This window comes from Bufo bufo, chromosome 3 (assembly GCF_905171765.1).
Source record: "Bufo bufo chromosome 3, aBufBuf1.1, whole genome shotgun sequence".
In the NCBI taxonomy this organism is placed as follows: domain Eukaryota; kingdom Metazoa; phylum Chordata; class Amphibia; order Anura; family Bufonidae; genus Bufo; species Bufo bufo.
In genome coordinates this window covers 416,940,735-417,084,913 of record NC_053391.1, presented here as the reverse complement: position 1 = coordinate 417,084,913, position 144,179 = coordinate 416,940,735, and the positions used below count along the sequence as shown (strand labels likewise).

Genomic DNA, 144,179 nt, shown 5'->3' with positions numbered 1-144,179 from the left:
ATGACCGGAGTAACGTCATCACAGGTCCTTGAACTATAATTAATGCTCACCACAGGTCCTATTCAGTAAAAGAGACAGACGGAGATGCCGGGCTACGCGATCAAGTGGATTAAGGTGAGTTAAATGATTTTAAATTTTTTTTTAACCCCTCCAGCGCTGTTTTACTATGCATTCTGTATTCAGAATGCTATTATTTTCCCTTAGAATCATGTTATAAGGGAAAATAATACAATCTACAGAACACCGATCCCAAGCCCGAACTTCTGTGAAGAAGTTCGGGTTTGGGTACCAAACATGTGCGATTTTTCTCACGCGAGTGCAAAACGCATTACAATGTTTTGCACTCGCGCGGAAAAATCGTGGGTGTTCCCGCATGCACCCGCACATTTTCCCGCAACGCCCGTGTGAAAGAGGCCTTATGAAGAGTTGCCGGTCTGAAACAGGCGTAGAAAATGGTACATGAGAAGGGCCTGCCAGCCCATCCCCTTCCCCGACCATTTTTTTAGACCTGGTGTGAGTGGGGAGAAGTTGCAGATTGCGCCACAATCTGTGCCTGAAATACACCTAAGAAGTGGTTTAACAGGAAATCAGAACATTTAACTTGGTACCATAAAAAATTAACTAATTTTAGCAGTAATTAACTCTTTGCAGTGGTCTTCTGGGGCATTGCAATAGTGGCTGCAATTTTTATGGGGGCATTGGGGAAGATGTACTAAGTGTAAAATTAGTCTCACAATATGCAGATTTATCAAAGTGGCTGATGTTGGATAATAATTCTGGCTTATATTCAAACTGTCAAGTCTAATCATTTATTTGTTGACTTAGTTTACTCCAAAAATGTGGCATATTTTTGGCACATAATGGGGCATTCACCTTAAAACCATGTCCCAGTTTAACTAAGCCAAACACCTTTTGTCAAATAGAGTTATAAAAAGAGTCTGCAACAGTTATAAATGTGGCGCAAACTGTCACAATTCTGCAGCATTTTCAATTGTAAGTGCCCAATTATGTCTGTTGGGGTACCAGAATGAACATTTCAGACAGCTCTATTTTAAAACTCATTCTATCACAATCTGCTATGTATACCTACAGTTATCACATAGCTTAAATCCAGGGCCCCTGATAGAATTAATATTTTTAGGCTCTTTGTACAGATAATACACCTGGTGGTGGTTGGAAAGAGTCTGAGTTCTTACATAAGAAAACTGGGGGGAATTTATCATGAAAGTGATATTGGAGGTTAGTTTTGTTTGAGTCTGCATTCTTTGTGCCACATGTACAAATGTCAAATATTTAAGTCTAACATTTGTGTCTAGAAATGCTACTACTCCCTTTTTACTCACTCTACTGGAGTGAGCTTCTGACTTTCAAAAAATCCACAGTGATAAATCTGGAGTGAATGTGTCATCAGAAAATGACCAGCTTTATAAATCACTATTTTTGTTTTACATACTTTTAAAGAATTTTTGATGATGTTTTTACTTTTCCAGTATTTCATATATTTAAACAAAAAAGATAAAATCCTGCAGTTTTCGCACTGGCCACTATGTATAATAATTGGCGCCACTTCTTGGTTAATACAAATTACTCTACTGCAGCTAAAGGGGTTATCCAAACTATAAAACATGTTCCCCAACGCCTGTGCCTCTCATATAGATTATTCTTACCCGCTCCCCGGCACCCATGTCACTTCTGATTCCTGCACAGATCAAAACATACGGCGACTTGAGGAGCAGCCAATAGCAGGCTGCGATGGCAGCGGTGGCCGTGCAGGGATCAGGAGCGAAGCGGGTGTCGGGGAGCAGGGTAAGTATAATCTATATGAGGGCCCGAGGCATTGGAGGGCATGTTTTACACATTGGATAACCCCTTTAACTCATTCTAATCTTGACTGTAATTATATCATCTCTGTGTACCAGCTTTTCAAAACTGGAGTCAATGGTGTAAAACTGCAAAAAGTCACACAGTTTTCCGCAAATAAGCCCAAAAAGTTGCAACAGCCCCATTGTGTATATAATTATACAGCATTTTCAGCATCTTTGCTTCTCCATTCATTTTTCCACATGCTCAAATGCTATTACACTGACGCACATATCATATTAAACAACCAAAGAAATATAATAGAAATCATTATGCAGGAGAAAATGACAATGCCAGAAAATCCCACACTCGTTCTTTAACACATCAGTTAATAAAAAGGTAGATGTTACATGTCTCCAAAAGAAACGTTGCTCTCTTGTAAAAATGCGCCATGTGATCCAGATGATTTTCTTTCAGATTTCTGTTCTGACAAGAACATGGCATGGATAATAATTCTCTCTCACTTTTGAAACTAGACTGTAAAATGCAATTATCATCTGCAGAGCAATTAATGTGCCTTTTCAGTTTTGAAGGAATTGACTTTTTGAATTAATACTTCTTTCTCCCCCCTCCCCCAGCTGTGAAACTAGTCCTTCCAGCTTCTGAATGGAACTGACACTTGGCAGGCTTGGCTTTGTAATGCAACCTTCTTATTTACCATCTAAACAGGCCCTTAGAGTCAAGTCAAATGCAGAAAACGCGGCATTCAACTGTACTTTATGTCTACCGCAAAACTGTAAAATTGCCTGTGCTGCTCGAGTCTTTTCTTAAAGAAATGCCTTTCTTAAAAGAAGAAAGATGAGGGAAGGTACTCATAAAGAGTTACAATCAAGTCAGACGTGGCCTCCTGATGCTTGGAACCATTACCTCGCATTCACAGGAGTATTGCCAAGGAGAATCACTATTCAGAAGGCCCCTATCTTGGCTGTAGCCACAAACAATAGAGCTGATGATACATTACAATAGAGCTCTGTTATTACCTATTAATGCAACAATCAGTTCAGGCGTTGCCTTTTCAGTTGCTCTGGAAGGGCCGGCACCTTGCAAAGGTGCATTGTTATTCTTCTTTTCCACTAGCTAACCATTCACTCAATGTAATTGAATTCCTCTTTGTACTTAACCCCATAGCTACAGAAGATCCTGCAGTGCTTTGGAAACGACAGTTCTGCTACCTGTGGCAGTACAAGGAGACTGACGCTGGGTGCATTATCATATAAACAAAACCATTCTCGGGGCTTGTGCCGCTGTTTGTGCTGGAACAGAAATTGGACTCGTTTATTCTGGAAGACTGCTGTGATAGGAGAAAGGATAGCAATCTACACTGGTGGCCGCTTGTCTATCCCGTAACGTCTCCTGTAAAAATCATTTATCTGTAATTACCAACATCACATTACACTATTACTTGTATCCATGTATCCATTGACTTTAATGTGTGTGTTCATAGTGAAACCTCGAAAGCAGGTCCCGTTTTTGTCCATGATTATAGGTCCCTCAAGCACATTAGAGTTTACGAGTCCATGAGAACCATGGACATAAGACAGACTGCTGCCATCCATGATTTTCATGGACTGTTGCTAGAATATTCTCTGGAAATTAATTTTCAGCCTAGCAGTGTACGTGGAATATGGATGACACAGAGAAAGCAAAAAAAAACAAAACACAATGAACCACTGACCATTGTCACAGATGTCATGACAAACGTGTGAACAAATAGATTTTGCTGTGTTTTTGTGGCATTTTTTTACACATAGTGGTCCAGGTTTACTAATGTGTCTCCATGAGAATCTGTCTAGAAAAGTGTCAGAAAAGGGTACTATTTGGCACATCTAGGGTTTATACACTTTTTTCCAACATGCTTGACAAGGGGGGTGGGAAATGGACAGAGCTTTCCTGGAAAGGGGTAGGCTTAAGATGTGCAAATTGTCTCAAAACTCTGGTATAAAAACCTCTCTCAAACTATGCCAACCAATAGTTCCCGTATACAGTCAGAGAACAGTGTCTCTCCCTGCACCGCATTAATCATCCCACCTGATGTTAGAAGTTAGACAGCCTGTCTAAGCTTATGCCATCTACGGGATTGGTAAATCTAAGCTAGTGTGTCTTACCGCAAGTGTTTTCTTCATGGCAGTTTTTCCCTATAGAAGGTGACATTCCAAAAAATGCTGCAAAAAATGTGAAAACGCCCCCCCACCCAAAAAAATAAATAAAATAAAAATAAGATAAAATAAAATAAAAAATCTGTGTGAAACCAGCCTGATTACAGTTAAAAAATACATATGTCCATCACAAGAAAGGGATGGGAGGGGATGTGGATGAAGGAAAGGGGTATGGGTATCTATAAATTTAATTCCAAATATTAATCCAGAGGAAGGTAGGAAACCCATAAGGCATGAACCGATCTGCCATAAAAAAGAAAACAAATTGCCTCCTGATATTGAGTGGTGATCTCGCTGAATCAACATTCAAAATAAGCATTCTATGACTGTACATAAGCATTATTGCTCTTCTATTTGAAGAAATCATCTACACTATGTCTGTGGCCAGCTACTGAGGAGACTATTCCACAGATTCACAGCTCTGATGGTGGAGAAGCCTTGTCGTCTCTCATAAATAATGTGGATCAGATACAAATAGATAATGAGGTAGTGACAGCAGTGCCACTAAATAAAGGCCCCTTTACACTGGTTTAGCACCAGCTAGATAATCGCTAACAAGTGTTCGTAGGCCTGCTCGTTACCGATTATCTGCCGTTGTAAAGGTGCCGCCAATTACCTGAGCGCTCATTCATCGTGTGAAATGCGGACACCTAAATCATTGCTTGCCGGCAGCACATCATGCCATCTAAACAGACTCTGCTGCTGGCATGCAATGATTCAGTATGGGGACAATTGATGGCATTTGAGATCAATCCTCCCCATACTGTGGAGGAGACCGCTGCATGTAATAGCAGAGGTCTCTTCCACTGATGAGCAGGATATTGTCTGGAAGGAATGCTTCCCTACTGACAATCTCCTGCTAAATTGTTCAGTGTAAAGAGGCCTTATGACGACACAGCACCCAGGAGACCTGAAAGGGTACAACCACACGACGCGGTCGTGCTGCGGTCGGGTTGTGGCCGTGCTGCGGTCATTAACCGCTTGGCCAATTAGCTTGCAGCTGGCTTTCATGTAACTAATGAAGACCGCACTGTTTAGTTGGTCTTCATTGTTAATGGCCGCGCGGTATTACGGTAAACACTCCCTGAGAAGTAAACTCTGTATACTCACATACTCTAGTCACATGCTGCTACATACTGGAACCCGTTTAAAGGAAAAAGAGGGGAATTTATCACACCATGCGCTCCAGAATACTGGCTTCAAAAAGTAATACAACAGGTTTTGTTACTTCTGGCCGTTAATTGTGCAAAAATTTGGTGACTTTTTGCATTATTACAATACTCATGCCGGTTTTAAAAAGTGGCTAGGGAAGTGGACGTGGTTATGTATGTTAATTTGTTTTACTTCAGATCTATCATTAGAGACTTTTTTTAAAAATTGCAAAAAAAGCCTACTCCAGTAGGAGGGTGGTGCAGAAAACTGTTGTAGATTTCTAGGCAAAAATTTAGGTTTACAGATGCGCCAAATTTAACAAACTATATGTGACATTTGATAAATTTGGTTCAAAGTACACCAATGTACGCACGAGGAAAACTGACTTCAAATATGACCCTCATGTAAATTCCTCCCTATTTCACACAAGCATGTTCAGTGTGTGACACAGGCTCCGTGTGGCGGCAGTAAACGAGCTCACGATGTTATAATGATTTATAATGCTGTGACTTTCAGTCTGACTGAATTGTACGCACAGCCGGATGTATGTACAGGTCAGTGCATCTGAGGTTGGGCAGGAAATACTGCTGTCATGGACTGAAGACGCTCATGTGGAATTGCCCTATGAGTCAGAACGTTGTCTGAGACAAGAATCAGTCAAGCTTGCGGGTGTATTGTATACTTACCCGTACATCTAGGCTGCAAAGACTCAACTTGTAGATAAATGTGAAGATGCAGCAACTTTATAAAAGGATGTCGACGTTTCTTTAAAGGGCTTCTGTCACCCCCCATTTAGCAATTTTCAGTATCGGACATTAGCTATTTGCTAATGTCAGTTGAGTCCATATATATCACTCTTACCTCTCTCTGTGCTGTAATTTCTTTAAAAATCATACTTTTATAATATGCTAATTACTTCACTACCAGCAAGTTGGGGGGTTACTTGTTGGTAGCCGCCGCATCCTCGGACTATAAACACGCCCCCTCCTCCACTTGATAGACAGGGCCAGCGAGCGCTCTCCTCCTCCTGCTGGCCCTGTCTGACCATGAAATCCCGGGCCTACGCCGTACCGTAGTCCGAGGATGCGGCGGCTACCAGCAAGTAACCGCTCAACTTGCTGGTAGTGAAGTAATTAGCATATTATAAAAGTACGATTTTTAAAGGGTTTCTATCACTTGGTATGACATAATTAGCTGTCAGACACTAGCGATCCTCTAGTGTCTGCTCTGGCCAACCATCCTAATATAACAGCTTTTTGGGCAGCTGTTTTGCTAAAAAAATAACTTTTATAAATATGCTAATGAGCCTCTAGGTGCTATGTGGGCGTCATTAGCACCCAGAGGCTCCGTCTACCTTCATACACAGCCACCGCCCAGCGCGTACCTCCAGCCCGCCCATCTCCTGCTGAATGCGATCCTCCGTGTGACGCAACGGACGAATTCTCGAGCATGCGCCGTGCGCGGCTGTATTCGGCGCATGCGCAGTGAATGTCTGACCGCTTCCCTGCTCAGACATCTCCACTGCGCCTGTTCCTTGGAGCACTATGACATCATCGGCGCAGGCGCAGTGGAGATGTCTGAGCAGGGAAGCGGTCAGACATTCACTGCGCATGCGCCGAATACAGCCGCGCACGGCGCATGCGCGAGAATTCGTCCGTTGCGTCACACGGAGGATCGCATTCAGCAGGAGATGGGCGGGCTGGAGGGACGCGCTGGGCGGTGGCTGTGTATGAAGGTAGACGGAGCCTCTAGGTGCTAATGACGCCCACATAGCACCTAGAGGCTCATTAGCATATTTATAAAAGTTATTTTTTTAGCAAAACGGCTGCCCCAAAAGCTGTTATATTAGGATGGTTGGCCAGAGCAGACACTAGAGGATCGCTAGTGTCTGAGAGCTAATTATGTCATACCAAGTGATAGAAACCCTTTAAAGAAATTACAGCACAGAGAGAGGTAAGAGTGATATATATATAGAACTCAACTGACATTAGCAAATAGCTAAAGTCCGATGCTGAAAATTGCTAAATGGGGGGTGACAGAAGCCCTTTAATAAAACTGATTTCAATGATGACATAAGCAATAAGGGGAAGACCACATGTTCAGGTTCTCTGATGCATTTTTTGAAGCCAAAACCAGAAGTGATTTGAAAAAAGAAAAGTATTATCTGTCCCTAATACTCACTCTCTGATTTAGATCCACTCCTGGTTCTGGCTTCAAAAACTATATCGAAAAACTTGAACGTGTAGCAGCACCCTAAGGCTGACAGTACATGGTCAGGCTTTAAGACTGAAGCTAAAACCAGGTGTGGACTGTAAAAGGACAGAAAGTATAAAGGACAGATTTTCCTTCTCCTCTTTTTGGAATCCACCCCTGTTCATGTATAAACATCTGATCATGTATAAACAGATGATTGTTACAGATCATCAAAGCAATTACTATTAAATATGATTGGAATTAACTGAAAAGCAATGAACCGGATGAAGACCCTGTCAGAGATTGAAATGCTTTGTACTATAGAAAATAAAGTTTTTGCTCATTATTGGGTTCCATAAAAAGCACCAGGAGTTTTCATTATCTTGTCGGAAACAAATTCCTATTATTTATTGGTTATCTGCTGAAGCAGACCCTATATCCTTCACCGTAAGAGGACAGGATTTCGTCCTGATGTATCTTGAAACAGAAAAGGAGGCCTTGTAATACCTAGTTAGTCTTACATCACATGGTCCCAAAAGTGAAATGTGATTGGCTGCTTTGGGCAATGGAGCAACCTTCTGCTTTAACAGAGTTCTGATTCCTTAGGATCACACGTCGCCAGGAGCTTGCTTATTACTTAAACTTTTGCTTTCTTTCCAACCTCAAACTTAACTGGATGTACAATCAATATATTCTACTACTATGAAGGGAGCAGAGAAACACTACCTAACTCTACCGCTAGGATAAGAGAAGAAATCTCATTTGTGCCATACTTTAAACTGGAAAAGTTATTTAGTAAAAAAGCACTTGGCTTGCTAAGCATCTTCTCAAGTCAGAACAAGCAGCGACATACGCAAGGCTGGTCAAATCTTATTTTACAGCCATGTAAGGGTACTTTCACACTTGCGGCAGGACGGATCCGACATGCTGTTCACCATGTCGGATCCGTCCTGCGGCTATTTCACCGTGCCCCCGGGCCGCCGCTCCGTCCCCATTGACTATAATGGGGACGGGGGCGGAGCTCCAGCTCAGAACGGCGGTGCACGGCGAAAGGCCGCCGGACTAAAATTACTGCATGTCAGGTTTTTTAGTCCGGCGGCTTTCGCTTTGCACTGCCGTGCTGCGCCGGAGCTCCGCCCCCGTCCCCGTCCCCATTATAGTCAATGTGGACGGAGCGGCGGCCCGGGGGCACGGCGAAATAGCCGCAGCATGGATCCGACATGGTGAACAGCATGTCGGATCCGTCCTGCCGCAAGTGTGAAACTAGCCTAAGGCTACTTTCACACTAGCGTTGTTTGAATCCGGCGTTCAATTCCGACACCGGAACTGCCCGCCGGATCCAGAAAAACGTGTGAAAACGGATTACATTTGAATCTTGATCAGGATTTTGATCACAATGAAAAAATGCATTGGAAAAAACGGATCCGCCATTTATGGACTTTAACTTTTTTTTCACATTTTTCGGATTTAACATGCAAAAGCCGGATCCGGTTTGACAGAACACACAGTGCCGAATCCGGCGTTAATGCAAGTCAATGGGAAAAGACCGGATCCAGCGTTCAGTCAAAGTGTTCAGTATTTTTGGCCGGAGGTAAAAATACTGCATGCTACGTTTTTCTGAAAAGCCTGATAAGTCAAAAAGACTGAACTGAAGACATCCTGATGCATCCTGAACGGATTCCTCTCCATTTAGAATGCATTAGGATAAAACTGATCAGTTCTTTTCCGGATTTGAGCCCCTAGGACGGAACTTAGCGCCGGAAAAGAAAAACGCTAGTGTAAAAGTACCCTTAGGTATAGTATAGATTGGGTAGAACCGGCACTCAAAACAGTCGGAATACACGTGCAAATTGAATTAAAATATTTATTAAACAATAAACACTATATCCTGTGTGCACCAGGTAAAATTCATATAAAAAAGCACATATAAAACATATGTATCAAACAGAAAAATATATATCCAGGACACAGAGACCTGTATACTATGACACAGAGGGCTGCATCCGTGTCCCCCCAATTGGGTATGGCTATTGGATCACAGTCGTCTGTGGCAGAGCAGACCAGGGCTAGCTGTATATTGTGCTCCAGATATACTCAATTGCGTATATTTTCATGCAGATCTCACATATTCTTAAATGCATACAATTAAAATCTTATGCCACTGTATAGGATATGGGATAAAGGGTATTCAGGGATGGTCTGTATTTTACACAATGTCTGAGTTGTCCATCTCCTATAGTAGTCTCAGGGTCTGAGTACGCTATATGCGAAAAATCAATTGTCCAGCACGTCTCTTGCCACCGTACTTATGTCGCCTCTCGTGCAGCGATTCGGTGTAATTCCACTTAAATTTGTATTACTCACTGTGTCCCATGTAGGCTCACTAGGTTAGTCCCACGCTTCAGCCTTTCTCCGCTGTGTTTGTATCAGATCCGGATTTTACTTGGATCCCGTCTCTACTCTCGCGAGAGACCTATGTTAGCTGTTTCGCTTTCGTGAGTCCTACACTACTTTTTTGTCTTACGTGAGTAAGTGGATAAATTCTCCGTCCTTCAGTACATGGCCATGCACCGCTGAGATGGTTGTTTCACAGGTAGTACCCAATTGGGGGGGACACGGATGCAGCCCTCTGTGTCATAGTATACAGGTCTCTGTGTCCTGGATATATATTTTTTTGTTTGATACATATGTTTTATATGTGCTTTTTTATATGAATTTTACCTGGTGCACACAGGATATAGTGTTTATTGTTTAATAAATATTTTAATTCAATTTCCACGTGTATTCCGACTGTTTTGAGTGCCGGTTCTACCCAATCTATACTATACCTATCAGAACCAGGGGGTGCTTCTTTGAACCTGTGCACCTATCGTGATAAATCAGAGTGAGCCACCTGCTTACCACTCCTTGAAAGTACCCTTAGGTTGTTTCATGGAAGCAACAATCTAGTAATGTTCATAATGACCAATAACCTCAGAGATCCATAATCAGAACATGCCAGATGTACAGAAGGGCACAGATTCAGGTGCCACACTACTGCCTCAGAATCAATAAATCCCTTCTGGCCAAGACCACTTACACAGAGAATGTGACAGATGTCTGGACGCTCATTTCCTGCATCCATCTGTGCAACACTATTAGGGGGGCAATTTGTGTGAGGCCACTGCTGCTCATCATCTATGGGAATACTGATACTAGTATGTGGACACTGTGCCTGCCTCTGCTGTACGGGCATTATGCCTGGCAGTATTATGGAAAACTGTGCATGGTATAGGTCTCAATGGATATATAGATACAGATATGCTTTTAAAGGGGTTGTCCAGGATTAGAAAAGCATGGCTGCTTTCTTCTAAAACCAGTGTCATGTCTGACCCTATTCATCTTAGGGTGGGTTTACATATGCGTTGTATATTCCGTTCCATTATAACAGGGTTATAATGGAATATAACAGAATTTAGAGGCATTCTGTATAACAGAATATGCAACACGCATATGAACACACCCTTACTAGCATTAACAGAAGAACAGATATTTGCTCTGGCTAGTCCAATTTTTTCATGGAAATTAGATTCAAAGGAAGGAAAAATCCACATAATTCGATATGTTCGTTAATGATTCTTGACATTTTTGAGACCAGAAACAGAGCAGACGTGTCATCATAGCATCCAGCTGCTTGTTCTCAGAGAGATCAATTGAGGCTTTGTTACGTCTGTGTCACCTTTATTCTCGTTGTACTTACATGTTTTTATTATTATATGATTTTACCATTGTATGAAAAAAACCTCTGGGGATAACCCAGCCACCCGCCAATCGGCTGTTTTAGAGCAAATAGTGGACAGAGCTGGTAACTGCAGTGCTGGTCCTTCAATGGGCACAGCATTGTAGTTACCAGCTCTGTCCACTACACAATGGAAGGCGCTGTGTAGTCCTGGCGCCAAAGCTACTCTGAAACAGTGGATTGTCGGAGGTGCAGGGTGTCGGACCCCCACCGATCAGCTAATGTTGGGCTATCCTGAGGATATGCCATCAATAGTAAAATCCTGAAATACCCCTTTAATAATAGGTTTTATAAAGGGAAAGAGAACAATTTTGCATTATTAAATATAAAGTTTGACAACAGTCCGTCTTAAGTGACAATTCAAACAGGACACACATTGTCCCGGCAAACACACCTGCCTTCAATGACACTAACTAAACAAGTGACAAACCTCAGTGAAAACAAAGGAGGAGCAACTCGTACGATTAATCCAACGTTAACCAGCACTGGATCAAAGCACAGCATTGTTTGATCGTATGAATTCAACGGGGAAATAATGTCTAAAGGAAAATAGCTCCATGTAATAATCTCACCGGTGAGATGTTAGCTTTCTTTGTCTTTATGCCTCAGCTCTTTTTTCTACCACACCTTCATTTGTTTCACAGTAATCTGGAGAAGCAGGAGCTGCATCCATGAGAAAAACTGCCAAATGAAACAAGTCCGATAACCAGAAAATCCAAAGCCACTGAAACTGGAAGAGCGAGCTGAATATTGGTTAGACCCCCTGGTCAGATGGCATTCAACCTGCAGGTGTGTTTACTGGTGACTTACATGAGCTTGTGCTGTAGGAGATGCAAGCAAGGGAAAAGTATACTGTCCATTACAAGTCCCAATTTTGCAAATTAAAAAAAAAACATAACTAGCACCACCACATCCAAAAATGTCTGAACTATTAAATCTAAAAGTATTTATACTGCATGGTGAACGCCAAATCAAAATCGCCATTTTTGGTCACCTTTCCCCCTAAAAAAATTGAATAAAGAGTAACTGAAAGTTGTATGTGCCATATTTTCCGCCCTATAAGACACACTTATTTCCCCCCAAAATGGGGAAAAATGTCAGTGCGTCTTATGGGGCAAATACTAATAAGCGTTTCCATTATAGAAGCACTCATTAGTACAAGAGGTGAATGCAGTGCTCACCAGGCTCTGTACTCACCGCTTCCTGGTCTTCCTCAGCCGCTCACTGTGCCATGAGGATGTCAGTGTGAGGATGTCGGCGCTCCATGACCTCACGCTGTGCGCGTTGGGTCACAACACAGCGTACGGCAGGAAGAGCGCTGGATGTGAGGAGCGGCAGTGTCCAGAGCAGGAAGTGGATTTTTTTGTCTACCCTGCTGTCCAATTAATATGGGGGTTTTATGCATATTGGGGTCTGATATGATGTCTGAATAGGGGTCTTATGCACATTGGGGCCTGATCTGAGGTCTGAATAGGGTCTTATGCACATTGGGGTCTGATCTGAGGTCTGAGTAGGGGTCTTATGCACATTGGGGTCTGATCTGAGGTCTGAATAGGAGTCCTATGCATATTGGGGTCTGATCTGAGGTCTGAATAGGGTCTTATGCATATTGGTGTCTGATCTGAGGTCTGAATAGGGGTCTTATGCACATTGGGGTCTGATCTAAGGTCTGAATAGGAGTCCTATACATATTGGGGTCTGATCTGAGGTCTGAATAGGGTCTTATGCACATTGGGGTCTGATCTGAGGTCTGAGTAGGGGTCCTATGCATATTGGGGTCTGATCTGAGGTCTGAATAGGGGTCTTATGAACATTGGGGTCTGATCTGAGGTCTTACTGGGGGTCATTCCCATTGGGACTCTGATCTGAGGCCTTATTCACATTGGGGGTGTGATCTCAGGTCTGATTAATATTGGGGTCTGATTGAGGCTCTGAGCTGAGGTCTGATAATTATGAAAAATATGTTTTACTTATTTCCCATCTGTAAAACTTAGGTGTGTCTTATGTGCAGGTGCCTCTTATAGGGCTAAAATACAGTACCTTAAAATTGTGGCAATACCATATACAACCCGCCCTGCAAAAAAGTAGCCTTCACACAGCTCTGTAGAAATATAAGTAAAAGTTATGGGGGGGGTATTTTTTTTTAAAAGTAGTAGAACATAATAAAAACTATCTAAACTTGGTATTGCCGGAACTGTACTGACCCACAGAATAAGGTTGTCATGTCATTTTCAATGCCCATTGAATGCTCTAAAAACAACAGAAAAAAAACAATGGCAGAATTGTTTTTTTTATTCAATTTTCTTCTACATAGATTTTGCATTGTAAAACTATAACTTGTCCCACAAAATACAAGCCCTCACCTAGCTACGTTAATGTAAAATGGAAAAAGTTTGGCTTTTAAGAGAAAAAAAATTATAATTGGCCTGGTGCTTAAGGAGTTAAAAGATGACAGTCAGACTAAGTACAATACATGTAACAGAACAAATCAAAAACGCAAGTGAAGAGCAAACGGAGCAAAGAAGTACAAAAATAAATACTTCCTATTGGTAAAGTGTGTTTCTTTGCTAAGAAAACCATTTAGGCCTCCTTCCCAAACACAACACAGTGATAGCTCTCTGAGAGCAGATAATGTAGTAGATGTCACCTGCAGTCCTATGTAAAACAACACACAACAAAGTGATAACTCTCTGAGTACAGATAATGTAGTAGTTGTCACGTGCAGTCCTATGTAACACCACACACAACACAGGGATAACTCTGAGTACAGATAAGGTAGTAAATGTCACCTGCAGTCCTATGTAACACAACACAGTGATAACTCTAATAGTACAGATAATGTAGATTTACCTGCAGTCCTATGTAACACCTACAGAGGCACTGTGGAAGCTGCACAGCCGTACAGCTTAGAGAGAACACAGACCATGCTGCCTTTTGAAAGAAAAACATCCCAAATTCTTTCTGTACAATGCATTTTATATTTCACTGTAATGTCCGCCAATTGAAGTCTGTGTGCTCTAGCCTTTCTGTTATCACTTGGATTGTTTCTAAGGGATGGGTCAGTGCCGTTAATAAATGTGCATTCTAGCCATGGGAGAGAGCTGCACACATGTATTTCTTTTATTTCACAATAGACCTTAAAGTAACATCTGACAGCAATTTTTTTTTTAAAAACAGCACACTACAAAACGCTGTGTGTGAATTCAGCCTTAGGCCTCTTTCACATATCTGTGACAAGATGGTCAGTGGTTCATCTGTAAAGATATCCGTGAAGAATCCATCTTTGGTCCGTGTGTCGGTTTTTGCCCTCTGTGTGTAATTCATATTCCAGGCACACTGCTAGGCTAAATATTGGTTTCTAGAGTATCTCCTTAGGAATGATTTATGGAAACCCTGAATCAAACATGGATGCTATCCGTGTTGCGTCTGTGGTTTTCATGGACCCATAGACTATGATGTGTGTGAGGGATCTGTAATCACAGACAAAAATAGGGCACGCATCTGTAGTGTCACTGGACGGTGAAAACCTACAATACACAAATTAAATAGACACCAATAATAAATGGCGTGCTAGGCCTACACGCCAAGTATAACACTAAAGGAGAGAAAGGCTAGCACAAATAGCAATGAATATAAACATTATTATGATCTCAAAAAAGACAGAGAATCCGATAAAAAAACAATAATGAACAATACAATGGTGGATGAAGGACACACAGGATAAAAACGTTTTTATCCTGTGTGTCCTTCATCCACCATTGTATTGTTCATTATTGTTTTTTTATCGGATTCTCTGTCTTTTTTGAGATCATAATAACGTTTATATTCATTGCTATTTGTGCTAGCCTTTCTCTCCTTTGGTGTAATACACAAATTAAAGTCAAAGGTTATGAGTGCTCTTCAAGGAAAACACCAACAGCACACTTCCATGATTCACTGACCTATAAAAGAGTCCTTAAAGGGGTTTTCCAGGCTCCTAATATTAATCTTCACTTTAGTAATAGGAACTCCAGCTCTTTTTAGGCTACTTTCACACTAGCGTTCGGGTGTCCGCTTGTGCGCACCGTTTGAAGGGGCTCACGAGCGGCCCCGAACGCATCCGTCTGGCCCCAATGCATTCTCAGTGGAGGCGGATCCACTGAGAATGCATCCGCCTGCCAGCGTTCAGCCTCCGCTCCGCTCAGTGAGCGGACACCTGAACGCTGCTTGCAGCGTTCGGGTGTCCGCCTGGCCGTGCGGAGGCGAGCGGATCCGTCCACACTTACAATGTAAGTCAATGGGGACGGATCCGCTTGAAGATGACACAATATGGCTCAATCTTCAAGCGGATCCGTTCCCCATTGACTTTCAATGTAAAGTCTGAACAGATCCGCTCAGACAACTTTCACACTTAGAAATTTTCTAAGTTATAATGCAGACGGATCCGTTCTGAACGGATGCGAACGTCTGCATTATCGGAGCGGATCCGTCTGATGAAACATCAGACGGATCCGCTCCGAACGCTAGTGTGAAAGTAGCCTTAGTGAGCCAGAGCAAAACTTAGCAAAACGCTGGCTCTCTATTATAGTTCGTTGGGCCCTTCAGCTCATGCCTATGGTGGGGGTCCCAGTGGTTAGACCTCCGGTGATGAAACTTTTATGGTCTTCAGGCATTGTATATTAAAGGGAATCTTTCATTGTATGAAACTGATGGCAATGCTGTGTAACAAGATTAAAACTATACCTTTGTCGGGGTTAGTGACCTTTCTAAACTGAACTTTGGTATGAAAATTAGGTCCAAAGTGCCCAGTGGGGCGTCACCAACTTCAAGGAGTCCAAACCCACCTCTCCCCAGAACGCAAGACTGCCCCTTCACTTGTTCCCAGACCACAAGCACGTCTCTCCCTCAGAGCCCAAGACTGCCCCTTCACTTGTTCCCAGTACCTCTCCTTCTATTCCACCTGTTCACTTCTTCCCAGCACCTCTCTTTCTAGTCCACCTATTCACAGTACCTCTCCTTCTAGTCCGCCCCTTTACTTGTTCCCAGTACCTCTCCTTCTAGTCCACCCCTTTACTTGTTCCCAGTACCTCTCCTTCTAGTCCACCCCTTTACTTGTTCCCAGTACCTCTCCTTCTAGTCCGCCCTGTCACTTCTTCCCAGTACCTCTCCTTCTAGTCCGCCCCTTTACTTGCTCCTAGTACCTCTCCTTCTAGTCCGCCCTGTCACTTGCTCCCAGTACCTCTCCTTCTAGTCCGCCCTGTCACTTGCTCCTAGTACCGCTCCTTCTAGTCCACCCTGTCACTTGCTCCTAGTACCGCTCCTTCTAGTCCGCCCTGTCACTTGCTCCCAGTACCTCTCCTTCTAGTCCGCCCTGTCACTTGCTCCTAGTACCTCTCCTTCTAGTCCGCCCTGTCACTTGCTCCTAGTACCTCTCCTTCTAGTCCGCCCCTTTACTTGCTCCTAGTACCTCTCCTTCTAGTCCGCCCTGTCACTTGATCCTAGTACCGCTCCTTCTAGTCCGCCCTGTCACTTCTTCCCAGTACCTCTCCTTCTAGTCCGCCCTGTCACTTGCTCCTAGTACCGCTCCTTCTAGTCCGCCCTGTCACTTGCTCCTAGTACCGCTCCTTCTAGTCCGCCCTGTCACTTGCTCCTAGTACCGCTCCTTCTAGTCCGCCCTGTCACTTGCTCCTAGTACCGCTCCTTCTAGTCCGCCCTGTCACTTGCTCCTAGTACCACTCCTTCTAGTCCGCCCTGTCACTTGCTCCTAGTACCGCTCCTTCTAGTCCGCCCTGTCACTTGCTCCTAGTACCGCTCCTTCTAGTCCGCCCTGTCACTTGCTCCTTGTACCGCTCCTTCTAGTTCGCCCTGTCACTTGCTCCTAGTACCGCTCCTTCTAGTCCGCCCTGTCACTTCTTCCCAGTACCGCTCCTTCTAGTCCACCCCTTTACTTGTTCCCAGTACCTCTCCTTCTAGTCCGCCCTGTCACTTGCTCCTAGTACCACGCCTTCTAGTCTGCCCCTTTATTTTTTCCCAGTACCTCTCCTTCTAGTCCGCCCTGTCACTTGCTCGTAGTACCGCTCCTTCTAGTCCGCCCTGTCACTTGCTCCTAGTACCGCTCCTTCTAGTCCGCCCTGTCACTTGCTCCTAGTACCGCTCCTTCTAGTCCGCCCTGTCACTTGCTCCTAGTACCGCTCCTTCTAGTTCGCCCTGTCACTTGCTCCTAGTACCGCTCCTTCTAGTCCGCCCTGTCACTTCTTCCCAGTACCTCTCCTTCTAGTCCGCCCTGTCACTTGCTCCTAGTACCGCTCCTTCTAGTCCGCCCTGTCACTTGCTCCTAGTACCGCTCCTTCTAGTTCGCCCTGTCACTTGCTCCTAGTACCGCTCCTTCTAGTCCGCCCTGTCACTTCTTCCCAGTACCTCTCCTTCTAGTCTGCCCTGTCACTTGCTCCTAGTACCGCTCCTTCTAGTCCACCCCTTTACTTGTTCCCAGTACCTCTCCTTCTAGTCCGCCCTGTCACTTGCTCCTAGTACCGCGCCTTCTAGTCTGCCCCTTTATTTGTTCCCAGTACCTCTCCTTCTAGTCCACCCCTTTATTTGTTCCCAGTACCTCTCCTTCTAGTCTGCCCTGTCACTCGCTCCTAGTACCGCTCCTTCTAGTCCACCCCTTTACTTGTTCCCAGTACCTCTCCTACTAGTCCGCCCTGTCACTTCTTCCCAGTACCTCTCCTTCTAGTCTGCCCTGTCACTTGCTCCTAGTACCGCTCCTTCTAGTCTGCCCTGTCACTTGCTCCTAGTACCGCTCCTTCTAGTCCACCCCTTTACTTGTTCCCAGTACCTCTCCTTCTAGTCCGCCCTGTCACTTGCTCCTAGTACCGCGCCTTCTAGTCTGCCCCTTTATTTGTTCCCAGTACCTCTCCTTCTTGTCCACCCCTTTATTTGTTCCCAGTACCTCTCCTTCTAGTCCGCCCTGTCACTTCTTCCCAGTACCTCTCCTTCTAGTCTGCCCTGTCACTTGCTCCTAGTACCGCGCCTTCTAGTCTGCCCCTTTATTTGTTCCCAGTACCTCTCCTTCTAGTCCACCCCTTTATTTGTTCCCAGTACCTCTCCTTCTAGTCCGCCCTGTCACTTCTTCCCAGTACCTCTCCTTCTAGTCTGCCCTGTCACTTGCTCCTAGTACCTCTCCTTCTAGTCTGCCCTGTCACTTGCTCCTAGTACCGCTCCTTCTAGTCCACCCCTTTACTTGTTCCCAGTACCTCTCCTTCTAGTCCGCCCTCTCACTTCTTCCCAGTACCTCTCCTTCTAGTCTGCCCTGTCACTTGCTCCTAGTACCGCTCCTTCTAGTTCGCCCTGTCACTTGCTCCTAGTACCGCTCCTTCTAGTCCGCCCTGTCACTTCTTCCCAGTACCGCTCCTTCTAGTCCACCCCTTTACTTGTTCCCAGTACCTCTCCTTCTAGTCCGCCCTGTCACTTGCTCCTAGTACCGCGCCTTCTAGTCTGCCCCTTTATTTGTTCCCAGTACCTCTCCTTCTAGTTCACCCCTTTATTTGTTCCCAGTACCTCTCCTTCTAGTCCGCCCCTTTACTTGTTCCCAGTACCTCTCCTTCTAGTCCGCCCTGTCACTTCTTCCCAGTACCTCTCCTTCTAGTCTGCCCTGTCACTTGCTCCTAGTACCGCTCCTTCTAGTCCACCCCTTTACTTGTTCCCAGTACCTCTCCTTCTAGTCCGCCCTGTCACTTGCTCCTAGTACCGCGCCTTCTAGTCTGCCCCTTTATTTGTTCCCAGTACCTCTCCTTCTAGTCTGCCCTGTCACTTGCTCCTAGTACCGCTCCTTCTAGTTCGCCCTGTCACTTGCTCCTAGTACCGCTCCTTCTAGTCCACCCCTTTACTTGTTCCCAGTACCTCTCCTTCTAGTCTGCCCCTTCCCTTGTTCCCAGTACCTCTCCTTCTAGTCCGCCCTGTCACTTGCTCCTAGTACCGCGCCTTCTAGTCTGCCCCTTTATTTGTTCCCAGTACCTCTCCTTCTAGTCCACCCCTTTATTTGTTCCCAGTACCTCTCCTTCTAGTCCGCCCTGTAACTTCTTCCCAGTACCTCTCCTTCTAGTCTGCCCTGTCACTTGCTCCTAGTACCGCTCCTTCTAGTCCGCCCCTTTACTTGTTCCCAGTACCTCTCCTTCTAGTCCGCCCTGTCACTTGCTCCTAGTACCGCGCCTTCTAGTCTGCCCCTTTATTTGTTCCCAGTACCTCTCCTTCTAGTCCACCCCTTTATTTGTTCCCAGTACCTCTCCTTCTAGTCCGCCCCTTTACTTGTTCCCAGTACCTCTCCTTCTAGTCCGCCCTGTCACTTCTTCCCAGTACCTCTCCTTCTAGTCTGCCCTGTCACTTGCTCCTAGTACCGCTCCTTCTAGTCCACCCCTTTACTTGTTCCCAGTACCTCTCCTTCTAGTCCGCCCTGTCACTTGCTCCTAGTACCGCGCCTTCTAGTCTGCCCCTTTATTTGTTCCCAGTACCTCTCCTTCTAGTCTGCCCTGTCACTTGCTCCTAGTACCGCTCCTTCTAGTTCGCCCTGTCACTTGCTCCAAGTACCGCTCCTTCTAGTCCACCCCTTTACTTGTTCCCAGTACCTCTCCTTCTAGTCTGCCCCTTCCCTTGTTCCCAGTACCTCTCCTTCTAGTCCGCCCTGTCACTTGCTCCTAGTACCGCGCCTTCTAGTCTGCCCCTTTATTTGTTCCCAGTACCTCTCCTTCTAGTCCACCCCTTTATTTGTTCCCAGTACCTCTCCTTCTAGTCCGCCCTGTCACTTCTTCCCAGTACCTCTCCTTCTAGTCTGCCCTGTCACTTGCTCCTAGTACCGCTCCTTCTAGTCCGCCCCTTTACTTGTTCCCAGTACCTCTCCTTCTAGTCCGCCCCTTTACTTGTTCCCAGTACCTCTCCTTCTAGTCTGCCCTGTCACTTGCTCCTAGTACCGCGCCTTCTAGTCTGCCCCTTTATTTGTTCCCAGTACCTCTCCTTCTAGTCCACCCCTTTATTTGTTCCCAGTACCTCTCCTTCTAGTCCACCCCTTTATTTGTTCCCAGTACCTCTCCTTCTAGTCCACCCCCTTATTTGTTCCCAGTACCTCTCCTTCTAGTCCAACCATTCACTTGTTCCCAGCACCTCTCCTTCTAGTCCACCTATTCGCTTCTTCCCAGTATCTCTTGTCATGTAACTGCATTGTTACTGTTTTGCTCCTAAAATTTTAAAGAGGACCTTTCACCTCTCCAGACATTCCTGTTTTAATAGCTTCATGCATTTCCCAATTCTGGACCAACTATTCTTAGGGCATTGTGATGTGCCATTCCTTTATTAATTCGACTAAAAGTTAATAATGCATTGCTAGAAGTCTGCAGTAAGGGTACAGAAGGGAGGTAACCAGTTGGGGGGTGTCCCTGCACAGACTGACTCTATCCAATCAGTGCTGCCATTTTCAGTCTGTGCAGGTACACACACCTAACTGGTTACCACCCCTCTGTACCCTTATTGCAGACTGCTAGCAATGCATTCTTAACTTCTAGCTGAATTAATACAGGAATGCCACAAAATAGACAGAAGAACAGATGCTCCAGAATTGTTATTACATGGGGAATGCATGAAGCTATTAAACCGGCATGTCAGGAGTGGTGAAAGGTCCTCTTTAATTATTTTGTTAGTACTTTTATAAATCCACCTTCGCCTTTCCACACTGCCTGAATCCTTCTAGGCATGCTCTCGATCAGATTCAAGCCTGTCTTGAGCAAAATCTGTTCCCAGGTCTCTTCTACACATTCCCAATGTTGGTGCATACTGGTCGACTCACTTAGGTACGAATATAGCTATTTTTTCACACTACCCACAAGTGTTCAATTTGGTTGAGGTCCGTGGACTGTGGGGACCAATTGAACACCTCTACTTCATTGTCCTTGAACCTTTTCTTCGCCAATCTCGACGTATGCTTTGGGTCGTTGTCCTGCTGTCTTCCTTTTCTTACCCATAGTACTTTAGTGTATGAAGTAACTCATCTTGTAGGATACTCACATATAGCTCAGAATTGAGACTACCATTGATCCTGGTCAAGTTATCAACATCTTTAGCTGTGAAACAACCCCCTATGATGAGGCTTCCTCCACCGAACTTGACAGTTCCTTCAATTTTCTTGATCCATTAGCTCCCTTTTCCCTTGTTTCTTCCAGACCCATTTGCACCAATCAAAGCTCAGTCTATTAACCCCTTAGTGACCAGCCTGTTTTGGGCCTTACTGACCAAGCCTTTTTCTTCCTTTTTTCATCGTCCCGTTCCGTCTATATAGCTTTATGAGGGCTTGTTTTTTGTGGGACAAGTTGTAGTTTTTAATGGCGCTATTTTGGGGTACACAGACTTTCTGATTTACTTTTATTAACGCTTTCTGGGAGGGAGATGGGAAAAACAGCAATACTGCCACAGCGTTTTTACGTTATAAATTTTACGGCGTTCATTTTTCGGTATAAATATATCTTTATTCTCTGGGTCAGTATGATTACAGTGATACCAAATACACATTTTTTTTTATGTTTTACTACTTTTTTGCAATAAAACCCCCTTTTTTTTTTAAAGAAAAAAATGTTTTTACATTGCCACTTCCCAAGACCCATAACTTTTTTATTTTTCTTTCTATGGAGTTGCGTGAGGGCTTGATTTTTGTGGGATGACAAAGGAGAGGTACTGGGAACAAGGGAAGGGGCGGACTAGAAGGAGAGGTACTGGGGACAAGTAAAGGAGCGGACTATAAGGAGAGGTACTGGGAACAAGTAAAGGGGCGAACTAGAAGGAGAGGTACTGGGAACAAGGGAAGGGGCGGACTAGAAGGAGAGGTACTGGGGACAAGTAAAGGGGCGGACTAGAAGGAGAGGTACTGGGAACAAGTGACAGGGCAGACTAGGAGAGGTACTGGGAACAAGGGAAGGGGCGGACTAGAAGGAGAGGTACTGGGGACAAGTAAAGGGGCGGACTATAAGGAGAGGTACTGGGAACAAGTAAAGGGGCGAACTAGAAGGAGAGGTACTGGGAACAAGGGAAGGGGCGGACTAGGAGAGGTACTGGGAACAAGGGAAGGGGCGGACTAGAAGGAGAGGTACTGGAGATAAGTAAAGGGGCGGACTAGAAGGAGAGGTACTGGGAACAAGTGACAGGGCAGACTAGGAGAGGTACTGGGAACAAGGGAAGGGCGGACTAGAAGGAGAGGTACTGGGAACAAGGGAAGGGGCGGACTAGAAGGAGAGGTACTGGGAACAAGTGACAGGGCAGACTAGGAGAGGTACTGGGAACAAGTGACAGGGCAGACTAGGAGAGGTACTGGGAACAAGTGACAGGGCAGACTAGGAGAGGTACTGGGAACAAGGGAAGGGGCGGACTAGAAGGAGAGGTACTGGGAACAAGGGAAGGGGCGGACTAGAAGGAGAGGTACTGGGAACAAGGGAAGGGGCGGACTAGAAGGAGAGGTACTGGGGACAAGTAAAGGGGCGGACTAGAAGGAGAGGTACTGGGAACAAGTGACAGGGCAGACTAGGAGAGGTACTGGGAACAAGCGACAGGGCGGACTAGGAAAGGTACTGGGAACAAGGGAAGGGGCAGTCTTCAGCTCTGGGGGAGAGGTGGGCTTGGGCTCCTTGATCAGTTGGTGACGTTTGAGGGCACTTTGGACCTAATTTGTATACCAAACAAGGTCCATTTTCTGACGTTTTGAAAGATCACTAAGGCTGAGTTCACATCAATGTTCAGCCTTTCCGTTCTCCTGCTCCGTTATAGGAACCGAACAGAAAGGACGCATTCGGCACATAACTGAGCCTACAGACCCCATAGACTATAATGGGCTCCATTAGGTTTCAGCTCAGAGGAAGATTTTTGAAACGGAGACAAAAGTCCTTCAAGCATGACTTTTGTCTCCTCTTCAAAACTCTTCCTCTGAGCGGAAACCTAACGGACCCCTTTATAGTCTATGGGGTCCGTAGGCTCCATTATGTGCCGAATCCGTCATTTCCGTTCTCCTGCTCCTATAACGGCTGAACGCTGATATGAACTCAGCCTTACCCTGACAAAGGTATAGTTTTAATCATGTTAGCATCACCATCACCTTAAAGGGTTTCTGTCACCAGATTTAACCCTATTAAGGTAGCTGACATTAGCGATGTGCTAATGTCGGCTAAACCTAATTAGCCTATTCCTACTTTTATCTATGACCCCGTTACGCCAGAAAAATCTTTTATAATATGCTGAGCCTCTAGGAGCAGTGGGGGCGTTTTTCCTGCTCCTAGAGCAGTGGTGGTGAACCTATGGCACGGGTGCCAGAAGCGGCACTCAGAGCCCTCTCTGTGGGCACCCGCACCCTGGAAAAAGTCTATGGTGTACCAATATGCCTTAGACTTTACCTGACATTCATCAGCGCAGGGCATGCTATGAACAGCACTGGCAGTACATTGAATGTAGGCAGGCTATTATAGCTAAATGATAAACTACATGGAAGATATACTGTATTGCATGATAGTATTCAGGATAAATTGCCGTGTTGGCACTATGCGATAAATAAGTGGGTTTTGGGTTGCCGTTTGGGCACTCAGTCTCTAAAAGGTTCGCCATCACTGTCCTAGAGGCTCCGTTCTCCCACCTTTGTCGCCTCCCTCCAAGTCCTGATTGGCAGGGCCAGGCAGCGCTCGCATCTGTCTGCCAGCCCTGTGCTCTGGTGAAATCTCGCGCCGTTCAGCTGACATTAGCACATCGCTAACGTCAGCTAGCTTTAATAGGGTTAAATCTGGTGACAGAAACCCTTTAAGAAATCCCCTTAGGTTTATTATGGTGAGAAGTTATTTAGGGCTTCATATCACCTTAGTAATTTCCATCATGTCTTTACAGCTGACCTTTAAAAATCCCCAGCTTCCACATACCAGCGGTGTCCCTCAAGTAGCACCCTGGAAAGCCCCACAATGGGGGAACGTGTGTGACCTCATCCCTCTCATGACACTGCTGTGTGAAAGTGAAACTCGAGTCATGAGGAGACGAGTCCTCGGACATTCCAGACATTCCTGCCCCTGGGACAAAGCCTTCAACAGGGAAACTTTATTGTCACCTGCGGCCCCGAGTCTGTCACAAGAGGCGTCCAAGCCAACATTACAGGCTGAGGGCACGGTACGACCTGTGGGCTAACAAGCCCTGAATAATAACTGGTCTGGCAGCCGGGCAGCGCTCAGGAATGTGCCCATCCTTAGGTAACGCAGACGTTACACCGCAGCCTCCATGAGCCGCTCTATTTCCGCACGGGGTTGTCAGGTGACACCGGGGAATGTCTTCCGTGTCTAATTGGCAGGTCTGGTACAGCACCTGTAACACGCACAGCTGCCGGGCAACCCCCGGAGCAGTCACAGTACGGTGGGCACCGCTCATGGAGCTCAGGCGAGAGCAGCTGTGAATGACAGTAATTGCCAGCCGCCACCCCCCGAATGAGTGGAAGATGCTGTGCAGGTGCCGTGTCACAAATGGGACTGTCCCATTGTTACAGTTAGAGAGGGGGCACGAGCGGGCTAGAGTGTGTTCTACGCTGCGCTCCACTCGAGGTCCTGCAGCGCCACAAGCAGGACGGCAGCAGGCACCTGCCGGTGGACGGGAGCGCGCCGCCCGACACCTGCGAGCCATATCCCGTAAGGGAGACGGTGCCAGAGGGGGGCGTGTAACGGCTTCTTGCAGGACGGCGAGCACTGCAGCTCTGGAAATGTTCCTTCTGTCTCGTGTGCTGCTGCTTCGTATAAGGTCACTCAGTGAGAGAGGCGACACCTGGGAAAGTTTGTGCGCGCTCACGTCGTGCCCTGTCCGCCCCGCGGGGAAAGGGACTGCTCGTGCGCGCCCAGTCCCGGGAGCGCGCGTGGGCTGGCTGTGCTGAGGAGAGAGAGTGCTGGAGACTAGTCAGTGTGAGGGAGCAGCGGCTGCGGGACGGAGCCTCCCTGTGTGTGCACAGCACCTGCCGCCACTCAGCGACCTGCTACGGCTTTTTCTCCAACAGGATTGCACTTGTGCGGTATTGCTGGGAATCTCCGGGACGCGTGTGCCCTCGAAGTGCCCGGTGAGGAGGGCGCAGGAGTGTGTGATTAGGTGGCTGCGGCGCATCTCTACCCCTGGACACTAGTGCCACAGGTGCCACCCCGGCCGGACCGGGCGCCTCTTCTCCATCAGCCTGTTGTGGTGGGACCCTGGGACATGGCAGCGAGTGCCCTCCTGACTGTGTGTGTGCTGTGTGCCGCCACTCTCCGGACAGGTAATCTGAAACTTATCACTTAGGGATCAAACTTTATGTGGTGACGTCACGCTAGTGTTTGTGGGGTGCAGCTACATGGACCCTCACTCATAGAGATGTGCTGCAGTGCTGGGCATGGGCACACACTTAGCCTGAGAGTGTGCCAGCTGCTTCCCACATAACCTGTTGGTATAGAAAAGACCGCTGTGTCTCCAGTGTACAGGATGCCTCCCACATCAAGCCTTTGTTCTCCCAGCACATTAAACTTTCCACCTTTACCACCCAAATCATGGCCCCTCCCCCACATTCATGACATGATCTCCTCTCCTGGTCAGGACATAGTAGTACAGGAGAGTGGGGGAATTGGGGTCTTACTGGTCTCACAATGTATGGTGGTGTACTGGGGATCTACTGGTCTCACAATGTATGGTGGTGTACTAGGGATCTACTGGTCTCACTGTGTATGGTGGGATACTGGGCATCTACTGGTCTCACTGTGTATGGTGGGATACTGGGTTCTTACTGGTCTCACAATGTATGGTGGTGTACTGGGGACCTACTGATCTCACTGTGTATGGTGGGATACTGGGCATCTACTGGTCTCACTGTGTATGGTGGGATACTGGGGTCTTACTGGTCTCACAATGTATGGTGGTGTACTGGGGATCTGATCTCACTGTGTATGGTGGGATACTGGGGACCTACTGATCTCACTGTGTATGGTGGGATACTGGGGACCTACTGATCTCACTGTGTATGGTGGGATACTGGGGACCTACTGGTCTCACTGTGTATGGTGGGATACTGGGGTCTTACTGGTCTCACTGTGTATGGTGGGATACTGGGGTCTTACTGGTCTCACAATGTATGGTGGTGTACTGGGGATCTACTGATCTCACTGTGTATGGTGGTGTACTGGGGATCTACTGATCTCACTGTGTATGGTGGTGTACTGGGGATTTACTGATCTCACTGTGTATGGTGGTGTACTGGGGATCTACTGGTCTCACTGTGTATGGTGGTGTACTGGGGATCTACTGGTCTTACTGTGTATGGTAGGATACTGGGCATCTACTGATCTCACTGTGTATGGTAGGATACTGGGCATCTACTGGTCTCACTGTGTATGGTAGGATACTGGGCATCTACTGGTCTCACTGTGTATGGTGGGATACTGGGCATCTACTGGTCTCACTGTGTATGGTGGGATACTGGGGATCTACTGGTCTCACTGTGTATGGTGGGATACTGGGGACCTACTGATCTCACTGTGTATGGTGGGGTACTGGGGACCTACTGATCTCACTGTGTATGGTGGGGTACTGGGGATCTACTGGTCTCACTGTGTATGGTGGGGTACTGGGGACCTGCTGATCTTACTACAGTATGTATGGTGGGGTACTGGGAAGTAATGGATCTCACCCTATTGCCTATAAACTCTCAGATCCCTATGGCTAGCCACTGGGACAATCCCTATTCACATTTGTGTGCCACTGAAGATGTGGTCTCACCCCAGTATGACCCTCATATTGTATAGGTCATGGAGCTGCTATGTAGTCCATGATTATCTGCTCACATTCAGGTTCTCCCTTGCCTTGAAAAACTAACATTTGCTTTTCCTTGGGCTCAGCTTGTTTACTCTTCTTCTCCTTGGAGTCCTGAAACTCCACTGGAGACAAAAGGGCAACGGAAGAAGAAATCTGTCTTCTTTGGCCAAAGCTGCTCTTCTGGTTTGGCCACTTGGTGTAGGGTGAGAAGAACGCACACATGAGGAGCTAACATGTTCCTGCCCCACCTGGGACACGCTCCCTTTAGCAGTGTTTAGGGGGGAGGCCACTTTTTGGATGCTCTGAGAAAGCGGCTGTCAGCACAGTATAAGTAATATCTCCCCTTCCCTCCTGGGTGATAGCAGGCAGTGCAGAGATTTGTGGCCATATATCTGCTACTTGATCTTCCAGTGCTCTCACATCTCCGACTGTCTGCGCTAGTGGGCCATAAAACAATTTTATTTCAGAATTTAACAGCAGCATCCATCTCTCCAGTATTGTAAAGCAATTTGGAGGCTGTAATCTGTGGAGCCAGGCGAGTGCATTCTACTCCCTCCTTTAAGAAACGACGCTCAGCTTTTACCGAATCCCCCTATATTATAGCTGAAGTCTATGTTCTTAGTGTCTGAAATAATAATTACTGTAAAGGCTGACCGAGCTGTATTCTAATGCTTGCGTCTGGAGGTTTCGGGCAAAAAAATAATTAGATTTAAATTGTACTTATTTACTTTTGGTTTAAAAAATATTTTAAGTCATTTCTCAGTACGAGTCTAGTCCGGTAAAATCATTACAGCTGCTAGGCTGTAGCAATGCTGCCAACTAGTGGAGGTGGGTGGTATGGCGCCTTGATGTGGTTAGGATTGCACCACCATAGAAACTACTGTCATTTCTGCAGTTTGTAAATCCGTTTTCTGGCCCTAAGACATTTTCATCCAAACCTGTGAAGATGTGCTGATCTTCCCTTGTCCTGTTCATTCACAGCTAGCAGTTATGTCACGGACCATCTCTCCAATGGAGACAAGTCTGATGCTTATGATCTTAGTTGCTTAGCTTAAAGGGGATGTCCCCTTTTGTTATCCTGAGGACAGGTCATCAATATAAGTCTTCAGTATAACAAAAGCGGACAACCCCTTTATAAGCTCTCTGTCTGCTTTGCTATTTAGAGAATGCTGTGTTCAGTTTCATTCCTTTGGTTCTGTTCCTGTCGGAAGTCGATTCGGCTCATGTATTAGGCATGTCTGTGTCTAAGGGCTCGTTGGTCGGCCGTTCAGTGCATTGGGGACCACAATTTGCCTGCCCCAATGCACGGGCAACATCCATGCAGATTCCGCAGACGGATCCAGACCCATTTAACTTGAATAGGTCCGTGATCTATCTGCACTGCGAAAAAATGAACACGTTCTATTTTGTTGTGGTGCGGAGGTACGGAGAGAAACCCCACGGAAGCACTCCATAGTGCTTCCGTGGGATTCCATGCCTCCTTTCCGCACCGGACCTTCTGGAACGTGGTCCGCATCTGTAATGCGGGCCGCAATACGGGCACAGCTGCGTAACGGCCGTGTGCATGAGGCCTAACTGTTGGTAAAATTGGGAGTGGGTTTTTTTTTGAACTGTGTGCCAACATGTATGATAGGCCTCATGAGGGTGTGCCCCCTGTGCTTCATGAAAAGCCATATTACATGTCATGATGCAGGTGATAGAAGTGAAATGTGAACTGTAAAAGGAATGTGTCATTAGAAAATGACACTTTGTTCAATTCACGTTTTTATTTTTAAAGAATTTTTGGTGATCTTTTTAATTTTCCATGTCAATGCAGTTTTCGCACTGGCCGCTAAATCTAATAGGCGCCTCTTCTTGGTCTGTACAGAGCACTTTACTGCAGTTATCCGCTTATCATTACAAGTCGGATTAGAATGACACATATCACCTATATGAACAGATAACACAGGATCCACAAATCGCAGTTTATCTACTCCCTCCTGGCGTCTGCACAGGTCACAGGACAGGCCTAAAAACCTCTCCCATAGAAGTCAGTGACGTCCCCTCCTGTCCATTGTCTCTGTGGCCCAATGGGGCTGCCATAAAGCAGATCTCTAAAGGCTGTTAAGAAGCAAGGCAAGATGGCCACCCCCATAATTATTTTCACCAAATAGAATAAAACAAAATCTACAACCAGAACATAAAAACAGATTGGAAAAAAAGAATGTGTCACTGCCAGAAAACATTTTGGTGCCACATTCCCTTTGCGTTATGTTAGAGAATGTGTTCAGGTAATGGGTGAGATGCCGTCAGTGCCCGGCTGATGGGGAGGGGTGTGCGTGTTCTGCGCAGTTACCTTCCAAGCCTGAACTTTCACGTCTTGTTTATCTGTTCCTTATGGTTCATATTTTCAGGACAAAGGTTGTCAGCTTTACTTTATATAACCGAACTGGAGAGATTTCTGCCTGGGGGCTCTTTGTATCTTAGAGCGGGGTCTACTTTTTTGTAGTTCAGTGGACCGTGCCTGCTGAACAAATGTGTTTTCTCTCTTCTACTTTACTAGTTGGAGCCTTAAGTACATGAAACAGTCTGGTTGTGGCGGCGGAGATCGGCTCCTTTCACAATCCCTTCGTAATTAACTGTGACAAAACTGCCAATACAAGTTAGAGGAGATGTAAGGGATGAAATTCAGCAGGGCCGTAATGCCACACATGTATGTAAACCATCAGTGGGTGGACGGCACGTAGCGCGCTGTTACAGACCCGAAATGGAAGGCTTGTAATAGACGACTCAAAGCAGGGACTATTCTCAGTCATTCACAAGGAATGCCTTCGGTTTTATGACTAGGAGGAAAACATTGTTCACATCTGCATTAGGGGCCTCCCCCACAGATTCCACCCTGGACACAATTGCACAGCACGCAGCACTATTTTGTCCAATAAATTCCACACCCCATTTTAGTTGCCAGGGGCCATTGGGTTCATGCAGCTGATCCAGCGCTTCCACTATTTTTGTTGACATGGGAAATGTTGGTGCTGATGTGAACAGAGCCTAAGAAGATGTTGACTGGAGAAATCCATAATGTATCAAGGATATGGATAGTACGGCGTTATTCCATCTCCGTTAGTTTGCTTGTGATGAATTTGTAAGTCTCTGCAGAGATGAAGAACTAGTTCCATGTTTTATATGGTTAGTAAGGTTTGTTGCACACTAACGTTAAAATCTTCCTCTGCCTAAACAGCCCGTCGGCGTTCATTATATTCAGCATAGCTGGGCACATTCCATTAATGCTGGGAATAGGCTGGATCCCATTAAAATCAATGGCCCCAGTGGAGATCCGGCATTAGGCCATGATTTGGCTGGACAAAAAAAACAGTACTTGCAATGGTTTTTGTCAGTTGGAATCCCAGCACTATCGCTGAAACAGGCTGGATCCTCGTCAGGTCCCATTATAGTCAGCGGGACCTGGCAGTGCTCCGACCCATTCCGGGTATGCTGGATATGATAAACTCAGCCTGCTGGAAGATCTAATGCTAGTGTGCATCTAGCCCTATATGCTACAGGTATTGAATTACCCATGTGGTGATCATCCGCAAGAAGTCCGAAATCAGAGGTCTTTCGGCTGGTTCCTGAAGAAACTAATTCACTGCAAAAGTTTCTGTGGCTGTGGTTTCTGTGGTTTTATTTCAATGAATATGAGTTTTTGCTGCCGAGTCCTAAGAAGCCTTTATTTCCTAGTACTATTGCCATTGTGGCCCCTTGTTAGAATGTGGCTCTTGGTGTTTGCTTAGGCCTGTGTCACACTTGTGGCATTCCCGTTTTGAGATCCAGCAGAGGATCAGTGCCATATAATACACCTGCATGCACCCGTTTTAGCCGGATCCAGTTGTAGTAAGTCAAAACTGAACAGATCTCTAGCACAAAAAAACAAACAAAAAAACCCCACTGACAATGAATGGGGACATAACTGGTCCGTTTTGGCCTGGTTTTGAGATCCTTTGCCGGATCTCAAAACCGGAATGTGAAACGGGCCGTATCTGTGGACCAACGGCTTGTAGATGAAGTTGAACCCGTAAGCCTCTTGGTGTAGTCTCATGGTGACCATGTTATTGGCCTTCCAGCATGTACTAACCAGTAGCTTCTATCTGTCACCGATGTTTACCAGTCAGTCAGCATTATTTTAGGATCTGCTCCCATAAATGTTCCCTCTTCGTCATTTCTTTTTGATGTTTCCAGTAACTTTAGGTGAATGTGTCTTAGAGTAAACTTACAGGCGTGATCTGTATAGTGGTCTAAGGATGAGTTTTCTGGTGACAGGACCATCCCCTCCTCGACATGAGTAGGAGCTGTTATAAAGTGGCTGGTTCCTTTTCGGTCTAGGTCTGTCGTAGAATATTTATATTAGCGGAGAGGACAGCAGGATGAGAAGCAGTGCTCAGGAGACGCTGAGGTCAAGTGACTGCTCTGGTCTCTGTCTTCAGGCCATATTTATTTCTCTTTGTTTCTGTCTTGAGAACTGGACAGTGTATTCACCGGACCACCCAGCCCTTCCAGCTTCTGAGCAGAGTACTAAGCAGTGTCGGGTTTCCTGCCTGGGGGGAATGCTGATGATAATGGCTTCTTGTGAATACCCTGGCCTGTCATTCTCATATTAGAACATGAACGTTCACTATAAAAGGGAGGTGACGGCATTAGGCCTCTTTCACACGTGAACACATAGCACCCGCACTGAATCCTGACCCATTCATTTCAATGGGTCTGTGGACATGAGCGGGTTTTTTTTACGCATCAGTTCTGCGTTGCGTGAAAAACGCAGCATGTTCTATATTCTGCGTTTTTCATGCAGCCCTGGCCCCATAGAAGTGAATGGGCCTTCAGGGAAAAACACATTGCATCCGGAAGTAAGTGCGGGTACGATGGTTGCTAAGAGATGTTGTTTGTAAACCTTCAGTTTTTTATCACACGTGTGAAAAACGCATCAAAACGCATTGCACCCACGCGGAAAAAACGGAACAACTGAACACAATCGCTGACAAAACTGACTGAACTTGCTTACAGAATGGTGTGAGATTCACTAAACGCACCCTGAACGCATCCGGAGCTAATCCGCCACGCTCGCGTGAAAGGGGCCTTAGGGTAATGTTTCAGCTGAGTGGAAACAATCCGGGAAATTAAAGTGAAGCGGCCAGGTGATTTCTGCTGCCCTCTCTGAGAGCAGGTTATGGTAGATGGAAAGATGCTGAGGGTTGTGCTCTTTAGGCTTCTATGATTTGGAGGACTCCTAGGACAGAGAGAGTCCTGGTGACAGATTTCTCTGTGTGGGGGGAATAAGCAGGACTCTTGTGTCTCTCCATATATCACAGAGCTCAGCTCCTCTCCTTCCATCATATGCTGTCCTCAGGTTACCAGTCTCTATGCGATACTAAAGGAGGTCGAGTTTTCTATATGTTTGGGAAATATATATATTTTTTTGTACTAAAACCTTTGATTCCTGACGTCTAGGTAATAGAATCTAGTGAGAAAAGTGCTTCTTGGGAACCTTAGCTTATGTTTCATAAATTCAGTACATGATCCTCTCACAGCCTTGTCTGCTTCTAATCATCTCTGAGATTTCTTTAGGAATCCCCAACTGATCACTCTCGCCTACCTTAATCCCATCTCTTCAGAAACGTCTACAGGCTACAATAACTGAGCGGCTTCTACCTTGGCCTGGTGACTTCTTCCCCTGTACATTGTCAGCTCGTGGCCCCCTCCCCTCTGTCCGAAACTTCATGCTCATTGTACTTCTTATATAATGTATGTGAACCCCTTTTTCACCCTGGAATATTATAATAATAATGAGTATTTATGCACTTGAGACTGACAGACCATTGACCACTTCCACTAGATGCCGCAGGCAAAAGGGAGTTACAAGAAATTCACTTGAAGGAGCAGATGGTAGAACTGTGAATGGTTCACGTGAATGGAGTCTTTCTGTTTCAGACTTCCTTTAAAAAGGGTCTATTCTTTATTTACATTTTTTATAAATATGATGACTGTGGCACCTCATAGTCTAAACCTAGTGGTGATCCCAACTGGTTACAAGAGGATTTTATTGATTTCCATTAGTTGTCCAATGAAGGCTACTTTCTGAATGTAGATAAAGAATGAAATCTTATGGTTGCAGCACAGGAATAACTCTTAAAGGGGTATTCCCATCTCAGACAATGGGGGCATGTCGCTAGGAACCTGCGTTTTCACGGCCTCCCTAATATAGTTTCATATGGCCTATACACCAATGGAGCCTTAGGCCACATTCACACAGTCGGTGTGTGATCAGTGAATTTCATCAGTGATTGTGAGCGAGGATTGAAGCCTCCACACAGATAAGGTATAATGGAAGGATCGGCACCTCGTCTGTGTTTTTGACTTGCTACGGGCACGGCTAAACAGCGCAGTTAGGATGCAGTTACTGCATCTACAAAGATGCATTCAAAACGCAGTTGTAGAATTTAGCCAGTTTAGCACCTATTTAACCCTTTCCCGACCTCCACCTTAATAGTACAGCAGTAGTCAGATATTTAAAGATGGCGCCCGCCCCAGAGCACAGTGGGTGCCATAGGCGATAGGTCTCATACAGCAGACAACCCGGGGCAAATGTCTGCAATTAGCGATAACACCGTTCACAGGCATTTAAATCCTCAGATGCCATGGTCAGATGTGACCACTGCATCCAAGAGCACAAATCCCGAAAAACGCTGTGCTTCCAAGCCTGGAACGGCTCACCACTGTAACCAAGAAAGTCACATTTTACTTAATTTAGGGCTCATGTACACCATGGAACCCTGTACATGTAGCCTGTATATAAGTGCACTGAGGCCATAGTCTACTTAGTATGGAGCCACACTGCTGTAATGGCTCCGTAAGAATGTGGAGAGCTATCCTCCTATATAATTTATATATATTTTTTCATAAAAAAAAAAATATATATATATATATATATATATATATATATATATATATGTGTGTTTTGCCCTTTCCTAATTTCCATGCGTAAACTTCATGGCTCAGCAGCAGGTTCCTTGTGAAGATACTAGTCCTTCCCCAGCATACTTACCTAGCAATGTTCTATTGGCTGCAGTTGAAACTGGAAGTCAATAGCCCCCTGGTGTTTTTAAATAAAATTCATCGGAGTAGAGTTTATTTTTAGCTTGGTTTATCTTCCTATTTTAACCTTGACTAAATTGCTGTAGTATCCCCCCAGAATCCCCAGTAAAGAAAGGGGCACTGCGTTGGATGGGAGAGCTTGTCTACCTTTCAGATATACAGATGTAGCAGAGCTGACTTTGTCAGTGCAGCATGAATAGGTTTCTCATTCTGGCAGTGCAGTTATTATCTGGAGCCATACTGTCCCCCACAGAGCCTGCACGAAGTCACACATATTACGGGCCTCACCGGCAGGCCACATAAGACAATGACGTGGGTCGGATTTGGCCCCCAGGCCTTGTGTTTGACACATGTGGAGATGAACATGGACTACCATTAGAAAGCAGCCGCCAAGCCTTGTCATAAGACCTTGAGAAAATTCAGGATGTAAAGGCCTCCTGAATTTTCTCAAGGTCTTATGACAAGGCTTGGCGGCTGCTTTCTAATGGTAGTCCATGTTCATCTCCACATGTGTCAAACACAAGGCCTGGGGGCCAAATCCGACCCACGTCATTGTCTTATGTGGCCTGCCGGTGAGGCCCGTAATATGTGTGACTTCGTGCAGGCTCTGTGGGGGACAGTATGGCTGCAGGCTCTGTGGGGGACAGTATGGCTGCAGGCTCTGTGGGGGCAGTATGGCTGCAGGCTCTGTGGGGGCAGTATGGCTGCAGGCTCTGTGGGGGCAGTATGGCTGCAGGCTCTGTGGGGGCAGTATGGCTGCAGGCTCTGTGGGGGCAGTATGGCTGCAGGCTCTGTGGGGGCAGTATGGCTGCAGGCTCTGTGGGGGCAGTATGGCTGCAGGCTCTGTGGGGGCAGTATGGCTGCAGGCTCTGTGGGGGCAGTATGGCTGCAGGCTCTGTGGGGGCAGTATGGCTGCAGGCTCTGTGGGGGCAGTATGGCTGCAGGCTCTGTGGGGGCAGTATGGCTGCAGGCTCTGTGGGGGCAGTATGGCTGCAGGCTCTGTGGGGGCAGTATGGCTGCAGGCTCTGTGGGGGCAGTATGGCTGCAGGCTCTGTGGGGGCAGTATGGCTGCAGGCTCTGTGGGGGCAGTATGGCTGCAGGCTCTGTGGGGGAAAGTATGGCTGTAGGCTCTGTGTGGCAAAACGGTGTCAGACATCCAGCCAGAAATCAAAATGGGTAAGCATTTTTAGCAATATGTTACCATCAGCCTTATAGTTGCCTTTAACAGGCTATAAATGTAGTTCCGTCTGCCTGGCATAGTTACATTTATACATTTGCAGAATTACTAACGGCCCTTTGAAGACACCCATAAGGCTGATGTGGCCACATGTTTCTTCTGCAGAGGTGCTGCTGGAAGAATATTAGATTACATGGCGACCATTCAGGTGCCCTCCATTTTGGCTCCTCTATTTTACCTCCATCTGCTTTCCTATGGCATAGCAAGGGTTGTCCTCATCACACACTGTTCTCTAGGGCTGTGTTCACACCACGTTGCAGTAGCTTTCAGTAGTTGCAGCATTCAGCAGAGTACATTACATGGTCGTATTCCTCGCTCAGTTTTGTAGATGACATGTTTCAGATGTACTTGACAACATTAATTAAATAAGTCATTAAAGAATTTATACTTGACATAATTTAATAATCTTTAATGATGGAATTAGAAATCAGTGTTGTGTTCAGTGACCTAATTTAAAGGTGTTCGTTCTGATAACAATTTGCCAGTTATTCCAGCAGTTTTGCACTTTGTCCTGTATGCATGTTGGGCAGGAGGTGCTTTCAGCGCTTGACTGGGGATTTACTAGTAATGACTCAGTCCAGTGAATCCGCATGGCTAATCATCATTCGGGGGCAGTAAAGCCAATGACCCATTGCTAAATTACGTATAGCGTGGGGGATGTCCAAAATTCCTTTGTGTGGGAAGAGAACCCTTTGGCCTCTTTCACACGGGCGAGATTTCCACGCGGGTGCAATGAGTGAGGTGAACGTTTTGCACCCGCACTGAATCCAGACCTATTTATTTCTATGGGGCTGTGCACATGAGCGGTGATTTTCACGCATCACTTGTGCGTTGCGTGAAAATTGCAGCATGCTCTATTTTGTGCGTTTTTCACGCAATGCAGGCCCCATACAAGCGAAAATCGCAAGCAAGTGCGGATGCGGTGCGATTTTCACGCATGGTTGCTAGGAGACAATCGGAATGGGGACCCGATCATTATTATTTTCCCTTATAACATTTCCCTTATAAAGGGTTCTCTTCCCACACATCCCCCGCGCTATATGTAATTTAGCAATGGGTCATTGGCTTTACTGCCCCCTGAATAATGATTAGCCATGCGGATTCACTGGACTGCGTCATTCTTAATACAGAATGCATAGTAAAATAGGGCTGGAGGGGTTAAAAAAAATAAACAATAATTTAACTCACCTTTATCCACTTGTTCGCGCAGCCTGGCTTCTCTTCTGTCTTCTTCTTTGCTGTCCAGGAGGAAAAGGACCTGTGGTGACGTCACTGCGCTCGTCACATGGTCCATCACATGATGGCCACCATGGTGATGGATCATGTGACTGACCATGTGATGAGCGCAGTGATGTCACCACAGGTCCTTTTCCTCAGAGAAGCCGGGCTGCGCGAACCAGTGGATTACGGTGAGTTAAATTCTAAAAAAAATAAAAAATTAACCCCTCCACTCCTATTTTACTAAGCATTTTGTATTAAGAATGCTATTATTTTCCCTTATAACATGGTTTTAAGGGAAAATATTAAAATCTACACAACCCCAAACTCGAACTTCTGTGAAGAAGTTCGGGTTTGGGTACCAAACATGCCGATTTTTCTCACGCGCGTGCAAAACGCATTAAAATGTTTTGCACTCGCGCGGAAAAATCGCACATTTTCCCGCGACGCACCCGCATCTTATTTGGCCAAAATCCATGACGCCCGTGTGAAAGAGGCCTTTACTATTCAGTTAATTTCTCTTTGCATTTTGGTTTTCACTCAGTATTGGACATATCTCCATGTGCTTGCTTCTTGTGTTCACTGGTTTTATTCCAAGCTGTAAGGACAGTTCAGAATGAGCTCCAAAAAAACACCGGGAATTTCTGGGTTGTATTCCACTCATACAGCAAATGGATCCTGGATGGGCGGTGTACAGAGATATTTTAAAGGGGTTGTCCAGCAAATAAAAATGATTTTAAATCACTTCAAATTGGGGTGAATAAATAAAATAAAAAAATGACCTTGAATGTTAACGTGCCACTTTCTGCTGTCCTCTGCTCTCTTCCACCTTGGCTTGATCGGTGGTCGCCATTCTGTGATACCACTGTCAGCTAGGTTAAAAATCATTAAAATTCACCAGACAACCCCTTCAATGCAAATATGCAGCTGGTATGGAAGCTTGGTTTGGTATATGACACTCACACAGACCTGCAGGCAGAGTTACATAACTCAACTACAAATACGCGGTGAGGCATTAGGATAATGGTGATACTTCTAATCTATAATATTTCACCCTAGAAGCCTGCCCAGACATGTAGTCTAGATGATGCCTGGGAGCTGCGGTAAGATTGGTCAGTGTTCCTCTGATTACTGTTATTTTCCATTAGAAAAGCAGTGATCTGGTTTTACAGCTGAACCCGGACATACCCATAATTTCACCCAGGCAGCCCCCTGATGTTAGCATCGAAGCATGTCAGGCTGGCGCAGCGCTAAAGCCCACCCATCAGTGCCGGAAGCCTCCATCTGGCAGCCCCATGGAGAGCATGAACTGCTCCGATGCTCAAGTCAGGGGGGCTGCCTGGGTGAAAATGAGGATATATCCGGGTTCAGCTCTGAACCCTGACAACTCCCTTAAAGGGGCTGTCCCATGAATAGTATTCTACAGTTTTCAAACCAGCACCAGGATTTGAATACTTATTTGCAAGTAACTAAAAATGTATTACAGTTACTGAGTTATGCCTCATTCACACATCAGTGTTCGGTCAGTGATTTCCATCAGTGATTTTGAGCCAAAACCAGGTGCGGCTCTAAACACAGAAGAGGAGCAGATCTTTCCCTTCTACCTTATGTCTGTGGAGGCTCCACTCCTGGTTTTGGCTCACAATCACTGATGGAAATCACTGACGCGTTAACGAGGCTTTATTGAATGAAATTTATCAGTATAGCGCCATGTGCTGTTTGCTCTTCTTGTAATTTCTCTGTCCTTCTCATTGAGACGGAAGGACATGCTTGGTTCCAACCTTCACATGCTCTCTGAGAAAGGGCATGCCCCCTGAGATGCCAGCTCAAAATAAATCTAGCAGAACAATTGGAGCAATGAACGGGGACATCTCTGGATCCATGTGAGATACTGGGCCGGTTCTAGCTTTGGTAGAAAGAGGTTGTCATATACTAGACTATGTATGATTTTCATCTTCTACATTAATTGTGGGATAACCCCTTTAAATGGAGCTAAGCTGCAAATATAGACCCGCCATGTTTTCCAGCAGTGTCAACACCACTCCAAGAAAGGAAGGATATGTCCTTTTTTTGTGTGCAGTCATGGATGATTATCGGCAGCATCATGGAAGGCAGCACTGACTTCCATTGAAAGCAGTGGAAGGCGGGTAACTTGTTGCCATCCGACAGTGCACTCAATTCGGTGGGCAAAATCCTCTGTATGTACATGCCCCTAGGCCACTTAACACTTCTGCATGTCGGTCAGTGTTTTCTATTAGTATTTGTGGGAAAAACCATAGGAAGTTTAATAGAAATATTTGCTTCTGGTTTAGTTCTGGTTTTGAGTTGGAAGTAGCGCTGCAATATATTGAGCAGAATGCTGCTGTGTGAGCATCTGTCAGCACTATAAGGGTCCATACAGACGTCCGTAGTGCATTGCGGATCCGAAGTACACCCGGCTGGCAACCCCATAGAACTGCCTATTCTTGTAGAGATAGGACATGTTCTATTTTTTTCAGGAGCCGCAGACCGGAAGATCGGGGCCGCGCTCCGGAAATGCGCATGCGATGAGCACATCCATTCCGTCCCGGTAGAGAATGAATGGGTCTGCACCTGTTCCGCAATTTGCGGAATAGATGTGGACCCATTATACAGACGTCTGTATGGAGCCTTAAGCTGATTAATCCAGGCATGTTAGGCTACTTTCTTACTCTTGTTTGGTGCGGATCCGTCATGGATCTGCACAAACGCATCCGTTCAGATAATACAACCACATGCATCCTTTCAGAACGGATCCGTTTGTATTATCTTTAACATTGCCAAAACGGATCCGTCCCCCATTGACTTTCAGTGGTGTTCAAGACGGATCAGTTTTCTATTGTGTCAGCGAAAACGGATCCGTCCCCATTGACTTACATTGTGTCAGGACGGATCCGTTTGGTTCAGTTTCGTCAGACGGACACCAAAACGCTGCAAGCAGCGTTTTGGTGTCCGCCTCCAAAGCAGAATGGAGGCTGAACGGAGGCAAACTGAGTGGATCCTTATCTATTCAGAATGCATTAGGGCAAAACTGATCCGTTTTAGACCGCTTGTGAGGGCCCATGACGGATCTCACAAACGGAAAGCCAAAACGCCAGTGTAAAAGTATCCCTACTTGGTAGTGTTGATCATGCTGATTAAAAATAATTTCAATCAGCATGATCAACCCTACCAGGCAATGTGCCTGATTTTATAGGGTTGATCATGGTGACAGATGCTCTAATACAACTAATGTAACATGTAATGCATGTAAACAAGACATAACCCTCCTGTGCCGGAAATGATGTGTCAGAAAGTCATTTTGCGCAAACACCTTTTGTGCAAAAATTAAAAACTTATTTGAGTTTTACTCCATACTTATCACATTTCTGAAAAGTAGAGGTGGAGTGAGCTTGGCGGGAGAAAACGTGGACCGACGAATGAACCGTAACGTACGCCAGACACTAGTGCCTCTAATCTCTGGTGCACAGAGGAGCAGCATTGCAGGGGTCGGACACCCGGCATCCCTGCCAGTCAGCTGTATGAGGAGAGAGTGCCCGCAGTGCCCAAGTGCTGTCTGTCTTCCTGATCACCGCTGTATGTCTATGGGACAGCTTAGAGAGAAGGGAAACGGTGGGGGTGTCGGACCCCAGCCGCTCTGGTACTGATACCCTATCCTGAGGATAGGTCATCAATATTAAAAGCCTGTGGAACCCCTTTGAGCAGTCTGCAGGTCTTAATAAATGAGGTACAATTCACCTAAAATGGCAGTTTTGATGAATCCCCCTCCACGAGGTTTACAGCACGGCTGTCATAATGAGAGATGATAATCATATCTTGTATAATCTGTGTCTGGCATTTTCTACTTGTTTGCCCAGCGCAGGCACAATGCTTGAGTTCAGTGTTTGCATAAGGTTAGGAACAAACACAGGCTCTTGTGTGGGCACCGCAGCTCTGCCAGTTAGCCCTCGGATCTGTCATCGTTTTCTGTGCTCTGCACACGGTGACATGTGATCGTCCTCATTACCTGGTGTCAGGTGTGCATTGATGCTGCCATTAGGCTGATGTCTCCTGCTCATTCTGTGCACACAGGCACTTGGAGATCTAGAGGGCTGAATCGGCGGCAAGCCACCCAGGCTCAAAGCTTTTTGGGTCATTCCTATACCATTCGATCAAACCATAGGGAACACACGCACTGCTTGTAGCCATTCACTTGTACATCCATTGTGTGCCACGAGGTCACGCTCCTAGTCGCAGGCACTGGTCTACTGCTTGTTTGACAGTAATGACCTATGAGGACACCAAATAATAATGTACATTTTATACCGATTACAGTGATGGTGTCTCTAATTGAGAGACCTTGTTCCATTGCTGGATTCCCCGAGCTCTTCCATGAATAAAAAGCAGCATATATTTACAGAATGGCAGTGAGCATGCTGGGACTAATACATGCAAGCAGCACTTAGAGGAGTCAGCCAGGTCAAAGGGACGGCTCAAAACAGGCGAAGGGTGCTTTCCGATATTGAGTTTTATCCTAATGCGTTCTGAATGGAGAGCAATCCGTTGGATGTCTTCCGTTCAGTCCTTCTTACGGTATTTGGCCGGAGAAAATACTGCAGCATGCGCAGCAATTCCGGAACACTTGCCAAATGCCAGATCCGGCGTTATTTTCCATTGAAATGCATTCATGCCTGAGACACGGATCTGGTGTTTCAATGCATTTGTTAGACGGATCCGGATCCATCTACAAATGCTATCCGCTTGCACACGGATTTCCGGATCCGGCAGGCAGTTCCAGCGACGGAACTGCCTGCCAGATCTTCACAACGCAAGTGTGAAAGTACCCTTAGTCTACTTTCACACTGGCATTTTGGCTTTCCGTTTCGGAGATCCGTTCAGGGCTCTCACAAGTGGCCCAAAACGGATCAGTTTTGCCCTAATGCATTCTGAATGGAAAAGGATCCGCTCAGAATGCATCAGTTTGCATCCGTTCAGTCTCCATTCCACTCTGGAGGCGGACACCAAAACTCTGCTTACAGCGTTTTGGTGTCTGTCTGACGAAACTGAGCCAAACGGACCCGTCCCCATTGACTTACAGTGTGTGCCAGGATGGATCAGTTTTTGCTGACACAATCTGGCACAATAGAAAACGGATCCGTCCCCCATTGACTTTCAATGGTGTTCAAGACGGATCCGCCTTAGCCATGTTACAGATAATACAACCGAATCCGTTCTGAACAGATGCAGACGGTTGTATTATCTGAACGGATGCGTCCATGACGGATCCGCACAAAACGCGAGTGTGAAAGTAACCTCAAAGAGGAGATGTCAGTCTGTTTTAGGCCTCATGCACACGACCGTTGTTGTCTTGCGGTCTGTTTTTCACGGATCTGTTCCGTATCTGAATTAATTTTTTTTCTCTGAGTTAAGTCCTCCTCCGTTCCGTTATTCCACAAAACCTATCTATATGGTTTCCGTATGCGATCAGTTTTTTGCGGATCAGAAACGGAAACAGCAACTTACTAATCACCAAACACATGATCAATATGGGCTGGGCATAGCATTTCTACAGTATGGATCCGCAAAATACAGATGTGTTCCGTGTGTGTTTCGTAATTTTTGAGGACCCATTGACTTGAATGGGGCCTCAGACCGTGACTTGCGGACAATAGTAGGACATGCACTACTTTTTTGCGGAACGGAAATACGAAAACTGAATACACACGGAGTACCTTCCGTTGTTTTTGCAGACCCATTGACGTGAATGGTTCCGCATGCGGTCTGCAAAAAAGAAAAAAAGGGATTGGAAGCGGAAAGAAAATACGTTCGTGTGCATGAGCCCTTCGGCTACATGCTCACGACAGTGAAAAAGATAGAAAGGAAAACGGATAAACTGTCCATCTTTAGCGACCGTTTTGTTCACTGAGGCGGTCGTTAAAAACGGACCCATTCAATTGTATAGGTACAGTCGGTCAGTTAAAAACAGACAAGATAGAACATGTTCTATTCTTTTACATCCGTTATTCACTGGCTATAAAAAAAAAACTGCCATGGGAATAACTCCATAGACTACCATTAGACGGACATGTGATCACATGTCAGTTTTTTACTGTTGTGTGCATGTAGCCTGTCACTAACTGAGGCTGTGTCCTTACACAAATATGATATTGTTCATTCAGGGCTGACGGCATTCATCGGTACACAGACCTAGGTTCACATCTGTTTCAGCAGGAGCCTGCGTCGTAAAATACCTGGGCCTGCATAATGCCGAAAGTGATCGGGATCCGTCAGGTGCAATGTCTGACATATGCTGGATCCGGTCAATCTGTTATTATGTTCCTATGCCAGAACAGAATACTGGAATGTGGACTCGTATGCGAGAAATAGAGTAATGGTAAAATGCCGAGTCTCCATCGTGCAGATTGCGGCTAAAACATTGCATTGCCTCAGTTGTTTCCTATGGGAAACAAGATTGCCAGCATCCTCATGACCAACATTTCAGGGATGATGTGATTGTCCTTGAGGCCAATTATTCTCCATACCTGATGATTGTATTATAGTGATAGCGTGTATCCAGGAAGACACTGGTGTAAAGTAGGACTGGCTTAGTTGCCCATAGCAACCAATCAGATTCCACCTTTCATTTTCCTAAGGAGCTGTGAAAATGAAAGATGGAATCTGATTGGTTGCCAAGTCAGTTCTACTTTACACCAGTTTGATAACTCTCCCCTGTGTCTGTATGAATTTATAGTACCCTGATCATGGGTCACGCGTTTCAGGGCAGTTGCCCTGATACAGGGTCTATAGGACCAGTACATATATGTCTTTCTTTAGTCAGTATATCACATCTCTGTGACCATTACTCTACCCGTCTTAATTTTAGAATCCGTGAACATTGTTTCTAGGTTTCTGAATCCTTCTATCACCCATAGATGAAGTGAAGGTGCCGTTCCAGCGCCGTGTAGTTGCCATAACTGAGTGTGCAATTAGTGGGTCGATGCTTTTCCCTTTCCTTCATGTTTAAGCAGCACTTGCAGCAAATAAAGAGGGCACTTGGACCTAGCCAGATGCGGATACAATGAGGTTTCAGTTAGGCCCAACAGTGGAAGCATTTTCCTGTGTTCTCAGCGCCGGTCGGGGAAGTGAGGAGTTAGATACAAGTACAATGAATTGCATTTTCATTTTCAGCTGATATGTTTGTGTTGAATGGGATTTTAGGAAAGCTTTTCTGTAGCATTTGTACACAATGTTAGTGGTGTTATCACACGAAATGTATTGCTGTGCAATGAATAGAGCATTTTCTATGAAGCGTTATTGGAATCTACATATGTACAATACGTTGTCTTCCTGCTGTCTGTCCTTCTGGTCCACCTTCTGCATTCAGTAGGCTCCATGCGCCCTTCCCCCAGTGCAGGTGTAGGGATCTCATAGGGAAGCAGATGATGTGGTTCAGGCAATTCATAGAATATATAGCTATATCTCTCTCTAGTCTAGACCATGGAGAAGGAAACTGGGAGCATGTATCTCTGGGGCACTATTTTTAGGCAGGGGAGGAAGAGGTTAACAAGAGCTAATTACAATGCATCCTGGGAGATGCAGGTGCTTGTTGAGCTGCTCCCCATCCACAGAAAGGTAAGCACATTCTCCAGATTTCTGAGTAAAAACAGATTTACATTTCATAGTGTGACCCCTTTAACTCCAAGACACAGCTCTGCACACAGACTTTGGAAATGTCTGGGGGAGGGGGGGAAAGGTGATAATAAAAATTTGCTTGCACATCATGCAAAATGTCATGGTGGCTTCTGTGAAACTGGCTTACTGTATAAATTTGAAGCCTTTTGTTTGCCTGTGATCTGTACCTTTATCCTAATCATGCCATTGTCATCATTTCTTAAGCTTGTAAGTACAGAGGAAAAATGCTGTTGCTTAAAGTGTAACCGTCAAGTTTTAAATAAAAAAAATCTATTTTTGCATATGTTACTGCTGCAGCAGCATTATGCATAAAGCAATCTTTAGTTTCTTCATATACCACTGTTTTGCTTGAGTTTTTCCCTTAATTACGGCTGTTTAAACCTCTACAATATGAGAATCTTCTCAAGATGGCTCCTCTACCAGTTCTCCGAGGCCAAAACTGCTTTCCCTCACTCCCCGTACGAACTTGCTGTATCCAGCAGATTACTGAGAGACACGCCTCCTCACTCTGAAGCCTAATGCAGGCATGCAGTGTGAAGGACCGCCCCTCCGTCTTCCTGTCTTCTTAGCCGGAGACAGATGAGCCATAGCAACTGTCTTTAAAGGGAGCAGTGGAAAGGGACAGAGGACATTAATGAAAGCTGTTATTATAAGGTAATTACAGATCTTTTGACAATCATTGACAGACTAACTCAGGTATACATGCCTAGCTCTAATAAACTAGCAAATAAAAAAAAAATGACAGTTACCCTTTAACCACCTCAGCCCCCAGTGCTTAAACACCCTGAAAGACCAGGCCACTTTTTACACTTCTGACCTACACTACTTTCACCGTTTATTGCTCGGTCATGCAACTTACCACCCAAATGAATTTTACCTCCTTTTCTTCTCACTAATAGAGCTTTCATTTGGTGGTATTTCATTGCTGCTGACATTTTTACTTTTTTTGTTATTAATCGAAATTTAACGATTTTTTTGCAAAAAAATGACATTTTTCACTTTCAGTTGTAAAATTTTGCAAAAAAAACGACATCCATATAGAAATTTTGCTCTAAATTTATAGTTCTACATGTCTTTGATAAAAAAAAAATGTTTGGGTAAAAAAAAAATGGTTTGGGTAAAAGTTATAGCGTTTACAAACTATGGTACAAAAATGTGAATTTCCGCTTTTTGAAGCAGCTCTGACTTTCTGAGCACCTGTCATGTTTCCTGAGGTTCTACAATGCCCAGACAGTACAAACACCCCACAAATGACCCCATTTCTGAAAGTACACACCCTAAGGTATTCGCTGATGGGCATAGTGAGTTCATAGAACTTTTTATTTTTTGTCACAAGTTAGCGGAAAATGATGATTTTTTTTTTTTTTTTTTTTTTTCCTTACAAAGTCTCATATTCCACTAACTTGTGACAAAAAATAAAAACTTCTATGAACTCACTATGCCCATCAGCGAATACCTTGGGGTCTCTTCTTTCCAAAATGGGGTCACTTGTGGGGTAGTTATACTGCCCTGGCATTCTAGGGGCCCAAATGTGTGGTAAGGAGTTTGAAATCAAATTCTGTAAAAAATGACCTGTGAAATCCGAAAGGTGCTCTTTGGAATATGGGCCCCTTTGCCCACCTAGGCTGCAAAAAAGTGTCACACATCTGGTATCTCCGTACTCAGGAGAAGGTGGGGAATGTGTTTTGGGGTGTCATTTTATATATACCCATGCTGGGTGAGAGAAATATCTTGGCAAAAGACAACTTTTCCCATTTTTTTATACAAAGTTGTCATTTGACCAAGATATTTATCTCACCCAGCATGGGTATATGTAAAAAGACACCCCAAAACACATTCCTCAACTTCTCCTGAGTACGGGGATACCAGATGTGTGACACTTTTTTGCAGCCTAGGTGGGCAAAGGGGCCCATATTCCAAAGAGCACCTTTCGGATTTCACTCCTCATTTTTTCCTGAATTTGATTTCAAACTCCTTACCACACATTTGGGCCCCTAGAATACCAGGGCAGTATAACTACCCCACAAGTGACCCCATTTTGGAAAGAAGACACCCCAAGGTATTCCGTGAGGGGCATGGCGAGTTCCTAGAATTTTTTATTTTTTGTCACAAGTTAGTGGAAAATGATGATTTTTTTTTTTTTTTTTTTTTTTTCATACAAAGTCTCATATTCCACAAACTTGTGACAAAAAATAAAAACTTCCATGAACTCACTATGCCCATCAGCGAATACCTTGGGGTCTCTTCTTTCCAAAATGGGGTCACTTGTGTGGTAGTTATACTGCCCTGGCATTCTAGGGGCCCAAATGTGTGGTAAGTAGGTAAATGACCTGTGAAATCCGAAAGGTGCTCTTTGGAATGTGGGCCCCTTTGCCCACCTAGGCTGCAAAAAAGTGTCACACATCTGGTATCCCCGTATTCAGGAGAAGTTGAGGAATGTGTTTCGGGGTGTCTTTTTACATATACCCATGCTGGGTGAGATAAATATCTTGGTCAAATGCCAACTTTGTATAAAAAAATGGGAAAAGTTGTCTTTTGCCAAGATATTTCTCTCACCCAGCATGGGTATATGTAAAATGACACCCCAAAACACATTCCCCAACTTCTCCCGATTACGGAGATACCAGATGTGTGACACTTTTTTGCAGCCGAGGTGGGCAAAGGGGCCCATATTCAAAAGAGCACCTTTCGGATTTCACAGGTCATTTTTTACAGAATTTGATTTCAAACTCCTTACCACACATTTGGGCCCCTAGAATGCCAGGGCAGTATAACTACCCCACAAGTGACCCCATTTTGGAAAGAAGAGACCCCAAGGTATTCGCTGATGGGCAAAGTGAGTTCATGGAAGTTTTTATTTTTTGTCACAAGTTAGTGGAATATGAGACTTTGTATGAAAAAAAAAAAAAAAAAAAAAATAAGCATTTTCCACTAACTTGTGACAAAAAATAAAAAATTCTAGGAACTCGCCATGCCCCTCACAGAATACCTTGGGGTGTCTTCTTTCCAAAATGGGGTCACTTGTGGGGTAGTTATACTGCCCTGGCATTTTCCAGGGGCCCTAATGTGTGGTAAGTAGGTAAATGACCTGTGAAATCCTAAAGGTGCTCTTTGGAATATGGGCCCCTTTGCCCACCTAGGCTGCAAAAAAGTGTCACACATCTGGTATCGCCGTATTCAGGAGAAGTTGGGGAATGTGTTTTGGGGTGTCATTTTACATATACCCATGCTGGGTGAGAGAAATATCTTGGCAAAAGACAACTTTTCCCATTTTTTTATACAAAGTTGGCATTTGACCAAGATATTTCTCTCACCCAGCATGGGTATATGTAAAATGACACCCCAAAACACATTCCCCAACTTCTCCTGAGTACGGCGATACCAGATGTGTGACACTTTTTTGCAGCCTAGATGCGCAAAGGTGCCCAAATTCCTTTTAGGAGGGCATTTTTAGACATTTGGATACCAGACTTCTTCTCACGCTTTGGGGCCCCTAGAATGCCAGGGCAGTATAAATACCCCACATGTGACCCCATTTTGGAAAGAAGACACCCCAAGGTATTCAATGAGGGGCATGGCGAGTTCATAGAAATTTTTTTTTTTTGGCACAAGTTAGCGGAAATTGATATTTTTAATTTTTTTCTCACAAAGTCTCCCGTTCCGCTAACTTGGGACAAAAATTTCAATCTTTCATGGACTCAATATGCCCCTCACGGAATACCTGGGGGTGTCTTCTTTCCGAAATGGGGTCACATGTGGGGTATTTATACTGCCCTGGCATTCTAGGGGCCCTAAAGCGTGAGAAGAAGTCTGGAATATAAATGTCTAAAAAATTTTACGCATTTGGATTCCGTGAGGGGTATGGTGAGTTCATGTGAGATTTTATTTTTTGACACAAGTTAGTGGAATATGAGACTTTGTAAGAAAAAAAAAATAAAATTCTGCTAACTTGGGCCAAAAAAATATCTGAATGGAGCCTTACAGAGGGGTGCTAAATGACAGGGGGGTGATCAATGACAGGGGGGTGATCAATGACAGGGGGGTGATCAATGACAGGGGGGTGATCAATGACAGGGGGGTGATCAATGACAGGGGGGTGATCAATGACAGGGGGGTGATCAGGGAGTCTATATGGGGTGATAACCACAGTCATTGATCACGCCCGTGTAAGGCTTCATTCAGACGTCCGGATGCGTTTTGCGGATCCGATCCATCTATCAGTGCATCCGTAAAAATCATGCGGACATCTGAATGGAGCTTTACAGGGGGGTAATCAATGACAGGGGGGTGATCAGGGAGTCTATATGGGGTGATCACCACAGTCATTGATCATGCCCCTGTAAGGCTTCATTCAGACGTCCGGATGCGTTTTGCGGATCGGATCCATCTATCAGTGCATCCGTAAAAATCATGCGGACATCTGAATGGAGCTTTACAGGGGGGTAATCAATGACAGGGGTGTAATCAATGACAGGGGGGTGATCAGGGAGTCTATATGGGGTGATAACCACAGTCATTGATCATGCCCCTGTAAGGCTTCATTCAGACGTCCGGATGCGTTTTGCGGATCCGATCCATCTATCAGTGCATCCGTAAAAATCATGCGGACATCTGAATGGAGCTTTACAGGGGGGTAATCAATGACAGGGGGGTAATCAATGACAGGGGGGTGATCAGGGAGTCTATATGGGGTGATCACCACAGTCATTGATCATGCCCCTGTAAGGCTTCATTCAGACGTCCGGATGCGTTTTGCGGATCCGATCCATCTATCAGTGCATCCGTAAAAATCATGCGGACATCTGAATGGAGCTTTACAGGGGGGTAATCAATGACAGGGGGGTGATCACCACAGTCATTGATCATGCCCCTGTAAGGCTTCATTCAGACGACCGGATGCGTTTTGCGGATCCGATCCATGTATCAGTGCATCCGTAAAAATCATGCGGACATCTGAATGGAGCTTTACAGGGGGGTAATCAATGACAGGGGGGTAATCAATGACAGGGGGGTGATCAGGGAGTCTATATGGGGTGATCACCACAGTCATTGATCATGCCCCTGTAAGGCTTCATTCAGACGTCCGGATGCGTTTTGCGGATCCGATCCATCTATCAGTGGATCCGTAAAAATCATGCGGACGTCTGAATGGAGCTTTACAGGGGGTTGATCAATGACAGGGGGGTAATCAATGACAGGGGGGTGATCAGGGAGTCTATATGGGGTGATCAGGGGTGATTAGGGGTGATCAGGGGCTAATAAGGGGTTAATAAGTGATGGGGGGGGGTGTAGTGTAGTGTAGTGGTGCTTGGTGCTACTTTACTGAGCTACCTGTGTCCTCTGGTGGTCGATCCAAACAAAGGGGACCACCAGAGGACCAGGTAGCAGGTATATTAGACGCTGTTATCAAAACAGCGTCTAATATACCTGTTAGGGGTTAAAAAAAACACATCTCCAGCCTGCCAGCGAACGATCGCCGCTGGCAGGCTGGAGATCAACTCTCTTACCTTCCGTTCCTGTGAGCGCGCGCGCCTGTGTGCGCGCGTTCACAGGAAATCTCGCGTCTCGCGAGATGACGCGTATATGCGTGACTGTGCGCAGCGCTGCCACCTCCGGAACGCGATCCTGCGTTAGGCGGTCCGGAGGTGGTTAAGGTGATCCCAGGCTTGCCTCTTGGAACTGCTGTTGTATGGCAGGCCTTTTTACGCAGGCAGACATTAATGAGCGCCATACAACAATTGTCATTAGTATGGGGACGAACCATTGCTAGTATGATTGTTCATCTTCATACAGTTTTCATGTATGAACAGCACATTCCCTCTTTATTAGGATTTTTTAACACCACACAAAAGATCCAATCACCCAACAAAAGTGTGTTCTCGCGTGTAAATTGATTACACATGACAGTATCGGGCAAATGAACGATCCGATGATTGTTTGTTCCCCTTCATTGGCCTGTGTTAAACCCTTCACTACAGAGCCACTTTTCACCTTAAATCCCAGGCCGATTTTTGAAAATCTGACCAGTGTCACTTTATGTGGTAATAATTTTAAAACACTTTTACTTATCCAGGCCATTCTGAGATTGTTTTCTCGTCACATATTGTACTTCATGACAGTGGTAAAATTGAGTCAAAAAAATTCATTTTCATTTATAAAAAAAATACCAAATTTACAAAAAAAAATTAAAAATTAGCAAATTTTAATTTCTCTACTTTTATAAAAGATAGTAATACCTCCAAAAATAGTTACTACTTTACATTCCCCATATGTGTACTTCATGTTTGGATAATTTTGTGAATGCCATTTTATTTTTTTTGGGACGTTAAAAGGCTTAGAAATTTAGAAGCAAATCTTAAAATTTTTCAGTACCTTTCCAAAACCCACTTTTTAAGGGCCAGTTCAGGTCTGAGGTCACTTTGTGAGGCTTACATAATAGAAACCACCCAAAAATAACCCCATTTTAGAAACTACACCCCTCAAGGTATACAAAACTGATTTTACAAACTTTGTTAAACCTCTAGGTGCTCCACAAGAATTAATGGAAAATGGAGATAGTTTCAGAATTTCACTTTTTTGCCAGTTTTTCCATTTTAATCAATGTTTTCCATTAACGAAGCAAGGGTTAACAGCCAAACAAAACTCAATATTTATTGTCCTGATTCTGAAGTTTACAGAAACACCCCATATGTGGTCGTAAACTGCTGTACGGGCACACCATATGGTTTTTGGAAAGCAGATTTCACTGGGATAATTTTAAGCTGCCATGTCACATTTGAAGACCCCCTGATGCACCCCTAGAGTAGAAACTCCAAAAAAGTGACCACATTTTTGAAAATACACCCCTCAAGGTATTCAAAACTGATTTTACAAACTTTGTTAACCCTTTAGGTGTTCCACAAGAATTCATGGAAAATGTAGATTAAATTTCAGAATTTCACTTATTTGGCAGATTTTCAATTTTTAATCAATTTTTTTTTTTACACTAACAAAGCAAGGGTTAACAGCCAAGCAAAACTTAATATTTATTGCCTTGATTCTGTAGTTTACAGTAACACCCCATATGTGGTCGTAAACTGCTGTACGGGCAGACAGCATTTCGCAGAAGGAAAGGAACGCCATATGGTTTTTGGAAAGCAGATTTCACTAGGATAATTTTAAGCTACTATGTCACATTTAAAGACCCCCTGATGTACCCCTAGAGTAGAAACTCCAAAAAAATGACCTCATTTTGGAAACTACGGGATAAGGTCGCAGTTCGTTTGAAAGTACCCTTAGGGTACATATGATTTTTGGTTGCTCTACAGTTGAAACTCGAAAAATTAGAATATTGTGCAAAGTTCATTTATTTCAGTAATGCAACTTAAAAGGTGAAACTAATATATGAGATAGACTCATTACATGAAAAGCGAGATATTTCAAGCCGTTATTTGTTATAGTTTGGATGATTATGGCTTACAGCTTATGAAACCCCAAAGTGTCAATTTTGAGGTACCCTTTGCTCAGGGGATATGGATTAATTAGCTGACTAGAGTGTGACACTTTGAGCCTAGAATATTGAACCTTTTCACAAAATTCAAATTTTAAGTTGCATTAATGCAATTCCTTTTAATTTGCATTACTGAAATAAATGGACTTTTGCACGATATTAAAATTTTTCGAGTTTCACCTGTATATTGCACTTTTTGTGAGGCAAGGTAACAAAAAATAGCTGATTTAGCACCGTTTTTATGTTATTTACAGTGTTCATCTGACAGGTTAGATCATGTGATAGCAGTTTGTTACGGATGAGACAATACCAAATATGACTACTTATTTTGGTTGTTTGTTTCAGTTTTTTACATAATAAAGCATTTCTAAAAAAATAATTTTTTAGTGTCTCCATATTCTGAAAGACATATATTATTTTTTTTTGGTCGACTGTCTTATGTGGTGACTCATTTTTTGTGTGATGAGATGGCTTTGATTCGTACTATATTAGGGTGCATATGCTTGGTATTACACTTTTTGTGATGTAAGGTGACAAAAAATGGCTTTTTTTGTTTTACTGTTTGCCTGAGGGGTTAGTTCATGTGATATTTTTATACAGCTGGTTCTTACGGACGTGGCAATACCTAATATGTATACTTTTTTATTTGTTTTATGCAATAACAGCATTTTTTAATAAAAAAAAAAATCATGTTTTAGGGTCTCCATATTCTGAGAGCCATAGTTTTTATTTTTATTTTTGGGTGATTGTCTTAGGTAGGGTCTCATCTTGCGATGAGATGACTGTTTGGTACTATTTTGGGGTGTGTATGACTTTTTGATCGCTTGCTATTACACTTTTTGTGATGTAAGGTGACAAAAAATGGCTTTTTTGACACAGTTTAACATAGTACATACATAAGGCCGAAAAAAGACATTTGTCCATCCAGTTCGGCCTGTTATCCAGCAAGTTGATCCAGAGGAAGGCAAAAAAAAAAAACCTGTGAGGTAGAAGCCAATTTTCCCCACTTTAGGGGAATAAAAAAATTCCTTCCCGACTCCAATCAGGCAATCAGAATAACTCCCTGGATCAACGACCCCTCTCTAGTAGCTATAGCCTGTAATATTATTACGCTCCAGAAATACATCCAGGCCCCTCGTGAATTCCTTTATTATACTCACCATCACCACCTCCTCAGGCAGAGAGTTCCATAGTCTCACTGATCTTACCGTAAAGAATCCTTTTCTATGTTTGTGTACAAACCTTCTTTCCTCCAGACGAAGAGGATGTCCCCTCGTCACAGTCCTGGGGATAAATAGATGATGGGATAGATCTCTGTACTGACCCCTGATATATTTATACATATTAATTAGATCTCCCCTCAGTCGTCTTTTTTTCTAAAGTGAATAACCCTAATTTTGATAATCTTTCAGGGTACTGTAGTTGCCCCATTCCAGTTATTACTTTAGTTGCCCTCCTCTGGACCTTCTCCAGCTCTGCTATGTCTGCCTTGTTTACAGGAGCCCAGAACTGTACACAGTACTCCATGTGTGGTCTGACTAGCGATTTGTAAAGTGGTAGGACTATGTTCTTATCACTGGCATCTATGCCCCTTCTGATGCAACCCATTATCTTATTGGCCTTGGCAGCAGCTGCCTGACACTGGTTTTTGCAGCTTAGTTTGCTGTTTATTAAAATTCCTAGATCCTAGTGTTACCTAGTGTTTTATCATTTAGTATGTACGGGTGACTTTCATTATTCCTTCCCATGTGCATAACTTTACATTTGTCAGTGTTAAACCTCATCTGCCACTTCTCTGCCCAAGCCTCAAATCTATCCAGATCCCTCTGTAGTAGTATACTGTCCTCTTCAGTGTAAATTACTTTACACAGTTTAGTGTCATCTGCGAAAATGGATATTTTACTATGCAAGCCTTCTACAAGATCATTAATAAATATATTGAAGAGAATAGGGCCCAATACTGACCCCTGAGGTACTCCACTAGTGACAGTGACCCAATCTGAATGTGTACCATTACTAACCACCCTCTGTTTTCTATCATTGAGCCAGTTACTTACCCACTTACAGACGTTTTCTCCCAGTCCGAGCATTCTCATTTTATATACTAACCTTTTATGCGGTACAGTGTCAAATGCTTTGGAGAAGTCCAGATATACGACATCCATTGATTCGCCGTTGTCAAGTCTAGAACTTACCTCCTCATAGAAACTGAATAAATTAGTTTGGCATGACCGATCCCTCATGAAGCCATGCTGATATGGTGTTCTTTGCTTATTTCCGTTGAGATGCTCTAAGATAGCATCTCTCAGAAAACCTTCAAGCAGTTTACCCACAACAGATGTTAAACTTACCGGCCTATAGTTTCCAGGCTCTGTTTTTGGACCCTTTTTTGAATATTGGCACCACATTTGCCATGCGCCAATCCTGTGGGACATTCCCTGTCAGTATAGAGTCCGCAAATATCAGAAATAAGGGTCTGGCTATGACATTACTTAATTCCTTTAGGATAAGGGGGTGTATGCCATCCGGTCCTGGCGATTTGTCTATTTTAATCTTTTTAAGTCGCTGATGTACTTCTTCCTGGGTCAGACAGGACACTTTTTATGGGGAATTTATTTTTACATTCTGCATGTCATCTGACAGTTTATTTTCCTCAGTGAATACATTGGAGAGAAAAATATTTAACAGCTTTGCTTTCTCCTCGTCGCTCTCTGCGACTCCCCCCTCATTACTCTTTAAAGGGCCGACACCTTCAGATTTATACTTTTTAACATTTATATAATTGGAGAACATTTTAGGGTTAGTTTTACTCTCCTTGGCAATTAATCTCTCGGTCTCTAGTTTGGCCGCTTTTATTTGTTTTTTACATGTTTTATTTTTTTCCTTAGTTTTTCAGTGCTTCCGTGCTACCCTCCTGTTTTAGTGATTTTATATGCTTTCTTTTTGTCATTTATTGCTTTCTTTACAGTTCTATTTATCCACATTGGTTTCTTTTTGTTCCTTAACCTTTTATTCCCATACGGTATGTACCTCTCACAATGAGATTTTAGGATGTTTTTAAAGATATCCCATTTTGTGGCTGTATTTTTTATTTTTGAGGACTTTGTTCCAGTTAGTTAGGCCTATGGCCTCTTTTAGTTGGCTAAATTTAGCTTTTTTGAAGTTTGGTATTTTTGTTCCTTTCTGAAGAAACACTCTTTTGAATGATAATTGGAAGGTTATTACTTTATGGTCACTATTTCCCAGGTGTCCACCAACCTGCACGTCTGTTGTTCTGTCAGGCCTATTGGTTAATACTAAGTCCAGTATGGCCGTCCCTCTAGTCGGGTCCTGAACCAGTTGGGAGAGCTAATTGTCTTTGGTTATTGCCAAGAACCTGTTTCCCTTATGAGATATACAAGTTTCAGTTTCCCAGTCTATATCTGGGTAGTTGAAGTCCCCCATTATAACCACCTCATTATGATTTGCCGCCTCGTCTATCTCGTTTAGTAGTAGATTTTCGGTGGACTCTGGTATATTAGGTGGTTTATAGTAAACTCCTATTAGTAATTTATTGTTGTTTTTAGCTCCTTGTATCTCTACCCACGGTGACTCCACATGTTCATGTCAGGTTTTTTTTTATTTTTTTTTATGATGTTCACCTGAGGGGTTATGTCATGTGCAGGGCTCCAGATGGCGACCAAAATGGTCGCCAATGCGACTTAGAATTTACAAATAGCGACAAGACTTTTTAGTCTTGTCGCCATTTGCGACTAGACCCGCCGCCGCAGCTCTGCCATTGAATACAGCGGCGGGCACAGGAGATGATAGATCTCTGCCCCGCCGCCGATGTTCTTCTCAGCAGCGCAGTGGAGAAGGAGTCTCTCTCTCCCCCCTGTGCTGCTGCCGCCGCCGCCAATAAGAAGATGGACGGGTGGAGGAGGGGAGGGTCTGTGGCCACTGCACTACCAATGAAGATAACTGACCTGTTAATACAAATACAGGAGGCGGGTGCCGGAATCAAATAGCCGGCCCCCGACCTCTATGACAGGGAGCTGCAATCCGCTGCAGTTAACCCCTCAGGTGCAGTACCTGAAGGGTTAACTGCCGCTGATCGCAGCTCCCTGTATTTGTATTAACAGGTCAGTTATCTTCATTGGTGGCGCAGTGCCCCCCAACACCCCAATATAATAAACATTGGTGGCGCAGTGCCAATGAGGGTTAAAAAATATTAAAAAAATTAACTCACCTCCTCCAATTGATCGCGAAGCTGCCGGTCTCCTGTTCTTTCTTCAGGACCTGTGGTGACGTCACTGAGCTCATCACATGGTCCATTTGTGATGTACCATGTGATGAGCACAATGATGTCACCCCAGGTCCTGAAGAAAGAACGGGAGACCGCGTTGCGTGAAAAACGCACAACATAGAGCATGCTACGATTTTCACGCAACGCACAAGTGATGCAGTGATGCGTGAAAATCACCGCTCATGTGCACAGCCCCATAGAAGTGAATGGGTCCGGATTCAGTGCGGGTGCAATGCGTTCACCTCAAGCATTGCACCCGCGCAGAAATCTCGCCCGTGTGAAAGGGGCCTAAGGGTGAATAGGACAAGGGTTCCAGCCCTTAAGGGGGCTAATAGTAAGTAAAAAAAAAAAAACACAAACACTAAGGCTACTTTAACACTTGCGGCAGTGTGATCCGGCGGGCAGTTCCGTTGTAATGCGGATCCATCTCACAAATGCATTGCAAGAACGGCTCCGTCTCTCCGCTTGTCATGTGGATAGACGGATACGTCTTGTATCTTTTTACACATTTTTACCGGTCTGCGCATGTGCGGCTATGGCACTAATACATTCCTATGGGGAAAAATGCTGAATCTGGCATTCAGGCAGTTTTTTTCGCTGGAGATAAAACCGTAGCATGCTACGGTTTTATCTTTTGCCTGATCAGTCAAAATGACTGAACTGAAGACATCCTGATGCATCCTGAACGGATTTCTCTCCATTCAGAATGCATGGGGATATACCTGATCAGTTCTTTTCCGGTATAGAGCCGCTGTGTCGGAACTCTTTCCCAATTTTACATATAAAATATATAAACAATAAATAAATAAATTATTACATAGCGCTGCGTTTGAAAAGTCCAAACTATTAAATTATAAAAAAATATCTCCTATGCGGTGAGCGCCGTAACAGAAATAAATAAATAAAAACCATGCGATTCTGCATTTTTTTTGTCACCCCAAAAAATAAGATAGGATTGTTCTATTATGGGCCGAACGTTTCATAAAATGCGAAATGCATGCGGCTTCTTTTTTTTTTTTTTGCGTGGTATTGAGTATTGCAATACTTTTTTATGGGGACTAAAGCGATTCAAAATTTTGGTATCGAAACAACCCTACGCCGATCTGATCGGCGTAGCGTTGTCACGATACCCAAATTTTGATTCTGTTTCGATTTGGCTCCTAAATATTTCAGTTCAGGAGCCAATGGCTACTAGGTATTTTTTTTAGTCTGGAGCACTGATGTGATATTTTTATAGAGCAGGTTGTCACGGACTCAGTGATTTCTAATATGTCTACTTTTTTAATTATTTTTAATATTTAACACAAAAAAGCATTTTTGAAACCAAAAACAAATCATGTTTTAGTGTCTCCATATTCTGAGAGCCATAGTTGTTGTTTTTTTTTTTTGGGCGATTGTCTTAGGTAGGGGCTCATTTTTTGCGGGATGAGGTGACGGTTAGATTGGTACTATTTTTTATGGGCCATACGCCTTTTTGATTGCTTGGTGTTGCACTTTTAGTGATGTAAGATGACAAAAAATAGTTTTTTAGCACCATTTTTATTTTTTTTGACTGTGTTCATCTGAGGGGTGAGGTCATGTGATATTTTTATAGAGACGGTCGATATGGACACTGCAATACCTAATGTCTACTTTTCTTTTTTTTCCTATTTTTTACAATTTACTTTATTTTGGGAAAAGGACTCCAGGGTGCTGGATCTCACAGGCTCTCCCGGAAGGCAGCCACGATGCCTAATGAAGGCATCGGGCTACCTGCCCTGCCATGGGGTCCCAGTCACAGCAGTACGGGGACCCCATTGACACTGGCACCCTTGAGGATACCGCACGTGCCGTGGTCAGCGCTGACTGCTGCCGTGCAAGGGTTAATGCGCCGGCAAGTATATAGAAGCGATCGATACTATTGAAATGAATGGGGCGACTTGGGTGTCATTACACCTGCTCACCGCTGCAGATGCAACGGCGAGCAGGTAAACAATGAAGAGGAGGCAGCGCTGGCACGGCGTGCGCCTTCTTTTCGAACAGCTGATCGGCGGGGGTGCCGGGTGTCGGACCCCAGCCGATCTGATATTGATGACCTATCCTGAGGATAGGTCATCAATAAATATAACTTGGACAACCCCTGATCCAGAGTAATGATGCTGAGATTCAGCTGCTATTTGATTTGTCTGCAGCCATGGAAGACCGATGTGAGGAGAGCTTTACGTGGCCTGAAATTGGATACCGCTGAAATGATTCAGACTGACAAGCTTAGTTCTGAGCCTTGATATATGTACTCTGTGCCTGTCCTTGCTTAGACCTTTTTACGATGTATGAAGATGTTCGAGATGTACCTAACACGGAGTCAACCCCGATTGCAGCAGAAAATCATGTTTGGAGTATTTTTTAATATAAAACGTGTAACGATATCAGTTATAGCGGAGAATGATTGATGCCTCAAAAGAACTCCATGCCATGTGGAGAACCTATCTGCATACTTGAGAGAGGCTGATGTGTCAGTCTAGGATTCATTTTTTTTTCTTTCGGTATAAAAAAAGGAAATCCAGTGAAAGCTGTTAGTTCCAAAAAATGACTTAAAGGGAACCCGTCACTGTGTAAGCTACGGGCACCATGCTGTAACGCAAGTGGAGCTGGGCAGATTTATCTATAGTTTATGAGAGACGCTGCCTGATAACTTGTGCTATCTCTGTATACACAGTCATAAAGGGGAGTTGTCTATCTCTGATCGGACCGAGTCCTTGTCTTCAAAACCCAGAATGATCATTTAAATGAATAAAATACAAGTTACATTAAACATTTTCCCATAAAGCTATATATTAATCTGATATGGAATACAGCGGCTCACCCCTATCACGTATGGATAGGTGCTCACCCTCTGGTCCTACCCTCAGGACCTGGAAGGAAAGTAGTACGTATGCCCCCTCATTTTCTATACGTACTATATATTAATCTGCTCAGCTCTTCCTGCTCTATAACATGCTGCACGCGGCTCAGATGCCATGTTCAACATGATCAAATGATTATTTGAAGGGATTTTTTATTCTATGCATATACTTGTATTTTTTTGCAAGCAATACAAGGATAGACCTAACAGGACTAGTGTTAGATTCTGATCTGGTAGACGTGTGCCGCTAATGAATGTGCGCGAAGGAAAGTAATAACATGAAAAGCATCTCATGCCTACGTTCTCTTTGCTATTAGCATCTTCCAACTGTATTTGAAGAAAGATAGTCTGGTGAGAATTAATCTTCTGGCTTTTACATTATTTAACGTGCCGCAAGAAAGTAAGTTCACCCAATAAAAAGGTTAATATTTCATAACATTTTTAAAATTCAGATATTAAAAATAAATGGAGGTTATCGGATTCCCAAATCTCTTTAAGGCTGGGAGATCACTACGCACTACTTTTATTAAAGTTCAAATAAAATATGAACCCATTAGAACTGAAAATAAATCCTTAGAAGGTGCCGCCAGGGTCCGGAGTATGATAACCAGAGGGATGTATAGTGATATAGCGCAGCAGGCACTGCCAGGCTACAGCTCCATAGCAGTGCATGGGAATTCAGCGTTTCCCCAGGGGAAGGCATCTCCAGCATAGGGAATAATAGAAGTCGCTCACTTGCATGTGCACAGAGCCAGAAAGAAGCACACACAGTTCTTTGAAGCTGTAGACGCTTGGGCAGATTTCTGAATCTGGATAAAAGGAAATGTCTTTGTTGTCTCTAGCAGCCAGTCACAGCACAGAATATGAAGGCTGTTCTGTGATTGTTTGCTATGGGCAACAAAGGCGGTTTTTCCTTTGGACAGTTTTCGGAAATCTGCCCAACTGAACGCTGCAATATGGTGCATGTACACAGCACCTCAATAGGATAATACCTCCATAGTTCACCATCCAGTCACTTCTCTGGTAAAATAGCTGGATTAGTTGCTAGTTAGCAGCTATTCCTGACTGTTAGGGCTCATTCGGATGGCCGCATGCTGTCCGCAAAAATGCGGATCCGTTTTTTTGCGGATTAGATGCTGTCCCATTCACTTCTATGGGGCCCTTTTCATTCATTGCACGGCTCAGCAAAAAAAACGAAACGTGTCCTATACTTGTCAGTGAAAATCAGGACATGGCCCTATTGAAGTCTATGGAACAGCAAAAAAACGGAATACAGTATATGAATGAGCCCTTTATATGTAAGGACTTGTTTTATCTGTCTTAGTTATCTGCTTATTTTTCTTAAATCTTGTCTCTTATCTTGGATGACATATGGGGGCTTTGGAACCGATTACTCGTACAATGGCCGTCCTGGAACCAATTCATATTGTGACTTGAGGGACCACTGTATTTTGCTTATGACTTTCCTGACAGGTTTGACAAGAATTGTAACCGCATCCGGTTCACATGATACATAATAGCGGGTATGCCGTCTATCTGAAGTCTTTGCGCCTCCTGTTTCCATCACCACTGCCTTTTTCATCTATATCATTATTATAGTTACGGTTGCAAAAAAAAAAAGAAGCTTATGAGATTTTTTCATTAATCCAAAGACCAGAAACAATTATTTGATAACCAACCTGCGAAAATTAGATAAAGCCAATTGGCAGGCTTATAAATAGCATGAAATTATTCTTCAGAACAAACAGGAACATGACCAAATGATAGATGACTGTACAGGTCTATTATGCTTTGTTAGTCACTTCTGATTTATCATTTCACGTACAAAAACTTTTCATCCACGTCTGAAGGATATTGCAATTCTTTAGAAAGCTAGGTTATTTAGAGCCTTGTTCATTGAAGAATTAGAAACAAATTTTGGGGCCAGAGGTAAGGGCGATTATAAGCTACTTTCACACTGGCGTTTTGGCTTTCCGTTTGTGAGATCCGTTCAGGGCTCTCACAAGTGGCCCAAAACGGATCAGTTTTGCCCTAATGCATTCCGAATGGAAAAGGATCCACTCAGAATGCATCAGTTTCCCTCCATAGGAAAAAATGCGTATAGCAGCACAACGAAAAATTTAAGTCTTATCTTGTGGTGGTACCAGCCGTGTTGGGAGCCAGTCAGAAGTTCCCCCTTGGATGCGTCATATAGAAGAAACCGCAGCACTCTCCTGTCTTCAATTCAGTGGAATTTATTTCACCAGCAAAAAAAAGCGACATTTCGACCGTAAAGGTCTTTCTCAAGCAACATCCGTTTCCCTCCAGTCACCATTCCGCTTTGGAGGCGGACACCAGAACACTCCTTGCAGCGTTTTGGTGTCCGTCTGACGAAACTGAGTCAAACGGATCCGTCCTGACACACAATGTAAGTCAATGGGGACGGATCCGTTTTCTATGACACAATCTGGCACAATAGAAAACGTCTTGGTTATGTTAAAGATAATACAAACTGATCCATTCTGAACGGATGCAGACGGTTGTATTATCTGAACGGATCCGCACTAAACGCGAGTGTGAAAGTAGCCTAACTCATAATGTATATGTTTGTAATTGGCTGTAAAATCTATTAAAGGTACAGTTCTGTCAGAAGTGTTTTTTTTTTAAACTCAATATTCGCAGAAAGCATTTTAAGAATTTTATCTGTTTGACTTTGGAATTTCGGCGGTATTATGGCAAGAAAAGTAAATACTAAATCTTGTTCTTCTGTAGCAATAGGCACGGAGAGATAAAACTGCTATATAGATAGGGAATCCATTGTTTAGTTCACTGCTGCTTATCAGTATAGTTGTTCTATTTGAGTCACTACTGGGGGGTCTCACTGACCACAGTGAATAAGAAAAGTCAAGGAAGGCTGTTTGCCGTGCTAAAAGTCCAAACAAATTAGTGAAGAGAAGCTGTCACCACACAATGCAGGCAGCATGTTATAGAGCAAGAGGAGCTGAGCAGACTGATATATAGTTTTATGGGAAAAGAATCAGTAAAACTTATAATTTATACTTTTAAATCTTGGCTTTTTCCGAATTCAGTTGTACACAGTGGAGGTATTATCAGTGATTGATAGCAGTCTCTGTGGAAAGACCCCCATACACATTAGTGTATTGATGGCTGAACCTGACAGATGATCGAGGGAGGGAAGAATCTTGTGAGATGAATATTTTTGACTAATCCTTTTGCTCTCCCGGGAAATAAGCTGTCATTAGAAATGTCTAGCAGTGGTTTTCTCCCCTCTCTACATATAAGTACACGTTCAGGCGAATGTGCATTTGTATTAGTCAGGAGAGATAGGCGTTTGCTGACCTGTTATCAGTGATTGATCGCATTCTCTGTGTAAGTGTGTATACAGAGATAGCTGTCAGTCACTTATAGCTATAAACTGGGAAGTGTTATCAGTGATTGATAGCAGTCTCTATGTCTCCTACATTTTTACTTCTGTGTGCAACACCTCCACCTAGCTACTGGTGCTGCAGGCTGACATAACTATCTCACACAGATCTCGCCTCTCCCCTTCTCTCTCTGTTGAGCAGGAAGAAACAGAAGGTTGTTTACAGCAGGTTTGAGTGGAGAGGGGGAAAGAATCCAAGGAGGCGAGCTCACTTGTGCTGTAGATAGGGCAGACAACACACACAAGGCAGTTTGCGTGGGGGGAGCAGTAAACTGTATATCAGGGGTCTGGAATAGAGACTAATGGAGAATGATTTTTTTTTTCCATATAAAAGCTGTCCTGTCTTTTTGTACTGAATAACCCAGCACTAAAGCTTTTTTTTTTTTTTTATATATACAGAATCTTTAGCAAAATGGCTGTCAATAGTTTATGCGGCCCTTTCTGAGGGCAATAAAAAAACGGATGCCACTTTCCCTTTAAATGGAATTTGTCATCATAAAATGATTATTTTTGAATCAAGTTTTTATGTTAAACTTTTTTTTAAGAATTTTTGGTGGTTTATTCTAATTTTCGATGTCATTATCTATCTGTATTTAAAAATATCGCAGTTCTCATTTTGAGCTTTGTAATGGACACTTCTCAGCAGTCATCTCATTATCCACAGAAAGGATTTTTACTATAATTCATGAAATGTATTATTATCTATATGCAGGATCACACAGTTTGCAATAGGTGATGGCCATAGTTCCCTTCCTCCTACTCTTGTGATCATGCCTAGAAAACTCTCCTATGAAAGTCTACAGGTTCCTATGGTGCATGTGGCTGCTGTATAGTACATCTCTGTATGCTGTTAATAGTATCTCAGACAAGATGGTTGTCCCCTTAGTCATGGGAAAATAGAGTAAAAATATCTACAAAAAAGGAATCCGTATCTGGAGCATTTCCTTTAAAAAATATTAATCTCCTTCTTAAGGTCTCCATTATCCAATGCAGATTCAAAAGTCGGCGAATAGTTTTACCCCCCTTTTGTCATTAATTACTCTGTTGCTTGCTTAAGCAGTAGATCTATGAAATATGGGATTGGTTTGTACATATCATTTTTTATCCAGCAGAGAACAGGACTGGGATCAAAACAGCAACCAGAAAGCGGCATGGAGTAAGGCTCTGTTCACTCTTGTGCTATAAGCCTACGTTGAGTTTTCCTACTTGGCGGTTTCCGAAACGGGCCCAGCTTGCGAGGGTTGTTCTGATCTTAGCCATGAGTGGCTGAGGTGGGAGTGACCCTTTAATAAGAATACATAGTAGACCACTGCCTTGTTAAATGAAGTGATGTTCCCACATCTAGCGTATTCTGCGTCAGTCATTGGTGGAGGGTGTCTGATGTTCAGTTTCCTGCTCATGTCTTGCCCCGATCTTCATATTAGAATGGATGTGAGATATTACTGTATTGGTTGTATATTTCGCCATCACTGAACCCTTACACAGAGGAGCTTATTTGATAGAAATGTATTTGTGTGACACATGTCCTAGTATGATACGGTTGTGGCAGAGTATCCTAGGTGGTGCTCATCCAGCCTTCAATACATACTATTTCTGTTGGCTTTGATCACAAGTTTACACTTGCCGCATTAAACGCATTGAGTCGTACAATTTCTAATCCGTTAGCTTTAGTCATACATGAAACACATTTGTGACTCCTATGCTACTGAGCTGTTCCTATGCATTGGGATGTTTGTCATATAATTGTGGAAACATTACAGTAAAGATCAGTTGAATGTGAGGTGTTAACCTGCTGCCATTTATTCTTTTGTACCTTTATTGTTTCTGTGCTGTTACTACTTTTTGGGGCAGATTTGTGCCATTTTGAGATGCTTCTTTCTTTTAACAATAATAAAATAGTAAATTTTATTACAAATTTACATACATTTCAGGTTAGGTCATCTTTCTGTATAAATAGTTTCTCATGAGAAAAAGAGTCTCAGCGGCAGCCCTTGGCGCAAACCCGACTTCTCTGCTCTCCTCTCCCTACGGGTGGGTCCGGCTGCCGGGGTAGCTCTGTCTCTCCACACAAGCTGCGGCCTACTTGCCAGCTAAGCCCCTTTCATTCTTCCCATAGGGTATGCACACTGACTCCCTCTGGCTCTTAAAGGGTAAGCCTGAGCAATAAGTTCTAGTCCGTTAGTGTTCTGCAAAGTTGTGCCCGTGTTCCGACTTCTGCCTAGTTATCGACTTATGCCTGTTCCCCGGTCTTGAACTTTCGCTGATTGTCCTGACCTCTGCCTCATGTCCATGCTGACCCTTAGTTGCCCACCCTGAACTCGGACTGTTTATCAAATTGACCTCGGCCTGCCACTGACTTTTTTTTGCCTGATCCCTCAGTGCTCTACACCAGTGCCTCTTGACCTTTGTTGGTTAGCTGTAAAGCAAAGAGAGACTACTCCCAGATGTAGCGGCCTGGTTCCCCTGCAGCAAAGTCCAGATCCTGTATAGGGGTTAAGGGGCGAATGCCAGGATAATTCCTTCAAGTCAAATCTGTTAGGTTGGTACAGTGGTTCCACATCCGCTACGTAACAAGAGGCAGAAAGCAGTGGGGTAGATTTAGGAACGCGGTCTAATGATAGAAAGTGTGAACTTTGACTAGACAGTGCAAAATTGCCGCAGATTTATGACGGTGGCTGATGCTGGATGATAAATATGGCTGTCTAATGTAAGTTTATACCATATATTAGGTGGCCTACTTTGCATCAGAATTGTGCGCCAAAATTCTCAAACAATTTTGTCCTATGTTGTTGCCTCTTATGCCACAGCCCTTTTCTGCAAAGCCATACCTCACTGTCGAGAAAGACACTTTATAGATCAGAATACTAACTCAGTTTGAGACAGAACTCTGAGGCGTTTTTGTTAGTACATCTTCCCTAATGTCAGGGAGAAATGGTATTGTTTAGATGTGCTCTCCGCCTTCCTGTCAAGAAATTTGGCACACACTGTACTACTTTTGACAGGTTGGAAGGCCACAATTCATCACTCTTAGTAAATGTCACCCAGTATGTGTTTTATTACTTGAGGAGAAGGAGTAAACTGTACCTGAGGATCTTTTACTAACAGAGCATACTTGCACATTTATTTGCAATGATGGAATGAATCTGGAGCTGTAATATAAAAGTACTGTTGACATGATTCAAGGATTATAATTGAATCTGTGCCCTGCCAACACACTGCAAAACTTCTAACTTATGCATTGTGGCAATATTGCGGTTGTTAGTTGTGACTTTTTATTGTTTGTTAACCTGTACAAGATGTATTTTAGTCAGATGACAATCTAGTCCTCAGAGACTGACAGGGTTGTTCTTGTTTCATGAAACTGATGACCTGTCCTCAGGATAGGTCATCAGTTTCAGATTGGTGGAGTGTCTGACTTTGGCACCCTGCCGATTGGCTGCTTGTAGATGCTACTGAGCTTCTGTGTCCTCGCCAGTTTTTACCACCACGCTGTCTATGTTGTACCGGTGGTGGAGGGCAATTCAAGTAAATGGTAGAAGAAGCTGTAATTATATTGCACCACCACTACAATGTAGATGGCTTGCAGGTACACATTGAAGAGGATGCCTCGCATGCATGAGCTCCGAGCATGAGCTAAACAGCAGAGGTGCCTACAGTCAGACCCTATCTTGAGGATAGAGTATCAATATCATGAAACCAGGATACCTCTTTAAATGGGTATTCCAGGACTTAACTGGTTACCTATATTTAGGATAGGTCTTTAGTATCAGACCAGCAGTGGTCAGACTCCAACCACCCTGTCAATCAGCTGTTAGAAGGAGCCACAGTGCATCAGAAAGCAAGCACAGCTCCATATACTGTGTAGCAGCCGAAGAATGTCATGCAAGCTGAGTCAGAATACATAGTTTAAGCCAACTGATCAGTGGGGGTACTGGGAGTCTGTCACTCTGGTGCTAATGAGCTATCCTAAGCAGTCAACATCAATATTAAAGGGGTTATCCAGGAGCAGAGGTCCAAGTCCCAGCACTCCTGCTAATCAGCTGCTTTAGGGAGCCGCCATCCTCCCCGGAGCTCTGGTGAGCATAGCGGACTCTTAGCAGCTTACCAAACACAGCACCATACATGGTATAGCGGCTATGCTTGGTATTGTAGTTCAGCCCCATTCATTTTACTGGGGCTGAGGTGCAACTAGGCCATATGACAGATGTACAGTGACATTACATGACCTAGGAAGAGGCAGCGGTGCTCACGGAGCGCTGAACCTCTTCTAACAGCTGATCAGCGGGGCTCCCTGAGGTCGAACCCCTGCCGTTTTGATATTGATGACCTATCCTGAGGATAAGTCATCAGTATTATTTCCAGAATAACTCCTGTTAAGTCCTTTGGAAAGACATACTGCATAGTAAGTGTCCACCCATTCCATATAATTCATAGCATAAAGCACATATCAGTTCTCTGGTACCTCGTTCAGATGTTTTGTATACAGCCTTTTTCCTTTTCACATTTAATATTGCACAGTTAACATGCAGCACTAATAAAAAGACCAACTGTGATGTCACATTTTGAAAAAACTGTATCCTGTTGAGTTGCACAAGTGGTCATATAGAGCTGTCATAAGAGACCATCACTAAGAGAGAATGAATTCTGCTATATAACTATATTATATGGCCCATACAGTTTTAGCGTTACCATAAGTAAAAAAAAAAAGTGGGATCTTTTAATCTTTCATACAAACAATCCCACAATACACATCACAGCTTGATCAACCATTTTTTTTTATCTACATACAATTACAATAATTCATGGTGCTCACTAAAGAATCCTCTGTATGTAGGGCAGAATGGCCCACATTTACTAATACTGTCTGAAAGTAAGATAGCTGATGCTGGATGATAAATATAGTCCATCTATAGATCTAGCTAGTCTAACTTTACACCACCTATTTGTTGACTTCGTATAATCCAAAAGATTGGCACATTGGAGCATGGTGCCACATTTAGGGCACGTCCCTTTCCCATGAATTTACACCCGTTCTGTTAAAGACTATGTACACCTTTGGGAGCAATTTGTTTATAATTGCATTGTACTAATTTTTAACTAAAAATCTTTTTTTTAATTGGTCTTTATTAAGAATATGGAGTCCTTTTTTTCTGTACAGAGCTGAGATTCTCTACTAGCTACCTGTGGATTTTCTCTTTTCCAGAGCTGAAGGGCTCCTTATCTCTGCTCTCTGACATTATAAACAATCATTATAGCTTAATCATTATCTTAATGATAAGAATGTGGCTTAAACAAGTAGTTTTGAAAAAAGGGTTATTAGATGACTGCACAAAGTGAAAGTACCAGTCACACAGTTAGAAAAGCAGTTAACTCTTTATGACAGAACGGTTCAATATTTTTAATAAAGGCCAATTGAAAATGATTTTTAGTAGGAATCGACAAATATGATTTTTTTTAAAGCCTATACCGATATTCTGTGAACTTTCAGGCCGATCTCATAATAAATATTATATTAGTTGGTAGTCACTGAGGTGGTGGAAATTTGCATTTGGCACTAGTATATTATAAATGTAAAATATAACTTATTAAAGTCCTTAGTTGGTAGTCAATTTATAATTTACATTTCTAATATACTAGTGCCAAAAACCAATTTCCACACCATCCGCCCCTCCTCACTGACTTATTTACCCCGATCAGACCTCAGATCAGCCCTTTATTAACCCCTATCAGACCTCAGATCAGACCTTTATAAATGAATAAAATAAAAAACTCCTCACCTCTCCTGCGCCACGGCTCCTCTTCATCTCCAGGTCCGGTGTCTCGCTCCCCTGTGTTCTCCGGCCCGCGCTGCACTGTCACCTGACAGCGGGCAGCGTCGGGTCATAGTGCGCGCGCTACATCCTAGCGCGGGCACCATCAAAGAAGACCAGGGAGGGTGAGTATCGGAAGCGCTTGCTGCGCTTCTTCCCCGCTCCCGGCACCCAATGCTTACTAGTGCGCCCTTCCATAATGGAAGCGCTCACTAGTATTTGCTTTATACGCATTATCTGTATATCGGCAAGGTTAGATGCCAATACCGATTAATGTACAAAATCCTGAATATCAGCCGATAATATCGGTACCTAATTTTCTGCCAAAAATGTTGGATAAAGTAGATTTCCCCCCCAATGTGCATGGCCTGCCAAATTCTGCAACTGCTTGTATTTCCTCTAAGTTATTGGTTTCATGGTGTTTTCAGGTGGAACATGGTAAATTAATGTGTTTTACAAACTGCGGCCACAAAATACGTATCCCAAATCCACAACAATTTGCGGTAAAACATTGGCAGTTTTGCTGTAAAGCCTACTGCAATTTATGGTAAAGCCAAACGGCACTTCAGTATGTGTGCTGGCATCCTAAATTAAATTGGTTCCTACCTGGTTCCAACGGAAATCTGAACATTGGTCAGAACTCATGAGGTTCATGCTGTAAAATTTTTCCCTTAACCACCTCAGCCCCCAGTGCTTAAACACCCTGAAAGACCAGGCCACTTTTTACACTTCTGACCTACACTACTTTCACCATTTATTGCTCGGTCATGCAACTTACCACCCAAATGAATTTTACCTCCTTTTCTTCTCACTAATAGAGCTTTCATTTGGTGGTATTTCATTGCTGCTGACATTTTTACTTTTTTTGTTATTAATCGAAATTTAACGATTTTTTTGCAAAAAAATGACATTTTTCACTTTCAGTTGTAAAATTTTGCAAAAAAAAACGACATCCATATATAAATTTTGCTCTAAATTTATTGTTCTACATGTCTTTGATAAAAAAAAAATGTTTGGGTAAAAAAAAAATGGTTTGGGTAAAAGTTATAGCGTTTACAAACTATGGTACAAAAATGTGAATTTCCGCTTTTTGAAGCAGCTCTGACTTTCTGAGCACCTGTCATGTTTCCTGAGGTTCTACAATGCCCAGACAGTACAAACACCCCACAAATGACCCCATTTCGGAAAGTACACACCCTAAGGTATTCGCTGATGGGCATAGTGAGTTCATAGAACTTTTTATTTTTTGTCAAAAGTTAGCGGAAAATGATGATTTTTTTTTTTTTTTTTTTCTTACAAAGTCTCATATTCCACTAACTTGTGACAAAAAATAAAAACTTCCATGAACTCACTATGCCCATCACGAAATACCTTGGGGTCTCTTCTTTCCAAAATGGGGTCACTTGTGGGGTAGTTATACTGCCCTGGCATTCTAGGGGCCCAAATGTGTGGTAAGGAGTTTGAAATCAAATTCTGTAAAAAATGACGAGTGAAATCCGAAAGGTGCTCTTTGGAATGTGGGCCCCTTTGCCCACCTAGGCTGCAAAAAAGTGTCACACATCTGGTATCTCCGTATTCAGTAGAAGTTGGGGAATGTGTTTTGGGGTGTCATTTTACATATACCCATGCTGGGTGAGATAAATATCTTGGTCAAATGCCAACTTTGTATAAAAAAATGGGAAAAGTTGTCTTTTGCCAAGATATTTCTCTCACCCAGCATGGGTATATGTAAAAAGACACCCCAAAACACATTCCCCAACTTCTCCTGAATACGGAGATACCAGATGTGTGACACTTTTTTGCAGCCTAGGTGGGCAAAGGGGCCCATATTCCAAAGAGCACCTTTCGGATTTCACTCGTCATTTTTTACAGAATTTGATTTCAAACTCCTTACCACACATTTGGGCCCCTAAAATACCAGGGCATTATACCTACCCCACAAGTGACCCCATTTTGGAAAGAATAGACCCCAAGGTATTCGCTGATGGGCATAGTGAGTTCATGGAAGTTTTTATTTTTTGTCACAAGTTAGTGGAATATGAGACTTTGTATGAAAAAAAAAAAAAAATAAATCATCATTTTCCACTAACTTGTGACAAAAAATAAAAAATTCTAGGAACTCGCCATGCCCCTCACGGAATACCTTGGGGTGTCTTCTTTCCAAAATGGGGTCACTTGTGGGGTAGTTATACTGCCCTGGCATTTTCCAGGGGCCCTAATGTGTGGTAATTAGGTAAATGACCAGTGAAATCCGAAAGGTGCTCTTTGGAATATGGGCCCCTTTGCCCACCTAGGCTGCAAAAAAGTGTCACACATCTGGTATCTCCGTACTCGGGAGAAGTTGGGGAATGTGTTTTGGGGTGTCTTTTTACATATACCCATGCTGGGTGAGAGAAATATCTTGGCAAAAGACAACTTTTCCCATTTTTTTATACAAAGTTGGCATTTGACCAAGATATTTATCTCACCCAGCATGGGTATATGTAAAATGACACCCCAAAACACATTCCCCAACTTCTCCTGAGTACGGCGATACCAGATGTGTGACACTTTTTTGCAGCCTAGATGCGCAAAGGGGCCCAAATTCCTTTTAGGAGGGCATTTTTAGACATTTGGATACCAGACTTCTTCTCACGCTTTGGGGCCCCTAGAATGCCAGGGCAGTATAAATACCCCACATGTGACCCCATTTTGGAAAGAAGACACCCCAAGGTATTCAATGAGGGGCATGGCGAGTTCATAGAAATTTTTTTTTTTTGGCACAAGTTAGCGGAAATTGATATTTTTTATTTTTTTCTCACAAAGTCTCCCGTTCCGCTAACTTCGGACAAAAATTTCAATCTTTCATGGACTCAATATGCCCCTCACGGAATACCTGGGGGTGTCTTCTTTCCGAAATGGGGTCACATGTGGGGTATTTATACTGCCCTGGCATTCTAGGGGCCCTAAAGCGTGAGAAGAAGTCTGGAATATAAATGTCTAAAAAATTTTACGCATTTGGATTCCGTGAGGGGTATGGTGAGTTCATGTGAGATTTAATTTTTTGTCACAAGTTAGTGGAATATGAGACTTTGTAAGAAAAAAAAATAATAATTCCGCTAACTTGTGACAAAAAAATGTCTGAATGGAGCCTTACAGGGGGGTGATCAATGACAGGGGGGTGATCAATGACAGGGGGGTTGATCAATGACAGGGGATGATCAATGACAGGGGGGTGATCAATGACAGGGGGGTGATCAATGACAGGGGGGGTGATCAATGACAGGGGGGGTGATCAATGACAGGGGGGGTGATCAATGACAGGGGTGGTGATCAATGACAGGGGTGGTGATCAATGACAGGGGGGTGATCAATGACAGGGGGGTGATCAATGACAGGGGGGTGATCAATGACAGGGGGGTGATCAGGGAGTCTATATGGGGTGATAACCACAGTCATTGATCACGCCCGTGTAAGGCTTCATTCAGACGTCCGTATGCGTTTTGCGGATCCGATCCATCTATCAGTGGATCCGTAAAAATCATGCGGACGTCTGAATGGAGCTTTACAGGGGGGTGATCAATGACAGGGGGGTGATCAGGGAGTCTATATGGGGTGATCACCACAGTCATTGATCATGCCCCTGTAAGGCTTCATTCAGACGTCCGGATGCGTTTTGCGGATCCGATCCATCTATCAGTGGATCCGTAAAAATCATGCGGACGTCTGAATGGAGCTTTACAGGGGGGTAATCAATGACAGGGGGGTGATCAATGACAGGGGGGTGATCAGGGAGTCTATATGGGGTGATAACCACAGTCATTGATCATGCCCCTGTAAGGCTTCATTCAGACGTCCGGATGCGTTTTGCGGATCCGATCCATCTATCAGTGGATCCGTAAAAATCATGCGGACATCTGAATGGAGCTTTACAGGGGGGTGATCAGGGAGTCTATATGGGGTGATCACCACAGTCATTGATCATGCCCCTGTAAGGCTTCATTCAGACGTCCGGATGCGTTTTGCGGATCCGATCCATCTATCAGTGGATCCGTAAAAATCATGCGGACGTCTGAATGGAGCTTTACAGGGGGGTAATCAATGACAGGGGGGTGATCAATGACAGGGGGGTGATCAGGGAGTCTATATGGGGTGATAACCACAGTCATTGATCATGCCCCTGTAAGGCTTCATTCAGACGTCCGGATGCGTTTTGCGGATCCGATCCATCTATCAGTGGATCCGTAAAAATCATGCGGACATCTGAATGGAGCTTTACAGGGGGTTGATCAATGACAGGGGGGTAATCAATGACAGGGGGGTAATCAATGACAGGGGGGTGATCAGGGAGTCTATATGGGGTGATCAGGGAGTCTATATGGGGTGATCAGGGGCTAATAAGGGGTTAATAAGTGACGGGGGGGGGGGGTGTAGTGTAGTGTAGTGGTGCTTGGTGCTACTTTACTGAGCTACCTGTGTCCTCTGGTGGTCGATCCAAACAAATGGGACCACCAGAGGACCAGGTAGCAGGTATATTAGACGCTGTTATCAAAACAGCGTCTAATATACCTGTTAGGGGTTAAAAAAAACACATCTCCAGCCTGCCAGCGAACGATCGCCGCTGGCAGGCTGGAGATCAACTCTCTTACCTTCCGTTCCTGTGAGCGCGCGCGCCTGTGTGCGCGCGTTCACAGGAAATCTCGCGTCTCGCGAGATGACGCGTATATGCGTCCACTCGGAATGAATCAACCACCTCCAGGACGCGTCTGTGCGTACAGCGGTCCGGAGGTGGTTAATAAGGTTTTTCCATAAGAGAAAAGAGCACAACAACCACCAGACAGCTTGTCAAGTAAAGGCCTCATGCACACGGCCGTTGGGCCATGTGCACACCGCATCACGGATACGGACCCATTCACTTGAATGGGTCTGCAATTCCAGAGATGCGGAATGGAGTCACGGAACGGAACACCGGAAGCACTACGGAGTGCTTCCGTGGTTCTGCACAGCAAAAAAATATGACCTGTCATATTTTTTGCGGTGCAGACATACCACAGACCCATTCAGGTTGAATGGGTCCGTCCCGCTGCAATTGCGGTCCTCAATGCACGGAACGGCCGTGTGCATGAGGCCAAAGCCTCGTTCACACGTCAGTGATTTCCATCAGTGATTGTGAGCCAAAACCAGGAGTGGAGCCTCCACAGACATAAGGTAGAAGGGAAAGATCTGCTCCTCTTCTGTGTTTAGAGCCGTACCTGGTTTTGGCTCACAATCACTGACCGAACACTGACGTGTGAATGAGGCATAAGGATGTGATTAACACTTTAGCTCACTAAATATAAGGCACACTCAGCTAAGTGTAGTTCTTGCCAGGAGCCTTACCAAGCGTGAATCGTGAACCTGGATGACTGGCACTAACAGGTGCCAACAGAAACCTATTTATATCAATGTTTCTTATGCAGTGGCGTTTACTGCTGGGTTCACAATCGGAAAGGTTTTGCAGCTTCTCATAGAATTTTTGTCATCATGCTGTTTACTGAGCAGCAGCCCAGTTCTTTCTCTTCTGCGTGGTATGTGGGTGACCATGCAGAATCTACTCACGTCTGACTTGTCAGTTAAGCTGGTCATTTGTAATTCCGGGTTTCTTTTACACTATTGGAATTGCAAGGTGTCAATCGTCCATAATACCAGCGCAAACAGAAACCACTTCTGCATTCTTTACTTATGCTTCATGGGAATCCTGATCTATCATCTCCAATATCTTGCTGAATGGATATTACGTACTGAACCTGTCCTGTTGTGTGTAGTACAGATATAGGAATAAATCGAGCTCATATGCTTGGCCTCTTGGGATTACCTCAACTCCGTTTCATCTGAAATGTTTTGTCTTGTTTGTGCTAGTTTAAAAAAGGGGGGTTTTCATCTCAAGAATGGGAAGGCTTTAATCTGTTATTAAAACTGAAAATGAAAAACCTTGTGGATAAATGAAATCATCTCCTCATTCATTCATGACCAACTGATCTTTTTCAAAGCTCTGTTAGATGTATTTTGGAAGCATAAAATAATATATATATTTTTTAATTTTTTTTTTTGCAGGTTTTGGTTTACATACGGTTAGTGCAATTTATGGAGAAACAATTGATATACCTTGTGGTCGTGGCCAAGAAAAACTTGATGGTCTACTATTTGGAAAATGGAAATATGTAAGTATGATGAATTTGAGAATTATCTGATGGTCCTTAGGCTTCTAGATTCATGGCTCTTATAAACGCACAATGCTTTTCTAAACTGTGATTATCTTCTAGTAACCTATACTGCAGCTTTCTTGAATAGTAGTCATTGTATAAGTAACTTAAAAGGAGTCTGTCAAAACATGCAAAATTGCTGACCGTGTTAGGTTACTTTCGCACTCGCGTTTTGTGCAGATACGTCATAGACTGATCCTTTCAGATAATACAACAGTCTTCATCCGTTCAGAACGGATCCGGTTGTAATATCTTTAACATAGCCTAGACGGATCTGTCTGGAACACCATTGAAAGTCAGTGGAGGACGGTTCCGTTTTCTATTGTGCCAGATTTTGTCAGTGACGTCCCCATTGACTTGCATTGGTCTGCCAGGACGGATCCGTTTGGCTCAGTTTCATCAGACACCAAAACGCTGCAAGCAGCGTTTTGGTGTCCATCTCCAAAGCGGAATGGAGACTGATCGGAGGCAAACTGATGCATTCTGAGCGGATCCTTTTCCATTCAGAATGCATTAGGGCTAAAACTGATCCGTTTTGGACCGCTTGTGAGAGCCCTGAATGGATCTCGCAAACGGAAACCAAAATGCCAGTGTAAAAGTAAACTTAGGCAGTGGCTGGGGAAAGCAAGACAAACATATATTTTGTGGAGCTTTTATTATCAGGAGTAGTGTGAATATGGACTTTTGTTCTCCAGAATTGTGCTCCTGTAGTGGGTGCTCTATGCATTGAGCTGCTCCTCCCCTTTGCTCTGAGTAACATTTGTAGCATTGAACCAGGAGACCACCACATCTGTCTCCCAGAGCAGAAGGGAGGGGCTCTGAAGCAGTTCAATGCATTTAGCACTTCACTGTGAAACACCGACTCCTGGGCACTTCCAGGAGCAAAATCTGGCAGAATAAAAGTTGATATTTGCAGTACTGAGAATAAAAATAAAAAACACAAAAATAATGTTTTCCTGCTCTCACTGGCCTCTACCTAGCACCCTGACAATGCAAAACTGCTGACACTCTCTAAAATGAGTGCTGATCAGTATACATTAGGGGCTAGAGAAAAACAGCTGATCATTGTTGGATCTCCACCAATAGGATATTGATTATCTATGCCCAGGATAGGTCACTAATATCTATAACCTGTTAATCCCATTAGAGTAAAGCATTTTGCTACTCATTGGTTTATCATGTGAACTCATACAGAACTCTGATGAATCTGATTGGTCAGTGTTCACTCTCAAAGGGCAGGGATAGTTGTGCGGCTGAGATGACTCCCTGGGAAGTCAGTGCACACCAGGGTCAATATTTGTAGAAAGACAATTTGTCCCTGATCAGATTTGAAATTCAAAAATTGATGACAGGTGCAGTTTAATCTAACATAATATGTGATTAAAGCAGACCTGTCATAGGATTTTTTTCTTTTAAAACTGTAGTCCGCCTCCAGCAGATGTCATCGCGCTTTTTATTTTCAGTTGGGCTCCTCCTTTGCTCCGCTTTGGCCCCCACTTTGTTCTGACACCGATGATGAGAGCTGAGGTTTCCTCCATGTACCTTTGCTACTCATTAGCATATTGGGCATCAGAACAGAGCGTGGGCCATAGCGGAGCAACAGAGGGGCCAATCTGAAAAAAAAAGGGTGATACTATCTGCTGGAGGAGGGCTACAGTGTTAGAAAAAACTCCTATGGCAGGTCCTCTTTAAAGAGCACAGTGAAAAAACTGCATCAAAATTGCCTTGTGTGGACAAGATCTGAACTGAGTGTTTCCATTCTCCTTACTTCCAGTTAATTCACAATATTAAAGTGTGTGATCATCCTACAGTATGGCAATTCTTGATCTGTGTGCTACTAGTAATGGCTGGTGGGGAGTGGCTTTTACAGTTCTGTTGCCCAGGCAAAGCAGTTTCTGTTCTCGCTGTATTATCCCTTTAATAAAAGTGCATTTTAACATGACTTTATTGGATAATGTCTTCCCTCATGCTAGATGCACAGTACCTGATGTTATTTGTCTGTGCTTAGGAACAACCAGATGAAAATGCTGTGTTTGTAGCTACTCGGTCTGCTGTAAAAAACAAGACCAGTTTTGATGATGTACCAGAATACAATGGACGCCTGGATCTATCCGAGAACTACACGTTGTCCATCTCGAATGCAAGGATCACTGATGAAAAGAGATTTGTGTGTATGCTAATAACAGTAGACAATGTATTTGAAGTGCCAACGCTAGTCAAGGTTTTCAGTAAGTACACTCTACCAGTATACGAAATTTATGGTTCTGTATCTGGGGACAGTATCCAGGAAGCTTAATTGAAAAAGGGAACATTTCGTTCTATATCATCACTCGCTGTCAAGCAACAGGAAAACTGAATTGTACTCTTCATCAGCTGCAATTTTGACTTCTTACCTTGCATTAGAGCCTCATTGTTTTGAAAGCCAAATATGAAGGTTTGGAGGTAATTGTACGCCATGAAAGAGAAAAGATCATTCTTCCTGTCACAGAATGGGACATATTTCAAAATGCTATACTTTACATCACCTGCTAGAAGTATAGAGGTTTCTTAAAGTATGCAATAGATATTGTAGTGCATATAGTACTGATAATAGACAGTATACCTGCTACTTAACTGTACCCAGTTGGAGTTCTTACCAGTGTAAAGATCTACTTGTGCTTGGTAAGAATTGACTGTAAATCAAAAGGCACAAAGGCTGCTGTCTTTGTTGAGTTGAACAGTTTTCTGCTTGACTTGAGAAACTTGAGCGACATGACCTTTTTAACAGTTTCATCCCTTTGTCTTGATAATAACAGTTGTTAAAGAGCACTTGTCAGCATGATCAACCCGATTAAACCAGTCATGCTGCCTGTTAGGGTTGATCATGCTGATTAAAACAATTTCTTTCTTTTGTTTTTAGCATGTACTGCTGTGGAGATATCATTACTTTTATATTTGTTCAAATTAATTAGATGGAGCACTAAGGGGCTGACTGGAGCACTAGGAGCACCTGCTATAGCTACATCTTGGTGCTCAGTACACTCCCCTCTCCCTTGGCACCTGTGCTCTAGATCTGCTGCTTTTGCAAAGCAATGCAGATTCGCAGTGCGTAGACGTCAATCATTTCATTTCACTCTGAAGAGTTCATCCTCCGTCTCTGAAGCCGCCAGCACCTCCGCTTCCGGGTGAAATGACGTAGTCAACGCCTGCACATTGAGGATGACAAAGAGGATGACATTGTGGACTCGATGGCTCACTCCTCTGTCACAGCAGGATGATGTAGATGTCACCATTGAGTCTGACACTGTGTCCTGAAGTCAGGGATGCAGAGGAGGAGGGTGGTGGCTGCGGTGGCTACAATAAAGAGCAGAGGCAATGTATGGCTAGAACCTGCCAAAAGACTGGCAGGGTCAAATCTACTTGTTGTTATGGTCAGCTCGGGAACTGGTGATGCCACTGATACTTTGGGGACAGGTTCCAAACGTGTGAGACCTAAGCCACGCTCGGCTGCCACTGAGTGCAGAGTGTGTAAGTCTGCAAGATCAGCAGGATTCAAATAAGCCGTGGGTGTTCAAACACAAACGTAGGCACCATAGCTCTGTTGCAGCACATGAAGCGGCATCACCCGATCCAGTGGGAGAATAAAAGTGGCCTATCATCATCAGTTACTGCTTCCACTGCTCAGACTACCCCTCCTAGTCCACTCAATCGTCAGCCATCACTAATGGAATGTGTGGCCAGGAGACAACTCTACACAACCAGCAATTAGCTGATGTGCAAGCTTAACTCCCACCTGGCTAAGTTGCTGGCGCTGCAGTTGCTGCCGTACCACTTAGTGAATTCTGCTGCCTGGAGGGAGCTGATGGTGTGCGCTCAGCCTCACTGGAAGATACCTAGCCACCTTTTATTTCTCCAAAAAAGCCATCCCTGCTTTGTACTGTCACTCTGTCATCCTGCTTCCACACTTATATGTGTGTATAAATACGGGCAGGCATTCTGCCCCCGTTAAGGCATAGTTTTTAGACACTTGTGCAGAACAAGTCACTGTTTCTCTTGACATTAATGTATATAAATAGAGGCAGACATCTGCCCCTGTTAGGCTACTTTCACACTTGCGTTCGGGGTTCCGCTTGTGAGTTCCGTTTGAAGGCTCTCACAAGCGGCCCCGAACGGATCCGTACAGCCCCAATGCATTCTGAGTGGATGCGGATCCGCTCAGAATGCCTCAGTTTGGCTCCGTTTGGCCTCCGTTCCGCTCAGCAGGCTGACACCCGAGCGCAGCTTGCAGCGTTCGGGTGTCCGCCTGGCCGTGCGGAGCCAAACGGATCCGTCCAGACTTACAATGTAAGTCAATGGGGACGGATCCGTTTGAAGTTGACACAATATGGTGCAATTTCAAACTGATCCGTCCCCCATTGACTTTCAATGCAAAGTCAGGACAGATCCGTCTGACTAACTTTTACACTTAGATTTTTTTCTGAAATATAATGCAGACGGATCCGTTCTGAACGGATACCATCGTTTGCATTATAGGAGCGGATCCGTCTGTGCAGACACCAGACGGATCCGCTCCGAACGCAAGTGTGAAAGTAGCCTTAAGGTATAATTTTTGAACGTTTGGTCCCAATGTAAACACCATCTGTCCTCGATTAAGGAACAATTTTTGAAAGCTTTCTAATATAAAAAAAAGCATAACACATGCAATGGTGTTTCTAAGCCCTTTCCTAACATTGTGATTTTCCCATTCACCGTTTTTTACGGTACAAATTACACTTTCTGATGGCATCATTTAATATTACATGTGATGTAGTGGGAAGCTGGAAAAAAATTCCAAATGTGTGAAATTGGAAAAAAAAATGCACTTTTGTGGATTTTATTTTTACGGCGTATGAGGTAAAACTTTCCTTCTTTCTCTGGGTCAGTAGGATTACAATGATAAAAAAAAAAATATAGAAAAACTATATACAGTCATGTGAAAAAATTAGGACACCCTTTGAAAGCATGTGGTTTTTTGTAACATTTTTAATAAATGGTTATTTCATCTACGTTTCAACAATACAGAGAGATTAAAGTAATCCAACTAAACAAAGAAAACTGAAGAAAAGTCTTTTCAAGATCTTCTGTAAATGTCATTCTACAAAAATGCCTATTCTAACTGAGGAAAAAGATAGGACACCCTCACATGTATTCCCTCTTAAATTGGCTCAGATCTCACACAGGTATATCACACCAGGTGCACATAATTAGTAGATCGTTACTCTGCATGTTGAATGAGGCTTGCCCTATTTAAACCTCAGACATTTAGTTTGGTGTGCTCCTGACTGTTGAAGTGAGAGTGAGCACCATGGTGAGAGCAAAAGAGCTGTCAGAGGACTTCAGAAAAAAGATTGTAGCAGCCTATGAGTCTGGGAAGGGATTTAAAAAGATCTCAAAAGATTTTGAAATCAGCCATTCCACTGTCCGGAAGATAGTCTACAAGTGGAGGGCTTTCAAAACAACTGCCAACATGCCCAGGACTGGTCGCCCCAGCAAGTTCACCCCAAGAGCAGACCGCAAGATGCTAAAAGAGGTATCCAAAAACCCTAAAGTGTCATCTCGAGAACTACAGCAGGCTCTGGCTACTGTTGATGTAGAAGTACATGCCTCTACAATCAGAAAGAGACTGTACAAGTTTAACTTGCATGGGAGGTGTGCAAGGAGGAAACCTTTGCTTTCCAAGAGAAACATCGAGGCCAGACTGACATTTGCCAGCGATAAAGTTGACAAAGACCAGGACTTCTGGAATAATGTTCTTTGGACAGATGAGTCCAAAATTGAATTATTTGGACACAACAGCAGAGGACATGTTTGGCGTAAACCAAACACAGCATTCCAAGAAAATAACCTCATACCAACTGTGAAGCATGGAGGTGGAAGTGTCATGGTTTGGGGCTGCTTTGCTGCAGCAGGACCTGGTCAGCTCACCATCATAGAATCCACGATGAATTCTACTGTGTATCAGAAGGTGCTTGAAGAACATGTGAGACCATCAGTTAGAAAATTAAAGCTGAAGCGGAACTGGACCATGCAACATGACAATGACCCAAAACATACTAGTAAATCAACCAAAGATTGGCTGAAAAAGAAGAAATGGAGAGTCCTGGAATGGCCAAGTCAAAGTCCAGATTTGAATCCCATTGAGATGCTGTGGGGTGACTTGAAAAGGGCTGTACGTGCAAGAAACCCCTCAAACATCTCACAGCTGAAAAAGTTCTGCATTGAGGAGTGGGGTAAAATTTCCTCAGACCGATGTCGAAGACTGGTAGATGGCTACAAGAACCGTCTCACTGCAGTTATTTCAGCCAAAGGAGGTAACACTCGCTATTAGGGGCAAGGGTGTCCTATCTTTTTCCTCAGTTAGAATAGGCATTTTTGTAGAATGACATTTACAGAAGATCTTGAAAAGACTTTTCTTCAGTTTTCTTTGTTTAGTCGGATTACTTTAATCTCTCTGTATTGTTGAAACGGAGATGAAATAACCATTTATTAAAAATGTTACAAAAAACCACATGCTTTCAAAGGGTGTCCTAATTTTTTCACAAGACTGTAAATGTGTTAATAGTTACACATTTACAGAACTGTGTGAGAGCTCATTTTTTCCTATTACGCCATTCACCATATGGGATCATTTTTTTTATTTTAATAGTACTGGTGTTTTCGGATGAGGAAATGCCTATGATGTTTATTTTTTATTAGGGGGTGATTTGAGTTTTTATCTTTTTGTGTTTTAAATTTTTTTTATTTTTTTTTACTTTTAACTTTTTTGGGGCCCTCAAGTGGATTGCAATTTTTATAAAGTAATGGAATTTCATCCATTACACTATACAAAGATTGGCATATTACAATTCAGTGCTGCCACTTGCAGGCCCGAATTTTTATATGCAAGTAATAAGCCTAGAAGCCTGGTATAGGCTGTGGCCTATTACAACAACAAAACGCCTTTTCCCAATCTCAGCCAGGGGGAGGCATTCCTGCCTGGGAAGCACACGCTTCCAGGTTTTTTGCCTTTCGTCTGAAGGGTTAAACACGCTGTTCACCATCATCCATGCATTTACCCATTGCTATACAGTCCCTGACAAAAGTCTTGTCGCTTCTCTATTTTGTAGAAACTCCTGCTATTAACCTGACTTTTAATTAATCATTTGGTGTTAGAAATAGCTCATATTAAAAGCTAAAACCCTCCCAAATGATGTTTAATGCACTGAAATAAATTAGTTTCACTGAAAAATGATTGTTTAATCAAGACAGGTCAAATTTTGGCAAGACAAAAGTTTTGTCGCCTATACAGAAATTTAACAACTTTACTGCAAATCCAAAAATATGTCAGCAAATTAAGTAGTGGTGCTGTGAGATCCAAATTTAATATCTTGTATGGCTTCCATGAGCTTGAAGGACAGCATCCAATCGGTTTGGCAAGGATTCATACAATTTATTAATGAAGTCATCAGGAATAGCAAAGAAAACAGTCTTGCATGCCTCCCAGAGTTCATCAATATTCTTTTGTTTCGTCTTCTATGCTTCCTCTTTCATCCTACACCACATATGCTCAATGATGTTCATGTCTGGTGACTGGGCTGGCCAATTCTGGAGCATCTTGATCTTCTTCGCCTTAATGAACTTTGATGTGGAGATGGAAGTATGCGATGGAGCACCATCCTGCTGCAGAATTTGGCCTTTTTTATGGTTGGGAATATAAGATTTCTTTGTATTTTAGACTATTGATGTTGCCTTCCACCCTGCAGATCCCTCGCACACCCCCATACTGGATGTAACCCCAGACCATGATTTTGCCTCCACCAAACTTCACTGTTTTCTGGGTAAATCTCGGCTCCATGTGGGTTCCAGTAGGTCTCCTGCAATATTTGCGGCGACTCTGGTGTAATTCAACAGAAGATTAATCAGAAAAATCCACCTCCTGCCACTTTTCCAGCGTCCATCCTTTTAGCAGTCTGTGGGCCTTGGCAAATGCCACACGGTTTTTCAATTGTCTTTTGTTTAGTGCTGGCTTATGGGCACTGATTCGATCATGGAGGCCATTTCGAGACAGAATCCGACAAACTGTTCTGGTTGACACAGGGACTTCAGGTGACCAGGTCTCGTGGAGCTCTGCTGCAGTGGAAAATGGGCTGGCCTTGGATTTTCGAGCCAACAAACGGTCCTCTCGAGCAGTTGTCTTGCGGGGTCGGCCTGACCTGGCCTTGTCCAAAACGTCTCCAGTCTCTTCAAATCTTTTTTTTATCCTCTGAACTTGACGCTGAGACACATTGAAGGTGTCTGCCACATCAGCAGTGGATCTGGTCTTCAGCCTCTTGATAATCAACACTTTAGTCTCCGGGTGAATCTTAGGCATGTTTGCAGTTGATGTGAAGGTCTAGTGTACTGGGGTTCTTTATATACACACCTGAGACCTAATTGATCAATTATTAGTCACAGGTGAAGCTCATATGACAAGGCGACGACACTTATGTCTTGGCAAAAATGGACTCAATGGGCTTTACTAAGCTGTGAGTATTAGAATACTTTTTGTCAGTTTCGTTTTGCACTGAAACATTATTACAAAAGCTGTTGGGATTAAAATGACCCATTTCTTGTAACAAAATCTTGATTAGACATATATTTTAGCGGCACTTCAGGTCAATTTGTACACAAGCAACAAGACTTTTGTCAGGGACTGTATATGTCCTAGGACAGGGATGGGCAAACTGCTGCTCTCCAGCTGTTGTAAAACTACAAATCCCATCATGCCCTGCTGTAGGCAGACTGGGCATACTGGGAATTGTAGTTTTACAACAGCTGGAGAACCGCAGTTTGCCCACCCCTGTCCTAGGAGACCTCAAAGTGTCAGATACCAATTTTCAGGCCAATTTCGGACACGAAAGTTTGCATATATCTACTACCAGGCATTATGCCTTGTAATAGAGATGATCATGCTGACAGGTGCTCTTTAATATGGGTTGTAGGAGGACTAGTACACCTTCTGTATATTTGCTCTTTTCTTCATTAGTTGATTTCAGTTTGGGTTCTGATTTCAATTTGGGAAGTAATAACGGCATAATCCAATCATGTTTTAGACTACTTTCACACTTGCGAGCTCCGTTTGAAGGCTCTCACAAGCGGCCCCGAACGCATCCGTCCAGCCCCAATGCATTCTGAGTGGATGCAGATCCGCTCAGAATGCCTCAGTCTGGCTCCGCTTGGCCTCCGTTCGGCTCAGCAGGCGGACACCCGAACGCAGCTTGCAGCGTTCGGGTGTCCGTCTGGCCGTGCGGAGGCAAACGGATCCGTCCAGACTTACAATGTAAGTCAATGGTGCCGGATCCGTTTGAAGTTGACACAATATGGCTCAATTTTCAAACGGATCCGTCCCCCATTGACTTTCAATGCAAAGTCTGGACGGATCCGTCTGACTATCTTTCACACTTAGATTTTTTTGTGAAATATAATGCAGATGGACCCGTTCTGAACGGATCCCATCGTTTGCATTATAGGAGCGGATCCGTCTGTGCAGACACCAGACGGATCCGCTCCGAACGCAAGTGTGAAAGTAGCCTTACTATTAAAACTAGTTTTGAAGAATATAATGGGTATTGACAAAGATGTTATGATTATATGTCATACTTATTAAAGATACAAGTGACACAGTCATAGCCGAGTGTCTGGAGACTGACCAATGTGAAATGACTACAGTACCTTGAAGTCCACTTAAACTGCTTATCCATTTTTTTTTTTTACATTGAGGATAGGCCATCAATATTAGACCGGTGGGGGTCCGACTCTCAGGATCCCTTCCACTAAGTTGTTTGAAAGGGCTGTGACACTCGGGTGAGCGATGGGGATGCAAGGAGCGAGATTGACCAGCAGTTTTAAAAACCTGGATAAACCCTGGATAAGCTGTTGGTACTGTCAGATACAGGTGTGCTCACAGGGTTGGAACCATATCATTTGGATTTTGTCACACATTTTAGCCTTTTCGTAGCAGAACGGGCAAAATGCTAGGCATGCAGAGGATTTGAAAATCTGCAAGTGAAAAGAAGACCCCATTTGACTGTATTGTACAGTACTTTATTGTGGCTCCACAACATTTCTGACATGTTTGAATCGGCCCTTCTTCTTTGAGAGGACAACTGCCCCGCCCCCAGAAGGTCTCCTCTCAATTCCATTTTTGGTAGTTTTTTCAGGAAGGTTTTACTGTAGCTGTATTTTTCTGAGATCTTAAAGGGACACTACCATTGTATTCTATTTCTTGTCTGGCTCCTTAATTCCTCCTTTGTTTGGACCTTTAGCATTGCAAACAGCCTTGCTTGACTCTTTTAGAGGGAAGAAGAAGAATAAGTCATGTTACCTGATCAGTGCAATGCGCTTCTGTGGCATCTTTATCTTGGCTTATCAAGAGAACACTAAAACTATGCACTGTCATCCTAAATTCTACAACTACTATTATACTAGCATATAACATCTTTCCTATCTATATAAGGGTTTTATCTTTCTGTTCTGACTGCTACAGAAGGACAATATTTTGTATTTAATTTTCAATGGCATAGTACTACCTGAAATGAAAAACACTAGCTCTAGGGATCCGGCAGGCTGTCCCGGCTGTATCCTGCCAGATCTCTCTGCATTGCCGGAAGCCTGAACATCTCCGTCCGGCCCCATTAACTATAATGTGCTCCAGTGGAGATCCTGCCTCAAACCAATGCAGCAGTTTTAGTCCAGCCGATTCTCGGCATATTTGCCGGGTTACAGCCTGATCTCTGCCGATCCCCATTGTAGTTAATTGTGTCGGGCGGAGATGTTCAAGCTTCCGGCAATGCCAAAATGCAGAGAGATCTGGCCGGCTGTTCTCTTTTCTGATCCCTAGGACTAGTGTGAAACTAGCCTAACTCTGCATTGTGCCATTCCGCTGTTATTCCTTCTAGAAATGTATGACCAGATTTTTAACTAAGTTTTACTATTCTCCGTGTCAAATGGACATGGAACTGTCAGCACTGACTGGATATTTTCAGTGTATAAGGACACACCTCCAGCTGGTAATTTCCAGTTGTCCCGTGTATTCATCTGTTTCTTGTAGCAATAAATGCACGACGTAGTCCAGAATTGTTATACTAGATGTAGACCGGTCAAGACATCAGACCCATCTTCTTTAAATACCATAGAAAGGGGGTTTGTTACAAGGTGACCTGTTTTTGCTGAGCGCCTTCATGTATGCACTGTATTTTACCATGTACTTTTCCACACCCACTATTTTAGAGCCACCTTCCAAACCTGAGATTATCAACCAGCCAACATATATGGAAACGGGGAAGCTAAACATTGTAAGTACTCCATCAGATCAAATATTGTAGGACTGTATCCTTCCCCAAATGGGTTGTTTTACATCTTATGCATTGCTTGTTCTTTGTACAGGTTGGAGATTGTGTTGCTAAAGACAGCTACCCAGATGCCAACATCACGTGGTATAGAAATGGTCAAGTCCTCTTACCGATTGATGGAGGTACGAGTGCTTTTAACTATACACGTCTAGAACTGTATATGCAGCAATCTGGAAGATTCATGAAAAGTGCTCTCTATATGCTTTTACTATTTAGGATGTCACTTTTTCAGTGTTCCTCGGAAATACTTGTACTTTATACCTATACCAGTTGAATGTTTTTGTATTGTGTTCTTAGTATTGGCATCTCTTGACCAGGGAAATGTAGACAGTGGCAAGTTTTCTAACTTCCACCACTCCCTGCAGTACTCAGTTAATAAAAAGAAATAGCAAGCATCACTTTACTGCTTTTTAATTACTCACAGATGCCGCATAGTTCACTTTCATATAGGAGGACTCTTTTCAAGTCACTTAAAATCCAGTTATCCTGACGTGAAGCTGTAATTATACTTGGAAGGACAACGTTTAATTAGTTTGTTCCTCCATTACAAGAGGATGCCGTTTGTATCACATATTCAATGAAGAATGTGAAAGAAAGAAATATCATTCTTTGGCAACAAAATCTGTTTTACTTTTTACATTTTAACAATGCAGATAAAGGTTGCCTGCAGACATGAGTGCACACGTGACATACATTCTGGAGCCTTCTGTCACATTCCCCATCTTAACAAAATTGCACGGTTGCAATCACTTTGCGTTTAGTGTGTTTGTCTTGACCTTAAAGGCGATGTACACCAACAGGGGCAATTTTGTATGATTGCAAGCTGTTCTGTCAGAAAGGGTTAACAGTTTTTCTAGCTGTGTAAATCCTACTTTTTACTTTCACTTTGTGCCTAAACCTTATCTCTAAATTACTGAAAGATCTTGAAGGAAATGAGTCATCAGAAAATGACTATTGTTTGAAGCACATTTTTATGTTAAACACGGTTTGAAAGGGATTCTGTCACCAGGATTAACGATATGTAGATATTTATATGTGCCCATTAGTCTTCATGCAGTGTTTACAGTGATTCCTCTGTTTATGCTCTGTGTGCCTTATATTCTTATAAAAAGCGATCTTATTCATATGTAAATTACCTCTGTCGGGAGCCCAAGGGGTTGTCCCACGATATGTAGGAGCCCAGCCGCGCCCATCGATCCGGAGCCCAGCACCGCCTACCACTTAATTTATTCACTCCACTATCCCTGACGTCAGTTCTTCTCAGTGCTGTAATCTCACGCAGAGGGAGCCAGCGCATGCGCAGTTGACTCGTCAAAGCCGGTGCCAGTAGTCTGCACAGGCGCAGACTACAGTGTCCAGTGCACCTGCGCGAGACTACAAAGCAGAGATTACATGACGTCAGGATAGTGCAGTGAATAAATGAAGTAGTACGCGGTGCTGGGCTCCGGATCGATAGGCGCGGCTGGGCTCCAGGAGATCATAGGAATAAGATTGCTTTTTATAAGAATATAAGGCACACAGAGCATAAACAGAGGGATCATTGTAAACACTGCATGGAGACTAACGGGCACATATAAATATCTACATATCATTAATCCTGGTGACAGAATCCATTTAAGGATTTTTGGCGATTTTTATTTTTAATTTTCCATTCCAATATCTATGTTTAAACAAAAAAACACAAATCCTGCAGTTTTCGCACTGGCTTGGCTTTTACTGCAGTTACCTGCTTATCTGTCTAATCCTGCCTGTAATGATATCACCTCTGTGTCCAGATAACACAGGATCAACCATTCACAATCGGTGATCAGCTCCCTCCTGACCTCTGCACAGGTCACAGAGCATGCCTAGAAAACTCTCCCATAGAAGTCAATGAGGTCCCCTCCTGACCACTGTGTCTATGGACCAGTCATTTTTTTTAAGGCTGTGTAAATGCTGTTAAGAACAGCTCAAGCAATGTGGCAGCCCCCATAATCGCATTCAGAATAAAGAAATCTGCAGTCGGAAAATGAAAGCAAGTATTAGTAAAAAAGGATATGTTTCACTGTCTAGTTTTAACTGGCAGAAATAAATTCAGTGACCTATTTCCTTTAAACTCTTATTTATCAGTAAGATAAGAATTGAGCTATAATGAGTGTTTATAGGGTCAGAGATAAGGAGTCGTCAGCCAAGCTGCCTGACTGCACAGAGTGAAAACAGACACCATGCCACTAAAGAATCTCCAGGCTCTACAGAGAAAAGGACTCAAACTCTTTAATAAAGACCAATTGAAAAAAATATAGTTTTAACTCAAAACGAGAACAATGCAATAATTTTAAAAAAATTGCCCCCAAAAGTATACACAGTCTTTAAATTATTTTGTATTTATATACATTGCTGCTTTTATGTGTTCAATGTTCAACAGCTTTGTGATACAGGAGGTTAAATTTCAGTCTATTTGCAGACTGTCACTTTCTGTTTACTCTGAGTGCCCTCATGTAGAGCTTTTATCTCTGATCTCCTGACCTCATAAACATGCCTTATAGCTAAATTGTTATCAAACTCATCCGAATACGGCTTAGGCTACTTTCACATATGCATTTTGCATTGTGGCTTTGAGATCCGGCAGGGGATCTCAAAACCGGAGCAAAACTCTTCAGTTCGATTTTACACATCCAGATCCATCCGTTCTATTCGGATGTGGTCGTATTCAATCGAAACTAAACAAACTGGATACATCACTAATAACATTGTAAGTTGGTATCGGATCGACGGGGGCCCGACTGCAGGCACCCCAATCGATCAGCTGTAGGAAGAGACCACAGCGCTCGTTCTCTTTACCTGCTCCTGCAAAACATCACAGCGGAGAGCTGTATAATTGCAGCTCCATTGAAGTGAATGGGACAGAGAAGCTGTAGTTACATCTGCTCGCTGCTGCAATGTAAACAGTGAAGAGAAGACGATGCCCCCTCCAATCTGATATTAATGACCTATCCTGAGGATAGGTCATCAATATAGGAAAACTGGAGAACCCCTTTAAATGAGTGTTTGAGATCAAGAGATCAGAAGTGGAAGCTGTACATGAGCCATCAAAAAATTGCCCCTGAAGGTGTCAGAGCCTTTTTAAGGTACCTGTCATGCATGAAAAGAATGGGTAGTCTTTAGTAAAGAGAACAATGAGCATTTGGAATATTACGAACTAATGATTTTTTTTTTTGTTTTTGTTTAGTTGTGTCTATAGAGTGGTCAAAAGAGAGAAACTCCACAAGTGGCCTTCATAACATCCGTTCTTCACTGCAGTACATGTCAACCAAAAATGACATTGATGCACGTTTTTCATGTGCAGTGACTTACTATATGCCAAGTGGGATGGCATTAATGGAGTCTGACCCAGTCGTCTTCGATATTTATTGTAAGTGTTATGCGTTTATTTAGCTTCTGTCATTTATTTTTTGCGTGTTGGTGTTTTTAAAATGAAATTGGGCAAAACTAGATGTTAGCAAAGACTTTACTGTGTTTATGCCACATTTCGAATGTCGCATGTTAAATTTGCCTCATCTTTAAGCCTAAGGCCCCTTTCACACGGGCGAGATTTCCGCGCGGGTGCAATGCACTAAATCCGGACCCATTCATTTCTATGGGGCTGTGCACATGAGCGGTGATTTTCACGCATCACTTGTGCGTTGTGTGAAAATCGCAGCATGTTCTATATTGAGGTGTCCGGGGGGGGGGGGGGGTGGTCCTTATAGGGGTTGGATAACCCTTTTAAAGCTAAGATTGTCAACAACTTTCAAAAAAGACCAGGCGCATATCTCTTATTTTCTACAAAGCTTGAGATATGAAGGCTTAAAGCAGTCCTTTTCCCAAAGTCCGAGCAGACCCGAGGCAGAACTGTTAGGTGGTTAAGTTGAAAGCCAAACGTGTTACATCAAGATAACTGTACAGTATATGCGGTCCCTAACCAGACACTCCTCCAAAAGGAAGAAACCCATCTGTAGACAATTGTTCTGGGGCTTTGGCTCTTTCTCAGTACTGAACAGATGTCTTTGACACAGCTATGGGGGGCGGGTGGATACTTGTTCTGGAGTTGTCTGTAATGACTTGGGGTACCCTGCAGTTGTCCTCCTTCAATTTGTAATTCAAGAGGTTGGCCCTTGAAATCCTTGTGGCTCTGGGGATCTGTTCTTGTATGTTTTTTTCATTGATATCAGGTGTTTTCTGTCTATACTGTCTGATCAGATCCAGAAATATCGCAGCTGTTCCCTCTTTGGTATGCTGGATGGCTTTTAGGTTTATAGTAGATTGATGATTGTATGGTATTGTTTAGGATGGATTTGCTCATGTGTTTGAGATTGTGAGTAGTTGAGAGTGAGCAGCTCATTTTGAGAGTCTGTCCCGATTATCAGTAAATCAGTATAACGGAAGTGTGCTAGTTAAATAAAAATGTCGTCTTTAGTTCAGCCATGAAAAGCTGGTGCCATTTTGCCCATGTGGCCCCCATACAGTAAGGATATCTGTCTTTTCCAAAAGAAAACAAAATAAAAGTTCAAAGTGCCCTCAGAAACTCGCACTTTCCATGTCACAATAGAAAATGCAGGACCACTGTCCTCATCATACTGCTTTTCAGTTTTCTTTTGTGTGGTGATTGCTGTGGATTTGCCTTAGAGTTCACCTTAAGCATTGCAGAGTGAAATCTGTGGTGGAGATCCGCAGCATAAATTGACATACCGTGTATTTAAAATCCACACCGCAGGTCAATTTACACTACAGATTTTTTTCTCCTTGTGTCGATGAGATTTCGTAAAATCTCAGCTCATTTGCTGGTAGTGTCAAACTCTGCAGATTTGCAAAACGCAAATGCACAAGGTTTAGGTCATGTTACATACCATTAATTCTAAAAGGTGCAAGAGGACCTGTCACCAAGCCAAAAGAATTGACGTACATATATTTTCTGGAGTGTAATAATAATACAGGTTATAGTTGCTAGAGAAGGGTCGTTGATGAAGGGAATTATTCTGATTAAAGTCGGAAAGGAATTTTTTTAAGTAAGGAAAATTGGCTTCTACCTCCTCAGGGATATTTTTGCCTGCCTCTGGAACTTGCAGGATAGCAGGCTGAACTGGATGGACAGATGTGTGTGAATATATGTTGACTAAATCACAGTTTGATGTGCTACGTTGGAGTACTGCCGTGCTTTTCTTCATATATTGAATTTGACTTTGGTTGCTGATTTGCACCCACTTTATACAGTGTGCTGCGCTTTCGTTTTCCATATATATATATATATATATATATATATATATATACACACACATATATACACACACACACACACACACACACACACACACACACACTAGGCCTGCACGATATATCGCCAAAGCAATCGTATCGCGATAATCGACGATTGCGATATGGCGATTTGGCCGACCCAAAAATGCTGCGATTACCTACAATGATACACGATTGCCGCACAGTGCAGTCGGCAGGTGTATCAACAGAGGGAGGAGGGGCTGGGGGCCGGCATCTGGATTAGGAATGACAGCAGGGACTGGTGCAGTCCCTGTATTCAAAATCACCGGCACCGCTCACTGTTGTATAGTTTTATCTAACCTGTAGGCATTGTTAAGATATAATAATCATGTGTAATCCAGCTGTATTAGGGCTCTTTCACACCTGCGTTGTTGTGTTCCGGCATAGAGTTCCGTCGTCGGGGCTCTATGCCGGAAGAATCCTGATCAGGATTATCCTAATGCATTCTGAATGGAGAGAAATCCGTTCAGGATGCATCAGGATGTCTTCAGTTCCGGAACGGAACGTTTTTTGGCCGGAGAAAATACCGCAGCATGCTGCGCTTTTTGCTCCGGCCAAAAATCCGGAACACTTGCCGCAAGGCCGGATCCGGAATTAATGCCCATTGAAAGGCATTGATCCGGATCCGGCCTTAAGCTAAACGTCGTTTCGGCGCATTGCCGCATCCGACATTTAGCTTTTTCAGAGTGGTTACCATGGCTGCCGGGACGCTAAAGTCCTGGCAGCCATGGTAAAGTGTAGTGGGGAGCGGGGGAGCAGCATACTTACCGTCCGTGCGGCTCCCCGGGCGCTCCAGAGTGACGTCAGGGCGCCCCAAGCGCATGGATCACGTGATCCATGTGATCACGTCATCCATGCGCATGGGGCGCTCTGACGTCATTCTGGAGCGCCCGGGGAGCCGCACGGACTGTAAGTATACCGCTCCCCCGCTCCCCACTACTACTATGGCAACCAGGACTTTAATAGCGTCCTGGGTGCCATAGTAACACTGAACGCATTTGGAAGACGGTTCCATCTTCAAATGCTTTCAGTACACTTGCGTTTTTCCGGATCCGGAGTGTAATTCCGGCAAGTGGAGTACACGCTGGATCCGGACAACGCAAGTGTGAAAGAGGCCTTACTTACAACTAAGTTCCGTAACAGAAAGGAGGGAGGAGGCAGGGCGGGCGGCGTGTCACTCACTACGTCATGCACCTGCGCTGCCCATTTTATGAATGAAGCAGGTGGCGCGGGCGCGTGACGTAGTGAGTGACACGCCGTCCTCCTGGCCTGCCTTCTCCCTCCTCTCTGCTACGGAACTTAGCTGTAAGTAATACAGCTGGATTAGACATGATTATTATATTTTAACAATGCCTACAGGTTAGAAAAGATTATACAACAGTGAGCGGGGCTGGTGCATTAGAATACAGGGACTGCACCGGTCCCCGCTGTCATTCCTAATCCAGATGCCGACTACCAAGCCCCTTTATTGGGGGTCATTCACACTGCAGGGACACTGTTATGGGTGGGGGGGTCTGTGGATGGCACATAGCATAAGATGCTATATATGTGTCATCCACAGATCCCCCCCCCCCCATAACAGTGCCATCCACAGACCCCCCCCCATAACAGTGCCATCCACAGATCCCCCCCCCCATAACAGTGCCATCCACAGATCCCCCCCCCATAACAGTGCCATCCACAGATCCCCCCCATAACAGTGCCATCCACAGATCCCCCCCCCCATAACAGTGCCATCCACAGACACCCCCCATAACAGTGCCATCCACAGATCCGCCCCCCATAATAGTGCCATCCACAGATCCCCCCCCCCATAATAGTGCCATCCACAGATCCCCCCCCATAATAGTGCCATCCACAGACCCCCCCCATAACAGTGCCATCCACAGATATTCCCCCATGACAGTGCCATCCACAGATCCCCCCCATGACAGTGCCATCCACAGATTCCCCCCCCATAACAGTGCCATCCTCAGATCCCCCCATAACAGTGCCATCCACAGATCCCCTCCCATAACAGTGCCATCCACAGATCCCCTCCCATAACAGTGCCATCCACAGATCCCCCCCCATAACAGTGCCATCCACAGATCCCTCCCCATAACAGTGCCATCCACAGATCCCTCCCCATAACAGTGCCATCCACAGATCCCTCCCCATAACAGTGCCATCCACAGATCCCTCCCCATAACAGTGCCATCCACAGATCCCTCCCCATAACAGTGCCATCCACAGATCCCTCCCCATAACAGTGCCATCCACAGATCCCCCCCATAACAGTGCCATCCACAGATCCCCCCCCATAACAGTGTCATCCACAGACCACCATTAGTTCAAAACCCACCAAAAGCGCACACTTTATTTTTTTTCTCATTTTCCTCCTCAAAAACCTAGGTGCAAAAAAATACGGTATATTACCTTATATTGCTGCTGCTGACTATGGTGTTCTTTAAAAAGTTCCTGTTTGTTCAGTGTTCGGAAAATCCTATTTTAATGAACACATGTTCTTATATCTATTTTATTTATCTGTTCTGTGCAGTGCTATTAAGAAAATGGCAAGTTTTGTATTTTGTAGTAATGCAAATATGTTATTTAATTTAGTAAAAGATGTTTTATTTTGAAAAACACTGTGCATTTCAGTTCTTGAGTTGAGCATCACTACATTTCAGCATCATCAGTAAGGCTACTTTCACACTGGCGTTTTGAATTCCGTTTGTGAGATCCGTTTCAGGATCTCATCAGTGCAGAGAGTACTGACTAGAGGCCTAAGTCAGAAAGTATACATTTACTTTTGGCCATTCCCAACTGATCATAGAATACTTGCTGTTATGGTTAGCTGCCCCACAATCCTCCCCACTACCCCCAGTGTCCTTGCCTTGAAAGGTTTGGTGCGAGGTGTGTCCTGTCACTCCTCTTCTTTGCTAGTTGATTTCTCTCCACTATGATGATCTCTGTCACAAGGAATCATGTTGTACTGTGATCTTGCGAGACCACGTTGCACTTTAGCTTCACTCCGGTGTCGGTGACAGGCAGTCCCAACTGAAGCTATAATGAAGCATGGTCTCTCAAGAACTCCCAAGATCATTCTGCAGAATTATTCTCTGTGATTGATATTGTCACAGTGGGGAGAAATCTACCGTAGCAAAGTGGCTCTGTGGCTAGTCACTCCGGATAAACATATCTGGCGTTGCAAGTTTTGGGGCATGTATCTCAAGAATGGGGAGGGCATCTATTCATCAACACCAAGTGTGCCATGTTAATTGAAGCATGACCAACAGACCATTTTGATATTTATGACCTGTCCTGACATCAATTTCATGAACCTGAAATACCCCTTAAAGTATGTGGGGGACAGAAAACTCTGGAAATTCAGAGCCTTTCTAAGAGCCTTTCAGTTATTGACACAAGGACTCAATCTAACACTTGTATTTATGACCCATTCATTATATGGACACATTTCTTACCTTCATCAGACTGACTGCACATCACTGGACTTTTCAGTCATCACTTTTATTGCCCTTGTGTAGCAAAAGCTTTCAGGTGCCCATAAATCTTTAAAAGGGTTTTCAATTTTGATGGCGTATCCTCAGGAAAGGGCTTCAATATCAGTGGGGGTCCGACTCCCATCACCCCTGCCAGTCAGCTGTTTGAAGAGGCTGAGGTGAGCGTCGCAGCCTCTTCCTAGACCAGTGACATTACATCATTGGCCACATGGTGTGTTTGCAGTTCAGTCTAATTCAAGGGAATGAGCATGAGCTGCAATACCAAGCACAACCACTATACTTGGTAAGCTGTGAGGAGGCTGCAGCGCTCACTAGAGCGCCGCAGCCTCTTCAAACAGCTGTATGGCGGGGGTGTCGGGAGTCGGACTTCCACGATTAGATATTGATGAGTTATTCTGAAGATAGGCCATCAATATTGAACTTAGGGTTGTTGCGGGTATCGAAATTTCGATACCCAATCGATACTTTTGTCCCAGTATCAATACGATACCGGGATTTCTATTTTTTCGATACTAGCCTTCGCTTCTGCGCAGTGTAGTATCTCTGGAAATGAGTGCGCTGCTCTCAGCGCGCTCATGTTCCCTCAGCAGCACAGGGGAGAAGCAGTCTCTCCCTCCCCCCTGTGCTGCCGCTGCCACCAATGAATGGAGGGGGCGGAGGAGGGGCGGGCGCACTGTGCCACCAATGATAGGACTTTTCCTACACAGAGCGGCGCCCAGAGATGTCCCTGCACTTACCATTATTCCTGGGCGCCACTCCGTTCGCCCGCTGTGCCCCATTACTGTCTCCTCTCCTGCTCCATATGCCAATTACTATCGGAGCAATGGGGAGGAGACATCAGCTTCTCTAGTGGGCGTTCCTTCGCGCTGCGCTGCGATTGGACAGTGCTGGGACATCTCTGGGCGCCGCTCTGTGTAGCCTAAAACTTAAAGACTACTTTATATGGGTCCAGACTTTAACACATACAGGAGGCGGGTGCCGGCAGCAGAATCGCATTGCCGGCACCCTGCCCCTGACAGGGAGCTGCGATCAGCGGCAGTTAACCCCTCAGGTGCTACACCTGAGGGGTTAACTGCCACTGATCTGCCAGTACCCGCCTCCTGTACTAAGGTGTAATTATCATTGGTTGCGCAGTGCGCCCTCAACCTCCCCACCCCATTAAAATCATTGGTGGCAGTGGTCACAGGGTCCCCTCTCCTCCTCATCCATTGGTGGTGCAGTGGCAGCTTCTGATCGGAGCCCCAGCAGTGTAAGCCTGGGGCTCCAATCGGTTACCATGGCAGCCAGGATGCTACTGAAGCCCTGGCTGCCATGGTAAAATCCCTGATGCTGTGTGCACAGAGCAGCAGGGACAGTGTGAAGTCCTATTCACCCTGATAGAGATCTATCAGGGTGAATAGGACAAGGGATGAAAAAATCCCAGGTTCTAGCCCCTAAGGGGGGGGGGGGGGGGGGGGGGAATACCGTATTTTTCGCATTATAAGACGCACCCCAGATTTTAGAGTAGAAAAATAAGAAAAAATATTTTTCATCAGACCTCGTATCAGCCCACTCAGAGCCTTATAATGAGATTAGCCCATCAGTACCCCCAGACCTGAGATTAGCCCATCAGTACCCCCAGACCTGAGATTAGCCCATCAGTACCCCCCAGACCTGAGATTAGCCCATCAGTACCCCCAGACCTGAGATTAGCCCATCAGTACCCCCAGACCTCAGAATAGCCCATCAGACCTCAGATCAGACTAAAATAAAAAATCATCTTACCTGTCCTGCTCCGCGGCTCCTCTTCAGCTGTTGCGCTCCCATCTTCCCGGCCTGTGCTGCACTGTCACATGTCCTGACAGGGGTCAGAACAGTGCAGCGCAGGCCAGAAAGATGGCAGCGCGACAGCTGAAGAGGAGCCGTGGCGTAAATATTACCTGCGCTTGCGGCGCTTCGCTCCCCGCTCCTAATACATACTAGTGAGCGCTTCCATAATGGAAGCGCTCACTAGTATTCGTTTTATAAGACGCACTGACATTTTCTTATAAAGCGAAAAATACGGTAGTTATTAAATAAAGTGTAAAAAAAAAAAAAAAAAAAAAAAAAAATAAAAAAAACCCCCACAAAAATATTAAGTATGAATCACCCCCTTTCACAATTTCACATATAAAATGTATAAACAATAAACAAACATATCACATATCGCCACGTCAGAAAAGTCCAAACTATTAAAAGATTTTAAAAAATCTATGTGGTGAACGCCGGAACAGAAAAAATAAATAAAAACTGCGCAATTCGCCATCATTTTTTAAAATGCGGAATGCACATGGCTTTTTTTGGTTTCTTTTTTCGCGTGGTATCGAGTATCGCAATACTTTTTTATGGTATCGGAACCGAATCAAAAATTTGGTATCGCAACAACTCTAATTGAACTCACCTCTTTAATACCTTGGCTTCCATCTGTCATTCCGATTCTCCCATCCAATCAGCCAAACAATTATATGTTTTCAATTGTGAGAGAGGATAAAGCTGCTTCCAGACACCTCTGGCATTGGCTTAGCCATCAGGAGATTCAATCGCCAATATCCTCTGTCAGGTGAGAGTTGGAAGCTCTTCACACAGATTAGATTGTCAATTCTCTGTGTATGGGGGCCTATAGTTTTATTGATTTGACTCCTCTTAATGATCTGTCACCCCATGTACAATGTCTTGATGTAACATCTTTTAAAGGGGTTATCTCATGATTAATGTTAAAAATGAAAATCATACATAATCTAGTACATGACAGTCTCTTTCTACCAAAGCTAGAACCGGCCCAGTATCTCACATGGATCCAGAGATGTCTCCGTTCATTGCTCCAATTGTTCTGCTAGATTTATTTCAAGCTGGCAGCTTAGTGGGCATGCCCTTTCTCTGGGGGTATGTCCTTTCTACTGCATCTGGCAGCAGTTGAAGGATGGAACTTGAGCATGTGCTTCCATCTCAATATGCAGGGCAGAGAGAAAAAGAGCAAACAGCAGGTGGCACAATACAGATAGATTTTAGTGGCTATACAAAAAACTTTATTACAGTATCTGAGAAATATTTTATTATATCTTTTCATAGGACATAACTGAAGATATGACACTGATACAATGTAAAGTAGTCCGTGTACAGCTTGTATAACTTGTGTAAATTTGCTGTGCCCTCAAAATAACTCAACACAGCCTGTCTAAACCACTAGAAACAAAATGAGTACACCCCTACGTGAGAATGGCCAAATTGTGCCTAAAGTGTCAATATTTTGTGTGGCCACCATTATTTTCCAGCACTGCTGTAACTCTCTTGGGCATGAAGTTCACTAGAGCTTCACAGGTAGCCACTAGAATCCTCTTCCACTCCTCCATGACGACATCACGGAGCTGGCGGATGTTAGAGACCTTGTGCTCCTCCACCTTCTGTTTTAAGGATGCCCCACAGATGCTTAATAGGGTTTATGTCGGGAGACATGCTTGGTCAGTCCAGCATCTTTACCCTCAGTTTCTTTAGCAAGGCAGTGGTCCTCTTGGAGATGTGTTTGGGGTCGTTATCCTGTAGGAATACTGCCCTGCAGCCCAGTTTCCGAAGGGAGTGGATCATGCTCTGCTACAGTACATGTTGGCATTAATGGTTCCCTCAATGAACGGTAGCTCCCCACAGTCAGCAGCACTCATGCAGCCCCAAATCATGACATTCCCACCATCATGCTTGACTGTAGGCAAGACACACTTGTCTTTGTACTCCTCACCTGGTTGCCACCTCACACGCTTAATACCATCTGAAGTTTATCTTGGTCTCATCAGACCAAAGCACATGGTTCCAGTAATCCATGTCCTTAGACATGCAATCTGGCACATTAGAAAACGGATCCGTCTCCCATTGACTTTTAATGGAGTTCATGACTGATCCGTCTTGGCTATGTTACAGATAATACAAACGGATCCGTTCATGCATGCGGTTGTATTATTGTAAGGCCTCTTTCACACTTGCGTTGTTGGGATCCGGCATGCACTTCCGTTGCCGGAGGTGCCTGCCGGATCCGTAACAACGCAAGTGTACTGAAAGCATTTGAAGACGGAACCGTCTTCCAAATGCTTTCAGTGTTACTATGGCACCCAGGACGCTATTAAAGTCCTGGTTGCCATAGTAGTAGTGGGGAGCGGGGGAGCAGTATACTTACAGTCCGTGCGGCTCCCCGGGCGCTCCAGAATGACGTCAGAGCGCCCCATGCGCATGGATGACGTGATCCATGTGATCACGTGATCCATGCGCTTGGGGCGCCCTGACGTCACTCTGGAGCGCCCGGGGAGCCGCACGGACGGTAAGTATGCTGCTCCCCTGCTCCCCGCTACACTTACCATGGCTGTCAGGACTTTAGCGTCCCGGCAGCCATGGTAACTATTCAGAAAAAGCTAAACGTCGGGTCCGGCAATGCGCCGAAACGACGTTTAGCTTAAGGCCGGATCCGGATCAATGCCTTTCAATGGGCATTGATCCCGGATCCGGCCTTGCGGCAAGTCTTCAGGATTTTTGGCCGGAGCAAAAAGCGCAGCATGCTGCGGTATTTTCTCCGGCCAAAAAACGTTCCGTACCGGAACTGAAGACATCCTGATGCATCCTGAACGGATTACTCTCCATTCAGAATGCATTAGGATAATCCTGATCAGTATGCTTCCGGCATAGAGTCCCGACGACGGAACTCTATGCCGGAAGACAAGGACGCAAGTGTGAAAGAGCCCTAAGGGATCAGTTTTTGCAGATAGATGACGGATCTGCCCAAAACGCGAGTGTGAAAGTAGCCTTAGACATTAATGGCTGTGTTATTTTCAGGGCACACCAAATGTACACTGTTCTACAAGCTGCACACTGACTACTTTACATTGTGTCAAAGTGTCATGTCTTCACCGTTGTCCCATGCTTGCGATTTTTACGCAACCCTATTCATTTCTATGGGGCCTGCGTTACGTGAAAAACGCACAAAATAGATCATGCTGCGATTTTCACGCAACTCACAAGTGATGCGTGAAAATCACCGCTCATGTGAACAGCCCCACAGAAATGAATGGGTCGGTATTCAGTGCGGGTGCAATGCGTTCAACTCGTGCATCGCATCCGCGCGAATACTCGCCCGTGTGAAAGGGGCCTAACACATTTGCCATTTTTGACACACGAGTATTTGACGTTTGCACAGATTTTTTGGGCTAACACAGCACCATGCTGAGAGATGTGTGATTATGTTTTTAGCAGTTTACATTATCTTTACCATTATTGTGCAATAACTAGCTGCAATTTATGTACATTGTATGGTTGACACTATGAGGACATTTCAATCAAGTTAATGAAGCATATTTTGAGAAATTACTTCTGTCACACATTAAAGCAGTGGATCTTTTGTTTCAGTGAACAGAAGACCTCTTTTCATATGAATTAAATAAAGGTCAAACATAATTCATACAGTATTGATATTGTATTGATTAATGCGGTCACAGGTGAAGGTTACTTGCCATTATAATAGTGTGATTTCATGTTTCTACATAGAAAGACTAGACGTATAAGTGAATATAGCAGGTGTGGAGTCCACATCTTTTTGGGTAGCACTAAACAGTGGTATGAATTGAACCCATAAAGGCCACAACCAATTTTGGTACTTAAAGCTCTGCAATTTTTTACTTTTTCGTCTCTTCATTTCAAAGCCATAACTTTTTATTTTTCCATCGGCACACACACAGTTGCTGCTTCGGTATCCGAAGCATAGCCTCTGCACTTGCAGTTTCTGAAATCAGATGAGGATTATAAAAAAATGGTGTTATGGACAAATACTGATTCTCCTCTTTTTTGAATCCACTCCTGGTTTTGACTTCAAAAACTGCATAAAAAAACCCTGAAGGTGTGGGAGCCCTTCATTGTGATTAATAGAAACAACATGTGTAAATAGAAAAAAACATTACAATTATAGGCTGCTTTTAAGTATAAATATTCTTTTTGGACCAACCACTTTGAAGGGAGCTTCTAAGATGACCCCATTCACTATTTTATTTACTTGTATGGAATTAAAAGACTTGGTTTAACTACATTTTTGGTGTCCTAGCCGGTAGTCTGAAAAATATTCACCAATAGCAGTTAGGGAGCATCAATATATATATATTTTTTTGCAATTTTTTTTTTGTCATATCCATAAAGAGCCATGGATACAGACCTCTGATAAATCTGTTTATGACTAGTCATAGTTAATTTACTAATTGTCTTCCTTATAAATATGTAAGTACCTGACATTTGTGGTACTTGTAATTGTTATTTTGTTCTGAGAAATAGGTGTTTATAGCAGCAACACTGGGGCAGCATATAATATTTTTCTTATTGCAATACTCAACCCATATTGTGTATAAAGAATAGATGAGCTCAGTCTACTAATTTATGGCTATGTTCGCATTTGCATTGTGTATTGCATCATAAATGGAAGCCATAACATAGTTCTAGTTCAGCAGATACCAGCGGAAACCAACAGAGCACACTGACATACAGTGGGCTCTGTCAAGTTTTGCTGCAGTGTTCCTTTTTGTTGTTTTTTTACGGGTAGACTCTTTGCATGCTGCACTATTCCTCCTAGCAGACAGAGTGTAATCGGTAACAGGGCCCTGACGGAGCTCCCGACACAAGTGTAAACAAAGCTTAAAGGGGTTCTGCAGTTTTTTTAAGGCTACTTTCACACTTGCATTCAGAGCGGATCCGTCTGCTGTCTGCACAGACTGATCCGCTCCTATAATGCAGACGTTTGGATCCGTTTAGAACGGATCAGTCTGCATTATAGCTTAGAAAAAATTCTAAGTCTGAAAGTACACTGCTCAAAAAAATAAAGGGAACACAAAAAGAACACATCCTAGATCTGAATTAATTAAATATTCTTCTGAAATACTTTGTTCTTTACATAGTTGAATGTGCTGACAACAAAATCACACAAAAATAAAAAAATGGAAATCAAATTTTTCAACCCATGGAGGTCTGGATTTAGAGTCACCCTCAAAATTAAAGTGGAAAAACACACTACAGGCTGATCCAACTTTGATGTAATGTCCTTAAAACAAGTCAAAATGAGGCTCAGTAGTGTGTGTGGCCTCCACGTGCCTGTATGACCTCCCTACAACGCCTGTGCATGCTCCTGATGAGGTGGCAGACGGTCTCCTGAGGGATCTCTTCCCAGACCTGGACTAAAGCATCTGCCAACTCCTGGACAGTCTGTGGTGCAACGTGACGTTGGCGGATAGAGCGAGACATGATGTCCCAGATGTGCTCAATTGGATTCAGGTCTGGGGAACGGCGGGCAGTCCATAGCATCAATGCCTTCGTCTTGCAGGAACTGCTGACACACTCCAGCCACATGAGGTCTTGCATTAGGAGGAACCCAGGGCCAACCGCACCAGCATATGGTCTCACAAGGGGTCTGAGGATCTCATCTCGGTACCTAATGGCAGTCAGGCTACCTCTGGCGAGCACATGGAGGGCTGTGTGGCCCTCCAAAGAAATGCCCATCCCACACCATTACTGACCCAATGCCAAACCGGTCATGCTGGAGGATGTTGCAGGCAGCAGAACGTTCTCCACGGCGTCTCAAGACTCTGTCACGTGCTCAGTGTGAACCTGCTTTCATCTGTGAAGAGCACAGGGCGCCAGTGGCGAATTTGCCAATATTGGTGTTCTCTGGAAAATGCAAACGTCCTGCCACGGTGTTGGGCTGTAAGCACAACCCCCACCTGTGGACGTCGGGCCCTCATATCACCCTCATGGAGTCTGTTTCTGACCGTTTGAGCAGACACATGCACATTTGTGGCCTGTTGGAGGTCATTTTGCAGGGCTCTGGCAGTGCTCCTCCTGTTCCTCCTTGCACAAAGGCGGAGGTAGCGGTCCTGCTGCTGGGTTGTTGCCCTCCTACGGCCTCCTCCACGTCTCCTGATGTACTGGCCTGTCTCCTGGTAGCGCCTCCATGCTCTGGAGACTACGCTGACAGACACAGCAAACCTTCTTGCCACAGCTCGCATTGATGTGCCATCCTGGATAAGCTGCACTACCTGAGCCACTTGTGTGGGTTGTAGACTCTGTCTCATGCTACCACTAGAGTGAAAGCACCGCCAGCATTCAAAAGTGACCAAAACATCAGCCAGGAAGCATAGGAACTGAGAAGTGATCTGTGGTCACCAGCTGCAGAACCACTCCTTTATTGGGGGGTTCTTGCTAATTGCCTATAATTTCCACCTGTTGTCTATCCCATTTGCACAACAGCATGTGAAATTGATTGTCACTCAGTGTTGCTTCCTAAGTGGACAGTTTGATTTCACAGAAGTGTGATTGACTTGGAGTTACATTGTGTTGTTTAAGTGTTCCCTTTATTTTTTTGAGCAGTGTAGTTCAGACGGATCCGTCCAGACTTTACATTGAAAGTCAATGGGGACGGATCAGTTTTAAAATTGAGCCATATTGTGTCATCTTCAAACGGATCCGTCCCCATTGACTTACATTGTAAGTCTGGACGGATCCGTTTGCCTCCGCACGGCCAGGCGGACACCCGAACGCTGCAAGCAGCGTTCAGGTGTCTGCTTGCTGAGCGGAGCGGAGGCTGAACGCTGCCAGACTGATGCATTCTGAGCGGATCCGCATCCACTCAGAATGCATTAGGGCAGTACGGATGCGTTCGGGGCCACTTGTGAGCCCCTTCAAACGGAGCTCACAAGTGGAGCCCCGAACCCTAGTGTGAAAGTAGCCTTAACTGATGATATATCCTCTGGATAGATCATCAGCATTTGATCGGCAGGGGTCCGACACCTGGGACCGCTGCCGATCAGCTGTTTGAGAAGGTGGCGGCGCTGGCAGTAGCGCCGCGGCCTTCTCGCTGTTTACCGCAGGCCCAGTGACGTCACGACTGGTATCAATGGCCTGGGTGGGGCTAAACTTCGTTCACTTGAATGGAGCTTAGCCCCGCCCCAGGCCATTGATACTAGTCGTGAAGTCACTTGTCTTGCGGTAAACAGTTGAGACGGCCGCGGCGCTACTGCCATCGCCTCTTTCTTCTCAAACAGCTGATCGGCAGGGGTCCCAGGTGTCAGACCCCTGCCGATCAGATGCTGATGATCTATCCAGAGGATAGATCATCAGTTTAAAAAAGCTGCAGAACCCCTTTAACAGTAAAATTCCCTTAAGGCCTCATGCCACACGACCGTTGTTGTGTTCCGTGTCCGTTGTTCCGTTTTCTGTGATTTTCTGAGGACCCATTGACTTTCAATGGGTCCGTTGAAAACTCGGAAATGCCACCGTTTGTCATCCGCGTCCGTTATCCGTGTTTCCAGTCCGTGAAAAAAATAGGACCGGTCCTATTTTTTTCACTGACAACGGATCGCGGACCCATTCAAGTCAATGGGTCCGTGAAAAAACACGGAGGCACACAAGATTGTCATCCGCATCCGTGATCTGTGTCCGTTTTTTTTCTATCATTTTCAAGGCAAACTTGACTTAGATTTTTTTTTTCACTTTTCATGTCTGGTGATCCTCCAAAAATCAAGGAATACACACGGAAAAAAAAAACAGAAACGGATCACGGAACAACTGAACCCCGTTTTGCGGACCGTGAAATAAATACTGTCGTGTGCATGAGGCCTAACAGTAAGACACCTACTGTGAAGTTCTTTCTACTGGTCCTTCACAGAGAAAAATAGTAATGGCTTTTGCCGTACCTGCAAAATTGTTCTATTTTTTTTGTATTATAGGGTTTTCTTTATATTACTCTTTCATTAGGAATGGTTCTGTGTTTAGAAAGTGCCCATTAACTTCAATCCAGGTATAAAGGATGCATTAAAGCAATTACATTGCCCAGCTTAATGTGAAAATGTTGTGTAATTCAATCATTTAAATTGTATATTATGTGCAACATAATTGTATGCTTGATAAATTGTTCGTTCTTTTTCTTAGACCCTACAGAAAAGGTGACAATACATGTGCAGTCCCCCAAAAAAACCATAAAAGAGGGAGATAACATTACATTGAAGTGTATAGGAAATGGCAATCCACCCCCACAAGAATTCTTGTTTTACCTCCCGGTAAGTGTTTTCTACATCTCTTGATCTGTACTTTTTGGACTTGGCTATTGTAAAGTAGACTGTTTGCATCCATTACTTTGTCTACCGAAAGGTATTTTCCTTGTTTTAAATACTGCTGACCTACCCTTTCTCTGGCTTTGTCGAATATATGTTTACCGCACCAGCGGCTGCCAAAAACAGCGTGGGTACCACTTATCAGACCCAACCTATCTGATCTTGATGACTTTTGCTGAGGATATCTATATCTAGAAACCGGACAGCCCCTTTAAAAACCATGACCCATTGAAGAAACACAATTCTGTGTTAGACAGGTGTTTATTTAAACAAACCTCCAGTGAAAAGCAAAAACTTTACCTTTTGTAGAGCCTTTCCCTTTAAAACTTAGCCATTTGTGGTGTAGACCACTACTAACTAGTTCACTGCTGTGTTACAGCCACTCCTCTGATCTTCCTTGTAAGATCACTTCTACACTGTGCTTGGATCATTGAAAACTCAGGACTTTTATAGTCTGCAAGTTCCCTTTATAGGCTCACAAGCGGCTCGTAATTCACTTTTTGGGAGTGATATTTAAAGAGAACCCATCACCACATAATGCAGTGCAGTATGCCGGCAGCATGTTACAGAGCACGAGGAGCTGAGCATATTGATATATAGTTTGTTGGGAGGTATTCATTAAAACTTGTGATTTATAAATTTAAACCTCTGCTTTTTCTGGACTTAAAGGAGTTGTGCCAAGTTCTTAATTATCCCCTACCACAGGATAGGGGATAACTAGCTGATCAGTGATGGCTGTCCAACTGCTGGGACCCCCACCATAACAAGAGCAATCAGCTGTGGATGGGTGATAACTTAAAAACTTGGCACAACCTCTTTAAGACCACCTCCATGAACAGCTATCCCTGTATACACACTTACACAGAGACTGCTATCAGTCATTGATGACACCTCCCCCATGTACAACTATCCTAGACTGACAGCTATCTTTGTATACACACACAGAATGCTATCAATCACTGATAACCCCTCCCCTGTACAACTGCAGTCAGAAATAGCAGAGATTTAATGTATGTTACAAGTTTTCCTTAATCTTTCCTCCACAAAACTATACTTCAATCTGCTCAGCTCCTCCTGCCCATTGCAGTAGATTTTGTGGTGACAGGTCCACGTTAAGTCATTTCAGCTCTGTCTATCTATCTAGATATCTCACTATCGCTCTCTTTTCCTGCTCTTGTAGCTGATATCAACAGGTAGGGAGTAAAGGGTTGCAATAATTCAAGTCTCCCTCCTACACTGTCCCATATTGAAATGGAGCATGCTGTTCATAAAGATCGCAAACAGTGTAGAGAACACTCTTTTTTAGTGTTGATTTGAAATCTTGAATATGTACACTGAAGAGCATATCCTAACAGGTTTTAAGTGGATCACTGGCTTTAATAATTAATAGGGTTCATGAATCCTTTAGTGATACAAGTCATCTTCAGGACCAACTGTGTTTGGAATAGAGAGAAAAGATCTGAAAGCATTATTCCTTACCCTCCCAAAACAATTCTTACGGATCAGTGAGTGAGGACCCACTGTGCCAACTACCCGGTTTGGCTTTGGGCTGAACCCTAAGAGCATTATTCCAGAGTGCTCTTGGTATACACCCTTTAACCCCTTTACAGGATCTGACTAGGGCTGAAATGATTACTCGATTGAATCGAGTAATTCGACCACAAAAAAATCCTCAATGTAAATTTTTTGCATCAAGGATTTGTTTGTGTCATGGGACCACGGCGCACGAGTGAATCGCTTGCTATTACTTACTGCTTCGTGGACACCCGCCGGCCCGATACCCGCTCTGCACTGTATCCTGACACATTGTCAGGTCATAGTGCACGTAAGCGCGTATTATGACCTGATGCTGTGTGACATCAGGATCCAGTGCAGTGCGCGGAGAAGAAGAGGAAAGGAGCTGTGAGCGGCGCCCCCTACAGGAAAGGTAAGTATTTTATTTCACAGGCGCTGGGGAAATGGCACTGAAGGGGAACAGCCGGCAATGGATGGCATGGAGGGGCAGATGGGAGTGGAGGGGCTGACTGATGGCAGTGTGGGACATAGAGGGGCTGATCTGATGGCACTGGGGGAGTAGGGGACACTGAGGGGCTGATCTGATGGCACTGGGGGACACGGAGGGGCTTATCTGATGGCACTGGGGGACACGGAGGGGCTTATCTGATGGCACTGGGGGACACGGAGGGGCTTATCTGATGGCACTGGGGGACATGGCATGGAGGGGCTGATGGCACTGGGGGAGTGGAGCTGAAAGCACTGGGGTGGGAGAGAGCTGAAGGCACTGGGGGAATGGAGCTGATGGCACTGCTGGGGTGGGGGTGAGCTGATGGCGCTGGGGGATAGTGGAACTGATGCACTTGGGCTGATCACACAGGGTGGAACGAAGGATGTTGGGGACTGATGGCAGGGGGTCTGATGGGTTTTTATAAAGGAAAACAGTCTATTAATTCATTTTTTTCTTATTAGATTACTCAATTAATCGTAAAAAATAATCGATAGAATGCTCAATTCTGAAATAATCGTTTTACTGCCAGCCCTAGATCTGACCTTCACTGCTGGGAAGTACCAGATTGCTACCTCCTGCTATAGTCTCAATGTAGTTGGGCTAGGAACTCCAGTGCAAGCACCAGAGGCCTCAGGATACAGGAAACACACCCTGCAGGAGCAGTCTGGTAGTGTAGATTCGTGGGACACAGGATAACCTGGTAGGCTGGGGAGCAGGTGAAGACACAGGCAGGGCTGAGTACTTGTCAGGACAGGGTTAACTTAAACATGAACCCAAACTGAAGCCAATGGCTGGGGAAGGATTGGAAGCAACCCCCACACTAGCCCATTCTTTTCTTCACTCCAGTTTTTATCACTTGTTTGAATAGTCAAACTGTGTTAAAAGATTGTGTCTGTGATGTACCTGTTTTATCAGTGTTGTAAATCAGCACGTTCTTTGTTTTGTATGACAAAATGCCTCATCTGTTTTCCTTCTAGGGTCAAGAAGAAGGAATACGAAGTTCAAGTGCCTACCTTATAAATGACATAAAAAGAAATGCAACAGGGGATTACAAATGCTCATTGTTAAACAAAGTTATGATTGCCTCAACAATGGTGACTGTGCATTGTAAGTAAATGTCAAGAGTCTGTCTTACAATATACACAGTATTTCCGTGCTTGTATTTGTAATAATATGGAATTTTTCTTAGGATAATAAGAATTTTCATTTAAATGGGATGAATTTTGAAATGTTTATGACAGAACAAGGCTTATAGAGCTTGTATTTATATAGCCAATTTTTTCCTATACATAAATATGCAATGCCTTCTCTTTTATAGCTGTTTTTTGTCTTGTTAAATTTTATGTTTTGATGTAGAGATTTGATTTTTATTGTTTGTTTTCATCATGAATTCCTGAAGCTAAAAAAGTGAATGTGTGCAAAGGATGCCATTGTTTTCTTCAACAAGAAGCAAAAGAATCTGTGTCTGCATCATGTCACTTTAGATGTGATGCTAAGCTTCATGGGGAGATCGGGGGACATTTACGAAGCCTGTAGATAGCGTAAACATAGCCATTCTGTCTAGACCTGCACCAGATTTATCACAGTGGCTCCAGCTAGATGATAAATATAGTGCAGGAATGGACACATTTGTCTAAAGGACCATTTACTTGGGCTGAGAATCCTAAAGATAATCACTAATGAGCATCATAGGAAGGCTCGTTAGCGATTATCTGGCGGTGTAAATGTACCGCCGATTACTCGACGAACGAGCCAAATGCTTGTTCACCGGGTAATCCAATCATTTGTGCATACACAAAAATCGTCGTTTTCCGACAGCAGATCATGCTGTGTAAACATGATCTCCTGCCGGCAAACAACGAGTCAGCATGGGGAAGAGCAATGGCATTAGTGATTCCCATACTCTGGAGGAGATCACAGATTGCTTTCCTCCCGACAGTCTGCTTCTCTGTTGTCTGATGTAAAGGGACCTTAAAGGGGTATTCCCATCACAGACACTAAGAGCGAAGTAGGGAAAGGTGGTGGCTCGCGCATTCGCCACTGCCCTCCATTCATTTCTATGGGGCCGCCACATAGAAATAAATGGGGAGCGGTGGTCGGCCAAGCGCGGTGCACTCCCATTTACTTGTATGGGGAGAGCGCTTGGCGGTGGCCACCAGCCGCTACTCTCCCCACTCTGTTCTCCGCGTAGGTGTGGGTCCCAGAGGTGGGACCTGCACCTATCAGACAATGAGGGCATATCCTAGCAATATTCCCCCATTGTCTGTGATTGGAATACCCGTTTAAAGGCTATGTACACCTTTTGGGGACAATATTTATTTTTATTTTTTATTATTGCATTGTACTCCTTTTGAGCTAAAAAATCATTTTTTAAATTGGTCTTTATTACAAATATGGAACCCTTTTTTCTGTACAGGGATGAGATGCTCTAATAGAGTGATCTGAATTTTCTCTCTGCCCCTCAGAGACTCCTTATCTCTGATCTCTGCCATTATAAACACTCATTATAGCTCAGGTCTATCTTACTGATAACAATGTAGACCGGCTGACAAACACTCTTTACTAATAGACCCTTGTAAAGGACACTTTACACTGCTCACTCACTCCTTTCCGACATCACTTGTCCATGCAGGAGATGCGATCGCTAATGCCATCTCTCATCCCCTACAGGATCATTGTTTGTAGGCAGCAGAGTGCTGTTCAGATGGCATGATCTGCTGCTGGCAAATGATTTAAGTGACTGCACTAATGCATTTCGCATTTTTAGCGTGTAATTGGAGGCACCTTTACACCAGCTGACTATCGCTAACAAGCGTTCATACAAATGCCCTTTAGCGATAATTAGGGATGAGCGAACTTCATATTTTGAAGTTCGAGTTGGGATATATGCTGAATTGCGTTATGGATTCCGTTACCACGGACCATAACGCAATTCCATGACGGAATATATAACGGACTGCCTTTAGAGGCATTCCGTTATTCATTCTGTCATAATAGAATTCTATGGCCAGCATAACGGATCCGTCCGGTTTTCGTTATGCTGGAGTCATAGACTATACGTTCCGTTAGGCAGGCCATAGACTGTGCATTCCGTCATGTAATTGCGTTTTGGTCCGTGGTAACGGAATCCATAACGCAACTCAGCATACACCCCAACCCGAACACAAACTCAAACTTCAAAATATGAGGTTCACTCATCCCTAGCGCTAATCTGCCTGGACATCAGGTGGTGTAAATGGACCTTAATGTCTACATACAAATCCCTTTGAATTTAGCCTCATAGTCTATAGTGTGCTACAGTCTTAAAGGGAAACTGTCACCAAAAAAAAATCACTTATTAAGCTGTTCAGAGTACCTTATAGTGCTGCATAGTAGTGTCCTATTGCACTTTTTCTTCGTTTTCCAGCATTTAGCCTCATTGAGAAATCGATGTTTTATTCAGCTGCTGCCCCGTGCTTCAAGTCAGGCTTGAAGTCAAGGGGGGCAGCGGCCTAGTCGTCTCCAATCCTGCTCTCCCTGCCTCCCGCCGCCTTGATCAGTGCTGTGTTTGAAGGGAGCTGGCTGATTTCTGTCACTCCCAGCACAACAAGCAAATCATTCTGTTGGACAACCCCTTTAATTACAATCCATATCCGTATTGTATGAGCAACGGTTTCAATCAGGAGAGGTTGAGCGTCGTGTTCTTCATATTAGGGGGTTTTACATGTACAAGCTTTCTGTTATACTCTGGTTCTAAGTGATAGCCATGGAAAGAGTCCAAGAAGAAAAGCACCACCCTGTACTGTCTCTGTGTTTAAAACAAGCAAAAGTTCTTAAAGATTTATCAGTGACATTAGTTATATCTTCCTTCCTTTGTGCTTATCACGTATTGCTGGTCTAGGCTCCAGATACTGAATGCTGCTAAATAAACCCACCACTGATACTGAATAATCTCTGATTCTATTCTTGTCTTCTAGACTTAGACTTGTCCTTGACACCTAGTGGAGATATTACCAAACAGATTGGAGACAGTCTTTCCGTGTCTTGCATTCCTTCTGCCAGTAAAAATGTTTCGGTTATATGGATGAAAGTGAGTGTTATTCCCTTTTATGGCCGCCACAAACATCTGTTATGCACACAGATCTAGAATAGAAAATCAGTGCATTTTTAACTGGAGTGTGGTAAAAATGAATGTCCTTTGCATTGATTTATACAGAATATGCATGGCAGCCAGACACAACTGATGCATTTATGTTATTGTCACCTAGTTCTTAAAGGGCTTCTGTCAGCCCACTAAACCGTTTTTGTTTTTTTTCTTTACTAATAATCCCTACACTGCGATCTCTGCATACATAAGTTAAATAATCATTTTGGTTCAGTAGAATTTGATAAAAAGCTATTTTAAAATATGCAAATTACCTTGCTACCAGCAAGTAGGGCGGCTACTTGCTGGTAGCAGCCGCATCCTCCGATCCTAATGACGCCCCCTCCGCATTGTGATTGACAGGGCCAGCGGACAGGATCTTTCTCTGCTGGCCCTGCCTGTTAGTATTAAAATTCTGGCGCCTGCGCCGCGGCCGTACCTATCTTCAATCTGCGCAGGCGCACTGAGAGGCGGCCACTCGCTCGGCCGCTCCATCCTCAATGCGCCTGCGCCGATGACGTCACATCAACACCCGGCGCAGGCGCATTGAGGAGCGAGCGGCCGCCTCTCAGTGCGCAGCGCAGATTGAAGATACGTACGGCCGCGGCACAGGCGCCAGATTTCTCTGGCCCTGTCAATCACAATGCGGAGGGGGCGTCATTAGGATCGGAGGATGCGGCTGCTACCAGCAAGTAGCCGCCCTACTTGCTGGTAGCAAGGTAATTTGCATATTTTTAAAATAGCTTTTTATCAAATTCTACAGGACCAAAATGATTATTTAACTTGTATGCAGAGCTCGCAGTATAGGGATTATTAGTAAACAAAACAAAAAAATAACGGTTTAGTGGGCTGACAGAAGCCCTTTAAATCAAACCATTATGTTCATCATATTTTTAAGTTTTTTTTTATTTATTTATTTTTAATTTCATATCACTACATTAAAACGAAATCTGAAATACGGCAGCTTCCTCATCTGTAGAGACCACTTTTCAGTAGGCATTTCATTGTCATCACAGGCAGGATTTCAATGGCAGCTAACACCTGTATAACTAACTAACTCAAGATTGCGCAATTCACAATAGGGGATGTTAGTGCTCACCCGCTTCCTGTTTAATTACCTCTGTACATAACCTTTGTCAGTATAAGTGATGCATTCCCTCTAATATTTATAACCTAGAAATTATTGGTGTTATGGGGTTTAAATTCATAGATTCCACGTAACTGCTGTTTATACAGATTTCCTCTCTAGATGGTAATAGGTCTGCTCCCTGGTTCACATATCTGTGTGTGAGGCTACCGTATGTTTCTCTCAGAGCTACACTTCCACTAAAGCGCCTGACAAACAGCATTGACTATAATGGGGTCCGACAGGTTTCTGTTTTATGGTGTCTGTTGTTTAACCATACACAACAGCTCAGCATGCCTGTTATAGCGGGATCTGCAACAAAGGCTCTCAACGGAGCCTTCCATGCACATGTGAGCAGAGTGGAGTAACATTATTCCTTTATTTACGTAGGAAAGAGCCTGACAGTGATATAGAGAGATGAAGAACACCATGTATATTTAAATCCTTTATTTTATTGTGATTATTTTAAATGTTTTATATACATTTTTAAAGAGGTGGAATTACAGCCAATTTCTAGACCTGTTGGCAGTGTTCTTCAACTTGCAAGAAGTTCATTGCAACCTTCGTGACGTGTAAAATGACTTTTTGTGCTCTTTTCTTTTCCAGAACCAAAAAATTCTCACACCACCTACTTTTACAAATCTTCAGTATCGAGATTCGGGTGTTTATGAGTGTGAGACTAGCTTATTAGAAGTTGATGGTCTAAGGCGGAAAAAAACCACTAAGGCTTACTGTGAAGGTCAGTAAACCTTGCAATAATACATTTAAATGAAACATAATCTAGTACAGGCATGCCCAACCTGCAGCCCTCCAGCTGTTATAAACGACAACTCCCACAATGCCCTGCTGTAGGCTGTTCGGGCATGCTGGGAGTTGTAGTTTTGCAACAGCTGGAGGGCCGAAGGTTGAGCATGCCTGATCTAGTACATGACAATCTCTTTCTAACAAAGCTGGAACCAGCCAGGCACCTCACATGGATCCAAATATCTCCTCATTCATTACTAGATTTTTTTCGGCAGGCTTAGGGGGCATGCACTTTCTCTGGGGGCATGTCCTTTCTTCCAGTGATGGATGGAGCTCAGCATGTGCTTCCATCTCAGTGAGCAGGACAGAGAAATTAGAAAAAGAACAAACAGCAGGTGGCGCTATACAGATAGATATACTAATAGCTATAATAATTTTTTAATTACATGTAGTTACAAAATTATTCAGATCCAGGTGCTGGTTTGGAAACTAGAAAATTATTTGTGGAAGACGCCTTTAAAAGAATATTTAGATGTTTTAGGTCTGTAGAACTGTGTCTGACTCTGGATGCAGGGCGATCTTTATCTTACGTTCCAGTCCTAAAAAGAAAAAAGAGAAAAACTACAGCAACCAGGAGGTGTTTGAGAAAGAAAGTGGAGACGTTTCTCTTTAATGTGAGCCTATTACGTCCTCTGGTTGCTATGGCTTTTCATATTTGTAACCTGAAGTCTCACCTTTTTCTACATCTCTTGTGCATTCAGATCAGTATTTCATACCATGCTGATTTTGCAAGACTTTTTTAGACATCTTTTAAGCTATTGTTTTTTCTAAGAGAATAGCTGAAAGGGTAGATCTAGAATTGTTGTTCTGTGTGCCGAATATATTTATTTTCTCTCTGTAGGAAAGCCACGGATCAAGCTATCTAAAAAACCAAACCCTGATGGAAAGTCAAAAACAATTTTCTATGAAGTAGATGGCTTTCCAAAGCCCGAAGTGCAGTGTGTCAGTTTAAGTAATGGATTGTACCTAAACAAGGTGAGTTTCTACTGCACTCATTCTAATAGATGTAGATAAATGTTCTAGGGTTAACTTATTTTGTTTGGCTGGCTTAGGCTACTTTCACACTAGCGTTCGGAGCGGGTCCGTCTGATGTTTCATCAGACGGATCCGCTCCTATAATGCAGACGTTTGCATCCGTTCAGAACGGATCCGTCTGCATTATAACTTAGAAAATTTTCTAAGTCTGAAAGTAGCCTGAACGGATCCGTTCAGACTTTACATTGAAAGTCAATGGGGGACGGATCCGCTTGAAGATTGAGCCATATGGTGTCATCTTCAAGCGGATCCGTCCCCATTGACTTCCATTATAAGTCTGGACGGATCCGCTCGGCCAGGCGGACACCCGAACGCTGCAGGCGGATGCATTCTCAGCGGATCCGCCTCCACTGAGAATGCATTAGGGCCGGACGGCTGCGTTCAGGACCGCTCGTGAGCCCCTTCAAACGGAGCGAGCCCCTTCAAACGGTGTGAAAGTAGCCTTACTGTGAAAATTTGGTGGCTAGTGGATTTTTTTTGTATACCATGAGTGTCATTTAGTGTGCGCAGGTGAGGCCGATCCTGATGGCACTAAATGGACCTCCGTGGCTTATAATGGAGGTCCTTTGGATTCCATCATGGTGCCCGTAGCATCGTGGTTTTCTCTGGCAAATGTGACGGAATGTGTAACGCAGAGCGAGGTACGGATGTAGAAGAGTTAACACACATGCTTTCTGAGACGTGTTATCTAAACTAAATGCGTTAGGCAAACACCTTCAATGACTTTTGTTTCAAGATAACGCGATGAGTTAAGAAATTTGAGTTAAGAGTTTGTGTGTTAACCCTGCTATATCTGTAGATGTGAACAGAGCCTGCGGAATAGCTGAATGTATATTACAATTTATTTGTTCTCAATGATATATGAAGAAATACTATGGTATCTGAGCACACATGTGAAGACAAGATTGAAGAAAGCAACTCTTCTTGAGTATATAGTGTCAGAATTTGACCTTACCGTATTTCTTATTCTACAGACTGAAGAAATCACATTAAGTAATGGAAAATATTCAGCCAAAATTATCATCTCTCCAGAAGAAAATGTCACCATAACCTGCAGCGCTGAAAACAGATTGGGGAAAAGAAATAATCCCATTCTTTAAAATATTTCAGCAGTAAGTACCTCTCACTCACTCATGCTGACGTCCTCTGTCTTTTACTGTAATTAAGTGTGGCGCCAGAAATCCATCTCGCTGGCTTGTGTACCACTCATGCCTTTCTTTTCTCTGTCAAGAAGTAAAATCCCACCTTACATCACTACAAGTCGAGTGTTGCCATTAATTCACCCCATAGTCTGACAGTTTATGGAGCAATGAATGCATGGATGGAAGGATGGCACTATTTTCATGCAAAAAAAAAAAGGCAAAATTGGAAATGGCAGCTTACATCCGAGTTAAATTGCTGCAGAAAGAAGCCAAAAGGCCTCTAAAAAGCATAATTAAAAGGATAAGAACCTCCCGGTTGACCTGATTTACAGTCTTCCCTGTGCATTGGGAATTATCCCTCTGCACTTCTCCTTTGTCTGTATTAACCTTGTCATCCTGTACAGAAGAGGATTCTGAAAAGAAGATTTGGTTAGTCAAGTCCCCATTACATCGGTGAAAAAGTGAAACCTTCTCAGTCGTTTTACTTGCACTAAGGGAAGAGTCATTTTACTGCTGGAGATTAAAGCACATTATGGTGGTGAAGGTGACTTTCATACCTCTTCAGAAGAAGTTTTTTTTTTAATTTCACTTCTCAATTTTTCATTTCAGTCAGCATTCCAGAGCCACTTGAACCTAATGATACAAGTGGTAAGTAAAGCCGTAGCGTAAGGTTTCTCTTCTTCCTTTCCACTAACTTCTTTTACTTGCTGCACAGCTAGAGATTAATGAAGGACACTATCTTTCTTTCTGCTGCACTTTAACTCTTAGAACTGTCTAAAAGATGTCTTTGTAAGTCAGCAATCTTGTGTTTAGGAAGGTGATAAGAATTAGTAATGCGGTGGTGGGGTGATTGGAGCTCTAGTGTATATTGTTTTGCATACTAAATACTTGACGATGAAGGGGAGGAAATACAATTAGTATGTCTGTGCGGAGAGAGTGACATGAAGCCTGAGAGCAAGTCTCAAAGTCATCCTTGTATCTCACGTTTTGAATGGAAAGATGAATTCACAGAGCTGCTCACTTTTATGTTCCACATTTCTTTGCGTTCACTTGTTTCTCTGTTAAATACGTGTTCCTTAATATCTGCCGTTGGGTTTCGTTTTACCATTATTTCTGTCTAATGATCACGTTATAGGTGAAAGTAATGACAACGCAAAACTCATTGTGGGAATTGTTGTTGGCCTTCTGCTTGCTGCCCTGGTTGCCGGATTAGCCTACTGGATATACGTTAAGAGATCAAGGTAGTTGAACATTTCATTTAATAACCTCATTCTGTGCAATGCAAAAAACTGTTGAATGATGAATAAATCGCCCTGGCACGGTCAGTAGAGTGCATACCTAAAAGTGAGATGTAAAGATTAATAAATGGATATTATGGTTTTGTGTAAGTAAAGTTTAGTCAAGCAATACAGAGTTGCTATATGATTATTTACCAGTATGTATTTTACGTAAGAAGACAGTGACTAAAACCATTGTTTGCATTGGGTTACATTGCTCTCACACAGCTGCCGGGCTTGTTACTTTGTATCTGCCCGTGATGGGCAATCTAGATGAGTGAAAAACAGCCTTACTACTATGCTTAGCTCCCAGGCTGTTGCCTACCAAATTCTGTTCTGCAAACAGATAATTATAGAATTTACTACTGGACTATAGAGTAGAGACTGCCGCAGGGGCTTTCTGTAGTCGCCCTGCAGTAACACTCTGCCCCAGATTGGAAGAATACCCTCTTCCAAACTAGGAGCACTCCTCTCAACCTCTGATTCCTGATTCAATAGACGTGTTATCAGCCCTGCCCCAGATCCACATACTCACCATGAAATGTCCACTTTGAGGTATATCGGTGTAAGGTTGTGATTTCTGTTCCCCTGGGGAGGTTTGATTTCAACTCCCTAAAAACCAGAATGGTTGGGGGGCATGCAGGGGAATCAGTGGATGTTGTGCTGTTTGCTTTGTTTTTGTTTTTTTGGGGGAGGTTGTTTTTTTTTTTTAATCAAGTGTATGGTCACTTTTTGGTTTCTATTAGTAAGTATCATGAAAGTTTTTTTTTAACATCCTATATAACCTTTTGTTGTGGTCATCTAATGTTCTCTCCCACTGTGTTATTGCCTTCCAAACATACCATGGTTGTAATCCCAAGACTATCGAGACCCGGGGACGGCAATCACGCCCCACATTGTTCTAGATGTGGTGATACAGCAGATTGTCTCCAGTCTGGAGCACACATCACTCAGACTGTGGTGCCCACTATACTGTTGTGCCCATACTATACTGTAAGCCAAATAATAATGCCAGCACTATAATAACATCTACATGGAAATGACCATAGTCATCACTTTGCGGTACTTACAGAGTAGATAATGCTGTAGTATTTGCCCTGCAAATGTTCTTACCTTTCAGTAGACCTTTAAATGTATCTATCCTTTTGTGGACCAAGCTTTGTAGTTAGAGATCAGCATAAGAGATGTGTGTAGGTCAGAAACAATTGGTCTCCTGTACCATAACCGACGTGTGTCGTTCCAGCTCAGGGCACAGGAGTCACACAAAAAAGATGCTGCATTTGAAATAAGGGGTATCTTTCTTTTCTTCATCAAGTGCAGAGAGATAACCTGGGATTTTCCTTCTTTCTAAAATAGTTGGGTCCAGGAAATTTGTTACGATGCGCTCATTATCCAATAAAAAAAAAGTTGTCTTATATGAAAGTGGCCTGTTGACTTACACTTGAGACATTCAATGTAGTCTAGCACCAGAAAATTTACTATTAAGACTACTTTCACACTTGCGTTTGGTGCAGATCCGTCTTGTATCTGCACAGACGGATCCGCACCGATAATGTAAACGCTTGTATCCGATTATAACGGATCCGTTTGCATTATTCATAAAAAAGTCGTTTATAACGGATCCGTCTTGACTTACATTGAAAGTCAATGGGGGACAGATCCGTTTTCAATTGCACCATATAGTGTCAGTGAAAAATGGATCCGTCTCCATTGACTTGCATTGTAAGTCAGGAAGGATCCGTTTAGCTCCGCATAGTCAGACGGTCACCAAAACGCTGCAAGCTGCGTTTTAGTGACCGTCTAAAAAACGCAACAGAGACCAAACGCAGCCAAATTGATGCATTCTGAACGTATCCTTATCCATTCAGAATGCATTGGGGCTGAACTGATCCATTTTGGGCCGCTTGTGAGAGCCCTGAAACGGATCTCACAAGCGGACCCAGAAACGCCAGTGTGAAAGTAGCCTAAACCAGGCACAATGAGAAAAGGTTTCTTTAATTAATTTGCATATGAAGCTGTTAAGTGCACCAAGGGTGGGCTCAAGCCTCTCCATACTCAATTGCTCTTCTCCATACAGTGGAGGTAATTGCTGCATGTAAATGCAGCTCTCACCTCTGCTGACGATCAGGCCGTTATGAGGAACGATTAGTCTGTTCCTGGTAATTGTCTGCTGTGTCGGCCTTTACACGGGGAATGCGATCAGTCATAAGAGCACCCACTTGTGAAACTGAGCGCAGAACGAGTAGAGGTTTAAATGTATAAATTACAAGTTATACTGAATCTTCTCTCAAAACTACAGATCAATCTGTAGCTCCTGCTTCTCAATAACCTGCTGCCTGCAGATTGCACTGCATTTTGTGGCGACAGGTTTTCTTCAACAAGATTTTGAAATGCATTTTTCTAAGGAAAATTTAAAAAGATTTAATAGTGGAGGACACCAAAAGCTCCTGTCCATAGTAACGAAATCGCTAAAAGTCAAAATTAAACTAGAAGGGTATATTTACCCTAAATTGATGAGATTTTAGCAAATCTCATCCACGCAATGCGGGAAACACTGCACAGATATTGAATTGCCATGCAGTTTATGCAGCATGTCAATTCTTTCTCTTTCTCCTCTTGCTTCCTCTGTTATCCCCCCTCTCCTTTTTGATTGAGAGGACCAGGTTCCTGCATAGTCCTCTCACTTGGTCCTATCAATAAAGTTGAGGGATAGGCTGACAGACGAGGGCAGAGGAGCAAGGATTCAAACAGTATATTGGGCCTGCCTTCAGTGCATGTAGCCTCTCATTTTTTAAGAGTTTTTTTTCCCTCCAGGATGAAGCAACGGATAGCCCAGTGAAAGGTATCATTACATTTGGCTGAGCTGGTCCTACAAGACATTATGCCTGGTTTAAAAGTGAAGTTCCTGGTGACCTATTTCCTTTAACCCCTTGTACGTGATGGGATCGGGTGGGTGCAGGAGCTCCACCCGCCCGATCCGCAGCCCGGGCCCCTGCTGCATCCGCCGGCATCGGTGTGTGCGGTGATGCCGGCGGATTAACCATTTCACGTGTGACCGCGACATGTGCGGGGTATACAAAGGGAGGGGGCTACCTCTGACTCCATCCCTCCCCCCGCGCAGAATGTATTGTAATGAATTGAAACAGGGATCAAACCCTGAAAAGATGAAGTCCCACAGTGGGACAAATATAAAAAGTAAAATAAAGTGAAAAAAAGTGTTTTTTTTATAATAAAAAAATAAGTTTCAAGTAAAAAAAAAAGCATCCTTTTTCCAAAATAAAGTAAAAAAAAAATTTGTAAAAAAATAGGGAAGAAAAGTAGATATATTATGTATCGCCGCGTCAATATAGACCGGCCCTATAAAAGTATCACATGACCTAACCCCTCAGGTGAACACTGTCAAAAAATAAAAACTGTGCTAAAAAAATCATTTTTTTGTCACCTTACATCACTAAAGGTGCAACACCAAGCGATCATAAAGGCGTATGCCTCCCAAAATAGTACCAATCTGACCGTCACCTCATTCCGCAAAATATGAGCCCCTACATAAAACTATCGCCCAAAAATTAAAAAAAAACTATGGCTCTCAGACTATGGAGACACTAAAACATGATTTTCTTTGTTTCAAAAATGCTGTTATTGTGTAAAACTTTAATAAATAACAAGTATACAGATTAGGTATCGCCGCGTCCGTAATCACATGCTGTATAAAAATATAACATGACCTAACCTCTCAGGTGAACACCGTAAAAAAAAAATTAAAAATAGTGTAAAAAAAGCCATTTTTTATCACCTTACATCACAAAAAGTGTTATACCAAAGCGATCAAAAAGTCATACACTCCAAAATTGTACCAATGAAACCATCATCTCATCCCACAAAAAATGAGACCCTACATAAAAAAAATTTAACTATGGCTTTCAGAATGTGGAGACACAAAAAAAAGATTTTTTTTCCAAAATGCTTAATTATGTAAACCTGAAATAAACAACAAAAAAGTCATATTGGCTATTGTCGCGTCCGTAACAACCTGCTCTATACAAATAGCACATGATCTACCTGTCAGATAAACATTGTAAATAACAAAAAATAAAAATGGTGCCAAAACAGCTATTTTCTGTTACCTTGCCTCACAAAAAAAGTGTAATATAGAGCAGCCAAAAATCATATGTACCTAAAATAGTACCAAACAAAACTGCCACTTATCCCGTAGTTTCCGAACCATATGGCATTCCTTTCCTTCTGTGCCTGCCGTGTGCCCGTAGAGCAGTTTACGATCACCAAAGGGGTGTTTCAGTAATCTACAGAATCAGGGTAATAAATATTGAGTTTTGTTTGGCTGTTAACCCTTGCTTTGCTACTGGAAAAAAATGGCTTAAAATGGAAAATCTGCCAAAAAGTGAAATTCTGAAATTTCATCTCCATATTCCTTTAATTCTTGTGGAACCACCTAAAGGGTTAACAAAGTTTGTAAAATCAGTTTTGAATAACTTGAGGGTTTTGTTTAAAAAGTGTGGTTTCTATTATGTAAGTCTCACAAAGTGACTTCAGACCTGAACTGGTCCTTTAAAAAGTGGGTTTTGAAATTTTCAGAAAAATTTCAAGATTTGCTTTTAAACTTCTAAGCCTTCTAACGTCCCCAAAAAATGTAATTGCATTCACAAATGATCCAAAAATGAAGTAGACATATGGGGGAATGTAAAGTAATAACTATTTTTGGAGGTATTACTGTCTATTATAAAAGTAGAGAAATAGAAATTTGCCAATTTTTCCAAATTTTGGTAAATTTGGTTATATTTTTTTTAGAAATAAAAATGAATTTTTTTTTTTACTCCATTTACCACTGTCATGAAGTACATATATGTGACGAGAAAACATGGCTGGGATAAGTAAAAAGCGTTTAAAAGTTATTAGCACATAAAGTGACACATGTCAGATTGCAAAAAATGGCCTAGTCCTGAGGTAAAAACTTGCTATGGTCTTGAAGGGGTTAATATCTGCGTATCGACATGAGAGCAGTTTGTCAGCTGTGATTTTTTGCCTAATATTTATGTGAACATTATGGAGGATGTTGATTTCTGTGATTTCAAAATCCTTGTATTCTGGTCAGTTTGGACAAAAAAAAAAATTGAAATGAGTTGGAAAAGGGTGAATGTTGTAAGTGGATTCATCTGAAAGTATTTTCAGCAGAGAGACCTTTTACTACAGCATGGGCCTTATACTACAATCTGTAACTCTACAATCTATAGTCTTTGCTACTAGAACAACATAATGATAGTCAACATTTCTGTTTTGTTCACAAATGTTTTGCCTCCTTATAAGGCCTCTTGCACACAAAACATATTTTCATTCCGTTCCATTTTTTTGGTGGACCGTACCAACGGAACCATTTCATTTCAATGGGTCCGCAAAAAAACTGAAGGCACTCTGTGTGCATTCCGTTTTTGTATTTCCGTTACGGACAAGGATAGTACTGTTCTATGAAGGGCCAGCTGTTCCCTTCCGCAAAATACGGAATGCACACGGATGTCATCCATATTGTTTGCGGATCCGTTTTTTTGCGGGCCGCAAAATACATAGTCGTGTGCAAGAGGCGTTATTCTAGGTAAGACACAGTGAGAAATTGGAGTCTAAAAATATGTCTGAGATGTTGTAGCTGTTGAGCAGTTTTCTCTTTCAGTGAGAATCTGAAATGTAAGATTTTGAAGTGGTAATAGCTTCGTGCTGTCAATCAGCATGCCTAAATGATATGCCCTTTAATTATATTTTATAAAGGGATTATCTCCTGCTGTCAGTGTTGACGTGGCCCTTGTCAGTCTTGTAACTGTTATGAGGAAATTTACTGCATTGATACAGGTGTAGTGAAATGGTGGATTTGCAAATATAACTGTTGGCAGTGCCCCTCATTCACTGTCCAATGGATCTTCATAGAGCCATGAAAGAGCTAACACATCTGGATGGATTTTATATATATATATACTATATATATATATATATATATATACACACACAGGTGAAACTTGAAGAATTTGATATTGGGCAAAAGATCCATTATTTCAGTAATGCATATTAAAAGGAATTGCATTATGCAGCTTAAAATTAGAATTTTGTGAAAAGGTTCAATATTCTAGGCTCAAAGTGTCACACTCTAGTCAGCTAATTAATCCACATCCCCTGAGCAAAGAGGACCTGAGATTGTGACTTTGGGGTTTTCATAAGCTGTAAACCCATTATCATCCAAATTATAACAAATAAAGGCTTGAAAATCACGCTTTGCATGTAATGTGTCTATCTCATATGTTAGTTTCACCTTTTAAGTTGCATTACTGAAATAAATGAAGTTTGCACAATATTCAAATTTTTTTGAGTTTTCGTGTGTGTGTGTGTGTGTGTGTGTGTGTGTATATATTATATATATATATATATATGAGTATTACACACTAAAGAATTATTAGGAACACCTGTTCTATTTCTCATTAATGCAATTATCTAGTCAACCAATCACATGGCAGTTGCTTCAATGCATTTAGGGGGGGTGGGTCCTGGTCAAGAGACAATCTCCTGAACTCCAAACTGAATGTCAGAATGGAAAGAAAGGTGATTTAAGCAATTTTGAGCGTGGCATGGTTGTTGGTGCCAGACGGGCCGGTCTGAGTATTTCACAATCTGCTCAGTTACTGGTCTTTTCACGCTCAACCTTATTCTAGGGTTTACAAAGAATGGTGTGAAAAGGGAAAAACATCCAGTATGCGGCAGTCCTGTGGGCGGAAAATGCCCTTGTGGATGCTAGAGGTCAGAGAGAATGGGCCGACTGATTCAAGCTGATAGAAGAGCAACGTTGACTGAAATAACCACTCGTTACAACCGAGGTATGCAGCAAAGCATTTGTGAAGCCACAACACGCACAACCTTGAGGCGGATGGGCTACAACAGCAGAAGACCCCACCGGGTACCACTCATCTCCACTACAAATAGGAAAAAAGAGGCTACATTTTGCACGAGCTCACCAAAATTGGACTGTTGAAGACTGGAAAAATGTTGCCTGGTCTGATGAGTCTCGATTTCCATTGAGACTTTCAAATGTGAGTCCGAATTTGGCGTAAACAGAATGAGAACATGTATCCATCCTCTGATGGCTACTTCCAGCAGGATAATGCACCATGTCACAAAGCTCGAATCATTCCAAATTGGTTCTTGAACATGACATATGAGTTCACTGTACTAAAATGGCCCCCACAGTCACCAGATCTCATACCCAATAGAGCATCTATGGGATGTGGTGGAACGGGAGCTTCGTGCCCTGGATGTGCATCCCTCAAAATCTCCATCACTGCAACGATGCTATCCTATCAATTTGGGCCAACATTCTAAAGAATGCTATCAGCACCTTGTTGAATCAATGCCACGTAGAATTAAGGCAGTTCTGAAGGCAAAAGGGGGTCCAACACCGTATTAGTATGGTGTTCCTAATAATTCTTTAGGTGAGTGTATATATACACATAAACATGTCAGAGATACAAATTACAATATTTAATTGGTTACAAAATGAATATGGTTGAGCAAAGACACATCCTTCAAGCTTAAAGGGACACTGACAGGCCCAATAAGCATATTTAGGTATATATATGACAGTACAGGTCTTATAAAGTGTATTAGAATCATCTAAGTATCCCCCCTGTCCACCTTATAAATACAGTAAAATGAAGTTTTATAACCTGCTTGAATCGTCTTCAATCTGCCCAAGGGGCGGCGTTTCATCTCCACTTGCGCCCAGCCAGCCTCGCCCCAACTGCCGTTTTGAAGCGCCGCCCAGCTCATCAATATTCACTTCGCTGGGCGGCTACTCTGAAGCGCTGCTCTGAACTGTGCCCGGCGCATGCGCATAAAGCAGAGGCTGCATCGGCCTCTGAGATGCAGACTGTGCGCAGGCGCGATGTGATCCTGGCCAGTGAGGGTGCCGGGCGCATGCGCTGAAGATTAGCCGGAGGCCGATGCCCATAGGATTGTATTGGGCATGCGCCGGATCTTGCGTCGGGGACAGTAGTAGCCGCCCAGCGAAGTGAATATTGATGAGCTGGGCAGCGCTTCAAAACGGCAGTTGGGGGAGGCTGGCTGGGCGCAAGGGGAGATGAAACGCCGCCCCTTGGGCAGATTGAAGACGATTCAAGCAGGTTATAAAACTTCATTTTACTGTATTTATAAGGTGGACAGGGGGGATACTTAGATGATTCTAATACACTTTATAAGACCTGTACTGTCATATATATACCTAAATATGGGCCTGCCAGTGTCCCTTTAAAGAAGACCTGTCACCTCTCCTGACATGTCTGTTATAGTAAATACATGCATTCCCCATGTATTAACAATTCTGGAACATCTATTCTTATGACTGTATTTTGTGCAATTCCTTTATTATTCCTGCTAGAATTAATGAATTAGTTACCAAATTGCTATAAAGGTCCAGATGGGTATTACCAGAAGGGGGGGAGGTGTCTGACACTGGCAACACTGATAGGATAGTGTCAGACTGTGCATGGACACACCCTGGTAACAATCATCTGGATCTTCTTGAACCGAACCCGAGTTCAGGAAAAGGGTTTTAACAGTATAAATAAATTTTTGAAGTTATTACCCGAAGTCTCACGAGACTTCGCGAAAGTAATAACTTTTGGCTCATCAGAGCCAATACATTCTAATACTGTACGGAGCGCTCGCTCCGTACAGTATTGAAACAAACTTTTATGCAAATCGACTTCAGATGTTTCATGAAGTCGATTCGCTCATCCCTAGTCGCAATCGAACTGATCTGTAGAATACAGACGTTGGTGGAGATTTATGAAACTGGTGTAAAGTAAGAACTGGCTTAGTTGCCCATAGCAATCAATCAGATTCCACCTTTTCATTTTTGACAGCTCCTTTGGAAAATGAAAGGTAGGATCTGACTGGTTTCTATGGGCAACTAAGGCATTTCTACTTTACAACAGTTTGTGTCACATTTAGAGCACTGTTAAAGTTGTAAAATGAAAAAACCTTGGTGAAATTGTGTTGTTTTTTTTGTTTGTTTGTTTCCCCCCACAATTCCCCACCTCCCCTCATTTTCCAGTACAATATATGGTAAACTAAATAAGCCCATTAAACAATACCACTTTTCCCATAAAAATAAGCCCTCATATGGCTATGTGAACAAGAAGTTGTGGCATTTGGAAGGTAGAAAGGAAAAAAAAAATTAGGCTCTGTACTTGAGGGGTTAAAAATAATTTAATCATGCCTCAATATTCAGTGGTAGTTTCCTTTTGAGCTGAAGGGTTTCCCTAGAAACTAGACATATTTCACTTTTATGACCTGTCAGTTGGAGTAGTCAAATAAGGATATTTAGGCCTCCAACCAATGTCAGGAAGAGTCTTCAGCTTCAAGATTGGCTTGGATGTGCAGGTGAAAGTGACTGCAAAGGCAATAGGGTAGACTTGTGAAACCCTAAAAAGATAACTTTGTATTATTTAGTCTGTTTTGTACAATTATGTAATTTTTCACTCCATCAGATGCACTGGACCATAAGACTCCCCTAGAATGTAGAGAAGGAAATTTTATTTTTATTTTTTATCAGACCTTGGATCAGACCTTCAAGCTCCGTCAGACCTCATAACAGACCACCATTCCTTCTTAGACCTCAGATCGGACCTCAAGCTCTATCAGACTTCAGATTAGACCTTCAAGCTCCATACAAACCTCTGTATCAGACCCTCATTCCTTCTTAGACCTCAGACCAGACTTCCATTCCTCCTTGGACCTCAGATCAGACCCCCAAGCCCCATCAGACCTCTATCAGACCCCCTATTCCACCTCAGATCAGATCCCCCCCCCCCCCATTCCTCCTCATACCGCTGTATCAGAAAAATAAATAAATGAACTTACCTTCTGCTCCAGACCACACTGACACTAACCTCTCTTTATTCTTCTTGCGGCCCGTGCTGCACTGCTACCTGACATCGCACAGCGTCAAGTCATAGTGTGCACCTATGTGCACTACATCCTGGCGCTGTACGCAATCAGGACATGTACAATGTGGTGCCCGAAAGAAGACTAGGGACTGGTGAGTACAGCTACCTCAGTTCATTACCAATACCCAACGTCTCCTGCATACTAATATGGCGGTCACTAGCATTCACACCATAAGGCGCACTTACCATTTTACTCCGACTTTTGTGCGTCTTATAGTTCAAAAATAAGGTAGATATTTTTGCTGGGTCATGGGTTATATATTTTTTTCACATTGCTTGTATGAAATATGTGAAAATTACTTATTTGGTAAAATCAGAAAGTAAGATCCCTGGTGGCTGTGCTCTGTGACTTTTGTTTTGAAAACTTTTATGTTAGAGATTTAAAAAGAAAAATGAATTGTCTTGCCAACTACTATTGATCCAAAAGTATACAAAAAACCGTACAAATAGCGATGACAACCTTTAGTAAGGGCTGCTCTGCCATGAGTCATAGAGAACTGTTCCTTCATGTACGTGGCCATATTTTCTGAAGAGGGTTAGTCATTAATGGAAAACTGCTGTGATGAGGTGAATGTTGATATGGTTTGTTCATTATTTGTGGGTGAAATCAACATTGTGCTTAAATTTACTTTCCCCTCTAAGTAGAATGTTATGTTAGAAGATAAGCATGGCAATACTTTAATAACCACGTTTGTGCCATTTGCTTAGATTAAACGTGCACATTGTCAGGCATAGATTATATAACTGGCATGTATTGTTTTAGTACGACACGTACAAAGCTTCTCCAGCAGCCGGAGCGAGAGCATGATTTGTAATTTGTATGTATGAAGTATACAGCAGAGCCTGGTATGGGGATGTGCGTGTGCACCAGAAAGGATTTATCTCTCATCCACTACGGCTGCTGTTTGATGAAAGGAATGGGAATTCATCAACTGGAAAGAAAAGCCTTTCACTTTTCAGTTCTACCTTTTCTTCTACCACTCTTTCAGCTAAATATTCGCTTCAAAAGGGAAAATGTTTGTTTAGATATTATCTTTGAAGCTGAATGTGAATTGAACCCACAGTATATTGAGGCTGGTAAAATCACTGGTGATGTGCCAAAGTCTTCGGGTAGGTAAATCACTGCCAACTTTAGAAGCTATTTGTTTTTAGGAACTAGTCTTTATGTGCATTTGTAGTCGCCCCCCAAATATTCACTGAATTGTGTCATTAGGCAGTTACAATAAATGTAATTTATTTAAAAAATAATTAAAAAATGCTAACCTATAGACAGCAATTAGGAATAGGAGCATCTTTTCATTTACACCCTAGGAATGCTCCTTCTGATAATTGCCCTGTATAAGGGTGTTATTGATCAGGTGAAAGCATCAGTGATACGGACCCCATCATTTGTGGATCTGCTGCCCATAAACAGTGAACTGTATGGGGAGCAATTGCTCTTCTCCATACAGTGGAGGTAATTGCTCTTCTCCATACAGTGGAGGTAATTGCTCTTCTCCATACAGTGGAGGTAATTGCTCTTCTCCATACAGTGGAGGTAATTGCTCTTCTCCATACAGTGGAGGTAATTGCTCTTCTCCATACAGTGGAGGTAATTGCTCTTCTCCATACAGTGGAGGTAATTGCTCTTCTCCATACAGTGGAGGTAATTGCTCTTCTCCATACAGTGGAGGTAATTGCTCTTCTCCATACAGTGGAGGTAATTGCTCTTCTCCATACAGTGGAGGTAATTGCTCTTCTCCATACAGCGGAGGTAATTGCTCTTCTCCATACAGCGGAGGTAATTGCTCTTCTCCATACAGTGGAGGTAATTGCTCTTCTCCATACAGTGGAGGTAATTGCTCTTCTCCATACAGTGGAGGTAATTGCTCTTCTCCATACAGTGGAGGTAATTGCTCTTCTCCATACAGCGGAGGTAATTGCTCTTCTCCATACAGCGGAGGTAATTGCTCTTCTCCATACAGCGGAGGTAATTGCTCTTCTCCATACAGCGGAGGTAATTGCTCTTCTCCATACAGCGGAGGTAATTGCTCTTCTCCATACAGTGGAGGTAATTGCTCTTCTCCATACAGCGGAGGTAATTGCTCTTCTCCATACAGTGGAGGTAATTGCTCTTCTCCATACAGTGGAGGTAATTGCTCTTCTCCATACAGTGGAGGTAATTGCTCTTCTCCATACAGGGGAGGTAATTGCTCTTCTCCATACAGCGGAGGTAATTGCTCTTCTCCATACAGTGGAGGTAATTGCTCTTCTCCATACAGTGGAGGTAATTGCTCTTCTCCATACAGTGGAGGTAATTGCTCTTCTCCATACAGCGGAGGTAATTGCTCTTCTCCATACAGCGGAGGTAATTGCTCTTCTCCATACAGCGGAGGTAATTGCTCTTCTCCATACAGCGGAGGTAATTGCTCTTCTCCATACAGCGGAGGTAATTGCTCTTCTCCATACAGCGGAGGTAATTGCTCTTCTCCATACAGCGGAGGTAATTGCTCTTCTCCATACAGTGGAGGTAATTGCTCTTCTCCATACAGTGGAGGTAATTGCTCTTCTCCATACAGTGGAGGTAATTGCTCTTCTCCATACAGTGGAGGTAATTGCTCTTTTCCATACAGCGGAGGCAATTGCTCTTCTCCATACAGTGGAGGCAATTGCTCTTCTCCATACAGTGGAGGTAATTGCTCTTCTCCATACAGCGGAGGCAATTGCTCTTCTCCATACAGCGGAGGCAATTGCTCTTCTCCATACAGCGGAGGTAATTGCTCTTCTCCATACAGCGGAGGTAATTGCTCTTCTCCATACAGCGGAGGTAATTGCTCTTCTCCATACAGCGGAGGTAATTGCTCTTCTCCATACAGCGGAGGTAATTGCTCTTCTCCATACAGCGGAGGTAATTGCTCTTCTCCATACAGCGGAGGTAATTGCTCTTCTCCATACAGCGGAGGTAATTGCTCTTCTCCATACAGTGGAGGTAATTGCTCTTCTCCATACAGCGGAGGTAATTGCTCTTCTCCATACAGCGGAGGTAATTGCTCTTCTCCATACAGCGGAGGTAATTGCTCTTCTCCATACAGCGGAGGTAATTGCTCTTCTCCATACAGCGGAGGTAATTGCTCTTCTCCATACAGTGGAGGTAATTGCTGCATGTAAATGCAGCTCTCACCTCTGCTGACGATCAGGCCGTTATGAGGAACGATTAGTCTGTTCCTGGTAATTGTCTGCTGTGTCGGCCTTTACACGGGGAATGCGATCAGTCATAAGAGCACCCACTTGTGAAACTGAGCGCAGAACGAGTAGAGGTTTAAATGTATAAATTCTCCTTCTCCTCAATAACCTGCTGCCTGCAGATTGCACTGCATTTTGTGGCGACAGGTTCTCTTCAACAAGATTTTGAAATGCATTTTTCTAAGGAAAATTTCAAAAGATTTAATAGTGGAGGACACCAAAAGCTCCTGTCCATAGTAACGAAATCGCTAAAAGTCAAAATTAAACTAGAAGAGTATATTTACCCTAAATTACTGAGATTTTAACAAATCTCATCCACGCGATGCGACAAACACTGCACAGATATTGAATTGCCATGCGGTTTATGCAGCATGTCAATGCTTTCTGCAGATTTCCATTATGGATTTAGTTTGCTTCATGGTGAAGCACACTTTTAGCTGCTAGCTGTGTCATTTTAGTGTTCTATCACATGAAATTTGGAGAACATCGAAGGTCCTTGTTCCATGTGTTTTGTTATTTTTGACCCTGAAATCACTTTATTTATTTATTATTCTTAGCCACAAATTGTCATTGCCAGAAACCTTGCGTATAAAATAGTTTGCAGGTGTAATCCTAGATCAGTTTCTTCTGAGAAATCATTTTCAGTGCCTAGTCCTAGAGTCTGTCATTAGAACACAAATAACAGGTGCACAGTTTCAGCAATACAACTATTTCCAGTCTCAATACAGTCTTTCCAATGCTGCAAAGCAAAAATAATTTCGGTTAGTAACTAATCATATGAAATGGTCACATTGTATAACCCTTACCATCATTCCTTCATTGAATGTTTAGCAGTGATGTATCAAATCTTCATTGTCTTTTGAAAAACATAGCACCGCTTTTCATTTTTGTCCAAAGCCCCGAGCCATCATCCAAATTCAGTCATGTCTGGTAGGGAGCTGACGTAGATTTAGACAGGCGGTGGGCGCGCCAAAGTTATACGCCAGCGCCTCTACGTAAATTCTGTGCATCCACTGCCAGCCAAAGGGGTAAAGACCGGCATGTAAAATGCCGGTCTTAATAAATGGCCTCCTTAGTGTTTTCCTTTTAGAACTTTATCATACAGCAGCTATACTAAAATGTCATCAGATTTCTAATTGTAGGTTAAATGAATGCAACATTGGGCTTTAATTAATCGTGTGCATCATTTTATGTTGAGGAAGGTGTTAACACTTCAATGGGTCTGGAATCCTATTGATAACACAGCATCATTTTTCAAAGACCACCTGCTGCATTGGCTGCTAAAGCTCAAATCCTTCTTAGCTCTATGGATGGTAGCCTATGAAAAGAATCACATAGCAGCAGGCAAGCATCCTAAGAACAGCACTGCGTCTTGCCAAAGCCAGCGGCCTACATAGATTCAAAGCAATTACCTTCTTGACTTTTAATAACACATCCACCAGAGCTCCTCTTGTGTCAGCAGGCATACTTTAAATGTGTGTTTTCATTGTGGAGCTTGGAGTAAGAATGGATTCGTCCCTGTAATAAGACATTTTCTGTATAATTTTTACATGACAATATATTACTCCTTGTTTCCTCAAAACCTAAGCCAAGCTGATAGTCTATATTACGTTTACACTAATGCAACATTTACTCTCCAGCTCCCTCTTACATATATCATATTTTCACTTTATAAGACGCACCTGATCATAAGACACACCTAAGTTTTAGAGGAGGAAAAATAAGGGTACTTTCACACTAGCATCGCTCTATTCTGGCAGGCAGTTCCAAACAGACACCATTTGTAGACTGATCTGGATGCGGATCCGTCTCACAAATGTATTGCAATACTGGATCCATCTCTCCAATTGTCATTCGGAAAAACGGATCCGGTATTTAGCTTTTTTCACATTTGTAAAGGTCTGCGCAGACCACAAAACCGGATCCGTTTTCCGGAACACTTAGGGCATTAATGCATTTCAATGTAAAATAATTCTGCTGCAGTATTTTCTCTGTCCAAAAACCGTACAGTGACTGAACTGAAGATATCCTGATGCATACTGAACGGATTGCTCTCCATTCAGAGTGCATTAGGATAAAACTGATCAGTTTGTTTCTGGTATTGAGCCCCTGTAACGGAACTCTATGGCGGAAAAAAAAAACGCAAGTGTGAATGTACCCTAACAAAAAAAAATCTATCAGACCTCAGATCAAACCCCCAATCTTTATCAAATCTAAATTCAGACCCCCAATCTTGATCAGATCTCAATTCAGACCCCCAATCTTGATCAGATCTCAATTCAGACCCCCAATCTTTATCAGACCTCAGATTCGACCCACAATCTTCATAAGAGCTCGGTTCAGACCTCCCCAATCTTTATCAGACCTCAGATTCGACCCACAATCTTCATAAGAGCTCGGTTCAGACCTCCCCAATCTTTACCAGACTTCAGATCAGACTCCCAGTAACACAGTTGGGACAGTGGTTGGCGCATACATATGCACAGTCACTTTTCAATATAGTAAGTGAAAGGTCCAGATATAGTGAAGTGAGAAGACAAATATCCTTAGAGGGGTGTTTAGGGACTTAAAAATCAAGAACAGACATTGCAGTCCCTACCCAAAAGATATAGCTCCAGGTTCCTCTCCACCAGTCTCATACATTCTTCTGCCGTATACATATCAACACATGTTGTGCGATCCTGCAGACCAGCTGATAATGTTCCATATGTATTGACAAACATGGCGGGAGAGCAAGAGTGCGTGTATACATATACAAGAACATAGTACTCTGTCAGCACTTAAAGGGGTTGTTTTACTTCAGCAAATGGCATTTATCATGTAGAGAAAGTTAATACAAGGCACTTACTAATGTATTGTGATTATCCATATTGCTTCCTTTCCTGGCTTGATAAATTTTTCCATCACATTATACACTTCTTATTTCCATGGTTACGACCACCCTGCAATCCAGCAGCTATGGCCGTGCTTGCAGACTATAAAAAAATGGCTTTGGCCTCTCTGGTGGCCAGGAGTGCGCACAGACTGGCACTTTTTCTTATAATGTGCAAGCATGGCCACCGCTCCTGGATTGCAGGGTGGTCGTAGCCCTTGGATACAAGCAGTGTATAATGTGATGGAAAAATGAATCAAGCCAGCAAAGGAGGCAATATGGACAATCACAATACATTAGTAAGTGCCTTGTATTAACTTTGTCTACATGATAAATGCCATTTGCTGAAGTGAGACATCCCTTTTAAAGCTGCAACCCTCACTCCTTCCCCCAGTGATTCCAGTGATTAATGCTGGCAGTAAGTGTACTGTAATCGCTGCATCCCCATTCTCCTCTCTTCCCTGCACCCACTAAAAGAGAAGGAAAGGGAAGATAGAAGGAAGCAGTGATCAGCACTGGCAGCAAGTCACATAGGCAGGGACAGGTCATAAATAAGTATTGTAGGGCACATGTAGGGAGAGAGGAGGCAGGCTGTAAAATCTGCCCTTTTCTTATTAGACTAGAGAGAGACACAGTCTAGTTGTTAAGTGGAATGCTGGACAGTGATATACAGAACATAGTAGGATAGATAACTGTGCTGATAGCATTCTCCTTTGGGTGAGGAATTGCAGTACAGAAATATAAGATGTTATGTATTGTACTTGTCTTAAAGCTGGGGAAAATAGTCTGTATATTTCTGGACCAAGACAATAAAGTGATACAACATTTTGCAGGTTTATAGGGGAGGTGTCACACTAGGCTTTTTATGGCTGTATTTAGGCGTATCATCCCTTCCATCATAATGTGAGGTACCGACCATAGACTACTACTGGATATCCCATATGCTTTATAAAGTGTATAGTTAGAATAGAGAATTTCATGAAGCATGTTTTTCTTTACAATATTATAACTTTATTTTTAGCGTTTTTCTCATTTGAAAGAGCATTAATGAGAGGTTTTGTTTTTTTTTACATATTATTTTGTGCTGTATGGTTGAACATAAAAAAAAAAAATCATCTCGAGGACCAACAAATATCTGTAACGGCACAATTGGATTCATGTGCACTTTTTCTAGCCATAGCAAATTTAAAAGCTGGCTGTATTGTGGTTAAGCAGTTTATGATGTCTCTATTTTATGCTACGTAATCTGCTGTATAAATGCAAATGCCACACGCTGGATTCATACACAGCTCAGAAATGGACAAGAAATAAATACTAAAGATACAGAAAATGTAAAAAGTAGAGCAGAGAGCATACATAAACTTTTATTTACTGGATATTGCACAATGCTGAACTTCTGTTTTTTCATTATATTGGTCCGCTTGTATAATTCATTGTATCTGTCATACGGCCTTATTATCAGGTATGTGTTACATTAGGTGTGCAGAAGCCGTTCGTAGTTATACATGAAATAGGGCACAGTCTTGCATATTGTTCCTAGGGAAGTCTAGACTAGAGCAATGGATGTGGTTTACAAGAAATGGTGTCCTGGTACGACCTAGAAAAAAACGTGTGCCAGTTTGTATAAAAGACTAAGAGGCCCTGTTAACATTACAAGGGCTTTGGTGACTTATTTGGTGACTTATAGTGTTTAAGAAAAGGGCTAAGCTTTTATGTTTGCACAGGAAAGCGTGATATCATTGTGTTCTCTACATAAACATTTAACAAAGTTTGGAAACAATTGCTGAAATCATCTTGCCTTATTTCTGTGTATAGCATAGAAATGCAGAAGAGAAGTTTGGTAGACCAAGTGCTGTAAGTTATTCAGAATGGGAGCACATATTACATAGGACACCGAATAATGCACATAACCTTGGTAATTACTATAGTACTGACCACAAGTCTTATATGACCCAACATTATTAGAAATGCTCAAAACCTGCTGATTCTACAAACTTTACTAAAGCCTGTAAATTGTAATATTTAAAGGGATTCTATCATGAGATTTTACCCCTATAACCTAAATCACTCACTTAAGGTGCCCAAGGGGAGGTCCGTTTATACAGGGTGCCCGGTCGCACCCCTCGCCGTCCGGTGCCCAGCGCCGCCTTCGCTGTCTTCTGCGCCGCCTCCGCAATCCTACCTGTCTTTCTTCCAGATCCCGCGCCTGCGCCTGATGCGTATCAGGCCGGCGCATGCGCACTTCGCTCAACGAAGCCGCTGCCAGGAGTCCGCGGCGCATCAGGCTGAGCCTAGTGCGCAGGCGCGGGATCTGGAAGAGGGACGGGTAGGATTGTGGAGGCGGCGCTGAGCTGTAGAAGGTGGCGCAGAAGACAGCGAAGGCGGTGCTGGGCACCGGACGGCGAGAGGTGCGGCCGGGCACCCTGTATTAACGGACCTCCCCTTGGGCACCTTAAGTGAGCGATTGACAGGTTATAAAAACCAGTTTTTTGGGCAAATAGAGCCATAGTGAAGTTTAATAAGGCCAGCTTAGGATTATTCTTATTACTCCGGACATGAGCATATGTTTAGGTTATAGGGGTAAAATCTCATGACAGAATCCCTTTAAGCAGTGATGAAAGAAACGATCCTTATTTGCCGACCCAGTCTAACTGTATCTTGCTGATGGTCAGCAGTTTGTGACACACTTCCCCAAATTTCTAAGAAGAAAACTAACACCCCCCTCGAGCCCCCTACCGCCCCCTCTCCAATCCCTGGGTCCCTGTTATTCATGAAGGGATGATGATAAGAACCTTTGTAGACGTTTACAGTTTTTTCCCCGGATACACAGTATTCTCAAGTCTTATACCTGGCAGAGTACTTGCTGTATTGGTGCCCTTTCTCTGCAAGGTAGTGTAGGACGCCTCTTTTGGTAGAAATGTACAAGCGTCTACTATATGCTACATTAAAGTACAATAGTGTCTTCCCATAGCCTGAAGTGATGACACCGCACATCACTAATCCTTCACGTCAGACATGTTGATGCTGCCTAGCAAACAAATTAACCTCAGAGAAAATACTTATTTGTGACGGGCTTTTCTTCTGACATTTTTGATTCATTCGTTGTGCCTTGCAGTGTGCTGAGAGCGTTTCATAGTGTGCTGTGTTGTTACTTTTCAATATAAATCTTATGTAAAAAGATGAAAGTCTGGAGTTCCTGATTGACCTTTGTTGGAAAATTTTGGACATAGTGGGTAAAATGTGCTAATATTTTATTTCATATACAACCCCTACTCTTTGTACTGTGCAGTTTTCCCTAAAAAAAACCCAATTACTTTCTTTTGCTTCCATAAGTGTTACTTTGATTAAACTCAGACTGATTTACCCCTGGGTTTGCTTATTTACCAGTTCTAGGTGTTCTTTCTCTCTGCATTAAAGCTCTCTGAGGATTGGAGAATCGTAAATTCTTCTTCCTTAAACCACATTGATTTAACTAACGGGAAATGGCTTAGTGAATATCTTGGCTATATTCCTAAAGCATTGCAGAGGAACAATAAGGTATATGGTCCTTTGGGGAAAAAACTACACACCCTTCCATACACCAACTAGAGGAGAATACGCCTAGATCAGGGGTTAAAAAAGTATATATATATATGGTGCTTCTGGCAATCGGAGTGTGATAGCATTAGTTAGGAAATTCACATCTGCTGATTAAAGGGAACCTGTCATCAACTTTATGCCGATCTCACTGAGGGCAGGATAAAATAGAGACAGAAATGCTGATGTCAGCGATGTGTCACTCATGAGCTAATAGTAAATGGTTGCCGAGAACCAGCATCATAATCATTGCAGCCCAGGCCTTGAAAAGAGTCCTGGTTATTATAATCTCCTGCAATCTCACCATCTGCTGATGATTGTCAGTTCCAAAGTGATATGTGTGTTTTTTGTTTTCTTTCATTGTGGTCTATTGGTACTCACATTAATGATCATGATTTTTTTAACATTATTTAGCTCGGCATCGAAACATGTAGGAAAAGAACTTGGTAACACGGAAGAAAACAAGAAACTAGAAGAAAATAATCATAAATCAGAAGCATAAAAAGTATACATAACACAATACTCAAGGTAAGGTCCACCAATCAGCCCTTTCTACCAAAGTTGCTTCCTTTCAACAAATCCTTGAAACATTCTTGCTGGGCAGATAATGATTTGCAAATTCTGCTTATATTTCACCTGGTTTCTACCCACAGTGAAGAATTCATGAGCCTGACAATCAATTTATCAGCAGCCGGTGCCTCATGAATATTTGACATGAAATGTCTGTGATGTCACTGATTTATATAGTACATTCAGAGGCATTATCCTCTACTGGCTTTGCTGCAAAATGTCAACCAAAACCAACAAGTTAAAGTTGTATTATTAAAGTATGTGTTTTCAGAAAGTTTGGTGATTTATCGTGTATTACTGCTTTCCAAAATAATCTTCATCACTAGAACAGGTTTATTTTGACAATACATTTGCTGAATTAACTTTTTTCGATTTATGTTTAGCTTTAAAAAAGACAAATGTTCCACCTAAAAATATAGCAAATATGGCTTCTTGAGGTGACTAGTCAACTTGTTAACATTCTGATCATCCCTCTCTTAGTTATATCTGTTACCGGGAAAGCGTATTGATCACTACTACATCTCCAACAGATGTTGTCAACCAGCTTTACAAGAGTTTGGGATAGGGAATCTGCTGGATTTAGGTCTTCGGTTACTGTACTAAAGAAAAGCCTGGTGAATACCCTTCATGAGAGGTGTAACAGCAGCCGTGTTGCTAAACAGAGATAACTGAAAAATGACTATATTAAATTTGTTAACTTTACTCAAAAATATCACATTTTTGGTCATAGGAAACCATACCCTTGTGCAGTAGTAAAATACATCTAAGGCTACTTTCACAAACTGTTCAAAACGGATCAGTTCAGCCCCAATGCATTCTGAATGGATAAGGATCCGTTCAGAGTGCATCAGTTTGGCTCCGTTCCATCTCCATTTCGCTTTGGAGGCGGACACCAAAACGCTGCTTGCAGAGTTTTTCTGTCCGCCTGGCGATGTGGAGCCAAACTGATCCGTCCTGACTTACAATGTAAGTCAATGGGGACGGATCCGTTTTCACTGACACAATATGGTGCAATTGAAAACGGATCCGTCCCCCATTGACTTTTAATGTAAGCTAGGACAGATCCGTTTTGACTTAGACTTTTTTTTTTGATAGAATAATGTATCCGTTCAAAATAAATCAGTTTGCAAGCGTTTGCATTATCGGTGCAGATCCGGACGGATCCGCACTGAACGCAGGTGTGAAAGTAGCCTAAGATAGTGATAAAATCCATGCCTGCTTCTTCTTCTCTTTACTGATGTAAGTAGAGATTGACTCCCAGGTGTCTTTTTCAGATTTGCAATTCTGTTTACCATGCTAGTGCTATTTTACTTTTGATTTGCATTTCATTTTTTTGCTTGTAGGGAAACCATGATGAGCAGTTTGAAGCATGAATGTGGATTGTACTTAATGGAATATATACAATGGAGCTGCAAACATTCATGGTCAAAGTATTAAACATTTGTACCAAGTTGTCCCAGGATTATGAGGAAAATTATCTCTGAAAAGAATCAAGAAAAACTGTTCCAACAGCCATGATGATAGCTTACCATGTTGTGTTCTGTTATTTTTTTATGTAAATGTCTGCACTGAGAATTTGTTTTGTTTGCCTTTTATGTAAATTTTTTTACGTAGCTATTTTTATACACTGTAAGGCTTTGTTCCGACAGTTGCTGTCAATCAGATGTATAGTGTAATGTTATTATTTTTTATGACTCTGTTTGACGCGCAGGTACATTTTTATTTCTGAATGCCATCGGTAAAATGTCACATATAGCGGTCTAAAAAGACTCCCTGAGAAGTTGTATTCTTGCCCCAACACTACCCGGTTGAGCGGTTATTGAACAATCAGTATGCTCAAACGTAGACGATTAATCCAGATAACACTATGTGTACAGCCCATAAGGACGCACAAAGCCGTTGTCACCACACGTGGAGATTTTGCCGATAGCATTGCAGACTATTGTTATTCATATCCTTAATTTAAAAATGACTGGAATCTTGATTTTGGTTATCCACTGCCTTACGAACAGCATTCTTCAAGCAAGGAAACATGATTGCAAAAACCTCTACCGCCGCAGCTGTGCATTGAAAAACCGTGTTTTATTCTCATGATTGAAGAAGACTAATTATTGAAGGACCTACCTAACTTATAATTAATGCTTTCTTTTGCGCTTTTTTTTATCATGATAATTACAGTTTTAATTGCCTGTTTCCGCCACCAACAGTTCTAGTATATCCAGGGTAAATTGAGTGATTGCCATTGTCTCGTAGCCTGGCTTAAGCTTTAAACTTCCCTCTTAATTTCTGTATCCCATGGTCTGTACATCTCCAGCAGTGCTGCTTTTTGCAGATTCCTCATAATTATTGTCTGTCGTACAAACGTTTGGGCTGTAGTGTGACAGAGGCTCACTTAAAATTATCAGCCATATTCAAAACGATGAAGCCTACTACAGAAGTAGCAAATGTTACACATCTATGTTAATCTTAGTCTCCGATGTGACTTGCAAATTAGAATTGCTGCTGTAAAGATGGTAGCATGACTGTTTATTGGGTGTTCACATGGAGCATGCGTGTTTCAGATCTATATTGCTTGTCCTATGACACAGCAAGCCCACCCAGGCGCCCCACGTCTCTTATGTGCAATGATCCAATACTAATGGAAGCAGCCGTGTGCATCTTGCTTCAAGCATGCTCCGTCTGTATGGTGAGCATACATGGCAACAGTCCACCTGCTTCTTTCAATGCTCTGTTCTTTGACCATTGTAATTCTTGAGCAGCCTGCTTCGCAGTGCGTTGCAGGAGTGAATGGGTTAATTTGCTTTATTGTTTCGTTTTATTATCTAACACTAAAGGTTTTTAAACGCAGCTTCACGCGATCTTGTGTTAACCGGTACATAATTTATCATCCGATATACAAAACAATAAAATGTCTGAGTATTTTTTGTTACATTTTAAATTTGTAACTTTATAAAAAAAAAAAAATGTGGACTCTTCAATGCGTGTAAACTTGGTATTGTAAATGGACAGCAACAAATGCATTGAATATCACAAGATGTATTTGATCCTCTGTAAACCGGAAATATGTTTCCAGAGACTGTACATATAAAGTGTATTTACTACAAGCTCCTGTGTGCAAGGGTCAGAGTTGGTTGATTGTCCCCGATTACTTGGATTTTACAAATGCTAGTTTTCTTTTGTAATTGTGTTTGTATTTCAACTTTCAACCTTATTACTGTTAATATTTCTTTCTTTCTTTCTTAAGTAATGAACAAAAAAACGAGAAAAAGCTCTAGTGATATTTTTGTGTAGATTTTTCACTAAAGCTGAGCTAAAGTAGAAGCTATCTATGACTTTTAAAATAATTCTAAATTCTTATTATAATGTATATTCTTCATTGCAATACGTGTAAAACAGAATAATACTATGCATACTTTTTGACTAATATAGTGGGGATAAGGCAGAATGGTCCGCGCAACAATCCTTTATCTCCCAATTTACACAAACACATAAGTGTGCTTTGGTTTGCAGCATAAGAATTTTACCAAAGACATAACTATTACAATCATATATCTAAAATGGCTCTCCGGGTCATCAGTATGAGATTGTCGGGGGTTTGATGGGCGTGCCGTCTCCCTTCTCTCTTCCTGCTCGCTGCTGCTATGTCTATTGTGAGCAGGAAGACTGAAAGCACACACTGCCTTCCCTTCATACAGCTGATCTCTGGGGGTGCCGCACAGATCTGATATTGATAACCTATTCTGAGACTAGGTCGTTAATATTAAAAGCCCGGAGACCTCATTAAGAACCTAGAGTTATCTATATAGGAACTGCAACAAACTATATCCTAATATCTGTCCTTATGATTGGACACAATCCCGTAATCCAATGCATTACAAGCTTTATTATAACATTCTGTGCCTGAAACTCCATAGGCAGAGCAGGACATATTAGGCTTGTGCCTATAGAGGGCCTCGGTAGGAGGCCACCTACTATAGGGAATCTTTATAGTCTTATGTGACAGGAGGACAAGCGGGGGGCTGCAGGGAGTGCTAGATAAATGACACCACAATGTTCAGATTTGTAGCGTAACAACAGCTTAAAACTGTTCTCCAGGATTAACAATTAATGACCCATCATCAATATGAGATTTGCTGGGGTTCGACTATCCACCAATCTGTTCAGTAGTAGTCCCATCACCCATAGGTGTTGGAATTCCCCAACTACATAAACTGTGTAGTTGATGGAGCAGATCAGCGCGGTTCCCATTTACTACAGTGGTGACAGCGCTGCAGTAATCATCTTCATCCACTACACAAAAGGGAAGATATTGATTCCCTGTCAGTGCCCCATTCTGTTATTGGGAGGAGATCCTGATAAAGGAAGTGCATAATAATAACAGATTGTCGACAAATGTATTAGTAGTACAATCAAAGGAATGAGATTTTCAATATGTAGTCAGAATTCTGGTTCAATTTGCAATAAAATTGCATATGTGCATGACTTATTAAGTGTTTAAACACTTTTTACTTCTCGCTAGACAAGGGGGTGTAACTTGGGGGAAAACTGTGCGGTGTAGTGGATATGGACCAAATGGTCTAAAGCAGGCATGCTCAACCTGCGGCCCTCCAGCTGTTGCAAAATCAGCCTACAGCAGGGCATGGTGGGAGTTGTAGTTTTACAACAGCTGGAGGGCCGCAGGTTGAGCATGCCTGGTCTAAAGGAAGTCAATCAACAGGTGGCATATAGTAGACCAATGTATCACGTACCTTGAACCGTTGTAATAAATTATAGAGTAAAGCTAAGAGAACTGCCTGTAATCTCTTAGCTTAGCGGAGCAGGCAGAAGTAGGAGCTCTCTCCGCTCAGCTTATCCTGGCATTGTACGTGGGTACAGGGTACCCATATTCTATTCCAGGAGTTAGTAAACCTCCGGGGGGAAACGGGCAGGAGCAGCAATGTGCGCTCCTGCCCGTACACCCTGCTTTAGGGTACTTTCACACTTGCGTCGTTTGATTCCGGCAGGCAGTTCTGTTGCCTGAACTGCCTGCCTGATCAGGCAAACTGTATGCAAACGCATGTCATTTTTTCTGCCTGATCAGTCAGTAAAATGCCTTGCAATACCGTATCCGTTTTTCCGGTGTCATTAGGCAAAACGGATCCGGTATTTATTTTTTTTTCCACATTTTTAAAGGTCGGCACATGCACAGACAGGAATACCAGATCCGTTAAGGCGGCATTTTGAATACCGTATCCGGCACTAATACATTCCTATGGAAAAGTATTCAGTTTTTTTGACCGGAGATAAAACCGCAGCATGCTGCGATATTATCTCCGTCTTAAAAAGACTGAACTGAAGACATCCTGATGCATGCTAAACTCATGGGAATATACCTGATCAGTTCTTTTCCGGTATTGAGCTCCTAGGACGGAACTCTATCCTGGAAAAGAAAAACGCTAGTGTGAAAGTACCCTTATGCAGCACCATTCATAAATTTCACAGTCCGTACTCTGTACACCACTGAGCAGTCAGCGGTGTACAGAGAACAGAGTTTTAAGCGCACAGGGAATGGTGCGCTTTAGGGAAGTAAAAGTATAATAAAACTACAAGATTAATTAAGTATATTAGAAATAGAGTTATAAGGGACATCTTATTAAAATTTTACACAAAGGTTTAGTTACTCTTTAAGCACATCTAGTCTAGGTCTAATATGTTGAAATGTACAACAGTATTAATAAATAACTATTCTGCAGCCCTTTCTAAAGCCAATATATTGTATACATGACAATGCGTACTTTTCTATCCCTTCAATTTCGCAATGGTCATGTATTAGATACAGTACATCACTGTCTACTGTTATCTTGTGCAACTGGTGAAACGTTCCTATCTAATATCTACCTCACATTAATAGGCTAAATGGCATATTATAGTTAAAGGGGTCCGGTCACTGTTCCTGACGTCTTAGTAACTACTTCCGCATGTAATAACAATTCTGGGGCAGCTATTATGACTTGATTTTGTGCCATTACTCTATAATTCCTACTTGATGTTTAACAATGAATTGCCAACACTCTGCAATAAAGCTCCATCTAGATGTGAACCGCTGGCATTGTGCCCCTGCACTGACTGGATAGTGTCAGACTGTGCAGGGACACACCCTACACTGGCATCTCTCAGATGGAGCTTTATTGTAGACTGCTGACAGTTCAATAATCAACTTGTAGGAATAATAGAGGAATGGCACAGCATAGAGTCATAAGAATAGATGTTTTAGAATTGTTCTTACTAAAACACGTCAGACTAGGTGACGGACCCTCTTGAAGAAACAGATCACTTCATCTCTGAGTGCTGTGGAAATTGCTTTAAATGTTTCAGGCCATAATTACACATTGATATAAACCTACTGAGAGTATTTCCATTAAACACTCTACTGTATACTTTAGGATGAGATATTACCTTTAAGCTGCCATGTTTAATATTGACTCTAGTATTTATAGAAGAAGGAAGATCAGATCAAAAATGTAGCCACAGGGGGAAAAAAAAGTTTATTCTTTACGGATCTACCGGTAACCGCCATTGCTGTAAATCTTGTGATCCGTGGTATTGTTGCACCAATCTACTGTAAATTTTTCCACAATAAATCCTAAACACACAAACCAATGTACATATACTTTCCTTTGTTTCTCGAGATCTGATTGAACCACATTTTAGGCAGAATTTTTTCTGTGCTGAAATAAACCTGATGTGGAATCTGCTTCTAAATTCTCCAGGGTCTTTGACACAGTTGTTCCTACTTATTTCAGTAGAAATGTAGGATGTGGATTTGGCGCGGAATCCACTCCAAGAATGGATGTAAATTCTTATTTTTTTTAGTAAAAAGAAAAAAAGTAGCAGTTCTCGTCACCGCCTCTTGAGTCAGAGATGACCATAATCTTCCAGGAGTGGGGGAAATTTATCAAAATTGGTGCAAGGGAAAACTGTCTTAGTTACCCATAGCATCCAATTAGATTCCACCTCTCATTATCTAAAGGAGCTCTGAAAAATGTAAGGTGGAATCTGACTGGTTGTTATAGGCAACTAAGCCAGTTTTCCTTTACAACAGTTTTGATAAATCTCCCCCATTGTGTTTGCTTTCTTGGAGACCAGCTAGATCAATGCCAATCAACTTTACTGACATTGATTTTTCAACAAAGGAAAATATGATGGTTTTAGTTTGGTTGATGCACTTGAACAGAATGCAAAGATCGAAACCTGCAGGAGTAGTGAGCGGAATACAGATATACCGTAGAAGCCTAAGGATAACATGAAATAAACTGGGCCAAAGCTCTCTACTGAGCATGCTGCCAGATGTCTCTGGTACCACTTACCTGTAGGAGATGAAAATAAATGGACAGTTTAAAATACCCACCAAACCCTTGATACCCCACTGGACTCATATCAATAAGAGGTCAGGCATACAAATGCATTGGGATACATTTACAAATTCCAAATACTGTGTTAATTAAAGAGGTTCTCCGTCTTATTTCAAAAGCTCCCCAAAGCCATTAACTGGGTTAGAATAACAGAAGATCATATTCTCACCACTTCCTCACTTTCCAGTGCTGGCACTCCGGTCTGTGTTTCCACAGTGCAGCAATGATGTGACTGCTGAAGCTAATCACTGGTTGCAGCAGTATATGGCACAAGAACGTTAAAGCCAGTGACTGGCTGCAGAGGTCATGTGAACAGACCGAAGGTGAGGACCAGAGCAAAAGTGCCCAGAAGGGTTTAGCTACAGTAAGCACTGGCCCGGGAAGGTTGAGTTATGGAAGCAGCCAGC

The 144,179-nt window shown here is 43.3% G+C and overlaps 2 protein-coding genes across 2 annotated transcripts; one reads left to right on the top strand and one right to left on the bottom strand.

The window, feature by feature from the left end:
- Nucleotides 1-24,728: 24,728 nt before the first annotated feature.
- ALCAM (activated leukocyte cell adhesion molecule) lies at nt 24,729-139,485 on the top strand. Its single transcript, XM_040424919.1, has 16 exons — nt 24,729-25,408; nt 74,165-74,271; nt 76,322-76,541; nt 85,579-85,643; nt 85,735-85,822; nt 88,909-89,091; nt 104,450-104,577; nt 107,614-107,743; nt 110,593-110,705; nt 112,492-112,624; nt 113,531-113,664; nt 114,699-114,836; nt 115,476-115,514; nt 116,002-116,107; nt 136,226-136,339; nt 137,725-139,485. The coding sequence occupies exons 1-12, from the start codon at nt 25,351-25,353 to the stop codon at nt 114,822-114,824; spliced, it is 1,485 nt and encodes a 494-aa protein (XP_040280853.1). The 5' UTR covers nt 24,729-25,350; the 3' UTR covers nt 114,825-114,836; nt 115,476-115,514; nt 116,002-116,107; nt 136,226-136,339; nt 137,725-139,485.
- On the bottom strand, nt 127,527-129,284 carry LOC120993833 (extensin-like). Its single transcript, XM_040422299.1, has one exon. It carries the CDS (start codon nt 129,282-129,284, stop codon nt 127,527-127,529), a length of 1,758 nt encoding a protein of 585 aa, XP_040278233.1.
- Nucleotides 139,486-144,179: the final 4,694 nt, after the last annotated feature.

Coding starts and splice junctions, on each gene's coding strand:
- ALCAM (XM_040424919.1), top strand. CDS start 25,351: ATGGCAGCGAGTGCCCTCCTGACTGTGTGTGTGCTGTGTGCCGCCACT. Junction 107,744..110,592: donor AACAATGGTGACTGTGCATT/GTAAGTAAATGT, acceptor CTTGTCTTCTAG/ACTTAGACTTGTCCTTGACA. Junction 110,706..112,491: donor TTTCGGTTATATGGATGAAA/GTGAGTGTTATT, acceptor TTTCTTTTCCAG/AACCAAAAAATTCTCACACC.
- LOC120993833 (XM_040422299.1), bottom strand. CDS start 129,284: ATGCAGCAATTACCTCCACTGTATGGAGAAGAGCAATTACCTCCGCTG.